Raw genomic sequence first — 117,302 nt, 5'->3', positions numbered from 1 at the left:
CGTTTAATGGTTGAAAATGTGCTTATGGCTACTGAGTTGATAAGTGGTTATAACGGGAAGAACATCACCAAAAGATCCATGCTCAAGGTTGATTTGAAGAAGACATTTGATTCTTTAGAATGGAACTTCATCTTTAAGATTATGCGTGCACTAGAATTCCCTGAGTCCTTTATGAACCTTATTCGACAGTGTATAACCACAACAAAATTTTTGGTTGCGATCAATGGAGAAATGTGTGGCTATTTCAGTGGAACTAAAGGTCTTAGACAGGGTGACCCACTCTCTCCCTATCTTTTTGTCCTGGTTATGGAAGTTCTGTCTCAACTTTTGAATGAAAACTACAGAAATGAGCGTATTGGTCTCCATCCTATGGCATCTAATCCGCTAATCACTCACCTAGCTTTCGCTGATGATCTCATGATCTTCTTTGATGGTGAAAAAGAATTCTTGCAGAACATTGCTGATACTCTAGACACCTTCTCAGTGTGGTCAGGTCTCACAATGAACAGAAGCAAGACTGAACTTTTTATTTCAGGTCTGAATCAGATTGAAACTGATGACATCTCGGGTCTTGCCTTCTTCCTTGGATCACTGTCTGTTCGGTATCTTGGCTTGCCTTTGATGCACCGTAAATTAAGAATCTATGATTACAGACCTTTGATAGATCAGCTAAAGCGCAGATTTTCATCTTGGTCCCTCAGGGCTCTCTCATATGCAGGAAGATCAGTATTACTCTCTTCTGTGATTTATAGCACCATCAACTTCTGGTTTTCATCATTCATCCTTCCAAAGGGGTGTATCAAGATGATTGAATCACTCTGCTCAAGGTTTCTTTGGAATGGAAACATCACCTCAAGAGCTGCAGCTAAGGTATCATGGTCTCTAACTTGCCTTCCTAAACACGAAGGAGGTCTTGGCTTTAGAAACCTCAGCATTTGAAACAAAACTCTTTGCCTAAAGCTCATCTGGCTAGTCTTCTGCGACTCTGATTCTCTCTGGGTCTTATGGGTAAAGGCGAATCGCATTAAAGACTCTTCGTTTTGGTGTTTGGATGAGAACAAGGCTGGTTCTTGGACGTGGAAAGCGCTTCTTAAACTGTGGCCTTTAGCTGAGAGATTCATTAGATGTAGGCTGGGAAATGGTTGTCAAGCTAGCTTTTGGTTCGACCACTGGTCTCAGCTTGGTCCCCTGATTACATACTTCGGTCCCTCTGGTCCTACACAAACCGGAATCCAGTTGACGTCCTTCGTTGCAGGTGCTTGCTCAGATGATGGCTGGCTATTACGACCAGCTAGATTTCAGAAAACAAAGGAGTTTCAAATTATGCTATGCTCATTTCCCCTTCCATCTCTTTCATCTACCCATGATACTTACATATGGAAGGTTAATGATATGGAGCTGGATTCCTTCTCAGCAAAACTCACATGGGAATCTTTGAGGCCCCGAGGGCAAAAACAGGATTGGGCGGATAAAGTTTGGTTTAAAGGTTACATTCCAAGCCAAGCTTTCATGATGTGGGTAGCGCATTTGAACCGGCTTCCTACGAGATCGCGCCTTGCTTCATGGGGGATGTAGATTGTTACTTGTTGCTGTATATGTAATCACTACCAAGAAACAAGGGATCACTTATTTCTTAGGTGTGCTTATGCTGAGGAGATATGGAAGATAGCAATTAAGAGATTGAGGTACATGCCTGTTCTGTTCCACACATGGGATGCTCTTCTTACATGGATCGATCTGAGGGTCAGCCACTGTCCTCCAATTCTACGGAAGATCACAGTTCAAGCAATCATATACAGGATCTGGCGTGAGAGAAATCAAAGACTTCACAATGGATCATCAACACCACCGCAGGCAATCTTCAAAGAGATAGACAGACAGGTCCGAAACGTTATCTTGGCAAGGAAGCATCGAAGGAAATTCAGAAACCTCATGAGGATATGGCTGTGACATGAGTAAATGCTAACCACAGTCTCAATTGGATCAAAATTAGCTCTCCCCTGTATTTTATTTTATTTTGCTTGGGTTTGCTTCCCGTTTTCATCTTTTGTACAAGTACAAACTATCTCATTTTTATTAATGATATTCACGTACTTATCAAAAAAAAAAAATCTTGTAGAGTTGATAATTATCTACCTTGCGTTACAAAATCTGAGGTTCATGCATGATTCTTAACTCTCTAGTTTTTCTGTTCAATCACATGTTAAACGACATTGAAATTTTGACCATGTTAATTTCAAATATCGATAATTGCACAAACTTAAAATCATATTTGACAAAAAAAAAACTAAAAAAATCCTTAACTAAAACGTGAATTAACATTTATACAACGGGAAACACATGTTCACATATTTATGTTCTAAATCTTAACTCTAATCAAGTCTCACGTGCTGCGCCTAAATTAGCATCCCATACGCAATTCGTGTGCCGCAGAAGTCAGAACTATGGTTGAATGTACGTACGTAGTTTTCTTGGTGCAACTTTTTTTTAAAAAAGAAAATAACATTTAGTTCTTCCGTTTTTTTTTTCTTTGTTGGGTGGTGTAAAAGGTCGGATTCATGATTCTGATTGATATCCAGGCATTAATACCATCTTTATCCTGAGTTATTAGGGGGTTTCTTAACCCGGGAGTCCCACAAAAATCATAAAAACCGATCACAAAAGTAATGAAATAAAGACCGATCTTGGTTGGATTTTTGCACTGTTGGTCCCACCGATACGTGGCGGCCCGAGATTGGTTTGCTTTTCAATTTTTTTTTTCAGACCAAAAAAAATTAATAAATTAAAATTAAGAAACCGTGAAACGGTTTAGCGTTAAAATGGTCTAATAAACCGGTTTAGGTGATGGGATCAGCAAAAGGTATGCATTTTAGTAGCCAATAACGGCCCGACTTGACAAACAAAACATAAAAAGTCTATCTAATACATATGACGTTGATATTTTGACTATATGTAATTAAACGCCAAATTTCATTCTTTCAATATATATATATTTTTTAACCCAAAATGCATTGTGTATCAATTCAACAACAAAGAAGCAAACTAATAAGATACGCAGTGTTCAAGTGTAGAACGTCAAAGATCTGAAAACATCATCACCAAAGACAAAATAAAAAAAATACACAATCTAGAGCAAACGAGGCTTGCATCAAGAGTTGTTTCTCATCTCACAGAGGAGTCAGGACTTCAGTTCTCTTCCTGAGGCTCATCACGCTTGGCTCGCTCGTCTCCTTCCTCTGGGAGGTCTGAAGTCCACAAGGTGAGATTGTCTCTAAGTAGCTGCATGATAAGAGTGCTGTCCTTGTATGATTCCTCGTTCAGGCTGTCAAGTTCAGCTATTGCATCGTCGAATGCTTGCTTAGCCAATTGACATGCGCGTTCAGGAGAGTTTAAGATCTCATAGTAGAAAACAGAAAAGTTCAGTGCCAAGCCAAGTCTAACTGGATGTGTTGGTGCCAATCCAGTCTCCGCAGCAGCAACAGCAGCCTTATATGCTTCAATAGACTGATCTGCAGCTTCCTTGCGTTCAGCACCAGAGCTGAACTCTGCCAGATATCGGTAATAATCTCCTTTCATTTTGTAGAAAAACACGGTGGACTCCACAGCAGTAGACGACGGAATGAGATGTTTGTCGATGACAGACAAGATGTCATTACAAACTTTAGCAAGCTCGTCTTCAACTTTCTTTCGATAGTTCTGAATCCTCTTGACATTCTCCTCGTTCCCCTTGGACTCTTCATTCTTTCAATATAAGCAATGAGATCAAAACGGAAGAAAATGCGACAGTCACGTAAACGGTAGTTGTCGCCTTTTCAACTTGTACATTCACGAACATATATATATATAAAGAACATTTATAAGTTGTTTTTTTTCTTTGCTAAAATTGCGCATATCTCTATGGTACACGAAAATTACGACTGTTTTTTTTTTCCCCAATAACACCTGTTTAGTATTATGTATCTTGCACGTAAATTCGAATTTGAGAATATAACTTATGAGTTTAATTATATCTATTCTTTTATAGGTTTTTTGGGTTTATATATTTTTATAGTTATTAAACATATATAAGAAAAAACTGCACATCATGCACTCTGCTATGAAAAGATGTAGAAAACTGGCCAGTGATTCTTGATTAACGATGATGGTCATGTGACTAACTTATGATGAACCACATACACTAATTTTAATAGTTACAAGCTCATAGCAACATCATTAACCCGCCGTCCGTCCCAATAATTTTCTTCGGTCTATGTTCAATTCAAAAGCTTGACCGATCAATTGTCTTGAAATAAAAATTGTACCGTTTAATAAAAACCCTGCATATCATTAATTAAGCGACGTTTCTTGCAGAAAATACGATAAGCATGGTCTCGCTAAGTAACAATATAAATCAATAAATAAATTAAACAAGATAGTAAAAGTATGAAACTCTAATGAAGAAAAATATATAAAATGTAGGTGTTTTGCATAACAGTTCATTTAACACAAACAATATTCCCTCTCTTCATGATACATAGACCGGTCAGTATCATGAATAAATGAACATGTTTTCTTTTGAATATGAATGCTATATTCTACTATTCTCCTCTTACCTGCTATTTGGTATAAACTTTTTCAGGCTAGCCATGCAAGGAAATCAGCTCCTGATGCACAGTTAGGTTTATGGGTGCACGCATCCATAACTTTATCAATACTAACAGCGTTATATGTCATTTATATGATGTCAAAAAAAATGTCATTTATATAAGTTCTAGCTAGGTAAAATGGTTTAAGCCTTAATGTGCACCTCTAGACTTCCAAGGTTCGACACAACTTTCCATTTATTTTGTCCTTTGTGAATTAATGCACCCACTAAAATTAACTCCTAGCTTCGCCCCAGCTGGTTACATGCGTACGTCTCACCCATGTCTCTTGAATGGCCAAAAAAGAAGGAAAACTTATCATGCTGTATGTGTATTTTAAAATCGCGTAACGTTTTGTTATGTATGGTTTTTTTGCTTTATAGTCACGAGGATATGGCCTTGGCTTTTATATTAATGAAAAACACCTTACAGAAATTGTTCTACAAGACTACAGTTATAACTTGGCTAAAAGGAACCAAACACTTGTTTTTTTTTGTGAAGAGACTATGAGTATTCAAAGGCTATCATGAAATTGTTTCCTTATATATCCTATGCGGAAATGGTCTATCAAGCTCGAGTTCCATCATTATCTTAGCTTAATTTTGGGATCTTAGTTAACATATGTTTCACGTAGATTTGATGGAATCCATTTGCTTCCAATGTTTGTGTAGAGCGAGCTACAAGCGATGTTTCTTGTGGAAAATACGAGAAGCACATGCACAAAGTATACAAAAGAATGATATGTACATATATATATATACTTGTGGATATACACATATAAATATGAATTGATTAAAAATATACATATAAACAGCATGTTATGTTGAAGAGATTTATGTTTCATTGTATGCTATATATGGTGAACCATATGCACTATATATATATATGGCTTTGCTGGAATAAAACATAAACAGAAACATGCTACTGGTTCAGAAAGCCGGTTTATCACACTAAAACTAGAGAGCTAAGATTTACAAGCAAAAAATTTGTATAGTTAAAAATATTTATTAACAATAATTATATATATATTGAAGTGATATTAGTTTAGGGGCAATTCTCCTAAATAGATAATTTTCAAGTTTTGATCACAAAATATACCATAAAGAGGAAAATAACCAAAATGTTTCATTTAATAGGTAAAATGACCCAAATACCCTAGATATATAAAAAAATAAAAAAATAAAAAAAAATATTTTTTTATAGTTTTAGATTATATGTTTTCAAATTCAATTTTTTTTTAATTTTTTTCAAATTTTCTTTTTTAATTCGAAAATACTTTTTGAAACTATTTTTAAAATTTTTATTTTCATATTTTTAATATTTATTTTTTTATTTTATAAAATTTTAAATCTCAATCTCAAATCTCCATCCCTTAACTCTAAACCCTAATATTTGTATTAATTAACCCTATAAGTATAAATGTATATTTACCTTTTTAATGAAACATTTTGGTCATTTTGATCCTCGAAATCTATATTTGTGACATAAATTTTTTTAATGCTATCCTAGGTTATTTGGGTTAGTTCAGAGTTATCGAGAATTATCTGGCTCAAATTTATATATTTATAATAAAACGTTAAATTAACATGTGTAATTTGTTTTAAAAAAAAAATATATATATTTTATAAATAAAAGGAATAAAGTTTTCATACAAAAAACATTGTATAAAATTTCTTTTTAATTTTTTAATCATGTGAGTGATGTTTGTTTGAATTGGAGAGAAACGAAAACCCCCTCGATCCATCATCTCCACTCCCGATTGTTTGACTTTTAGGTTCTTCCAAGCTCGGTTTGTCTTACCAGGTAGTGAATGTCATTTCAAATGTCTTCAAGCTCTTATAGGATCTGATTCGTTATTCTCCTTCGATACTGCCTTGGTACCAATTGTTCACCATCATTGTTTTATGTTAGGTTTCCACTTTAGTTTCAAAGGTTCTTGCTTTATTGATAGGGGAGCAGAGCAGCTAGACCAATAATCTTTTAGGCTTCAATCAGATAGATTGCTTAAGCAGACTAAGGCTTCAAATCTTCACCATGATGTTTAGATAGCTTGATAACGGATAGAATACTTAAAAACAGATTTAGGCTGACCATCATCATGTGTTATGTCTATAGCCTTGGAAGATGTTTGATTGTTTAAAAGCTTCTTGTTTTTGAGTGTCTCTGTAGAGCAGTGTTTTTAAAACCGGACCGGAAGCTGAACCGGAAATATTTTGGGTCACGGTTCAATATGGTTCAACCGGGTCAAACCTGGTTCAATAATATGGTTTAATATTTTTTTAGTATGTAAATATAAAAGTAATATTAGTAAACATGATGCATAGCTAAAATATAAATCAATTTTGAACATAAAATATTATAAATATAAATTAGTTTCTTGTTTATATGAATGGTTTATAGATTTTCGATAGTTTTAGTGGTTTTTATTGGTTTAATAACTTTGAAATATAATCCGGCTATGTGGCCGGTTCATGGTCGAACCAATTACTAGACCAACCCGGCTATATAACCGGTTCACGGTCGAACCCGGTCCGACCATCGGGTCGGTCCGGTTTTAAAAACACTGCTGTAGAGTAACTCTTATGAAAGTCTCTTCCTTTTTTTTGTGAAAGGCTGGTTAACTGTAATGAAAAAAAAAAATGATTGTCTTCTGCCTATGTCATTTGTAGGATATTTTTGACAAGTTTCGGATATGGAAGCTAATCAAATCGAATTTCGCTACTTCCGAGTCTTTGAGATACAGATTGGTTCAAATAAGCACTCGGTAAGGGGATAGTTCAGCTCAGTTTTTTCTTCATTGTAGATTTACTTTGTCTTGACATTTTCTGTCCCTTATCCTGGTAACTAGAAAGATGATTGCTTTTAGTTTCTTAACGATTGAAATCCTACTATTATGCTTACAAGACCCAAAGTAGTACTCGTTCTGCAGGTTTTCATCTTCTTCTCTGAGTTTTTGTATCACTAATTCTACAGAGCATTGTGCTCTCTCTGTTTAAAGGTATGTGTATCTTTCAATCTTCAAAATAGTACTCCTACTTTACAATAGTGTAGACAACTGTAAGGGAATATAGTTATTAATTAAGCTTTACATTAGCCTGGTTACTAGTCTCGCCAATCACCAATGTATCTAGGGATGATTAAGACCCATAATGATCTATTGTTGGTGTCAAACTCTGTCTTGCTCTATCCTTCACTCTCACACTGTTGAAGATGTCTTACAAACACTTCTACTGGTCCATGAGTTACATTATCAAGAGCTGTTTTTCTTGGTTTTCTTTATAAGCAGCTGCGGGCATATAAAAGTATCTGTTTATTTTGTTTGTAGATACTACAGCAAACCTACTGACATCTGGTCCATACGCCCTCGTATTTGCTTACTTTGTACCCTTCTACTTGGACATTCCTGTTTCTAAGAGGTTCAATGTATTTGGCGCTCACTTCTCTGACAAATCATTCATATATCTTGTTGGTGTCCAGGTAAACAATACCATAAAATGTTTATTTATACAATTCTTCTTATACAGTAGAACCTTTTTCTTAGATGCAAAAGTTACTCGGCTTCTCTTTTTTGTAGCTTTTACTATCTTCTTGGAAAAGATCCATGTTACCTGGTATCTGTGGCATAATTGCTGGTTCCTTGTATCGGTTGAACATCTTTTGGTAAGGTTATATGCCTTTCTTACCTTTTGCTAACATTATCCAGCTTCTCAAATTGGGAGTGTTTGTCACTTTACTAACACTAGTTTTTGTCTAAAACACATCACAGATCCCTGGGTTCATGGCTTCGCTCTTTTCCCGAATGTCTTTGCCATCACTGAGCAGCCATTCTCAAGCACCAAGAAGGACATCACCCAGCCTAGGTCGCCAAGCAGTGGCAGGTCTTTACCTTTTTCCTTTTCTCTGCTTGAAATTGAAACCCACCCTCGTTTGCTGACATGCGATGTTTGAGTTTTTATAGAGATCTTATCAAGCACCGTTGCCGTCAAGTATAGAGCCATCTGAAGAAGCAATAGTTGTTTTTGTTAGGTGGTTGTCTCTTTCACTTACCATGACGAAAAAAAAATACATATTGTAAATGGATTTTTAATTTCATTTTCATTTCAAGTGTGGAATACGGTAAGAGTGGATGCATATTTCTAATATGTAATATGTAAAAACTTCAAATGTTTAGAAAGCAACAGAACTTAGAATGACAAAGACGGTGAACTATAGGGGGACTAAGTGTACAATGCAGGAAACTATTGTGAACTATAGACGGTGAACTAAGTGTATACAATAAAGGTGGTGACACATGTAGATCACCAACAATCTCGGTGTTGGATTCCAGCTGATCAGTGCTTGATGTAGGTTGCACATCGTCTGGAGGTCCAAACGTCTCATCATTAGCTTCACTGGTCCCTTGAGCAAGAGTCTCTAACTTGGTACTTGCAAGAAGCACGATTGGCTCCATGCATGTCATATCGTAAGGGTTGTTGCCACCACCTTTTGACAAATAATAAAACTTGTTAGTAGTTAGTTGTATAAAGAGACTAAGGATGCAAAATTTGGGATGTCGTACATGGGGTGCAAAGGTAGGTCCTGGGAGCCTCTGTTGCGATCAAAGATTCGGGCTACAGTGAACGATTTGTGGTGAGAAGAGAAATTGAACTCCGTTAGCTATGTAGGTCTTCCCAACAAGCACCCAATAACAGCTAACCAAGACAAGAAAAAAGATCATTCCGCAGCTTAATCACGTGCCCTCCATATCGTTGGTCCTGATAGCAAGGTAAATATTCCTTCGTAATTATTTCATTGTCTCACTAAGTATTGCATGTATATATGATTTATTGGTTGATTTTGCGAAAAAATTATATAAGATAAAAGTTAAGTTTCATGTATCTGTTGACCAAGCATAAGAACAAGATCGCCACTCCGGTTAACTTGAAACCCAGACGAGCCAGTTGTCATTTCACCACCTGTGTCAGACGAAGAGGCAAAGAAGGTGTTTTCTCAGGGTTTCAAGATTCGCGACCTTCCGTCCAAGAAAGTTCACATTATTACATACGTCTTACCCATGTCCTCTTGAATGGGCCAAAAAGAAGGAAAACTTATTATGCTGTATGTGTATTTTATAATTACGTTTTGTTATGTATGGTTTTGCTATAGTCACGAGGATATGGCCTTGGCTTATATATTAATAAAAATACCTTATATACAGTGTTCTACAAGACTACAGTTATCACTTGGCTAAAAGGAACCAACCAAACACTGGTTTTCTTATGTGAAGAAAGTATGAGTACTCAAATGCTATCATGAAACTGTTTCCTTATATATCCTCTGCGGAAATGGTCTATCAAGCTCGAGTTCCATCATTATCTTAGCTTCATTTTGGGATCCAACTACACGTGTTAGTTAACATATGTTCACCTAGATTTGATGGAATCCATTTGCTTCCAATGATTGTGTAGAAAATACAAGCATGGTCTCGCTATCAAACACACATGCACATAGATACAAAGTATACAAAAAGTATGATATGTACATCTATACTTGTGGATATACACATATAAATTGAATTGATTAAAATATACATATTGTTGGAGTTAGTTTGAACTTGAAGAAACCTTAAGCAACACGTTATTTGGTTTCTAGTTGGATTATGATTTGTTTAGATAATGGTCATGATACGATTTGTGTTTATCAACTAGGATTAGGTTTTTGGTTGCTATATAAATATAGCTTTTGTCATTAGATAAAACCGTGAGAGTTGATTGTGATTTTGAAAACAAAAGCTTGAGGTATTTTCCTAAAGCTATTGATTGATTGAATAAGAGAAGGGCTTCTTATTAACCTTGCGATTCTATATTTGGTATCAGAGCCAAACACAAACGAATTACAAGAATTGCAACCATGGCGGACATCAAAGAGGAGATCGTCAAGAACAAAGACACCGGCCCTCCCTCTATCAAGTTCTTGATGCTAACCTCTTCGAACAACACCGTCTGGTCCATGCGAATGAAGATAGCACTTAAAGTTTGTAAGGTGTGGGAGACAATTGATCCTGGATCAAAGGATGAGAAGAAAAATAATATGGCTATAGCATTCTTATTTCAATCCATACCCGAAGCTTTAATTCTACAAGCTGGCGACAACGATACATCAAAAGGGGTGTGGGATGCGATAAGAGCACGCCATGTTGGAGCTGAGAGAGTCGAAGAAGCTAGGTTGCAAACCCTAATGGCGAAATTTGATAGACTCAAGATGAAAGATGATGATACAATCGATCTCTTTGCTGGAAAACTCTCGGAAATCTCATCAAAGTCGGCATCATTGGGCGAGACAATTGAAGAACCTAAACTTGTGAAGAAGTTTCTAAAGAGCTTGCCTAGAAAGAAATATATTCATATGGTTGCCTCTCTTGAGCAAGTTCTTGATCTTAACGAAACGAGCTTTGAGGATATAGTTGGTAGGTTGAAGGCATATGAAGAATGGATCGCCGAAGAGGAAGAAGATCACAACGATGATCAAGAAAACCTAATGTATGGTGATGCAAGTCAAAAAAATTATGCAGGGAGTTACAATGCTGGACGAGGCCGTGGCCGAGGTGGTCGCTCTAACTGGAGAGGAAGAGGCCGTGGCCGTAATGGATCATCGTTTCATAATCAAAGAGAAGTGTACAAACAATGACATAGTGGAGCATCACATGCTTTAGCTGTGATAAACAAGGTCATTATGCGACTGACTGTCCGGATAAAAAACTTAAACTCCAAGAGACGGTTGAGAAGAAAGACTATGACACTCAAGACGCTGATGAGTTGATGGTACACGAGCTAGTTTATCTCAAAGAAAGAAAAGTGGACCCTGCTATCTTTGAGGCTAACCATGATATAGAAAAGGTTTGGTACCTTGATAATGGAGCCTCAAATCACATGTGTGGAGACCGACGGTTCTTCTGTAAGCTCGACGAAAGTATGACGGGTAAAGTGAGGTTTGGTGACGACTCGCGAATTGACATAAAAGGAAAAGGATCTATCCGGTTTGTGTTTGAAGGTGGTGAGAAGAAGGTCTTAAATAGTGTCTTTTACATTCTGGGACTGAGAAGCAATATCATTAGCTTGGGACAAGCTACTGAAGTAGGTTGCGAAGTACGTATGAAAGGAAACACGCTAACCTTATTTGACAGGTACAGAGATGTCATGGTTCGGACCACACGAACAGCAAGTCGACTCTATAAAGTAATCTTGAACCTCGATCGGCTTCAATGCTTGCAATTAACCGCAATGTCGGAGTCATCTATGTGGCACTCCCGTCTCGGTCATGTTAACATCGAGACACTGAAGCTGATGGTAAAGAAAGAGCTCGTCACTGGCATGCAAGACATTACTATCAGAAAAGAAACCCGTGTTTCTTGTCTACTTGGAAAGCAAGCCCGAAATCCCTTTCCGCAAGCAACAACATTCCGGGCTACTAGTCCACTTGAGCTAATCCATGGAGACTTATGTGGTCCAATTACTCCACCCACACCGGCTCAGAAGAGATATGTATTGGTGCTTATAGATGATCACACACGATATATGTGGACCATACTGTTGAGAGAAAAAGGTGAAGCATTCGAAAAGTTTAAAACCTTCATGGAACTTGTCGAACAAGAAACACATAATAAGATCAAGATGTTTCGAACAGATAGGGGAGGTGAATTTGTATCACAATAATTTGGTGCTTACTGCGACAAGAATGGCATAAAGCGACACTTGACGGCACCCTAATCACCTCAACAGAATGGAGTGGTTAAGCGACGGAACCGCACTCTCTTGGAGATGACAAGAAGTGTCTTAAAGCATATGAATGTACCAAATGAACTATGGGGCGAGGCTGTAAGACATTCTACGTACTTGATCAACCGCCTGGCAACAAGATCACTGGACGGGAAAACGCCGTATGAGATGTTACGTTTGAAAAAAACCAAATATCAGCCACCTAAAGGTGTTCGGGTGCGTTTGCTACGCAAGATCAGAGACGTCGGGAAGGAGGAAGCTTGATGATAGAACGAGGATGCTAGTCCACTTGGGGACTGAAACAGGATCAAAAGCTTACCGGCCACTTGATCCAGACACCAAGCGGATAATCGTGAGCCGTGATGTGTACTTCACCGAAGAAAAGGAATGGAGCTGGAACAAAGCAGAGAAAACAGAGTACTCGAACCCGGGAGAGTTTTCTTTTAACCTAAAATCATTAGGTAATGCAAATAAAGTTGGAGAGAACTCTCAAGAAGAGGGAGCTGAGAGTGAACCCGAGAGTGATGAAGAGTACTCCGAAGAACATGTAGTAGAAGAAGAAGAAGGTGATCCTTGACCAAGAAGATCACAACGTGTTAGTACCCGGCCCTCTCACCTTGATGATTATATCTTATTGGCCAAGGTTGAGAGTGAACGTTTGTTGATGGTTATAAACGAGGAGCCGTGGGATTATGACGATGCTAAGAAGTTGAATGTTTGGGTAGATGCTTGTAAAGATGAGATTTTTTCCATATAAAAAATAAAACTTGGGATCTCGTTGAGTTGCCTGCAGGTGTGAAGCCGATTGGTCTCGAGTGGGTCCTTAAGATCAAGCGTAACGCCGATGGTAGTATCAATAAGTTTAAGGCTCGACTGGTGGCAAAAGGATACATTCAAAAACATGGGGTTGATTATGATGAGGTCTTTGCACCAGTGGCTCGCATTGAGACAATACGTTTGATCATTGGGTTAGCTGCTTCGAAAGGATGGAAGATTCACCATCTAGACGTTAAAATTGCGTTTCTCCATGGAGACTTGAAAGAAGAAGTGTATGTGAGCCAACCACAAGGGTTCGTTGTCGAAGGGCAAGAGAACAAGGTTTATAAACTAAAAAAGGCTCTCTATGGCCTGCGTCAAGCACCAAGGGCCTGGAATGTAAAGCTGAACCAAATCTTGAGAGGTCTAAACTTTTACCGCTGCTCAAAAGAGCCATCGCTATACAGAAAGGAAGTAAGTAATGAGCTCCTTGTAGTAGTCGTATATGTATCATCACTGAAGTTGATAGAAGATTTTAAGCTTGAGATGGCTACTAAATTTGAGATGAGTGATCTTGGGATGTTGACTTATTATTTGGGTATTGAAGTTCTTCAAGGAGAAGATGGGATCGTTCTAAAACAGGATCGATATGCAGGAAGAATACTTGAGGAAACGGGAATGGCTTCATGCAACTCTACACACGTGCCCATGGAGATGAACTCTAAGTTCTCCAAGGCACCGGAAGAAAGGAGTGTGAACGAGAAAGAATATCGCCGTGGTGTTGGTTGCTTACGTTACCTTCTACACACTCGTCCAGATCTCTCTTTCGCTGTTGGGGTTCTTAGCAGATATACGCAGGAGCCAAAAGAATCTCATGGTGCAGCATTGAAGCAGGTTATAAGATACTTGTGTGGGACGTGTACACTTGGACTTTGGTTTCAGCGTGGAAAGGATATGAAACTCAAAGGTTACAGCGTTAGTTCGCACAATGTGGATATAGATGATGGGAAAAGTACGACTAGCCATGTATTTTACTTTAGGAATAGTCCTATAACTTGGTGTTCCACAAAGCAGGAGATAGTGGCATTGTCGAGTTGTGAAACAGAGTTTATGGCTGCTACTGAAGCCGCAAAGCAAGCTATTTGGCTTCAAGAATTGATGAGTGAGGTCGTGAATGAAGTGTGCAGGCGAGTGATCATTAGGGTGGACAATAAATCGGCAATACAACTTGCTAGGAATCCTGTGTTTCATGGCTGCAGTAAACATATTCATAAGAGATTCCACTTTATACGTGAATGTGTTGAGAATGAACAGGTTGAAGTTGAGCATGTACCCGGAAACGAACAGAGAGCTGACATCTTAACCAAGCCACTTGGGAGGATCAAGTTCACTGAAATGAGAAGTCTGATTGGAGTTGAAGATGTGAGTGAGTTCAAGCTTAAGGGGGAGAATGTTGGAGTTAGCTTGAACTTGAAGAAACCTTAAGCAACAAGTTATTTGATTCCTAGTTGGATTATAATTTGTTTAGATAATGATCATGATATGATTTGTGTTTATCAACTAGGATTAGGTTTTTGGTTGCTATATATTGTATTCTACCTATACTATATTGTTTGTCTAAAATTCATGAATAAATGATTACGTTTTTAAGTGGTGACTGCCATTGCCATATATGGTGAACCATATGCACTAATATTAACTATTTTTACAAGAACTAATAGCAACATCATAAACCCGTCGTTCGTCACAATAATTTTCTTCGGTGTATGTTCAATTCACAGCTTGACCGTTCAATTGTCTTGAAATAAAAATTATACCGTAAATAAAACCCCTGCATTAGCTTAAATCATTAATCAAGCGATGTTTCTTGCAGAAAATACGATAAGCATGGTCTCGCTAAGGGACAATATAAATCAATAAATTAATTAAACAAGAGAGTAAAAGTATGAAACTCTAAATGAAGAAAAGTATATAAAATGTAGATACCTAAAGTACTGTTTTGCATAACAGTTCATTTAACACAAACAATATTCCCTCTCTTCATGCTACATAAACCGATCAGTATGATATCTTACATATTTACATTGTTTTATCAATTTATTCATGTGCATTTTCATCATATAGATTAGGATTTAGTCATGTCTAGGTTTCATTTTGCATACATATGTCTCTATTAGGTATTGGAGTGCCACATGGAGTTCTTGGAGACATTTGGGTGCATTTGGAGTTCAAAAGAGGTGATAAAGGTGATCATTGGACGAGCACAGCGTTGGGAGCGACTTCCCGGAGCGACACCGTCAAGTCGCTCTGACTGCCTTACCAGAGCGATGCGGAGAAGTCGCTCGCCATTTCATCACCCGGAGCGACGTGACCTGGAGCGACGCGGCGAGGTCGCTCGCGCCTCCATCAGCCGGAGCGACGTGACCCAGAGCGACGTGACCCGGAGCGACGTGACCCGGAGCGACACAATGAGGTCGCTCGCTCCTCCATCACCCGGAGCGACGTGACCGGAGCGACACAGCGAGGTCGCTCGCGAAGAGAGACCCGGAGCGACGTCTCGCAGCGACCCCTCCAGGTCGCTCCCGAAGCCCGGAGCGACGTCCTCAGAGCGACACAGCCAGGTCGCTCGCGAGGAGATGACCCCGGAGCGACGTCTTCAGAGCGACACAGCCAGGTCGCTCGCGAGGAGACGACCCGGGAGCGACGTCTTCGGAGCGACACAGCCAGGTCGCTCGCGAAGAAACGACCCGGGAGCGACCTCTCGCAGCGACGTGCCGAGGTCGCTCCGCGTCTATTTGTTTGGGCGAATTCATGATTTCTCAAGGGCCTTTTGGTCATTTCATTACGCACGTTTTTTACTTCTGAAAACCTATGTTTTAAGTACTTTTTGTAGCCACCAGGCAGAGGATCTTGGATCTCTTTTCGGGAGAACGATTAGTAAAAACCCCTTTTGTTTTGAGATTTCATTGCTTTGATCTTGTGTTCTTGTTAATTTCTTATATATTCCTCTACATGATTAATCTGAAATCCAATATGGGTTTAAGAGGAATCATGGAGATTAGTGAGTAATCACCTTTTGAATTCATGGGTTATGAAGATTAAAGGTGATTAGGTTAGTTTTAGGATGTTTTAGTGTAGATCATTCTTGTTTCTTGCTAGTAGAGTATTTATAATGCATCTTCTGAGTTGGCCACTCAAAAGTTGATCAATAGACATTTCCCACCCAAAAGGTGTTTGATGAAATTCCTGAGACAACTCTCATAGGCTTTTAGTATACTTTGCCAAAGACATTTGTTGTTAAAGATGCTAAGATAGCTAATAGACTTGTTAGTAATGATTGCTTTCACATTATTCAACCAAAGACATTTGATGTTTGAGATATGTTAGCAAATGAGCATTCATCTAGACATAGAGCTTGCTTAGAATTGTGTCTAGGCTTAAGGTTGATAGTTTGATTGGTCGTTTGCCATCCTTAGTTCGAAACTTGATCACCCAAGGTCTAATCCCTATACCCATGAGTTCTCTTTTCCCTTAGTCAAGAAAGTATCATTCTGTAATTGCTTTCTAGTATTAGTAGTAGTTTAAAAACCATCTAAATCATTGGTTGCACTTAGATTACTTGCATTCTCAGTGCTTTGACATCCCTCAGAACTGGTTCGACAATCACTTATACTACAACATTTGTCTTATGAGCCTTGAAAACTCTTAACATCAAATTGGCGCCGTTGCCAAATTCTGAATAGATTTAAACATTGAGATTTAGTCACTTGCTTGAGACTAAGTCATTTTAATTTTGTTTTGTTACTGATTCTTCTTCTTCGCCTACCTTTCACTTTCAGGTGTATGAACTTGAGGAGCAGGGGTCTATCAAACCTAGTTCCAATAGTAGCAGACATCAGAGTTTTTGAGAGGGAGTGTGCTAGAGCTAGAAGAGAAGAGGAACAACAAGCCCACTTGCAGAGATTCGATATTGATATGGAAGATCAACCGCAAGGGGCAGAACACCAACCGCGGACAGCTCGACCCATTGGTACTTATGACCGGCCCAACATTCATGGTCATAGACTGGGAATCCGAGCACCGGCTGTGGCAGCCAACAACTTTGAGGTCAAGTCAGGACTCCTCAACGTGATCAAGAACAACAAGTATCATGGCTTGGCTCTAGAGGACCCATTTGATCACTTGGATAGGTTCGACAGCTACTGTGGGTTGTCAAAAACCAATGGTGTGTCTGAGGACGCCTTGAAGCTGAAGTTATTCCCTTTCTCTTTGGGGGATAAGGCACGTCAGTGGGAGAAGTCTCTACCCAGTGACTCTATCACCACTTGGGATGATTGCAAGAGAGCATTCTTGGAGAAGTTCTTCTCTACTTCAAGAACTGCTAGGCTGAGAAATGAGATTTTCAGCTTTCAACAGAAGAACTTAGAAGGCTTCAGTGAAGCCTGGGAGAGATTCAAGGGCTACCAAGCTCAATGCCCACACCATGGTTTCTCTAAGGAGAGCTTGCTGAGCACATTCTACCGTGGTGCTCTTCCTAAGTACATGGCCAGACTGGATACAACTAGCAATGGGTTCTTCTTGGGGAGAACTGAGGAAGATGCAGAGGAGCTGGTTGACAACATGGTAAAGAGTGATGCAGTCTACAGTGGAGACCACGACAGAAGCAGTCGAACAGATGATAAGCAGACGAGGAAGGAGTTAAAGGCTCTACAGGATAAGATAGACATACTCATTGCTGATAAATCCACCCAAGAGCAGCTGAACTTTGTTGGTAACCCAAACCAAGATGCCCCACCTGAGGTCAATGAGGTTGAGGGTTTGGAAGGTCAAGAAGAGCTGTGTTTCATCAACAACAATGGTAGTTGGTACAAGAAAGAGCCCAACTTTCAGTGCAACAACTACCAACAGAAATCCTATCCTAACAACCAACAGAGTGGTTATCAGCCTAGGAACAACCAGCAAGGCAACTATCAGCCTCAGCAAAACCCTACTCCTGGTTTCTCCAACAAAGGGAACCAATCTTCTCAACAACAAGCTAATCCTTCTACCTCTACTTCTCAGGAAAGCAGCACGGATGTTCTGCTGAAACAGATCTTGGAGTCTCAGACCAGAAGTGAGAAGCAGGTTGGATATGAGTTGAAGAACATTCACTCCAAGATTGATGGAAGTTACAATGAGCTCAATAACAAGTTCAGGGCTTTGGAAAACCAGTTTGCTTCCATGACCACTCACCAGAATCGCCAGCAAGGGTCTCTACCTGGAAAATCTGAACAAAAACCCCAAGGAGTATTGCAATGTTGTCCTCTCTACCACTTCTTCAGGGATTGAATTGAGTAACCACAAGAAAGAGGTAGATGAAATTGAAAGATTGGTGTTTGGAACTGAGATTGAACAGGTTGAGCATCTGATTGTAGCAACAGCTGAAGCAAAGATTGTGGAGGAAGCTGACAAAATGGTTGAAGCAAAGATTTTGAAGGTAGATGAACCCATGGCTGAGAAACCAGTTGCGAAGAGAGCTAACCAGAAGCTGAAAGAGATCAAGCTGGAGGACACCACTGAGGTTGAGCAGTCACCCTATGACAAGCTCCCATTTCCACAAAGGGTCCTCACCAAAGCTCAGAAGAAGGTGATTTCCAAGTTCAGAAAAGACCTAAGTGATATTGGAATTAAGCTTCCAGCGATTTCGGGTATGCGTGAGGCTCATGTCCAAATGATGCTCATCAAGGACATTGTAGACCACCAAGCAGAAGTAGCAGAGCTTCTCAACATCTCAACTTTAAAACTTGATCCACCAGTCACACCAAAGTCTCTCCCTAAACTAGAATCCCAAGGGAAGTTCACCTTGTCTTGCTCCCTTGGTAAGCTCACATTTGATGATGCTCTTGTTGATTCTGGTGCAACTGTGAATGTGATCTCAATGGAGATGGTGAAGAGTCTTGAGATTGAACACATGGAGCCAGATACTTCCTCTCTCACGTTTGGGGATTCTTCTTCTACTACTCCTATTGGTCTCATCAAGGACTTCCCTTTGAAGATTGGATCTTGCACCATCCCTATAGACCTCACTGTCTTGAAAATGGCAACTGAGAAGAGAGTTCCATTAATCCTGGGCACACCATTCCTTAATACTGTGGGTGCTTGCATCGATTTTGCCAACAAGAAGGTCACACTCCTCAATGTCAACAAAGCTGTCTCTTACCCAATTCAGTCTCCACTGGATGTCGAGTATTGTGGAACCATCACTTGTGGAGACCCCTACATTGAGAAGGATCCTCCTTCTCCACTTTCCACTTGAGGTACTTCTCTACTTTCCCTTGTATATACCATTTCATTTTTGCATATTAGCTTTCTCTTTTGGGTATCTCTCTCTACTTGACAACACAGAGACTGTGTCATTTAAGTTTGGGGGAGGTACCAAATATTTGATCATGTTTGCTTTGATGATTTTTCATTGAGTCTTGCATACATACCTTTTAGCATAAAAAAAAAAAACAAATCATATAGATTGCATCACTTGCATTTTTAGGAGAGTCTAGAGCATATAGGTTGCATTCACTTGCATTGGGAGCAATGATTTAAAATGCCTTGTAAAGAACACTATTTCACACTCGAGTAGCTATTGCATCTCTCAAAAAGCCTTGTATGTTTCGAGCCTTGAAAACTCTTCCTGAAACTTGTTGATTGCTGAAACTCAGTCTTTGAAGCCAACTACAACCTTATTTGAACTGAACGAACTTAATGCTTCTTGCTCATGGTCCCTTGTGTACTGAGTCATGGCTATACACACTTGAGTTGTCACATCTTTTATGCCGATCTTTTTTGACAAACTCTTGTGGTAGACCACTCCCAAAACCTTTTCCTCCTTTTAAGCTTTCATTGTTTGATGAGTGAGGCCTTTTTCGGAAAGTCTTACATGTGCATAATGTTGAGAGTATTGGGAACGACAATGCTTGATCTTCATTCTTGCAAGATGGGGCACTCTATTGTCTAGCTATAGGTGGGGGTGAGTGTTGTGATTATGATTTGGGAGAAATGAAAAAGGAAAAGAATAGACTCTTTGTGCTTAAGTGAATTGTTTTATTGGGAAAAATAGAGAAGCCTCTAGCTCAAGTTTTGAAAAGTCATGGCCCCCAGCCTAAAAAAAAAAAAAAAAAAAAAAAGGCTAGCAAAGTTGTTAGGAGCTAAGAAATATTTTGAGGTTGTGAAAAATCCCTTGTAGATTTCAAAGAGAAAGAGCTGATGTTTTTAGAATCTTTTGGTGAGAGATGTGAGTTGAGTTTGATATTGAGAAATGATTGTGTAACCTGTACGTTTGGGAAAAGGGTAGAACAATGGAGATTGAGCATTGTATACATGAGTTGGTCTCTTTCTTAGATATATTATATGCAATGTCAAGGCTACTTGTTCTGAGAGTAAACCACTTTAAAAGATCATGGATTTTGAACCTCTTGACCCACTTGAATAAAAGCCTTCCCTTACTCAACCAAATGATTTGGACCGATTGACCATTTGCAAGAATTCACTTGATGCTATGCTTAATGAACTTGAGAGTTGGCTGATTTGCATGTGTGCGTGCATGATGATGAGTGTAGGGATGAAAAGAGTTGAATAGGCCTAGAGAAGCTAGAGTATAATAAGAGAGCATGTACTAATGCTGAATTTAGATGTTGATTTGAGTGCTTTGTGTGTTTCTTTTGGCTATGAGTTTCCACCTTCAAACCTCTCTCCCTATGAGTTCTAGAAAGTTCACTTGAGGACAAGTAAAAGAATAAGTTGGGGGAAGTTGATATCTTGCATATTTACATTGTTTTATCCATTTATTCATGTGCATTTTCATCATATAGATTAGGATTTAGCCATGTCTAGGTTGCATTTTGCATACATATGTCTCTATTAGGTATTGGAGTGTCACATGGAGTTCTTGGAGACATTTGGGTGCATTTGGAGCTCAAAAGAGGTGATAAAGGTGATCATTGGACGAGCAGAGCGTTGGGAGCGACTTCCCGGAGTGACACCGTCAAGTCGCTCTGACTGCCTTACCAGAGCGATGCGGAGAAGTCGCTCGCCATTTCATCACCTGGAGCGACGTGACCCGGAGCGACGCGGTGAGGTCGCTCGCGCCTCCATCAGCCGGAGCGATGTGACCCGGAGCGACACAGCGAGGTCGCTCGCTCCTCCATCACCCGGAGTGACATGACCGGAGTGACATGACCGGAGCGACACAGCGAGGTCGCTCGCGAAGAGCGACCCGGAGCGACGTCTCGCAGCGACCCCTCCAGGTCGCTCCCGAAGCCCGGAGCGACGTCCTCAGAGCGACACAACCAGGTCGCTCGCGAGGAGATGACCCCGGAGCGACGTCTTCAGAGCGACATAGCCAGGTCGCTCGCGAGGAGACGACCCGGGAGCGACGTCTTCGGAGCGACACAGCCAGGTCGCTCGCGAAGAAACGACCCGGGAGCGACCTCTCGCAGCGACGTGCCGAGGTCACTCCGCGTCTATTTGTTTGGACGAATTCATGATTTCTCAAAGGCCTTTTGGTCATTTCATTACGCACGTTTTTTACTTCTGAAAACCTATGTTTTAAGTACTTTTTCTAGCCACCAGGCAGAGGATCTTGGATCTCTTTTCTGGAGAAAGATTAGTAAAAACCCCTTTTGTTTTGAGATTTCATTGCTTTGATCTTGTGTTCTTGTTGATTTATTATCTATTCCTCTACATGATTAATCTGAAATCCAATATGGGTTTAAGAGGAATCATGGAGATTAGTGAGTAATCACCTTTTGAATTCATGGGTTAGGGAGATTAAGGGTGATTATGTTAGTTCTAGGATGTTTTAGTGTAGATCATTCTTGTTCCTTGCTAGTAGAGTATTCATAATGCATTTTCTGAGTTGGCCACTCAAAAGTTGATCAATAGGCATTTCCCACCCAAAAGGTGTTTGATGAAATGTCTGAGACAACTCTCCTAGGCTTTTAGTATACTTTGCCAAAGACATTTGTTGTTAAAGATGCTAAGATAGCTAATAGACTTGTTAGTAATGATTGCTTTCACATTATTCAACCAAAGACATTTGATGTTTGAGATATGTTAGCAAATGAGCATTCATCTAGACATAGAGCTTGCTTAGAATTGTGTCTAGGCTTAAGGTTGATAGTTTGATTGATCGTTTGCCATCCTTAGTTCGAAACTTGATCACCCAAGGTCTAATCCCTATACCCATGAGTTCTCTTTTCCCTTAGTCAAGAAAGTATCATTCTGTTATTGCTTTCTAGTATTAGTAGTAGTTTAAAAACCATCTAAATCATTGGTTGCACTTAGATTAAATGAGTACTTGCATTCTCAGTGCTTTGACATCCCTCAGAACTGGTTCGACAATCACTTATACTACAACATTTGTTTTAGGAGCCTTGAAAACTCTTAACATCACGGTATCATACCTGCTTATTTGGTATTAATTTTTTTAGGCTTACCATGCAAGGAAATCAGTTCCTGATGCACGGTTTTAGGTATGCCCAAGCTGTAACTCGGTGTTATTCTTCGGTTCGGAGGTACAAAATCAACTTTATTGATTTTCAAATCCTTAATGTCTGCGCGTCAGCAGCATACTGAGTTTTGATCTTATAAGTTATGGGTGTTTGTGAAATTATAATTAGGACTTATATTTATTTTGATGGATCGGACCTGCAGGCCTATTTAACTTTTAGCCCTGTTTAATTAACATCTTTAGGTTTATCTAAATTTCTTATCCCAGTTCAAATTGGAAAATAGATAACAAGTATAAATAAGAGCAATGATTGTGTTGGTTATGAAAGAAAACATATTCTGCGTTCTTATTAATTTGTTTTCGCTCTGCTCAAACTGGTTTCCTGTTTTAGAGATATGATCGACCCTTTTATTATTTACTTTATTCTATGGGTTGTTTATTTTGTGGTGATGATTACAGAGGGTTGTTGGTCGACATGGAACGTAGCCAGGGGTGGTAGTGGTGGAGGAGGCGGAGTTAGTCGTGTCCATACTTACGAACGCCAGGAGGAGGAGATGGTGGAGAAGGAGGAGGAGGAGATGGTGGAGAAGGTGGAGGTGGAGGAGTTGGGGAGTACGGAGATGGTTGTGGTGGTGGTGGAGGAGGTAGTGACAGCTGCGGCGCGGTGAATGGTGGTGACGGCTGAAAATTCTATATATTTAGACTTTTTTGTTATTTTTATTGTATTTTAATTTTTTTAGAACGATACAATTCTTATTGTTGGGTTGATAATAATACTATTTTACTTAATACTATTGGGGTTTTGTATATTTGGTTTGTTCTAAATATCTACATCTGGTTTTGTATATTTGGTTTGTTCCAAATATCTAGTGTTTGTTGTGAATTTTGTATGTGTTTGCGTGTATGTTTATTAGAGTAGAGTAGAGGATGTGTTTTGTGGTGTGCGCTACTTGGAGGTGGAGCAGTAGAGAACAATTTGTGGTTGATCATATGTTGTTAGTCTTTTGACACGTGTTTGGCCGAGTTTGTTGGCTTTCTTCGGTTGTTAAGACTATCATGGAAGTTGTTCAGGTTCGTTAGGTCTTTTTTATGACATTATTGATCTATAAACATTGCTTGAGAGGCACGTCTTTGTTGTTTCTCATGATGTGTGTTTCCATGTTGGTTTCAGATGCGCCATAAGCATATGTTGTAATGCATAGAGACTTAAAACCTGAGAACTTCTTGTTTGCAAACAAAATGGAAACTGCATCTTTGAAGGCCATTGATTTTGGTCTCTATGTTTTCTTCAAACCAGGTAAAGCTTTCTTTATCTTGGCTTCTTAGCCAAGATGCTTGAGTTAAGATGCTTGAGTTAAGCAGGAAGATGCTTCATCCTGACCCAAAGCGTTGTCTTACAGCTCAACAAGTGCTTGGTATCATCTTGCTTTCAAAATGCAATTGTTTCTGGTATTAATATTGAATCAAACTTAAGTAAGACTCCAACCATCTTTGGTTAACGGAACATCCATGGTTACAAGATGGTAAGAATTCTCCAAATGTTTCATTAGGTGAAACCGTAAGAACAAGCTCAAGAAAAGGGCACTCAGGGTATGCACTGGCAATCTCTTATCTTGAATTTTTTTTGGTATCTTTTGAAAGAGTGTAAGATAGTTATGTTGTGGTTGTATTACTTTAGGTTATAGTTGAGCATTTATCGGTTGAAGAAGCATCAGGCATCAAAGAAAGATTTCAAGTGATGGACACTAGCAATAAAGGAAAGATTGCCATCGATGAGCTAAGATCGGATTGCGTAAACTAGGGATTGTTGTTCCTCAAGATGACATTCAAATCTTGATGGACGCGGTAAGCTCTTAAGCAATACTTGAAGCTACTAAGCAATAGTTACTTGACCTACAAGCTATTAAGCAATGAGCTAGCGGCTTTGTTATTATTATACAGGGAGATGTTGACAAAGATGGATACTTAGACGTTAATGAGTTCGTAGCCATATATCGGTACACATCATAAAGATGGGCAGTGACGAGCACTTAAAGACAGCCTTTACGTTCTTTGACAGTGGTTATATCGAAATAGAGGAGTTGCGAGATGCCTTGGCGAATGAGTTTGACACAACTAGTGAAGAAGTTGTCGAAGCCATTATCCTTGATGTTGATACCAATAAGGTTAGACACAGGTTTTGTTAGTGTAAAAACTACGCGTTTCCCTTAGATAATGTAGGTATGTAATTTACGTACCAACTAATTTAACAGAATCTCTTATTAGATAATGTTGTATGTGAACCACGCGTCTGTGGTCGGGTGTTCAAGGCATTCCGTATATCCCTAAAAAGACCCGAGTTTGAATCCGCACCACACCAGATTTTCATTCGCGTGACCACCGAGGCTTTCACATTTTCTCTCCGAAGAATGGTTTACCATTTTTTTTCATGCTGTATGTGTATTTTATAATTACGTTACGTTTTGTTATCTATGGTTTTGCTATAGTCACGAGGATATGGCCTTGGCTTATATATTAATAAAAACTAAGATCTCGGTTGTGCAGGTTTTTGTTTTCATTTATTTTTATATAAACATTTTGTTTTCAATTCTAAATTGGTATATATTATAATATATATGTGTCTATCAGTTTCTAAAACATAATAAGTTTACGGTATATTTTTTCCATTGAATAGATTGTTTCAAACTTTCACATGTATTTTTATCTTCTTCTATATATATATTTTCAGATTATTATTTCATTATTAAAATCATAACTATATATATGAAGATTAGTAAAATATTATTTTATTGTCATATTCAAAAATATTGTAACATTTCACAAATTTAGAAAGTTTTTAAAAAAATTAAACTTTTTGCTTCATAGATTTATATTATCGAGTGAATAATTAAACATTTAGTTTTTGTTTAATTTTTAAAATAAACTTTATAGTTTAAAATTTGTTTTCATTGGGTTAGGTAGTAAAAATTAATCATTGTTAGATAATATGATTTTTGTTATTTAAATTATTTTTTTATAATTTTAAAAGTTAACATCGACAAATATTTAAATAATTAACATGTGGAGGTATGGTATTACAACATTAAATTATATCTATTTAATTTATACTATCTATAAATCCAATGGATCATCTATTGTTTAAATTCAATTATTGATAGCCCAATAAAAATTTCTGGTAGGCCCAAAATTTAAATGATAAGATTAAAGATTAAATGTAACATGATTTTCTAAGAATATATCCATTTTTAAAAAAAATCACACATAAATCAAGGTTGTGACTTATGTTTTAATATATAAGATAGTTTATATTTATGAAAATAAAATTTATAAATTTATCAATTGAATATACTTTTATCATATTTATTTAAATATAATATTTTAACATGATCATGACTATAACGTATATAAAATAGGATATAATTTATTTATTTTCATTTTATAAACAATAACTTAAAGTACATTAAGTTATTGTTAAAATATTTTTACACAGATTTTTTAGAATTTTTAAAATATAATATATAAATATATATTATATTTAAAATGAAAATATATTATGATTAAAGTAGTTACAAAGATTTTATATTATTAGTTTTAAAGAAATACATGTATTATATACTTTGCTAATGTTAACCCTTTTTACCAACGTATTAGATTTTATTTTTGAACGTAAATATTTTATACTTACGAACATAAAATATATAAAATTTATAAATTTATAAATTTAATACAATTTTATTATGTTTAGCTCAATATAATAATTTCTTTTAATATGATTGATTATGATTATATAATAGATTAAATATTATAGAATTTTTTATTTTTTTTGTTTTATAAATGATAAATGAATATATTAATATATAATAATCTTTCAACTAATTTTAAAATTAGTGAAAATATTTAAATATAATTTCGAAAATGAAGATCTTGTAAAAATTCTTTAAAAAAGATTTGTTAGAATTTTAAAATAAATATATTTATATTTAAAATAAAAAGATATCAAAAGATATTATGATTAAAGTATTTTAAAGATTATGTGTATTATTAGTCTTAATAAAATACATTTAGTAAGATTTCTAAATGATGGTCCAAATTAAAAAAATTACACATGAAAGAAATCATGACTTCTATTTTAATGTATAAGATATAAAGATTAGTAAAATATTTTTTTATTGCCATATTCAAAAATATTTTAACATTTCACAAATTTAGAAAAAAAATTAAAAATTAAAATTTTCTCTTCATAGATTTATATTATCGAGTAAATAATTAAACATTTAGTTTTTGTTTAATTTTTAAAATAAACTATATAGTTTAAAATTTGTGTTCATTGGTTTAAGGTAATAAAGATTAATCATTATTAGATAGTATAATTTTGTTATTTTAAAAAAAAATCTTTATAATTTTAAAAGTTAACATCGACAAATATTTAAGTATTTAACATCTGGAGGTTTAGTATTACAACATTAAATTATATCTATTTAATTTATAATATCTATAAACCCAATGAATTATCTATTCTTTAAATCCAATTATTGATAGCCCAATAAAAATTTATGGTAGACCCAAAATTTAAATGATAAGATTAGAGATTAAATATAACATGACTTTCTAGGAGTAGGTCCATTAGGTCTATTTTTAAAAAAATCACACATGAATCAGACTTCTGTTTTAATATATAACTAGATTTTGACCCGCGCTTTCAAAGCGCGGGTTTATTTTTGTTTTTTTTTCAATTGACAAATATTTAGTAAATGTCACATTTTCATATATTTGTGTTTTATTTTATAAAAGACTTAAAATTTTATCTTTATTTATCGTATTTCATTTTAAATGACTATTTATGTTAAAAAAATTAAACTTTATTTTTTAATGAATTAAGTTGGTATAACTCTGATAAATTAATTTTATTATGGGATTAATATTTTAATTAAAAAATTATATACTTTTAATAAAGATTTATACTTTTCAATAAAAAAATTCAATTACTTTTATGAATGCTTAAATTATATTAAGAAAAAAAAAATAATAATTAAGAATCGTTGAAAAAAAATTATTTGAACTTGGACTCAATGGTCCAAAGGAAAAAAAAAAGGTGAGAATTGAATCTGATTTTTTAATAGGCCCAAATGGCCCAATAGAGATTTGATTTGGACTGGATCCAAAAATAATGACCCAATATAGATTTGTTATTAATATTACTTAATTGCCCTTAATGAAACATGCAATGTTAGTGAAGGAAACATGCCCCTAAGGTAATTATGACAATAGGATCCTGCTTTAATAGTATAGATAGGTCCATGTTTAAAAAAATCACACATGAATCAAGGTTGTGACTTCTGTTTTAATATATAAGATACCTTATATACAGTTATCACTTGGCTAAAAGGAACCAAAAACTTGTTTTTTTTTATGTAAAGAGAGTATGAGTACTCAAACGCTATCATGAAACTGTTTCATCATATATTCTGCGGAAATGGTCTATCAAGCTCGAGTTCCATCATTATCTTAGCTTCATTTTGGGATCTTAGTTAACATATGTTTCACATAGATTTGATGGAATCCATTTGCTTCCAATGATTGTGTAGAGCTAGCTACAAGCGATGCTTCTTGTGGAAAACACGACAAGCACATGCACAAAGTATACAAAGTACATATATACTTGTGGATATACACATATAAATATGAATTGATTAAAAATATACATATAAACGGCATGTTCTGTCAAGAGATTTAGGTTTCATTGTATGCTATATATGGCGAACCAAGAGGTTATCCTTACAAGATCAGACCACCATTAAGACCACAGGAGAAAACTGGTTATTAATCTAACTAAGGGCAATGGGAGGAGCAAGGATAAAGATTCAACGATACAAGAGAGCTAATCACAGAGAACTAACCTAATCAAACGGCAACCCTATAGAACAATAAGATCAATAAGAAGTCTTTTTCTTATTCACTTAATCAAAAGCTCAAATCACAAGTCTCAAATCACACACATTCGCATATCAATATGCGTCTATATATATAGGACTCTAACAAATCCTAATCCAATCATTATTAAGTTTCCTAATCCTATTAAGAAAAACACAAAGAGAAAAGGAAACTTATATCACAAGCTTTATCCAAGCTTATCCAACATTCTCCCCCTTAAGCTTGAGCTCATCTTTACACACATCTTTGATCCCAATAAGATCTCTCATTTCCTTGAACTTCGTTCTTCCAAGCGATTTAGTTAGAATGCTTGCTTTATGTTCATTTCCCGGGACATGTTCAGCTTCAACTTGCTCGTTTTCGACACATTCTCGAATACAGTGAAACCTTCTGTGAATATGCTTACTTCGCCCATGAAACACCGGATTTTTCGTAAGAGCAATCGCGGACCTGTTGTCAACCTTGATAACTACACGTTTGCTTTCTTCTCCGACAGTTTCACTTAGAAGTTCTTGCAACCAAATAGCTTGTTTTGCTGCCTCCGTTGCAGCCATGAACTCAGCTTCACATGATGAGAGAGCTACTATCTCTTGCTTTGTAGAACTCAAGGTAATAGGACTCTCTCCATAATAGAATATGTGACCACTAGTACTTTTCCCATCATCGATGTCAACGTTGTGGGAACTATCGCTGTAACCCATCAGTTTTACGTCTCTTCCACGCAAATAATGGAGACCAAGGGAGCAAGTACCTCGTAGGTATCTGAGAATCTGCTTAAGAGCCGCACCATGAGATGCTCTAGGGTCCTGCATGTATCGAGAGAGCACACCAACACTGAATGACAGGTCCGGACGCGTATGCAATAGATATCGTAAGCATCCAATGGTCCGTCGATATTCCTTTTCATCAACCTTGTCCTCAGTAATCGACTTTGAGAACGTTGCATTTAGTTCCAATGGTACATGAGTCAGGTTGCATAGGCTCATTCCCGTTTCTTCGAGTATTTTGCGAGCGTATTTATCTTGTTTAAGTATGATCCCTCCTTCGTATTGAACTACTTCTATGCCCAAGTAATATGTTAACTTGCCAAGGTCGCTCATCTCGAATTTAGATGCCATCTCCTGTTTGAACTCAATGATATCTTTGTCAGAAGAGCCCGTGACCAACAAATCATCTACGTAAACAACCGCGACTAGCACCCTCTTGTTTTATTCTTTTCGATACATAGACGGCTCCTAAGAGCACCGGTGAAAGCATAGCTCGCGTAAGATTTTGTTGAGCTTTATGTTCCATGCTTTTGGCGCTTGTCGCAATCCATAAAGAGCTTTCTTAAGCTTATAGACTTTTCGCTCTTCACCTGCAATAACGAAACCTTCTGGGTGATGAACATAAACTTCCTCCTTCAGTTCTCCGTTCAAGAACGTAGTCTTGACGTCGAGATGGTGTATCTCCCATCCGTGTGATTCTGCTAGCGCGATGATCAGCCTGATCGTTTCAATTCGGGCCACAAGAGCGAAAACTTCATCATAATCTACGCCATGTCGTTGAACATATCCTTTGGCCACCAACCGAGCTTTGTATTTACTAATAGTTCCATCTGCGTTGCGTTTGATTTTGAATACCCACTTAAGTCCTATGGGTTTAACACCTGCAGGTAACTCAACAAGATCCCAAGTGTTATTCTTTTCAATAGAATAAATCTCATCCTTGCACGCATCGATCCATACTTTCATCTCCTTTGCTTCAATGAAAATCGATGGTTCATCATTAATAATCATCAAGAGCTTCTCACTTTCTACTTCTGAAATCAGAATATAGTCATCAAGGTAAGAGGGTTTGTTACTGGTTCTCGTTGATCGTCTTGGTTGTGGCTGATGATCTTCTTCTCCTTCTCCTTCGTCAACACCTTCATACTCATCATCGTGATTTGTCACATTATTCTCTCCATCACCATTGTCATCATCATCATCAAGACCTTCAGCTTCGTGTTCTCCATTACTAAGACGTCTCAAGTTGATCTCATAATCTTCATCGACGAACCCATCGAAACCTTTGTTGTCGTTCCACTTCCATTCTTTATTTTCTTCAAATATGACATCACGACTTACCACAATCCTCTTTTTCAGAGGGTCAAATAGTCGGTAGGCTTTTGATCCTGGTTCGGTTCCAAGATGAACCAGAACCCTAGACCTATCATCGAGTTTCTTTCTTTCGGGTGTTTCTGTTCTTTCATAACACACACAACCGAACACCTTTAGATGGGACAGGTTTGGTTTTCGACCCTTTAAATCCTCATAAGGTGTTCTTCCTTTTAGTGATCTCGTTGCCATTCTATTGATTAGGTAGGTCGCATGTCTAACGGCTTCACCCCATAGATGATTTGGCATATTCATATGCTTTAAGATGCTCCTAGTCATCTCTAAGAGGGTTCGGTTTCGTCGCTCCACCACACCATTTTGCTGAGGTGAGTATGGGGCCGTTAGGTGTCTATTCACGCCATGCTTCTCACAATAGGATCGAAACTCATTAGAAGTAAACTCACCACCTCGATCAGTTCGGAGATTCCTTAGTTCCTCCCGTGTTTCTTGTTCGACAAGTCATTTGAAGTTTTTAAATTTTTCGAAGGCTTCTCTCTTTTCCTTTATCAGAACGGTCCACATGTAGCGTGAGTGGTCATCAATAAGAACAAATACATACCGGTTGTGTGATGGTATCGAAGGCGAGATAGGTCCACAAAGGTCAGTGTGCACTAACTCAAGGAGCTTTGTTGCTCGAAAGTGGGTTGCTTGTGGGAACTGTTTTCTGCTTTGCTTTCCACGAAGACACGACACACAAGTGTCTGTGTGTCGACTGATGGAGGGTAGACCTGTAACGAGCTCCTTGTTGGCCATCATTCTCATCGTCTCTTGATTTATATGGCCTAAGCGGGCATGCCATATCTCTCCTTCTCCACCACTCTTTACTTGCAAACACCGGATAAGATCAACTTGTAGAGCCACTTTGTATACGCGGTTCTTTGTTCGTGCTGTCTTGAGCATCCTTTGTACTTCTCGATCATAAAGAGTTAGTGTGTCATTCTTCATACGTACTTCACATCCTGCCTCAGTTGCTTGTCCCAAGCTGACAATGTTACTGCATAGTGATGGTATGTAATAGACGTTCTTCAGCACCTTCTTCTCGCCATTCTTGATAATGAATCGAATTGATCCTTTACCCTTGATGTCAATTCTTGAGTCATCTCCAAAACGAACGTTCCCGGTGATAGTTTCATCAAGCTCGAAGAAAAACATACGATTGCCACTCATATGGTTACTAGCGCCGTTGTCGATATACCAAACCTCCATTGTATCTGATTTTGTCTCAAAGATTGCTGGATTGACCCTTTTCTCATTATAGACTACTTCGTGCATCATGAGAGTATCAGCTTCTTCAGTATCATCATCCTTCTTCTCAATGGTCTCTTGTAGCTTTAGGTGTTTGTCGGGACAGTCCGTGGCGTAATGCCCTTGCTTATCGCACTTGAAACATGTGATATGCGAGGCGTCTCCACCACGTCCTTGTCTATATGCTTCCCTCTGTTGTTGAAACGTCCTGCGGCCATGACCTCTTCCATGCCAATTAGATCGACCACTGCGGCCTCGACCTCTAGAGTTATACCATAGCCTTCAGAGGTCGTATCAGCATTGGTATACATCAATTTTCCGTTATCCTCATGTGTTTCTTCTTCCTCATCAGCAACTCTCTCTTCAAACGCCTTTAATCTCCCGACAATATCTTCAAAGGGTGTGGTATTAAGATCAAGCATCTGCTCAAGAGAAGCAGCCATATGAATGTATTTCTTTCTTGGCAAACACTTTAAGTATTTTTTAACCAGCTTCGGTTCTTCTATCGTTTCTCCTAAAAAAGCAGATTTGGAGGAGATTTTGGATAGCTTTCCGGCAAAGACATCGATTGTATCTTCTTCTTTCATCTTGAGTCTATCGAATTCTGTCATTAGGGTTTGAAGCCTAGCTTCTTTTACCCGCTCAGCTCCTACGTGTCTTGCCTTTATAGCATCCCATATCGCCTTCGCGGTGTCCAGGTCGCCGACTTGCATGATTAAACCCTCGGGTATATTGAAACAAAAGCGCAGTTGCCATATTGTTCTTCTTCTCGTCTTTGGTTCCAGGGTCTATTGCTTCCCAAACTTCGCTAACCTTGAGTGCAATCTTAATCCGCATAGCCCAGACAGTATAGTTTGTGGAGGTTAACATCGGGTATTTAATGGTTGTTGGTCCGGCTTCCTTGGGTGACACGATTCCATCTTTAACATCTACCATGTTTGTTTGTAATCCCTTCAAAGAATCTTTGATTGCTCTGATACCAAATATAGAACAATAAGAAGTCCTTCTCTTATAAACTTAATCAAAAGCTCAAATCACAAGTCTCAAATCACACACATTCGCATATCAATATGCGTATATGTATATAGGACTCTAACAAATCCTAATCCAATCATTATTAAGTTTCCTAGTCCTATTAAGATAAACACAAAGAGAAAAGGAAACTTATATCACAAGCTTTATCCAAGCTTATCCAACATACACCACTAACCAAAGAGACCCGAATGCAACCCACACTCATGAACATGCGTACTGACAAACCCACAAAATAAAAACCTTACACAACCTAGGACTAAAATGAATAGTACAATAGAGAAATTTTAAAATACATATCTACCAATAAGTTAAGCAGAAAATAGCAATATACGAAAACAAGAAGAAATTCTCAGCCATTTCCCTTTTGCATTTGGTAAACTTCCTGTTCGTTATTTAGGTCTTCCTCTCTTGACGAAGAACATGACAGTGTTAGACTACCTGCCCCTGATAGAGAAGATAAGGAAAAGAATCGGATCTTGGACAGGAAGGTTTTTATCCTATGCTGTAAGACTCCAATTGATCAAGTCTGTTATCTCAAGCTTGGTTAACTTTTGGATGGCTGCTTTTAGATTGCCAAGTAGCTGTATGAAGGAGATTGAACGGGTTTTTTCTGCATTTCTTTGGTCTGGTCCGGAGTTAAATTACAGGAAGGTGAAAGTATCTTGGGCTGATGTTTGCAGAACAAATTAAAGCAGGAGGGAGGTCTGGGCTTAAGGAAGCTGAAGGAAATGAACTATGTAAGCTGTCTGAAGTTAATTTGGAGGATACTTTCTTCAGATTCGATGTGGGTTAACTGGGTAAAGATATATCTGATCAGGAAGGGCTCGATCCGGATGGTCAAAGAGAATACTCAGTCAGGCTCTTGGATGTGGAAGAAGATATTGAAGTGTAGAGAGATTGTGAAAAGAATGTATAAAGTAGAGGTTAAGGATGGGAAGAGAACTTCTTTCTGGTTTAAAAATTGGTCTTCAATGGGCTGTTTGAAGGATATATTAGGAGAAGGAAGTCATATTGACATGGGGATTTCGTTAAATGCAACAGTGGAGGAGAGTTGGAAGCATCGAAGGAGGCACCATTGAATTTTGCTTTTAAACAAAGTAGAGGATGAGATTGAAAAGCACAGAGAAAGTAGAACTCAAGAGAAGGATGTTTCTTTATGGCTGAATGGGAAGAATTATAAAAAGACGTTTTCATCGAAGGAAACTTGGGATTTCACAAGAGAAAGATATCAATTATGCCACTGGAGTAAAGAAGTGTGGTTTAAGTATGCAACGCCGAAGTATTATTTCATTTTATGTACGGCTATGAAAGGAAGACTTGCCACTGGAGATTGCATGAGATACTGGAATGGGAATGTCAATACGTCACGTGTCTTGTGTATTGAACTGCTGGAAACTGTAGAGCATTTATTTTTTGAGTGTGATTACTCTGCGCAGATTTGGGAGGCTTTGATGAAGGGTGTTTTGAGAGAAAAGTTTACGGTGAGTTGGGAAGAAATGATGAGAATCATGAGAGATACAAAGAGAGGGATGATAAATCTGTTTCTTATCAAGTACATGTTTCAAGCGACTGTGTACATGATTTGGAGCGAGCGTAATAGAAGGAGACATGGGGAAACTGAAGCTCCAGCAGACCTCTTGATAAAGCTTCTTGATAAGAATATGAGAAACAAGCTCACTCTAGTGCAAAGGAAAGGTGATAAAGAGATTGGAGAATGAATGCAACATTGGTTTAATACAAGATAGATTTTGATGATTATTTGAGTTAGGAGAAGTAAGTTTAATTTTCATCATAGGAAAAGGTCACAACTATTGTAAAAAGGTATTTTTCTTTTAAATTAAATTTAACATTCAATTCAAAAATAAAATAAAAAATAGCAATATATTCAATTCAAACTTAACATGAATGATTATTTTAAATTTAAAATTAAATATATAACGCATAACAAGTTAAATAAGAAAATGTAAAATGCAAATATTTACATAAAATAAAAATTAATAAATTTAACAAAACCAGAATTGACAATCCGCGTTTTAGCCCCGAAAAGAACCTAGTAAGTGTATATATTTAATTATAAAATATTTGGCCTATTTTGTTAATTATAAAAATATTTTAGCAATACTAGAATATAGATTTCAAGGCTGATTTGACACAATCAGTTAGAATATAGATTTCAAGGCTGATTTGACACAATCAGTTTCAATGCTGATTTTAGCAATACTAGAATATAGATTTCAAGCATGAAATTCAATGAATCAGTTTCAAGGCTGATTGGTATTTAGCATAAACCATGTGTAAATAATTTATCTAGTATCTGAATTTATTAAACCTCAAAAACATATAATCAGATCAATCAATTTAATCGAACTTAGCATACAATCTTAAACCTCAAGACATTATATTTTATCATGAATCTATCAACCTAGCATACGGATTCTCAATTCTCAAAGACATCCAAATCAGATCAATATAACCTATCTTACAGATTATTTAGGGTTTCTATTTAAAACAGATCAGATTACAAAACTATCAATCCTAGCAGATGATATTAAACCTCAAGAATCATGCAATCAGATCATTCGGATTTTAAACAAGTAAACCTCAATCAATCTATCAACCTATCGGATTATATAAGCAAAACAAGCTAGCAACCTATCGGATTCAATCAATGTTTTAACAGACTGGTCGGTTTAAACAATTTTAAATCAGATGAACAATTAACCAAGCATGATGAGAAAATAAATCTATCAACTCCTTTGGTGGTCCGATTCAACAATCATCTAAGGTTAAAAGGTAATTCAAAACCTAAGAACCCATAATCGAACATAGATTGATTGTTAAAGAATGAAACCCTAAAATCCTAATCTTTATGAATCAAAACCATAGGGTAATAGATCAAAAATCCTAATTGAGTAAATCAAAGCTCTAAAAGTTCGATACCCCAAACCCTAAATCATGTTCCTACATGATTAAAACCTCAAATCGGTTTTTACAAGTTAAAATCCGATAAACCCTAACCATATATCTATAAACCCTAAATAATATAAGTATCATAATTAATTATACTATAATTATCAAATCACATATTAAAACCCTAATCGAATATTTTGAAATCAAAACTGTTTTCGGTTTTGATCATTGAGGTTTTAAATCTGATTGAATCTGATGCTATGTTGCTAATGTTTGACCGTTAAATTGATAGATTTATTATATTTTCTTCTTGTTTACATTTTTAGTCTTTTAATAATTTTATTACACGTTTATCTTTTGATAATTTTTATTATATTTTCTCGGTTTTTACATTTTTTTTAATTTATACATATATAATGTTGATGTTAAAAACACATCAAACTCATATATTTACAAAAAAACTTAAAAATGATAATTTTTAAAATTGAAGTTACTAACTTTTAGATAATATTATAAAATTTTGATTTTTTGATTTTTTTTATTTTTAATGGTAAAACTCCTCAATTATGTTTACTTAATGTAGAAAACCCTAAACCAAATATTTACCGGTAGTAATGGTAATTATGACCTGGTAGAGTTTAATTCATTAAATAAAGTTAGTTTAAGAGTTTTTTCGTTAAATATTTAGTTTGAGGGTTTTTACTCAAAACAAACTTAGTTGAAAGGTTTTAACGTTAAAAATTATATTTAAAACAATCCAATCAAAGAATTAACCTATAACATTGGGCCAATAATTAATTCTATTTGAATTATGGTTTTCAGAATATTCTAAAATACATTTTAAACTAGATTAAGATCCGCGCAATTACGCGGGATAAAAGTCATATATAAAAATAAATCTTTATCTATTATTATTTATTTGCGTTCATTTAGATATTATATAATTAAATTAGAGCAAGCACATAAATCAAAACAATACCTCTTGTTTATTTACGATATTTTTTTGATAAATAAATTAAAACAATTATTTTATTTATTTAATATAGTATATAACTAATTTCAATGATACGGACGATAGATATATAGTATATTTTCAATATAAATATTTATTATTGAGAATTCATACTCATATGATAAACACAAAAATTCTAATGTGTGATTTTTTTAATGAAAATTTCAAAATTAAAATACTAAGGTTTCAATATTTTTTCAATAAAAATTTAGAAATTAACATATTTATGTATTTTATATATTTATATAGTTTAATTTTAAACTATATTGATATATAATATGAATTTCTATTATATGAGATAGCATATTCATACGATATATTATCATTTGTATCTTGTTATTACAAAAAAAATTAAATCATTGATCACAAAATTTTAGTGTGAAAGATTTAACGCTTTTAGTAATTTATAGTCATTTAAAAATTCAAAATATAGTATATATAAAAAAAATGTATTATATGCTTAATGTGATTGTTTAATATATTTTAATAATATAAAATTAAACAAAAAAACTAAGATACAAAAAATGTCATCAAATATTTATTATTCATAATCATTAATGTCATATACATGTTATTCATATTAGGTAATTCCGTAGCTTTTATTTAAGAAAAGTGTGAGAATATTATTTTGTATACTATTTATTAATTTGATAGTTAGTTTAATAAAAATATAATATAAGTTAAGATGGACTGTGGAAGCACCGTAGCCTAATGGTTAAGGTTTAAAGGCTTATACACTCAGGTCTGGATTTCGAATCTCAGACTATGCAATTTATTGCAGAATACAGGAACTCCAGGTTTCAAGTCCCGGAGAGAGCGGTTTATTACTACAGGCTACGGAAGAAATTCTTACAAGAGATCTTCAACATGGTGCAAGTAAATTCAGTCATGCGTGGATCTTCATAAGACAGCTCAAGTGATGCAGTTAGGCATAAATTCTCATAAGACAGTTAGTATTGTCGGTTGTCAAATCGTCAATGTAATTTTCTCATAATTGTAATAATATAATAAATTAACGTTAAAAAAAAGTTATGGTGGACTGACCTATTTTTTTAATAATTCTGAATTTCATTCCCATGTCGACACGTGGCTACAAAACAATGTTGTAATATTTCTCAATTAATATATAATATAAAGGATGCGTTAGTATGTGGATATCCGTATATGGATGGACATATTGGATAATATTAGATCGTTATCCAAATGCTCGTGTGAAGATTTGGATTATGGATGGACATAGTTGGATATATTTTATGTTTAAAATGTGAAGTATTACATTATTTTTTCTATGGTATGAGGTTTACTTGTATTATATTATAATTGTATGTACAGGAGATAACATATATATTATATAGTATGTATCCAAAGAATACAAGTTTCCTGAACTGATCTGAAACGACCCAATATACAAAAAAGAAAAGAAAATCATTTAGTTTCAATAATATTACATTTAAATAAAAAATCTCCAATTTTAATTAAATAACACTAAACTTTGAAATCTCTTAAGCATGAAAATATAAGATCACCAAAAAATAAGAAGCATGTTGAATCCTATACATCACATAATTTTCTTCAACGGATGAACAAGAGCCTATAATTAAGGAAACTTATAGCAACGACCAGGAAAGTTTCCCAGAAGTCATGCTTTCGTCCATACCTTCGGGTCTTTCAAGCAAGCTTTACACATGCCTTATGAATTTATGATATATATGTATGATGTGAATACGTTTTCATTCTATATATGGACGTCTATTAGATGTCTATAATATGTATTTTGTATAGTTGATAATTACCTACCTTGCGTTACAAAATCTGAGGTTCATGCATGATTCTTAACTCTCTAGTTTTACTGTTCAATCACATGTTAAACGACATTGAAATTTTGACCACGTGTTAATTTCAAAAATCGATAACTGCACAAACTAAAAATCCTCTTTGACAAAAATAAAACAAAAAATCCTCAGCTAAAACGTGAACATTTATTCAACGGGAGACACATGTTCACATATTTATGTTCTTAAATCATAACTCTAATCAAGTCTCACGTGCTGCCTTACTTTGGCAACACTTTTACTTGGTCTAATAATCAGGTGGCCAAAAAGCTAGATCGTATTCTTGTTAATGACAACTGGCTCCTCCTTCACCAGGATTCAGTGGGTGTTTTTGGTGATCCTGGCATATCTGATCATAGCCCGTGCTGCATCTACTTGGACTCTTTCAGACCAAAACAGAAGAAACCTTTCAAGTTTTTCTCCATGCTCAACAGCCATCCTGATTTTGCTGAATTGGTCAAGCAGTGTTGGACTTCTCTTCCGTTTGCTGGCTCCAAAATGGTCTTAGTATAGAAGAAGCTAAAGGAACTCAAAAGTATTATAAGAGCCTTTAGCAAGGAAAATTTCTCTGAGCTTGAAAAGTGGGTGGCTGAATCTTTTACAGAACTACAATCTTGTCAGCACGCGCTTCTCGCTTCTCCATCCCCAGCTTTGGCCGCATTAGAAAAAGCAGCGCATCAAAAATGGATAATGCTTGCAAAAGCTGAAGAATCCTTTCTTAGGCAGAGAGCCCGTATCCTATGGTTGGCAGAGGGAGATTGTAACTCGGCTTTCTTCCACCGGGCTATCAAATCTCGTACTGCTCAAAACTTCATCCACATGCTGCTGGATTTAAATGATTTGGTCATTGATGATCTGCAAGGTATTAAGGATCACATCTTGGACTTCTACCAAACTCTCTTAGGAGGACAAGTCCAGCACACTACCTCGTCTCCTGACTTAATTGCTGATCTGGTCCCGTTCAGATGCTCTCCTGAAGCTTCAGAAACCCTTCTGGCTCCGTTTACAGCGACTGATATCCGAGAAGCCTTCTTCTCGCTGCCTAGAAATGAAGCTCCAGGCCCGGATGGCTACCCTGTGGAGTTTTTTACGGCAAACTGGCAAGCTGTTGGGGCTGACTTGATCGCTGCTGTGCACGAGTTTTTTGTTTTTGGAAAAATCTTAAAACAATGGAACTCCACAGCCTTAACCTTGATCCGTAAAAAGCCGAATGCCTCAAGGATATCTGAATTCAGGCCTATCTCTTGCTGCAACACATTATACAAGGTAATATCTAAACTGCTTGCGAACCGCCTTTAGCAGATATTGCCTTCTATCATATCAAACTCTCAATCGGCCTTCATACCTGGGAGATCTCTTGCTGAAAATGTCTTGCTAGCCACTGAATTAATTGCTGGCTATAACTGGAAAAATATTTCGAAAAGGGCAATGCTGAAGGTTGATCTCCAAAAGGCCTTCGACACGGTAAATTGGGATTTTGTTCTCAACACTCTTAAGGCTCTCAACTTTCCGATGAGTTTCATTAACCTCATTGAGCAGTGCTTAACTACAACCTCCTTCTCGATCTCTATAAATGGTGAGCTTTGCGGTTACTTCAAAGGAACCAGAGGCTTGAGGCAAGGAGACCCACTTTCTCCTTACTTCTTTGTGCTAGTGATGGAGGTTTTCTGTCGTATGTTGAACGAGAATTACTCAGCAGGCATGATAGGATTCCACCCCAAGGCAGAGCACCCACAGGTTACTCACCTAGCTTTCGCGGATGATATCATGGTCTTCTTCGACGGTACAAAGGATTCTCTGGATAATATTGCCAAAACTCTTCATGAATTCACCAAGTGGTCTGGCCTCTCTATGAATCGCTCCAAAACTGATCTATTTACGGGGGGTTTGAACGCTGATGAAACTAATGACTTGGCTAGTCTCGGTTTCAATCTTGGTTCTCTCCGGATCCGTTACTTGGGTCTTCCCCTAATGCATAGAAAGCTCAGAATAGTGGATTACAGACCTCTCCTAGACAGGCTACGCTCATATTTTACCTCGTGGACTTCGAGAGCTCTGTCTTACGCAGGCCGGTTACAGATGCTGAAATCAGTGATCTATGGTCTGCTGAACTTTTGGTTTACTGCGTTCATCTTGCCTAAAGGGTGCATCGCTCAAATCCAGACCCTTTGCTCTCGTTTCCTATGGTCAGGGGATATAACAAAGAGAAGCTCAGCTAAAGTTGCCTGGAATGTATGTTGCCTTCCTAAAGAAGAAGGAGGCCTTGGGTTAAGGAACATCTCTATCTGGAACCGTACTCTTTGTCTCCGACTTATATGGGTATTATTCTGCAACACAGATTCTCTTTGGGCTTCCTGGACTAAAGAATATAAATTCCAAAATAATGAATTTTGGGAAATTGAGTCTGCTGAACACTTCTCTGCGACATGGAAAACAATCCTATCTCTCAGGCATACTGCTTCAGCGCTTTTAAAGTGCAAACTTGGCAATGGCAAAAGAGCTACCTTTTGGTATGACTCATGGACCCCCTTTGGACCTTTGATAAATTACATTGGACAGCAGGGTCCAAGAGAGCTGGGAATTCCCTCAGACGTAAAGATTGCTTCGGTAATCACACATGAGGGCTGGAATATGAGGCATGCTCGATCAGATAGAGCTTTGGAGCTCCAAATCCACCTCTCCTCGGTAAGGGTTCCTCTTCCTTCTGATCCTGACGATGAATATTTCTGGTGTGTGAATGAAATGGAACTAGAAAAATTCTCCGTAAAGAACACTTGGGATTCTTTACGGCCTCGAGGACCTATACAGGAATGGACTGCTAATGTATGGTTCAAGGGTGCAGTCCCTCGTCATGCTTTTCACTTCTGGGTTACTCATCTCGACAGGTTGCCAACCAGGTCTCGTCTAGCCTCCTGGGGTCTTTCTGTTGATCAATCATGCTGCCTATGTGGAAATGCGCAGGAGAGCAGGGACCACCTATTCTTAAGATGTGAAGTTAGTAGGCATCTATGGTCTCTGATCACAAGGCGACTAGGATACAGAACCTTCACCTTCCACACTTGGACAGCTTTCACTTCCTGGCTGGGTTCTCAGCACCCCACCCACTCATCTACCTTGCGTCGTCTTGCGGCCCAAGCAACAATCTACATCCTCTGGTATGAGCGCAATAGCTGTCTCCACAACAACATGTCATCATCACCAGCGGCTCTGTTCAAGCAACTTGACAGGCTGATCAAAGATACCATTCTTGCTCGACGAAAGATGAAGGCTTTCGGTGGGCTCCTTAGGCGCTGGCTTGCCTTCGCCTAAACCTCTGTTTTATCATCTGTTGCATTTGCTAATCTAGTTCGGGTTTACACCATGTTTTTTCTCTTTTTGCCATGGTGCTCTCCTGTATGCTTTAACTTTTGTATTACACAACCTGCCCATTCTAGTAATGAATTTCATATTCTTAGCAAAAAAAAAAGTCTCACGTGCTGCGCCTAACTTAGCATCCATACGCAATTTGTGTGCCGCAGAACTATGGTTGAAATGTACGTACGTAGTTTTCTTTGGTGCATTTGTGTTTCCGTTTTTTCTTCGTTGGGGTGTAAAAGGTCGGATTAATGATTTGACTGATATCCATGCATTAATAAACCGATTTACGTGGGTAATGGGATCAGCAAAAAATATGCATTTTAGTAGCCAATAACGGCCCGACTTGACAAACAAACAGAAAGTCTATCTAATACATATGACGTTGATATTTTTTTTTTTTGATAATCCAGTATCCGACCACTTTGCGTGATCGACTAGCCCACCGGGCCTAAGCCCAAGCCATTACAGGATTTTTAAGCGTCCACTTAAGGGCCCCTGGTTACGCGAAGTGGTCTGGAGGGCGAGAGGCAGCCCATGTAAATACCCCTCGTGGCCGGAGCTCGAACTCGGGTGGCGGGCACCTCAGCCGAGGTTCCTTTACCACCAGACTACGAGGCCCGGTTATGACGTTGATATTTTGACTATGTAATTAAACGCCAAATTTCATTCTTTCAATATAAGCAATGAGATCAAAACGGAAGAAAATGCGGCAGTCACATGATCGGTAGTTATCGCCATGTGGTGAACACAAAGCGAACTATTCTTTCGCCTTTTCAACTTGAACATTCACGAACATATAAGTTCGTTATGTACCATAAAAAACATTTAAAAGTTTCTTTTTTTTCTTAGCTAAAATTACGCATATCTCTATAGTACACGAAATGACGACTGTTTTTTTTTTCTTTTCCAATAACACCTGTTTCGTATTATGTATCTTGCAAGTAAATTCGAATTTGAGAATATAACATATGAGTTTATATTATATATTATATATTATGTATTTCCTATTTTAGTTTTTTTTTTATATCATTTTATAGTTATTAAACATATATAAGGTAAAACTGCACATCATGTCTTTTAGCAAAAAAAAAAAAAAACTACACATCATGCCCTCTGCTATGAAAAGATGTAGAAAACTGGACAGTGATTCTTGATTGATGATACTCATGTGACTGCCATATGGTGAACCATATATACTGATATATACTATTAAAGCGGAATTTCTATTAGGGTTCTGACATTGATTTTCAACTTATTTACAATGGTTTCCTATTGTATTTAATTCTAATATAAATATCATTTATTTAAAATAGACAACTGAATATTTCATATATTTATGGTAACTAGTCTTTCCATATTTTTGTAAATGATAATAATTCTAATTTCTATGCAATCTATACTTTTATTTAGTTTAAACATTTAATACTTTAATTGTCTGTGGTTATACTAGAATAAATTTTATCTGATATATTTTTAAATTAAATGTAATTATTTTCTAAATTGATGTTACATATATTTCCTAAATATATGCTCTTTCAAAACTAACATTTAGTATAAATCCTAATTAACAATTTCTAATTATCTATAAATTAATATTTAAAAACTGAAAATAAAGTTGATTTTTCTAAACAAACATGTGATTATAATAAGTAGACATTTTTACAGTTTATGTTTTTCAGTTTATTTCATCGAATATACAAAATATTTATAAAGTAGAAATGAGTTGAACAAATAGATTTTTTTTATTTTTAATATGAACTAACAAACATGTTAATAATTTTATTAAGAAAAATAATTTCGCGCTTTAAAAACGCGGATCAAAATTTAGTATTAATTGTTACAACAACTCATAGCAGCATCATAAACCCGTCGTTCGTCACATTAATTTTCTTCGGTGTATGTTCAATAATAATAAAAAGACCTCCAATTGCCTTAAATCATTAAGCGATGTTTCTTGCAGAAAAAAGGATAAGCATGGTCTCGCTAAGAGACAACATAAATTAATAAATAAATTAAACAAGAGAGAGTAAAAGTATGAAACTCTAATGAAAGAAAAATATAGACTATATAGCCTATAGTAGTGTTTACGTGACAATCTCAATTTCAGTCCATACCTCGAACTCATTCAAGCTTAATAAGAAACCAAACTTTTACTGTTCCTTTTGATTGCCTATAAATACACGTTCGTCGACACTTAACAATTTCAAAAACAAACCAACATAAAAGACAAGAATCACAAACATCAAACATTTCTCAATCTACCCCCAAAAACGACTCGTATTCCATACCAACCTCAATGGCTTGTTATTGCAAACTCTTAACCGGCTTCCTATTATGGGCTCTTTTGATGCTTTCATGGTGCGAAGCTTCAAGACGCAGCATTAATGGATATGATCATGATCATTCTTATGGAATTTTCAAATCCAATAGCTTAATCAAGCGAAGAGATGATGGTACACGTTTGAAAAGCTTCGCACGAGTCTCTTCGCTGCCTCCAACCACCGTTAGTGTTTCTGATTTTGGAGCTAAAGGAGATGGAAAAACCGATGACACGCAGGTATGTATGCATATACACGTACTTCCTAGGATCATATCCATAAATTATTTAATTATAACATCCAAAAATACGTACATGGCTTCTAAATATAAACTCATGAGACGGTCATGTATACAACCTTACGTTGTTTGTGCTAATGATCCATGCATGCATGCATGATCAGGCGTTCGTGAATGCATGGAATAAAGCATGTTCTTCAAGTGGAGCCGTTAATCTCTTAGTTCCTGAAAGGAAGACTTACTTCCTCAAGTCTATTCGATTAAATGGTCCATGCAAATCAATCATTACCGTTCAGGTGAAGTGACTATTTGTACTATATATATAATCACATATACGGATTTGAATATATAAATTAAATGAGCGTTTGCTGAATGGAACTACAGATCTTCGGAACATTATCGGCATCTCAAAAACGATCGGATTACAAAGATATCACCAAATGGATTACGTTTGATAGCGTTAACAGTCTGTCTGTAGATGGTGGAGCCACCGGAACTGTCAACGGAAACGGCGAAACGTGGTGGCAAAACTCATGCAAACGGAACGAAGCTCAGGTGTGTGTAAATGTTTCATTTAATGAATATACATCCGCATGTCATCTTTATAATACAATCGATTTATTGAAGATATTGACACTCCTTTTTTATCTTTTTTGTTATATGAAGCCATGCACAAACGCACCAACGGTACGTTTACGATTATTTCATATACAGTTATAATGATGGTTTTGATCATAATTGGGTAACTAAGTTATATATTCTTTATACGCAGGCTCTTACTTTCTACAACTCGAAGAATTTGAGAGTGAATAATCTGAGGGTGAGAAATGCGCAACAGATTCAGATTTCGATTGAGAAATGCTCCAACGTCCAGGTCTCAAATGTTGAGGTCACTGCGCCTGCTGATAGTCCTAACACCGATGGTATACACATCACTAACAGCCAAAACATTCAAATCTCCAAATCCATCATTGGAACAGGTTATTATCATATATATTTACATCCCCATGATTAGAAAGAGTTGCTTGCAGATCAAGGAACCTAAAGTTTAGAGGATTTATCATTTTAATTTATGGAGTTTGGTCTTAATGATTGATTTTATATATAGGTGATGATTGTATATCTATTGAAACTGGATCACAAAATGTTAACATCAATGATTTAACTTGTGGTCCCGGTCACGGCATCAGGTATCAATGAATTATTTTCAGTATATATACCTAAATGTTTTCAACCGTAATCATTTGAAATTTATGAACATTTGATATTTTTTTTTGGAATATGAACAGCATTGGGAGCTTAGGAGATGACAATTCAAAGGCATTTGTATCAGGTGTGACTGTGGATGGTGCTAAGCTTTCTGGTACAGACAATGGAGTTAGGATCAAAACTTACCAGGTGAAAGTCATAAACCAGCCCTTTCCGTCTAAACTAGCCTTCTCACATTTGCCGTACACTTTGTTTCTAATTTGCTACTTAACCTATTCTATTCAGGGAGGGTCAGGAACTGCTAGCGATATCATATTCCAGAACATTCAGATGGACAATGTGAAGAATCCAATCATAATCGACCAAGATTATTGCGACAAGAGCAAATGCACCGAACAGGTTTCCTCGAATCTGATGAAAACTTCTAAAACTCATGGTAATAGATATTTTTGGATCTAACCACTATACTACATATATTTTCAGACATCTGCGGTCCAAGTGAAGAACGTGGTGTACCGGAACATAAGTGGCACAAGCGCATCAGACATAGCAATAACGTTGAACTGTAGCAAGAACTATCCATGCCAAGGGATTGTGCTTGACAAAGTGAACATTAAGGGAGGCAAAGGAAGCTGCAGCAATGCTAATGTGATGGATAAAGGCATTGTTTTTCCTCAATGCAAATCCACTTAATTAGTTAGACCAACCAAACACACATACAAATACACATAGCTACAGAGTATACAATAGTATGCTAATATACACATATACTTGTGGAATATATACATGGACACTGAATTAGTTAAAAGACATTGTCTAGTTATGAAGTATAGTATAGGAATATACACATAAACAACATGTTCAAGAGATTTATTGTATACTACTCCATATACTATTGGTGTGTGTAAAATTTAATGAATAAAAAATTATGTTTTTAAGTTGCTATGGACCTGAATGATGGTATTCTTTGTTGTGATTAAAGTATGATGTGTAACTCAATATTTTAATTTTTTGGGTCAAAATTAAATATTTTAATTTAAAGACACGAAAAATGAAACTTAAGAGCATGATTAATGGGAAGTTCTTAGAACATGTTTAATGGGAGTTATTAGAGTGAAGTTCTTATCGGAATATAAAAATCTGTTTCTTAACTTTTAACTAAAAAAACTAAGAACCGTTCTTAAATAAGATATTTAAGAACCGGTTCTTATCATTTTTAGTTAAAAATTAAGAGACATGTTCTTATATTCCGTTAAAATTACATCCTAAGGATCCTCCATTAAACATGCTCTTAGGGTGAGGTTCTTACTTATGTAATTCCGTTGCTCTTAACATGATCACCAAAAAGTTATGTTACCTGACCAAAGCGTCTGCTATTCATCCTTCTCATTTTTTTTAAAAGCCGGGCCGAGGATTTAATTGGGCCCAAGCCCATTATCAGTGTTACCCAAACAAAGCCTTTAGAAACCCTAGAATCCTTTTGTAACATATATAAGACGAGGACTAGGGTTTTCGCTTGCTCACTCCAACAACACTCATCGCAGCGACTCCAATCTCTTAAAAAAAAAAAAAAACTCTCGACAAAATGGCGGAACGTGGCGGAGAACGCGGCGCCGAGCGAGGTGGAGACCGCGGTGGCTTCGGTCGTGGATTCGGAGGAGGTCGCGGCGACCGCGGTGGCCGCGGCGGTCCGAGAGGACGCGGCGGCCGACGCGGAGGCCGTCCCACCGAGGAGGAGAAATGGACTCCAGTGACCAAGCTCGGCCGTCTCGTCCAAGCCGGAAAGATCCAGAAGCTCGAGCAGATCTACCTCCACTCGCTCCCCGTCAAGGAGTACCAGATCATCGACCTCCTCGTCGGCCCCACCCTAAAAGACGAGGTGATGAAGATTATGCCGGTTCAGAAGCAGACGAGGGCCGGGCAGAGGACGAGGTTCAAGGCCTTCGTCGTCGTCGGGGACACGAACGGGCACGTTGGTTTGGGTGTGAAGTGCTCCAAGGAGGTGGCTACTGCGATTAGAGGAGGGATTATATTGGCGAAGCTCTCGGTGATTCCGGTGAGGAGAGGATACTGGGGGAACAAGATTGGGAAGCCGCATACGGTTCCTTGTAAGGTTACGGGGAAGTGTGGATCCGTTACGGTGAGGATGGTGCCGGCTCCGAGAGGTGCGGGGATTGTGGCGGCTAGGGTTCCTAAGAAGGTTCTCCAGTTCGCTGGGATTGATGACGTGTTCACTTCTTCCAGGGGGTCCACCAAAACTCTTGGAAACTTTGTTAAGGTTTGGACTTTCTTCCTTTACTGGGCCAGATCTGGGCCAAGCCCATTGGGCTCCAAAATTTTTAGAAATCTTCTTAAGAAATGATTAAGGCCCCCAAATGCTAGATGCTGTTGATGGAAGTAAGAATTGTGAAGATTGAATGAGCTGTTCGTGTCAATGATGATGATTTGTTTTGTGTTTATTGCTAGTTACAGTATAACATCCGTTATGTATAACATTATTTCACTTCTCAGTTTTTTTTTTTGTTATATTGAGTTTTTGAATCATTCACTGAATAAACATACATGTGTATTTTGTAGGCTACGTTTGATTGCCTACAGAAGACGTATGGATTCCTGACACCAGAGTTTTGGAAAGAGACGAGCTTCAAAAAATCGCCGTACCAGGAGTACACTGATTTGCTGGCCGAGAAGGGAACTAAGAAAGCCATCACAGAGGTTGAAGACCAACAAGCCTCCTCCTAAATCCGCAGCCCCCTCCTCCCTCCTCCTCTCTATGGATTATCCTTGATTTTGGTGGTCGAACTTTGCTGGATTGCATCTTATGTTTCTTTTCATTTTTATGGATGGATAATGTTTTAGCTTCTTTTTGTTTTTTTTTTTTCAAATCAAATCCAGTTTCTTTTTTAAAAATTTCACATTTGTTCCAATTTTAATTTCCTTCTTACCTTACGGAAACAAATAACAGAAACTCAGGTGCTAATTCTAGTAGAGTAAAATCATAACATTGACTTCCAGTTTTAAAAAAAACTAGATCTTGACCCGCGCTCCCGCGCGGGTTGGATTTAACTTGCGTTCAACGTAAATTTATAAACCATTTTTTATAAAATGTCCATTTATATTTTTGTGTTTTGTAAAATATATTTAAAGTAGAATATATTATATTATAATATAGATGTTTGATAATAATTTTTTATCTGTACGTAATATTATATTTATAATTTTATAACTTGATGCAATTTGATGTAATTGTAATATTTATATATTAACCTATTGATTTTTTGTTTATTTATTTAAAAATGATTTAATTTTTTACAGTAGGTTTTTATGAATTATTATTAATTTTATGATATTTGGTTTTCTTGAAAATTGTATTGTAACAGATTAATATATACTATATATTACAGTTTGTGTTTTTTTTTTCAGCAAAAAGAAATAACAATTCATTGTAATTAATTAATTAAAATTTTTGATTTTAAGCGAAGTGACAGATTTGTAAATAAGAAAGAAATGCAATGGCTAAATGTGTAAATAAAACAAAATATTTAATCTACTATCTGTGTTTCCTAACAATTCTCATTTAATCTGCTATCCAAGTTTCCAAACGACAGAATCTGTAAATGAGAAATAAATACAGTGACTAAATATGTAAATAAAAAAAAAATATTTAATTTGCTATCCTTGTTTCCAAACAACGTTCATTTAATCTATTATCTAAGTTTCCAAACAGTACCAAAAGGTACTTCAGTTTTAATAATATAGATATAACTCAATAAAAATAAAATAATTGTTATCTAGAGACGGTAATTTTTAAAAACTGATATAAGCAAGGAACGAAACGGCGTCGAAGCGTATCTGAGGAAGATCACTAGCTGGACTCTCCGGCGACTACAATCCTACTCACAGAAAAAAAACAATCAGATCGAAGTTTCTAATCACCGTTTTCGCTAAAACTGAGCTTTGATCAGGCGAAGGTTTAAAGTTTTGAAGGAAGCTCTAGGGCTTTTTTTCTAGAAGCTCTAGGGCTTTTTAGTCAGCGCAATTAGTGATATCATGAGGCATTTGAGAAAATGCATGCACTCTTCTCTTGATGAATCAAATCTGCCAACTGAAGTAGCAAACTGTAATAGATTGGTCAGTGTAGCTGTCGATAAATGCCTCGTTCAACTGATCAAAAAGGTGTATTACTGTTGAGCAAATTTTATATCTTTTTCTTTAGAGATGTGTGCCTGATTTTTCAATTTTACAAAGGTTGGAGATGCTGGCCCAATTCTAGATGCAATGGCTATGATGTTGGAGAATATCTCAGGTGTCACAGATGTAGCAAGAACCACAATCGCTTCTGTTTTTCGCACTGCTCAAATTATAGCCTCTGTACCAAATCTGTCATATCAAAATAAGGCAACCTCCCTGTAACATCTAGTATTATTATTTTTTTCTCTTCTCATAGTCCAGTTCTAATGAAATTTATTACTTCTTCTTCGTCTCAGGCTTTTCCCGAGGCCTTGTTCCATCAGTTACTGAAAGCTATGGTCCATCCAGATCATAAAACACGGATTGGCGCCCACCGTATATTTTCTGCTGTACTGGTACCAACCTCAGTTTGCCCCCATCCCTCCTCAACCATTACTGATCTTAAGAAGGGAATTGGTCTTCCTCGTTCTCTTTCAAGAAATGCGTCTGTCTTTTCCTCCTCAGCAGCCCTTTTCGAGAAGCTGAGGAAGGAAAACATTTCGTCAGTTCTAACTTCCGATCAGAGCCAAAACGAAATGCTTGACAGAATAAAATCTTCATACAGTCAGGCGTATAGCAGTTGGAATCAACCGGTGAACTCGGTAGCAGATAACTCTGTAGTTCTTTTGAACTCTGAACTGGTACATCCTTGCGACTTTCCTTTGTATGAGGCTCTATATATATGTCGGTCAGAATATTATCCCCTAGGCTCTTTACTTAGTTTCAGGATGGTGCCAAGGTAGTAGATCTAATAAATTATTGCAAAGTAGTCTAGAAACCACAATGATTTTTAATACACTACTCTAACTAATAACTATGATCATAATTATATACAAAGTCTTCTTATTAGATGGAGCCATCTTACCATTCACTAAAATAGTAAAATTATAAATTGAAAGGGGTCGTTCGTTTAGTGTTCAGGATTCATTTAATCTGTTTAAGGCCAAAGTTAAACATGTTGCAGCTGTTACCTCTTGATTTCTTCTTAGGTACACCTTGGATCAGTCTCCATTCTCTAATATGACTTTTTATATGATGCTCAGGACGCCGTTTGTATAAGGCTAAGTAGTCACCAGATAGGTCTTTTACTTTCATCACTCTGGGCGCAGTCCATATCTCCTGCAAATACGCCAGAAAATTATGAGGCGATTGCTAACACCTACAGTCTTGTATTGTTGTTCTCTGGTGTCAAGGTAATTTATGTTTCATATCTCAATACTTGCTACCTCTGCATCTGAGTGTTTCTTATTGTTTTTAAGATGTATGAGTTAAGTCTCCTAATGAATTATTTGCTTACAATAACAAATCTAAAACTTCTTATCTCTCAGAATTCAAGTCAAGATGCTTTGATTCGAAGTTTCCAAATGGCACTTTCTTTGCGAGATATTTCTTCAATGGAAGGAGGTGAACTTCCACATGTCGTTGAGGTTTTTGGTTTGGACACTATGATGTAGACTCTTATGAGTCAATTATTCGTCTTATTTTCAGGACCACTCCCTCCGTCCCGAAGAAGGTCACTCTTCACTCTGGCTACATCAATGGTTCTTTTCTCCTCAAAAGCATTCAGTCTTTTTTCTCTGGCGGATTTTACAAAAGTGGCACTTCAGGGACCAATGGTAGACTGATCATTCTGATGAGAATGTTGCTACATTGATATTTTGTTTCTTTGGGAATTATTTCACTCAACTCAATTTGGTAGAAACTGCTATGCTTTAACGTCCTCTTCTACCTGATTCAGCTTGATCCATTCTTGCACTTGGTTGAAGACCACAAGTTGAAGGCTATAAATCCAGATCAGCTGCAGACCGTTGCGTATGGAAGCCAAAAAGATGATGTTTCAGCTCTGGATACTCTTTCAAAGATAGCAGTCTCCACTGAGCTTAGCAGAGGAACCATTGTGTATGAAATTGTCAAAAGCTTAGAAAATATGTGCAATGTAAGTCGTTTCTTATCACTACCTCCCCCACTAAACCGCTCTAACCTTGGTAAATCGACAGATAACCACAGTAAACTATTTTTCAGTCTGAAATGGAGAAAATGCAAGAGCAGTTGCTAACTGAGTTCATGCCGGATGATGCATGTCCACTTGGAACCCGCGTTTTAGAAGACACTCAGACATCCTTTCAGGCTGACTTTGGAGATGTTAAACACCAAAACGTAAGTACGAGTTCTTTTGTTTCCCATAACTCTAGTAAACCCTTGAGATGAAAATTGTGTTTAACCTTGGTCTGTATCTTTAGCTTGCGGCACTCTTCTCTCACGAGGATCAAGAATTTGGAGATGTCACTGAAACAGTTGCAGATAATAATCCATTAACAGTTGCTGAAGTGCCAGACCTCCTGACTGTGAATCAAATTCTAGAATCTGTAAGTTACACTAGAAATTAGATTTACAGATTCATCACCAAGATTAGTTTCATATACTAACAATACTTATTTTTGTTTTTGTTGAAAGGTAGTAGAGACAACACGTCAAAGGGGTCTAATATCCTTCCATAACGCAGCCGATGCTTCATACAAAGAAATGACGCTTCACTGTGAGAATCTGTTAATGGGAAAACAGCAGAAGATCTCGAGTCTTTTCAATTCTCAGCTAAGACCTGAAAGTTCTGTTAACGGCTATCCAGCACAGCATGATGAAGAGATTAAGATCCCAACTTATCATCATATGATCAATTTTCACACCGAGGTATGCATTTGCTATAGATTACTCTTTTATATTGTGTGCTGGATTCAGATATCTACTGACCAATTTGGTTTGGTATCTATTCTCTGATAAATTTTTCTGTATTGATGGGAACTATTCAGACGCAGTGCTACTCAGAACTCCAAGCATATAAACTACCAGCCTCAAGCCCTTACGACAACTTCCTTAAAGCTGCTGGTTGTGTTGATCGTCTGGGGAGGATCCAAAGCCATGATATACTTTGACTCAGTAAAGAAGAACTCAAAAAACAAAATAGGTGTACTGTACTTAGATCATTCCCTCTTAGATTTTATGTTTATATCTTCTATATTGTTTTCTCACTTATTCTTTTATGGAATTCATCAATTGTTTCCTTTCTGGTATGAAGGCGCCATCTAGTTTTCACTTGGTCTTGTAATCTAACATTCTTTGATTCTACAAGAAAGGCTTTGTTGAACAGTTCTTACAATAGTGTACATTGATTCTTCTATGATGTTAGTTATAACGTGTGCAATTGCATATGAATGCAACTCAAGACTGCAATTTATCATAAAACTCTACATTAATACACAACAGATGAGAGAAGCGTTTTTGTATATGAATGTCACAAGAAAACTATATATCATCATCATACTCGTTCTCTCTCATTTACTTTTGCTTAACCTCTTGAAGCATTTCAACTACTCTCTTCATTTTTGGCCTTTTTGCAGGTGTGATATCTGTGCAAAGCAATGCAACTTTCAGAGCTGCAAGCATCTCCCTCCTCCAAGCAAAGGATACAGTGCTAAGCTTGGCGTCAAGTATCTGTTCCGGTGTTTCTCCTCTCCCTGAAGCTCCATGGACCCATTTCACCAAATCCACTCCTTCACCAAACTCTTCCTCCACCGGCGCTCTTGAGGTTAGAATCTCAAGCAACACCACTCCGTAGCTGTATACATTCCCCGGTGCAGTCACTTGCATTGTGTATGCATACTCTGTGGAAGAAAAGACAAACAAATGTGTTGGAGTTTATGAAGTTAACCAAAACCATAGACATTATTATAATACCTGGAGGGATGTAGCCAAAGGAACCAGCAACTGAGCTAATACTTGCGGTGCCTCGAGATGGATCTATAAGTTTCGATATTTCGATTTCCCCAAGCACAGGTTTGTAGCCAGAGTCTAGCAGGACATTACTAGAGGAAACATCAAGGTGAATAATGGCGACATGATGGAGAAACGCTAAGCCTTCAGCTACTCCAACGGCTATGGACAGTCTCATTGGCCAGTCAGGTTGGTACTCTGGTTTCTTGGCGGACTCATGAATCAGCTGAGCTAAGTTACCATTAGGTAAATGCTGATGCAACAAGAGAGCAACATCTTCATATATAACAAACCCAATGGGTGTAACCAAATGGTCATGGCAGAGTTTGCTGAGTCTTTGAAGCTCTCTGATCATCTTGTTCTGATGCTGAGTTATAGCTCTATCCATGGATTTGAGTTTCTTCACCGAAACAATCATCCCTGAAGGCATGACCGCTTTATAAACCGAACTAAACGTTCCAGTGCTGAGTTTATTTGACTCCTTCATTGTTGCTTTCACAACTGCGTCTAGATCAATCCCTTGTTTAAGATTCTCAAGGAAGACATCTCCGGCTATGATCGCTGGTTGCTCATCCTCAACGTGTTCTTCAACATCGATGTTTTTACCCGCTGCTGCTTTCTCTTGTTTCTCCCTCATCATGAAGAGAACCACCACCACGGTGACTGATACAAAGACAGCAACACCTGAACCAATCACTGCGAGCACAATCCTGTATGACACTCTGTGACTGTACCTCAAATGTTCAATATCATCGGTATATCCACAAGAAGAGCTCAACGGCGCTCCACAAAGCTCTTTGTTCCCCGAGAAGCTCGAGTTTGGAGACTTTTGAAATGGAACAAAGACAGGAACCGGACCGGTCAAGAGGTTGTTTGAGAAATTAACTTCGAACAAACTCATCATGCCTTTTAGCAGCTGCGGTATGGTTCCTGTAAGCATGTTGTTAGAGACATCTAATGACACAAGCTTGTCGAGTCTTCCTAACTCGGCAGGCAATGGTCCATGAAGATGGTTGAAACTCAAGTTTAGAGCTATCTGCAAGCTCCTCAAGTGACCAATCTCAGGAGGAATGGTTCCGGTCAAGTAGTTTCTACCCAGCTGGAGTTCAAGCAGCTTCAGACAGTTTCCAATCTCATGTGGGATGTCTCCTCTTATGGAGTTCTGATCAAGGAGCAGATACTGAAGCCTCGGCATGCTGCAAAGCTCCTTAGGGATGGTGCCGTTGAGTCTGTTGTTACTTAAATCAAGCTTGTTGAGGTTTCCTAATCCAAGAAACGACTTAGGGATCTCCCCAAAGAGACTGTTACCAGAGAGAATCAGCTCTTGAAGACTCATGAGCTGACCAAGCTCTGCTGGAATGGTTCCGGTGAACCCATTAGCTGCTAGATTCAGGAGAGTGAGGTTAGAACACTTTGAAAACTCTGCAACAATCTCACCTGAGAGATTGTTATTGTCTGCTTCAAAGTAGGTAAGTCCACTTATGTTTCCTATTGTCCTCGGAATGGCTCCCACAAGCTCGTTGTTACCAATTCTAATGCTGGAGAGGCCACTGCAGATTCCCACCTCTTCAGGGAGCTCACCGGTCAACCTATTCTGCGTCAAGACCAAAACTTTAAGCTTCCCTTTCTCGAAAAACCCCTTTGGAATCTTCCCCACAAGCTGGTTTGAGTGAAGGTTCAATAACTCCAGTTCAGAAACCAAACCTAACCCTTTAGGTATCTCACCTACCAACTCATTCTCATAAGCTGTAAACACCTTGAGGTTACTCAGGTTCCCTACCCAGTGAGGTATAGAACCGTTTAACCCGTTTCCAGAGACTTGAAACTCCTCTAACCTCTCTAGAGACATAAGCTCATCAGGTATCTCTCCCACAAGCAAGTTGTTAGAAACGTTAAGCCATCTAAGACCTCTAAGGTTACCAAACTCAACTGGAATCCCACCAGCAAAACGGTTCAGAGACAAATCAAGAAACTCGAGGTCAGACAAGTTGCCGAGAGATGCAGGAATCGGTCCGGTGAAGCTGTTGCGAGAGAGATCTAGATGCTTCAAGCTTCTGAGGTCGGAGATTAAAGTGACATTACCTCTAAGCTGAAGCCCTGAGAGATCAAGCGTTTCAACAAAGGAGTTGTTAGCACCACACTTGAGCCTATCCCAAGTACAGTACTCTGTGCTGCTACTACCCCATCCTGGAACTCTAAGGTCTCTCTTAATGGCTAACAATGCAGCTTCATCGCTTAGCTGAGCTTCACCAAGATCAGATTTTGACAGGAACCCAAGAATCAGAAGAACGGACATGCACCATAACGCCATTTTTGTTTAATTAAGTATACTCAATCACACACTTTTGTTCTTCTTCATTTGTATCATCAAGAAAAGGCGAGAGGAAGAGTTGAAAGTCTTGATCTTTAGGCCGTGAAACACGGATTAAAGCTCTGGTTTTGGAGTCAAAGTAACTGTTTTTCGATGATTCCGAGCAAAACCCATTTTCAGATTTGTGAGAAAAGGAAGTGCTTTTAAGTGTGACAGTGAGTGTTGTTGCTGTGCCTTTAGAGACAGACAGAGAGAGAGAAAGAGAGAACAAAGCCCATAGTTTCAGGGAGATAAAGAAAGAGAAGAGGGCAAGCAGAGCTTGAACATAATAGAGTAGGGTCTATGCGTACTAGAGAGAAGAGAATACATTTCGTGTTTTATAAAAAAATCACGAAACTATTATTGCAGAACCAAACAAAGATCCTCACTTCAGAGATAGAGAGAGAGACTCCAAAAAAGCAAACGCACTTAGACAGGAGGGAATTTTCTTTCTTTTTCTTTCTGATATGTTTAAATATTATATCAATTTCTGATATAAAGTTTTATATTTTTCACGAGGCAGTGATGAATGAATGAAAGATGCATAAATCCGTCTGACACATTTTTGCTTTTTGAATAAGAAAAAAAAAACTTTTATGAAAAAGATTAAAGAAAAGTGTACGTTTTGATAATTCTTTTTCCTCTTGACGTTTTACTGTACCATACTGTCACTTGTTCAAAACCAAAGTGGTAAAATCTATTTTCTTTATTATCCCAATGTATGCTAAAATGAAGATTATTTCCCCCTAATTTACACACACTTTGCAATTATTAATCGTGTTATATCACATATTAGTATATCTTAAAGCTAGATTTATTTTTAGTCTCAAATGTGTAATTGGCTAAAATTGCCAGGATTTATTTAACTAGGACACGATTACGTAATATCCTTCCATATACAAAATGTAATTTCTCATTTTAGTTTATCTATCTTCGGCTATTACAACACAATCTTGGGATTTTATGTTTAAATCCACATGTAGAACAGATTTTTATGTTAAACGTAAAACTTGTTCAAGAATTTTATACACGAACGAAGCCTTTTAGTGATATTTTAAGCTTAAACTCTTTCTGTCAACTCAAAGTTTAAAACATCCTACTATTTACTGTATATTAGGGTTGTATTCGTTATATTTTAAAAGAATATCTCCAACTTGGAATATTTCTCTTTCTCATATACGTATATCGTAGGTAGTTTGGTAGCTTACGCGTTTTCTAATCTCTATGATCTTTTACATCAAAAGTTTGACGTGCAATGACCACTTTTCCAAATGGGGAATCTACTTTCTTGCTCTCCAAAAAAAAATTTTAAAAATTCAAATCTGAAGTTCTGAAAAGTGAAATTCCAAATATAGAGTTTCACTTTTCAAAACTTCAAATTTGAAGTTTCATCTTTTTATTTGTATTTTAGTCCTTACAATTATACATCATATTTATAATTTTAAATATTTTTTTGTTTATTGTTTTATTCCTTAAAATTTTTATATCTCATAAATATTTCAAATTTGTTTTATAAATTTAAGTTTTACACATGAAATTAAATAAAAAATTTAAAACAAGATTTATAATATTTTAAAACTAGAATTAAACAGCAAGAATATTACAAAAAACCATAATAAAAACTTATTAAAAAGACACATGAAGACATAATTATTACTCAAATTTAAATATTATAACAACACTAATAGTTTGGTAAATTTGCTCCAGAACTTCCCAAATCTCCAAAATACTACCCAAACAAATTTCGTGTAACCGAAGATGATTTTTGTTGTTGCTCTTGACGCCTTTTTCGTACGATTCGTTCTTGTTCAGATCGAATGTATTCACGAATATTAACATCATCGATAGAAGCTAAGTTTTTTTAGCAATATTTTATTTTCCTCTTTTACTTCTTTAAAAGCTAACTTTTTTGCTTCATTTTGCAGTCGTAATTCAATCATCTCATGACATTTTTCCCTGCTTGTTGTACTTTCGTTTAAAAGATCAAAGTTTTTTTCGTTTGATGATATCAAACTATCAGCAGATATATTATGAGGATATCCAATTTCAACAATTTTTGGCTCGTAATCTACAAATAAAAAATAAAGAAAATTAATTTTTACTTCGAAATGCACTAGTTGATCATATATGAGAGCATTACGGAAATAATTTTATGGAATAATGTAGTATTTGTTTGCAATTTAATATTTAATTATGTACTTTTATTTATAATTTTATATCTTTGTGTAAGATTTTTTTAATTAATATTTATGTAATATTTATATATATGTACTAGTTATTTATAAAAGTTTTATGAATTTACATCAACTATGACAAATATAAGGATCATAGTGTAAAATATAAATAATTTTGAAGTTAAATTTGAAGTTTTACTTTTGGAGAAAAACACATTGAAACTTTAAATATGGAGTTTTGGAAACTTCAAAATAGAATTCTTTTTTGGAGATGCTCTAATAAACCATTTGTCAAGTCTCGAGTGGTGGTAGAAGACATGTTTTCTCCAATGTCCGGTCAGAACGTCGAAATTAGTCTCTTTTAAATTTTGATGATTATTAATTTATGGAGAGTCAGTCTGAGAATAAAATTAGTGTTCTCCAATTAAAACAGAAACGATTTTATTAAAATAGTATATACGGAGTTGTGTCTTTAAGTTTCTGACGTTCCTCTACAAACGACCCAAACATGGGAAAGTAATGTCGGATACATCAAAACATATGTGTTTTGAAATGTGTCTCTAACTACTTTTTTCTTAATCTCTTAAAGTTTTGATAGTTATTGTTGTGTTGATCATTAATTACAAGCTAGAAATTAGATATCACCTTTTTAAAAATATAATATGAGTGCATTACATAGAAAAAATGATTTCTAATCTATCTATATACTTCAAATATATATTTGAGTGATTCATAATTTTCTTTTTTGCTAAATGGATACATGATTGTGAATTCCAATGGATACATGATTGTGAATTCCATGGCTCATTTGTTAGAGCATTTCTAATCCACCTTTATATTTGCCTCTATAATAGTATCTAGAGATAAAATCACTTTAACCCTACTTTATGTCTTTCTCTAAAATAGAGATTGCTATTTTCACTTCTAAATATAGAAAAAAATAGCATTCCTCTATAATAGATGCATATTTTTTTATTTACAAAATGATCTTTTAACTTTTTTACTTTAACAGTTATAACCAAAATAAATATTTTTAGTGAAAATTTACTGTTTATATAAATATATAATCATACTTTTTATTTCCATAATAGTTTCTATAAAAATATTCAGTGTAAAAAATATCATAATTTTATGAATGTTACATTAAATTGGGTTAGTTTTCAACTTTCACAAATAAAAGGTACTATTTGTAAAATTGGAAAATAATATATCAAAAATATTCTTTTTAGAGGAAAAAAATAGAGTAATACATTGGAGACAAACTCATCTCTATTATAGAGTTTTCCTATTTTAGAAGAAAAAATAAAGAAATACATTGGAGATGGTCTTACAGCATAGATCGTATTCCATATCTAACATCACTCCAAAAATAAGTGAATCTCAAGATCGTGAATATGGGGTTTAAAGAAAGACTACATTTACCATCTTTAATCATGTTATTGGTAAGAAAAAATGAAGTAAAATAAATACATTACATGTAATGCCTAAAACTATAGTTTATCAACAAATATTCATTTATTTATGCTGCAAAGAATTATATATTATTTTAAAACTTCAAAGAAATAAATATAGTTGGGAGTTTACCAATATGAGCAAATAAAGCTTGAGAATAATAGAAAGAAGAGTGTGGGGGCAAATTGTAGGGCCAAACTTTGTCTGCTCCGATCACCACCACTCACCCGCCCGTCCCATCATTCTTTAGCAAGTTTTGTTTTCTCAAATCCATGTACCAATTCCAAACCGTATTCAGTTATAAACCACAAACAATCCTGGATTTGGTTTTCATGTGAAATTTCACTAATCATAAAACTGAAAACTTTTATTGAATTTCTTCTTCTCGGTTTGGTAGACTTCTGATTATAAAAGCTTCCAGGTGAAAACGGTAATTAGCAAGATAAATGGATTATATCACTAAGTTACATGTATTCATGTTTTGGTTTGGTTTTCTACATTTCAATTCGGCTTGGGTTTTTGATCTTTCGTTTTGGTGTAAATCAGATTAAATCTCATAATTTCACTAGATGCATACATATATCAGCAGTTAGATAATTTTTTAAAATTCATAACTATCTAATTTTCCATAGATAATCATAATTTATCAGACAAATCATAAGAAGAGGAGCATGAAAAAAGAGAAGACATAATGATGGAAGCACCTAGTTGCTTTAAACTCGTGAAGAAGAAGAGATATGATATTCTTAAAAAGTCAAATTAGTTGTTTAAAATTTCCATAATTAATTATTAAAGAAAATGTTAATCAATGATTACAATGAGAGCTGAGTCATTAGCAGATGAATGCTTTACCTATCAAACTAACTTTCTGCACAATCATTCGTGAATTGCAATTCATGACTTTGCTTTCGAATTCTTAAAATGGAGATCAGGCCGAGATTTATGCTCTCATCATTACAGATTTGTGGGATGTTGTACCAAAAGTATTATTCCCATTTATCAATTAGTACAATTTAGTTATTGTTTTTTGGGGGACATGTACAATTTTACATTCATAAGAGTTCATTTTTATAATAATGAATTCCGGAACCTTTCTTTATAATTGTTATATATTATACTATTGCGTAACTTTCTGATGTTTTCATATAATGTTAATGTGTTACAATGGTTGTGACTTGTGAGTGTTTTTTTTTACCAGATTCTATTAGAGCATTTCCAACTTCTAGCTATTTTCACCTCTATATGTTATAATAGAGGTAAAAATGCTTCATCTCATTTCTATTTCCACCTCTAAAATAGAAATTGCTATTTTTTTCTCTATTTATAGAGGAAAAAATAGCATTCCTCAATTATAGAGTCATATTTTTTTATTTTCAAAATAGTCTTTTAACTTTCAAATTTTTATAGTTGTAACTAAAATAATTATATTTATAGAGAAATAGAGCTTTTGTAGGAGTATAATAACATTTTTTATTTACATAATAGTCTTTTAGCAAAACTTTAGTTTAAATAAATTCATAAGTTTATGAAAATATTTAAAAAGTTAAAAATAAATAGGGTTAGTTATCAACTTTTATAAACAAAATGTATCTTTTGTAAAATTAAAATAGAATCTTTTGAGAATATTCTTTTATAGAGGCAAAAATAAAGAAATACATTGGAGAGAAAATCATCTCTATTTTAAAAATGCTCTATTTTAGAGGTAAAAATAAGAGAATACATTGGAGACCGGTACTGGTACTGAAGTTTATGTATAAAATATAACAAATACAAAAGCTAAAAGGAAATGTCCAAAGGACGTAACTCGGCTGTCCATATTGTAGTGTACCGAATGGGGCATGTGGAAGGTTGAAGGGAAGCTATCCCCACTTTGTGTTGATTGTTTTCATCATTTAATACATTTATTTTCTATTACTTTTTCAGAAGAAAGTGATTAAAAAGAATATGTATAAATATATTTTTGGCAGTAATATTGATTGAGACTTTAGCTCTTGCTTTATCGGACACATATCATCATGACCTTTAGATCATGGTCTGTCCCTCTTATTTTAAGCATTCGTCGACATTTCTTTTGTTTTACTATATCACTTTCAACATTAAATTTCATGATAATGAAAAAAAGGAACAACAAATTATATTTTCAAATTCTAAACCTAAGGGTCCTGGATATTCAATTCACCGTTTGTCAAAAACGTTTTAAGAAATCAACTCCGAAACGGAACAAAGTTCGTGGTTTGGGCCTAATTGGATTGAGCTATAAATCCCATGGGCTTACTGTAGAACTATTTGCAATTCAAAATAGGAGAGAACTGACCTCTAAAACCACGATGAATCGATGAATGAATGAGTCGTGCTGGTTTCAGAAGGGAGAGGTTTTGAAGCTGATCGATCAACGGATCTTTTGTTTTTTGCGGCCCAAGTAACAAGGTGAGCCCATCCAAGTTGTATATACACTTACACAATAACAAGGTGAGTATGGCGATCCACGTTCTCGCAATTTCTCCGAATGTATCATATTCAACGTGAATCTCTTGTTGGTTGACAGTTGACGACTATATGGCGCATTGAGCCTAGTGGAAATGCGTTTATAGCGTTCTAAGGGCATCTCCATCCCAACTCCATTTTTTCCTCTAAAATGGAGTAAAAGTGGATATGAAGTAAGGAATGCTCCAACCCAACTCCATATTGCACTCCATAATGAAATTTACTCCATAAATGGAGTAGTTTATTTTTTGTTTGTTCATCACTTCATAATGGAGTGGGAAATGGAGTAGGGTTAGAGCAATTTTACTTCATTTTCACTTTTACTCCATTTTGAAGAAAAAAATGGAGTTTTACATTAGAGATGCTCTAATCGACCAACTTCACTCTATAAATACGGTTAGTAACATTTTCTGACCAGGTTTGATTCATTGGTCGCTAATTGTAGTACATTGTTATTTTATTAGAAGATGTTGATTTTTCATAGTATTTTTTTGGTGTAAGTTTTTTCATAGTATTGTTAAGGAATTTGTGACAAAACTTTTCTTAAATTTGTAATTATATTTAAAAAGCAAGAACGGTTAGTAAATTTCAAATTTTATAGTTTGTGGTGAGGAAGGGGTTGGCTCCTTCACTGATTCTTTTTTTTTTTTTTTTTTTTTTTCCCCTTCACTGATTCATCAGTCCTTCACTGATTCATTTTTGATAGAATCTTATTTCATATGATCGAGGGCAAATAAATTTCTAGTTAATCAAAACTTCTAATTCTATGAGTTACACAGTGACAGTGTGACACCGACCAGCTGCAGCGTTTTTCAATCTTTTTCATTGCGTGTGTGTGTGTCAACTTTGGGCTGTCTTCCCATGTTCATGTCTAAAGCGATTCCATCTTATAACAATTATGGTTTTGGAAGTCAAATATTAAGTGTGTGGATCCCATCATGTGAGCTCCAAATAAGTCAACGAGCTTTATTATATAAAAGAAAAGTCAACTATGGAGAGATGAACAAGATTCTCTTCCCGTCGCCGGTTTCATCTCAAACTCCGGCTGGTTTCATATGCAGGGCTAACTCAACACATATGTGGAGTCACAACGAGATATAGGACAACAAGTACTGTGTAATATTTGGAATATACATTGTACTTAAAAGGACAGAGGAGCACATATACATGTCATAAATCATAATGTGTATGTGTGTATGCATATGTTGTCGCGACTCGATAATGTATAATATATAACTAAATGAAAGAATCTAGGCACTTTGGAATCATATTCGGTTTTCCAGTCTTTGACTGGGAGAGCAAATCACGCCGACGAACCGACACAAGCCATACTTGGAGGCTCCCACCGTATACACATATTAATTTGCTATACACATGAAATTAATGACATAGCTAGTTGCTAACATTTAATTATCCCAAAAGAACCGAAAAGTTGTCTATAATTTGCTTGAGATTCAAATTTCACATTACATGAACTAAAATTAATTGCTTGCATGTTCATATGAGCATATGATATTTAGAACTTTATGCAAGTTGATAGAACTCTATGGTATTTCTTTGAGAACAAATGTGTAGTCACCGTTTAGCTGAAACAATTATTAACATAGACTACATAATCACAAATTTTACAAATAGACATGGTTGTTTAATACATTATGAAAACAGCGATAAGAAAATTGAAAGTAGTTTGATGAATAACATGATGGACATTACGGCCACACCGCAAACATTGCGGCTTATTTCATGGGGATAGTCGATGTGCTCTTACTTATCTTCGTTATCACTTTCGTATTAATACGTACGGTGCATCGCCGTATGATACTTAATTTATATATTTCTTCCATCATTTAATATTTCCAATTATTCCAAATAGCGTAAAATTATTAGTACGTAGGTCAGCTATATATATAGCTCGTAGGAAGTTGTGCATATATCATCACCCATTGTATAATTAGCTCTCTTAGCTATACTTTCATATAAGCACACAACTGATATATTGTTTTCTTGTGTCACATAGCGTAAGAGCTCACAATGTCTCTCGCTATCTCTCTTTGTTTGGCTTTCCTTTTTGCTCTTTGTCATGGTTCTCATAGCTTACCTGCACAACGAACTCCTCATCTTGATAGTAAGACCATTCTAACTATAGCATTAACTTTCAACGCTATATTTGATATGTTAGCGAAATATAAGAAACCGTCTCTTATATTCCGATAAGAACCTCACCTTAAGAATCCCCCATTAATCATTCTCTTACGTAACAAATGATTCAAGAGAAAAATATTCTATATTATTAAAGTTTTCACATTATATGAAATGTGAATTTGGCTATCCATGTTCATGCAGCACTTCTCCCTAATGGAAACTTTGAGCAAGTTCCTAACAAATCAAACATGAGAAAGAGGCAAATAATCGGCAAATACTCTCTTCCTCATTGGGAAATCTCCGGCCACGTCGAGTTAGTCTCAGGCGGTCCACAGCCTGGAGGTTTCTACTTTGCGGTGCCACGTGGAGTCCATGCAGCTAGGCTAGGGAACTTAGCATTGATTTCTCAGTATGTGAAAGTGAAGCGTGGCTTGGTCTATTCTCTAACGTTTGGGGTCACGAGGACTTGTTCTCAGGACGAGAACATACGAATCTCTGTTCCCGGTCAGACCAATGAGTTGCCGATCCAAACCCTGTTCAGTACTAACGGTGGAGACACGTACGCTTGGGCTTTCAAGGCAAAGTTTGATGTGGTTATGGTCACTTTTCATAACCCTGGTGTTCAAGAGGACCCTTCATGTGGTCCTCTCGTTGACGCCGTTGCCATCAAAGAGATTCTCCCTCTTTGGTATACTAGAGGTAATTTCAATTTTGGTATAAAATTGTCCTTGTTGTCAATCTAAAATTAGGTTCAATTTTTTATTTTTTATATCTTTCATGTTAATCTAAGAAGAATAGTAATGAATGCATAATTTTATTTAGGCTATATTCATTTTCATCCGAAGTTGATCTATGTGACTATTCACAACTTGCATGTTGTTATTTGTTTTGGTATCGCATGATTGATTACATCCATTGATCGCAAATCATTATTTCATACTGAAAAAACTATTTAAATTTTAAATTTATAAAAACTTACGATATATCATAAGTTGCTACAATAAATAAACGAACAAAATTTGGTCACATGTTGCGGAAGAAGTAGATAAACATGGTATTAGAGCAAATACCATTGGTAAAGTTTTCAAAAAAAAATTTGAAAACATAATATTAGTATTTTAATTAGTTTTGTTTAAATAATTAAATTTAATTTTAATTAGATATACTCTAGTAACATAGTGACAAGTGGAATGAGTATTGAATCCGAAATTTGAAGTGATTTGATTTTTATTGAGTTTCTAGATGAGATTGTATGAGAATCTAAGAATTTGGTTTAGTTTTTGTTAAACTCTGGAATTTCATTTAAAACTATGAAATTTGAATTTTTATTTTATAACTAAGAAATCTCATTCAAACATTCTATAAACATTCAAAGCACTTTAAAATCTTCAACTTAAATTTTGTTCAATAACATTGAATTTTAGAGTGATTTATGAAATGACAAATTCAATAACACTAGATTTTAAATTTTTTTTCTTTCATATTCATGTTTGACTAACAGTGGATTTCTCATATTAAAACAAATCACTTCAAACTCATTGTTGAATACACCCATTTATTGTTGTTCTCTCTCCAATTCTCTTTTAAAATCTTTAAATTATAGTTAGGATATAGAGAAGATAACCTCAGTTTGGTTCTCTTGCTTTTCATCTACACCAAACCGGTTTAGATGGAGTTTTGTTGTTTAAAAGCTACTCCATTTTAACCAAAAAGTTCCCACCTAAATACTTTTGCAGTTTGGTCCTTATCTTACATATTGTTTGATGTTTCATCCTAAAACTTATTTTCTACGTATTTTCTACGTAAATAAACCAGGAAACCTTGTGAAGAACGGCGGATTCGAGATCGGTCCACATGTATTCAACAACTTCTCCACCGGAATCTTAATCCCGGCGAAGGTACAAGATCTCATCTCACCGCTTCCAGGATGGATCATCGAATCCCTAAAACCGGTCAAGTACATCGATAGCCGCCACTTCGAAGTCCCCTCAGGACTCGCCGCGATCGAGCTCGTCGCCGGGAGAGAAAGCGCCATCGCTCAGATCATCCGCACCGTCGCCGGTAGAAACTACATGCTCTCCTTTGCTGTTGGAGACGCACAAAACGGTTGTCACGGATCGATGATGGTGGAGGCGTTTGCTGGAAAAGCCGCGTTTAAGCTTCGGTTTGAGTCTAACGGTAAAGGCGCGTTTAAAGTTGGGCGTTTCAGGTTTCGCGCGGATTCTAACCGCACGAGGTTAACGTTCTACAGTGGGTTTTATCATACCAAGCTCCATGATTTTGGACACCTTTGTGGGCCCGTGCTTGACAATGTTAGTGTTGTCATGACACGTTAAAATTTATTTGAGTATAAATTATAATCTAATACTTATATAATAAAATGATATTATCCATTTGTAAGCACATTTCTGTAAACATTTACAAAGTCATGGTTCGGTTTCCAATTACATTTTCTATACTTCTGTAAACGTATTTTAAAAATACAGTTTTATGTTTCTTTGATTCCATGTGTTTTATAATGTTCAACATGTAAAATGTAATATGCAGTGAGAAAGGTTACACGTAAATGACATCTCAAGATTATATATTTTAACATAGCAATAAGACTTTAGCGTCAAAACGTGACTTTCATATTCAAAATCACTATATTTTCTTTTAGTTTGACTTGAAGAGCAAATCATGGCGATGATTAATCAGCGGATCAGGCCAGATGTGGACTTCTGGAGCTACCTTTCATATCACTTGTGTACACACATGGCGCATTTATTTTGTAAATCTCGTTCGCTATTTTATTTGATTATACTTTTATTGAGCATGAAGCTTTATTAAACAAAACAAATTACTACGTCGGTTGCAGATAAAAGAACCAAAAAGTTGACCATGTTTTTGCTAGCGTATGACTCCATTACAATACATATAGTTGAATACGTAGTTGACTAAACACAAAACGTCATCCAGATTTCAAAGTTTAAATTTGGTTAACATGTTAAGTAAGTAAGTAAACCAAGTTGCTTTGGTCTAGTGGTAAAAGAGCTCCAGCTGGAGTGTCCGCCCCTGGATTCGAGCCTTGGCCACTGCGGAATTTACATATGGGCTGCAGCATCCGAGACCGAAGACCGTTACACGGTGAACCACCTGGTGACTTTCGGGTCCATGCTCACTTCGGCTTCTAGTCTGGACCACGACGGTGGGGCTAGGATACTCGGTTAGCAAAAAAAAAAAACATGTTAAGTAATATTCATGGTGCAATAAATATTTCGTTGATAAAACAAAAGCAAAGCTAAGATCAATTGGGTTTTATCTAACTAATGCGAATTAATAAGTCAAGAGTAGATGGAATTAAGTGTTTTTTTTTCGCTTTCTTTCCCTTTTCTGGATTCAAAATCTCCCGTGGTAAAAGAAATAAAGAAAGTGCAAACTTCATCAAACATGTTACGTTATTGGTTATAATATAAATGGGGGGTTTTAGATCGCATTACTAATATTCAGCTCATCTGGTGTTGTGATATGTTGCTAATTAATCAAATCATATAAATATTCGATGTGTAATAAATTCGTGTTTGGAAGATTCGTCTCATATTTTCAGCGTCATAGTCCAGCTTCTCATCACTGCACACAAAATACAAAGACTATATGATATATTCAGTATATTAGTAATATTGGATCTCGTAAGACCGATCAATATAACATGACAGACAATGAGCCACACTATGCGGCTCGTAAGATGCAATCTTCAACGTGGCTCGAGTTTCCGTACACAGCTCTTGTATTATACGTCTGTATACAAAAATAAAACTGTTATATATATATTTTTAAATAAGCTTAGAACTACTTTATTATATACTTCCGAAAATGTCCATGAAGCTTCTTCGTATTTTCTTGCTTGCTTATTATAATGTGTTACCTATCCTATATATAGCCCCCAAGGCCTTGGGGTAGGTAACACTAACACACTAGAATAAGACTAGCTAGTGTTCTTAACTTATAAAAAATGTCTCTCTATCAGACTCTTTGCTTTCTTCTCATCCTCTCTCTCTGCCATGGTTCTCACAGCGTCCAACCACGTCGGGCTCCTCATCTTGATGGTAAGAAACTCACCATTTTGCATAGTCACTTAACTCGACTCATCCTATGAATTTGAGAATTTGTAACGTTATGGTTTTGTATCTATTTATATATATATATATATATATAGGGCTTCTCCCAAATGGCAACTTTGAGCACATCCCTCCCAAATCGAACATGAAGGGTCGACAAATAATCGGCGCACACTCTCTCCCTCACTGGGAAATCTCCGGCCACGTGGAGCTAGTCTCCGGTGGGCCTCAGCCCGGAGGATTCCATTTTGCAGTCCCACGTGGGGTCCACGCTGTAAGACTAGGAAGCTTAGCTTCCATCTCTCAAGACGTTAAAGTGAATCGTGGTTTTGTCTACTCTATAACGTTTGGAGCCACTAGGAGTTGCGCTCAGGACGAGAACATCAAAGTCTCTGTGCCGGGTCAGGCCGACGAGCTTCCCATCCAGACCGTGTTTAGCTCAGACGGTGGTGACACTTACGCGTGGGCTTTCATGGCAATGTCGGATGTGGTCAAAATCACTTTCCATAACCCTGGTGTTCAAGAAGACCGTACTTGTGGACCCCTCGTAGATGTTGTCGCTATCAAAGAGATGCTTCCTCTCGGGTACAACAGAGGTACATTACTAAACCAATTAACCGGTTAAGATTATACACTTTTGCGTTTTTGGGTCTGATGTTAGTATGTTACTATAATCACACGGTAACCTAACTTATCTTCTATGTAATAATCATAGGAGGAAACTTAGTGAAAAACGGAGGCTTCGAGATCGGTCCACACGTGTTCGCTAACTACTCTATCGGAATCTTGATTCCGGCAAGAATCCAAGACCTTATCTCTCCACTTCCGGGGTGGATCGTCGAGTCCTTAAAACCGGTGAAGTATATTGACAACCGTCACTTCAAGGTTCCGTCTGGACTCGCCGCCGTTGAGCTTGTTGCCGGAAGAGAAAGTGCAATCGCTCAGATCATCCGTACCGACGCCGGGAAGGCATACATTCTCTCGTTCACGGTGGGAGACGCGCAAAACGGCTGCCACGGGTCGATGACGGTGGAGGCGTTTGCTGGAAAAGAACCGTTTAAGCTTTCTTTGGTGTCGGAAGGTAAGGGAGTTTTCAAAACCGGACATTTTAGGTTTGTTGCGGATTCGGACCGTACTAGGCTAACGTTCTATAGTGCGTTTTATCATACTAAGCTTCATGACTTCGGACATCTCTGTGGACCTGTTCTTGATAGTGTTGTTGTACTCCCAGCCCATTAGAGCAGCATTATCCCTAAAACTCACATTGTGGTTTCTTAAATTTATTTTTTTTGTCTAACTAAAAAAAAAAAAAAATTAAAAAGCGTACCAATTACGGGCCGTCACGTGTCGGTGGGACCTGCAAACAGTGCAAAGAACCAATAACGATCGATCCTTATCTGAAGCCTTTTGAGACCGGTTTTTATGTTTTCTGTGGGGTCCAAGGGTTAAAAACCCCTTTAATATCCTGAGTTGTTGATGATCTAACAATTGTGGTTCTTTGCTTCATTCAAACAAATGTTACGATTAAAAAATAAAATACCATATTTTATTTGACTTTTTTTTGGGTTCACCCCCTAGGGTGAACCTTTAGGTTCACCAACCAATAGAAAATTGTCATTTTAGATCTAGTATCTTTTAATTAAGGAAACAAAATAACTTGTCAAATTATATTATGCTTTTAAAATAAAAAATAAAAAATTAAGTAAATAAAAATAACAATAGTTCTAAAAAAATATTGTTTAAAAAAAATATTTATTTTTAAGATTTAGAGTTTAGTGTTTAAGATTTATAATTTAGAATTTATCCAAATGTTTAGTGTTTTTCCAAGGGTTTAGGGTTTACCTACGGGTTTAGGGTTTACCCAAGGGTTTAGAGTTTACCCAAGGGTTTAAGGTTTTCCCAAGGGTTTAGGGTTTAGGATTAGAGTTTAGGGTTTAGTGTTTTGTTGACAACATGTTTAGTGTTTTTCCAAGGGTTTAGGGGTTTTACCCAAGGATTTAGGGTTTACTTAAGGATTTAGGGTTTAGGATTTGAGTTTAGGGTTTAGTATTAGAGTTTAGGGTTTAGTGTTTTGTTGACAACATTTTTTTTTTTGAATTCGTTTTTTATATATTATTTTTATTTATTTTTAAATTTTATTTTGAAAAAATAATATAATTTGAAAGTTATTTGGTTTCCTTAATTAAAAGATACTAGATTTAAAATGACAACTTTCTATTGGTTGGTGAACCTAAAGGTTCACCCTAGGGGTGAACCCAAGAATAACTCATTTTATTTTACAGTGGGTTTTAATGTATTTATTAGAGTTATTCTTGGGTTCACCCCCTAGGGTGAACATTTAGGTTCACCAACCAATAGAAAATTATCATTTTAAATCTAGTATCTTTTAATTAAGGAAACCAAATAACTTGGCAAATTATATTATTTTTTCAAAATAAAATTTAAAAATAAATAAAAATAATATATAAAAAACGAATTCAAAAAAAAAAATGTTGTCAACAAAACACTAAACCCTAAACTCTAATACTAAACCCTAAACTCAAATCCTAAACCCTAAATCCTTGGGTAAACCCTAAATCCTTGGATAAACCCCTAAACCCTTGGAAAAACACTAAACATGTTGTCAACAAAACACTAAACCCTAAACTCTAATCCTAAACCCTAAACCCTTGGGAAAACCTTAAGCCCTTGGGTAAACCCTAAACCCTTGGGTAAACCCTAAACCCTTAGGTAAACCCTAAACCCTTGGAAAAACACTAAACATTTGGATAAATTCTAAATTATAAATCTTAAACACTAAACTCTAAATCTTAAAAATAAATATTTTTTTTAAATAATCTTTTTTTTAGAACTATTGTTATTTTTATTTATTTAATTTTTTATTTTTTATTTTAAAAGCATAATATAATTTGGCAAGTTATTTTGTTTTCTTAATTAAAAGATATTAGATCTAAAATGACAACTTTCTATTGGTTGGTGAACCTAAAGGTTCACCCTAGGGGGTGAACCCAAGAAAAAGTCTATTTATTATACCAATCTCCATGACCCTTCGGACTTCTTTGTGGGTCTGTGCTTGAGGTTGTCCTGGCCAATTATAATTTATTTGAATAATAATTATATTCTCCGCGTGATGTTATCCATTTGTAAGCACATTTTTTAACATTCATAAAGTCCCGTGGTTCGGTTTCCAAAAATCATTTTTGTTATGAACTATTACGTGGATGTACATGTAGGTTCATAAGCCCACTTTTTAGAAGATTCTAAACTCTAGTTTGTATTGCTATATATATGTATTGTTGTGTATGAGGCAATAAAAAGATTAACTAATTCTCTTTTCCTCTTCTGTTTACAACACGTCATCAGCACGAAATCCTAGCCACATAGCAAAAAGTAAAAAACCCTAGCCGTTGAGCAATACCCTAAAACCATTGATGCATCCATCGTAACTCATCCTCAATCATCGAGCCAATACTCAGGGCCGGCTTATATAGGGGGGCGAGCGGTGCGACCGCTCCGGGCCCAATCCCTTGCTCCCTATTTCTTAATAGATAAGGGACCGATTTAAAAAAAAAATACATGTATTTTTATATTAAAAAATAAGAAAAGGGGTCCAATTTTTTTTATATGAAAGTATTTTTTTTATATCCATAGATTTAGTTTTAAAAATACTTCTAGTATTTTGAAAAAAACATATATCTATCCGATTTTTTTTAAAAATACAAAAGTTTGGAAATTAAAATTTTTTTTTGCCCCAGGACCCATGACACGATTGAGCCGGCCCTGCCAATACTACTGAGATAAGTTCTCATGATTTATAAATCTGCGCGGATGATTTATTATTGATCTATTGCTTTGTCCTATATGCCACCAGTAGTTGAAACATGTTTCGTTTTGGGCAAAAGCATATTTTGTTTTCGTTCTGTTTGTTTAGACTTTTAGTATTCATATATTCATGTTTAGTAAAATTATAAGATTGATAAAAATATTCGTTTACAGTACTACTTTACTATCTCACAATATTGTTCTATACTATTGTTTAGATTGCATGTTCTAAAGTGTTGCATGTTTTAAAATTTCAAACCACGTTCTATATTTGTATTAATATATGCTAAACTTTCTTTCACGGTACATGAGCATCGTTCAATTTTTTTTATAAATTAATTTAGTAAAATTTCATATACTCCCTAAATTAGTGGACTAACCATTATAAAATCGCTATTCTAGAGAGAAATGAAGACAACAAAGGTTTCAAACCTCTTTGACCATCACCATATACTAGCCCAGGATGCAACTATGCATTAAAGCAATATTGTTATATTTTTTGAAATTTTCTCAAAATCTATGTGTTAACCCCTACGAAAATATTGAGTTTTACAATAAACGCTCTATATATTAAAGCCTAAACATTTTAGTGTTGTTCTAAAATTTCTAACCACATTCTAAAATTGTATTAATATATATTATACTTTCTTTCATCGTATATGGAAATCATTATAATTTTCTTTCAATTAATTTAGTAAAACTTCATAATACTCCCTAAATATGTGGAATAACCAATAAAATCGTTATTTTTTTTGAAAAACTGCGACAACAAAAGCTCCAAACCTCTTTCATCATCATCATATATTAATGCATGATGCAACTATGCATTAAAACAATATTGTCATTTTTTTTGAAATTTTCTCAAAATCTATACGTAAAAAAATAATGAATTTTGGTAAATGCTTTATATACTGAAGCCTATAATCTTTAGTGTTGTTTTAAAATTTATAACCACATTCTACATTTTTATTAATGTATTCTAAACTGTCTTTCATGGTACATGAGCATCGTTTATTTTTTTATAAATTAATTTAGTAAAATTTCATATACTCTCTGAATTAATGGAATAACTATTATAAAATCGCTATTCTCTAGAGAAATGAAGACAACAAAGGTTCCAAACCACTTTGACCATCACCGTATATTAGCACAAGAGGCAACTATGCAGTAAAGCAATATTGTTATATTTTTTGATTTTTTTTCAAAATCTATGTGTTAACCCCCTACGAAAATATTGAGTTTTACGTTAAACGCTCTATATACTGAAGCCTAAACTTTTTAGTGTTGTTTTAAAATTTCTAACCACATTCTAAATTTGTATTAATGTATGTTAAACTTCCTTTTATGGTAATTGTTCTATTTTTTAATCAATTAATTTGTAAAACAACATAATAATATCTTAATCAGTGGAATAATCACAACAAAATCGCTATTTTCTTGAAAAACGGACACAACAAAGGCTATAAACTTCTTTCAACATCATCATATATTAGTGTAGGATTCATTTATGCATTAAAAAAATGTTTTCATATTTTTTGAAAATTTCTCAAAATCTATGTGTTAACAACCCCTACAAAAATATTGAATTTTGGTAAATGCTTTATATACTAAACCCTATAATCTTTAGTGTTGTTTTAAAATTTCAAACCACATTCTATATTTGTATTAATGTATGCTAAACTTTCTTTCATGGTACATGAGCATCGTTCAATTTTTTTTATAAATTAATTTAGTAAAATTTCATATACTCCCTAAATTAGTGGACTAACCATTATAAAATCGCTATTCTACTGAGAAATGAAGACAACAAAGGTTCCAAACCTCTTTGACCATCACCATATACTAGCACATGATGCAACTATGCATTAAAGCAATATTGTTATATTTTTTGAATTTAGGTAAATGCTTTATATACTGAAGCTTATAATCTTTAGTGTTGTTTTAAAATTTCTAACCACATTCTACATTTGTATTAATGTAAGGTAAACTCTCTTTCAGGGTACATGAGCATCGTTATTTTTTTTTATAAATTAATTTAGTAAAATTTCATATACTCCCTAAATTAGTGGAATAACTATTATAAAATCGCTATCTCTAGAGAAATGAAGACAACAAAGGTTCCCTACGAAAATATTGAGTTTTACGTTAAACGCCCTATATACTGAAGCCTAAACTTTTTAGTGTTGTTTTAAAATTTCTAACCACATTCTAAATTTGTATTAATGTATGTTAAACTCCCTTTTATGGTATATGGGAATCGCTCTATTTTTTAATCAATTAATTAGTAAAACAACATAATATTAACTTAATCACTGGAATAATCACTACAAAATCGCTATTTTCTTGAAAGACGGACACAACAAAGGCTATAAACTTCTTTCAACTTCATCATATACTAGTTTAGGATGCAAATATGCATTAAAAAATATTTTCATATTTTTTGAAAGTTTCTAAAAATCTGTGTGTTAACAACCTCTGCAAAAATATTGAATTTTTAAAAATGCTTTATATACTGAACCCTATAATCTTTAGAGTTGTTTTAAAATTTCAAACCACATTCTATATTTGTATTAATGTATGCTAAACTCTCTTTCAAGGTACATGAGCATCGTTCAATTTTTTTATAAGTTAATTTAGTAAAATTTCATATACTCCCTAAATTAGTGGACTAACCATTACAAAATCGCTATTCTATAGAAATGAAGACAACAAAAGTTCCAAACCTCTTTGACCATCACCATATATTAGCACAGGATGCAACAATGCATTAAAGCAATATTCTTATATTTTTTGAATTTTCTCAAAATCTATGTGTTAACTAAACCCTACGAAAATATTGAGTTTTACGATAAACGCTCTATATATTGAAGCCTGAACATTTTAGTGTTGTTCTAAAATTTCTAACCACATTCTACAATTGTATTAATATATGTTAAACTCTCTTTCATCGTATATGAGAATCATTATAATCTTTTTATCAATTAATTTAGTAAAACTTCATAATACTCTCTAAACAGGTGGAATAACCACTATAAAGTCGTTATTTTTTTGAAAAACAGAGACAACAAAGTCTCCAAACCTCTTTCAACATCATCATATATTAGTGCATGATGCAACTATGCATTAAAACAATATTGTCATTTTTTTGAAATTTTCTCAAAATCTATGTGTTAACCCCCTACAAAAATATTAAATTTTAGTAAATGCTTTATATACTGAAGCCTATAATCTTTAGTGTTGTTTTAAAATTTCTAACCACATTCTGCATTTGTATTAATGTATGCTAAACTCTCTTTCATGGTACATGAGCATCGTTTATTTTTTTTATAAATTAATTTAGTAAAATTTCATATGCTCCCTAAATTAGTGGAATAACTATTATAAAATCGCTATTCTCTAGAGAAATGAAGACAACAAAGGTTCCAAACCTCTTTGACCATCACCATTTATTAGTACAGTGGGCAACTATGCATTAAAGCAATATTGTTATATTTTTTGAATTTGTTTTCAAAATCTATGTGTTAACTCCTACGAAAAAATATTGAGTTTTACGTTAAACGCTCTATATACTGAAGCCTAAACTTTTTAGTGTTGTTTTAAAATTTCTAACCACATTCTAAATTTTTATTAATGTATGTTAAACTTTCTTTTATGGTAATCGTTCTATTTTTAATCAATTAATTAGTAAAACAACGTAATACTATTTTAATCAGTGGAATAATCACAACAAAATCGCTATTTTCTTGAAAAACAGACACAACAAGGGCTATAAACTTCTTTCAACATCATCATATATTAGTGTAGGATGCATCTATGCATTAAAAAAATGTTTTCATATTTTTTGAAAAGTTCAACAAAATCTATGTGTTAACAACCCCTACAAAAATATTGAATTTTGGTAAATGCTTTATATACTGAACCCTATAATCTTTAGTGTTGTTTTAAAATTTCAAACCACATTCTATATTTGTATTAATGTATGCTAAACTCTCTTTCATGGTACATGAGCATCGTTCAATTTTTTTTATAAATTAATTTAGTAAAATTTCATACACTCCCTAAATTGGTGGACTAGCCGTTATAAAATACCTATTCTATAGAGAAATGAAGACAACAAAGGTTCCAAACGTCTTTGACTAGCACAGGATGCAACTATGCATTAAAGCAATATTGTTATATGTTTTGAATTTTTCTCAAAATCTATGTGTTAACCCCTACGAATCTATTGAGTTTTACGATAAACGCTATATATATTGAAGCCTAAACATTTTAGTGTTGTTCTAAAATTTCTAACCACATTTTTCAATTGTATTAATATATGTTAAACTCTCTTTCATCTTATATGGGAATCATTATAATTTGTTTAATTAATTTAGTAAAACTTCATAATACTCCCTAAATAGGTGGAATAACCACTATAAAGTCGTTATTTTTTTGAAAAACTGAGACAACAAAGTCTCCAAACCTCTTTCATCATCATCATATATTAGTGCATGATGCAACTATGCATTAAAACAATATTGTCATTTTTTTGAAATTTTTTCAAAATCTATGTGTACAAAAATATTGAATTTTGGTAAATGCTTTATATACTGAAGCCTATAATCTTTAGTGTTGTTTTAAAATTTCTAACCATATTCTACATTTGTATTAATGTATGCTAAACTCTCTTTCATGGTACATGAGCATCGTTTATTTTTCTTATAAATTAATTTAGTAAAATTTCATATACTCCCTAAATTATTGGAATAACTATTATAAAATCGCTATTCTCTAGAGAAATGAAGACAACAAAGGTTCCAAACCTCTTTGACCATCACCATATATTAGTACAAGATGCAACTATGCATTAAAGCAATATTGTTTTATTTTTTAAACTTTTCTCAAAATCTATGTGTTAACCCCCTACGAAAATATTGAATTTTACGTTAAACGCTCTATATACTGAAGGCTAAACTTTTTAGTGTTGTTTTAAAATTTCTAACCACATTCTAAATTTGTATTAATGTATGTTAAACTTCCTTTTATAGTAATCATTCTATTTTTTAATCAATTAATTAGTAAAACAACATAATACTATCTTAATCAGTGGAATAATCACAACAAAATCGCTATTTTCTTGAAAAACGGACACAACAAAGGGTATAAACTTCTTTCAACATCATCATATATTAGTGTAGGATGCATCTATGCATTAAAAAAATGTTTTCATATTTTTTGAAAATTTCTCAAAATCTATGTGTTAACAACCCCTACAAAAATATTGAATTTTGGTAAATGCTTTATATACTGAACCCTATAATCTTTAGTGTTGTTTTAAAATTTCAAACCACATTATATATTTGTATTAATGTATGCTAAACTCTCTCTCATGGTACATGAGAATCGTTCAATTTTTTTTATAAATTAATTTAGTAAAATTTCATATACTCCCTAAATTAGTGGACTAACCATTATAAAATCACTATTCTATAGAGAAATGAAGACAACAAAAGTTCCAAACCTCTTTGACCATCACCATATATAAGCACAGGATGCAACTATGCATTAAAGCAATATTGTTATATTTTTTGAATTTTTCTCAAAATCTATGTGTTACGATAAATGCTATATATATTGAAGCCTAAACATTTTAGTGTTGTTCTAAAATTTCTAACCACATTCTACAATTGTATTAATATATGTTAAACTCTCTTTCATCGTATATGGAAATCATTATAATTTTTTTCAATTAATTTTGTAAAACTTCATAATACTCCCTAAATAGGTGGAATAACCACTATAAAGTCGTTATTTTTTTGAAAAATTGAGACAACAAAGGCTTCAAACCTCTTTCAACATCATCATATATTAGTGCATGATGCAACTATGCATTAAAACAATATTGTCATTTTTTTGAAAATATTCTCAAAGTCTATGTGTTTACCCCTACAAAAATATTGAATTTCCGTAAATGCTTTACATAATGAAGCCTATAATCTTTAGTGTTGTTTTAAAATTTCTAACCACATTCTACATTTGTATTAATGTATGCTATAAACTCTCTTTCATGTTACATGAGTATCGTGTATTTTTTTTATAAATTAATTTAGTAAAATTTCATATACTCCCTAAATTAGTGGAATAACTATTATAAAATCGCTACTCTCTAGAGAAATGAAGACAACAAAGGTTACAAACGTCTTTGACCATCACTGTGTATTAGTACAGGAGGCAAATATGCATTAAAGCAATATTGTTATATTTTTTGAATTTTTCTCAAAATCTATGTGTTAACCCCTACGAAAATATTGAGTTTTACGTTAAACGCTCTATATACTGAAGCCTAAACTTTTTAGTGTTGTTTTAAAATTTCTAACCACATTCTAAATTTGTATTAATGTATGTTAAACTTAATCAGTGGAATAATCACTAGAAAATCGCAATTTTCTTGAAAACGGACACAACAAAGGCTATAAACTTCTTTTAACATCATCATATATTAGTTTAGGATGCAACTATGCATTAAAAAATTATTTTCATATTTTTTTAAATTTTCTAAAAATCTGTGTGTTAACAACCCTTACAAAAATATTGAATTTTGAAAAATGCTTTATATACTGAACTCTATAATCTTTAGTGTTGTTTTAAAATTTCAAACCACATTCTATATTTGTATTAATGTATGCTAAACTCCCTTTCATGGTACATGAGCATCGTTCAATTTTTTTTATAAATTAATTTAGTAAAATTTCATATACTCCCTAAATTATTGGACTAACCATTATAAAATCGCCATTCTCTAGAGAAATGAAGACAACAAAAGTTCTACAACTCTTTGGCCATCACAATATATTAGTACAGGAAGCAACTACGCATTCAAGCAATATTGTTATATTTTTGAATTTTTCTCAAAATCTATGTATACGCCTACGAAAATATTGAGTTTTACGTCAAACGCTCTATATACTGAAGTCTAAATTTTTTAGTGTTGTTTTAAAATTTCTAACCATATTCTACATTCGTATTAATGTATTTTAAACTCTCTTTCATGGAATATGAGAATCTTTATAATTTTTTATTAATTAATCTAGTAAAACTTCATAATACTCCTAAAATCGGTGGAATAACCACTATAAAGTAACTATTTTCTTGAAAAAACAGAGACAACAAAAGCTCCAAACCTCTTTCAACATCAACATATGTTAGGGCAGGATGCAACTATGGATTAAAACAATATAGTCATATTTTTTGAAATTTTCTCAAAATCTATGTGTTAACCTCTACAAAAATAATGAATTTTGGTAAATGCTTTATATACTGAACCCTATAATCCTTAGTGTTGTTTTAAAATTTCTAACCACATTCTAAATTTGTATTAATGTATTCAAAAATCTCTTTCAAGGTACATGAGCATCGTTTAAGTTTTTTATAAATTAATTTAGTAAAATTTCATATACTCCCTAAATTAGTGAACTAACCGTTATAAAATCGTTATTCTCTAGAGAAATGAAGACAACAAAGGTTCCAAACCTCTTTGACCATCACTATATATTAGAACATGAGGCAACTATTCATTAACGCAGTATTGTTATATTTTTTTTAGTTTTTCTCAAAATATACGTGTTAACCCCTACGAAAATATTGAGTTTTACGTTAAACGCTTTATATATTGAAACCTAAACATTTTAGTGTTGTTTTAAAATTTCTAACCACATTCTACTTTTGTATTAATATAGGTTAAATTCTCTTTCATCGTATATGGAAATCGTTAAAATTTTTTATCAATTAATTTAGTAAAACTTCATAATAGTCCCTAAATCGGTGGAATAACCACTATAAAGTCGTTATTTTCTTGAAAAACTGAGACAACAAAGGCTCCTAACCTCTTTCAACATCATCATATGTTAGTGCATGATACAACTATGCATTAAAACAATATTGTCATATTTTTTGAAATTTTTTCAAAATCTATGTATTAACCACCCCCTACAAAATTATTAAATTTTGGTAAATGCTTTATATACCGAACCATATAATCTTTAGTATTGTTTTAAAATTTCTAACCACATTCTATATTTGTATTAACTTATGATAAACTCTATTTCATGGTACATGAGCATCGTTCAATTTTTTTATATACTAATTTACTGAAATTTCATATACTCCCTAAATTAGTGGAATAACTATTATAAAATCGCTATTCTCTAGAGGAATGAAGACAACAAAGGTTCCAAACCTTTTTGACCATCACCATATATTAGTACAATAGGCAACTATGCATTAAAGCAATATTGTTATATTTTTTGAATTTTTCTCAAAATCTATGTGTACCCCTACGAAAATATTGAGTTTTATGTTAAAGGCTCTATATATCGAAGCCTAAACATTTTGGTATTGTTTTAAAATTTCTAACCACATTATAAATTTTTAATAATGTATGTTAAACTCTCTTTCATGGTATAAGGGAATCATTATATTTTTGTATCAATTAAATTCGTAAAACTTCATAATACTCCCTAAATCGGTGGAATAACCACTATAAAGTCGTTCTTTTCTTGAAAAACGGAGACAACAAAGACTCTAAACCTCTTTAAACATCATCATATATTAAAGCATGATGCAATATTTTTTTAAAAAAATTCAAAATCTATTTGTTAACCCCTAAAAAAATATTGAATTTTGGTAAATGCTTTATATATACTGAAGCCTATAATCTTTAGTGTTGTTTTAAAATTTCTAACCATATTCTCGATTTTTATTAAAGTATGTTAAACTCTCTTTCATGGTATATGAGAACTGTTATAATTTTTAATCAATTGATTTACTAAAACTTCATAATACTCCCTAAATTGGTGGAATAACCACTATAAAGTCGTTATTTTCTTTAAAAACGGAGAAAAAAGGCTCCAAACCTCTTTCAACATCATCATATATTAGTGTAGGATGCAACTATGCATTGAAACAATATTGTCATATTTGTTTTGAAATTTTCTCAAAATCTATGTGTTAAGCTCTACAAAAATATTGAATTTTGGTAAATGCTTTATATACTGAACCCTATAATCTTTAGTGTTGTTTTAAAATTTCTAACCACATTCTACATTTTTATTAATGTATGCTAAACTCTCTTTTATGGTGCATGAACATCGTTCAATTTTTTTAATAAGTTAATTTAGTAAAACTTCATATACTCCCTAAATTAGTGGACTAACCATTATAAAATTGATATTCTCTAGAGAAATGGAGACAACAAAGGTTTCAAACCTCTTTGACCATCATCATATATTAATATAGGAGACAACTATTCATTAAAGCAATGTTTTTATATTTTTTAAAGTTTTCTCAAAATTTATGTGTCCCTACGAACATACTGAGTTTTACGTCAAACGCTCTATATACTGAAGCGTACGCTTTTTAGTGTTGTTTTAAAATTTCTAACCACATTCTACATTTATATTAATATATTTTAAACTCTCTTTTATGATATATGAGAATTGTTCTATTTGTTTATCAATTAATTAGTAAAAAAACATAATAATATCTTAATCAGTGGAATAATCACTACGAAATCGCTATTTTCTTGAAAACCGGACACAACAAAAGCTATAAACTTCTTTCAACATCATCATATATTAGTGTAGGATGCAACTATGCATTAAAAAAATATTTTCATATTTTTTTAAATTTTTTCAAAATCTATGTGTTAACAACCCCTACAAAATATTGAATTTTGGTAAATGCTTTATATACTGAATCCTATAATCTTTAGTGTTGTTTTAAAATTTATAATCACATTCTACATTCGTATTAATGTATGCTAAACTCTCTTTTATAGTACATGAACATCGTTCAATTTTTTTAAAAATTAATTTAGAAAACTTTCATATTCTCCCTAAATTAATGGACTAGCCATTATAAAATCGCAATTTTGTAGAGAAATAGAGAAAACAAAGGTTCAAACCTTTTTGACCATCACCATATATTAGTACAGGAAGAAACTATGCATTAAAGCAATATTGTTATATTTTTACAATTTTTCTCAAAATCTATGTGTTAACTCCTACGAAAATATTGAGTTTTAGATTAAACGCTCTTTATACTGAAGCCTAAACTTTTTAGTGTTGTTTTAAAATTTCTAATTACATTTTATATTTGTATTAATGTATGTTAAACTCTCTTTGATGGTATATGAGAATCGTCATAATTTGTTTATCAATTAATTCTGTCAAACTTCATAATACTCCTTAAATCGGGGGAATAACCACTATAAAGTCGTTATTTTCATGAAAAACGGAGAAAACAAAGGCTCCAAACCTCTTTCAACATCATCATATGTTAGTGCAGGATGCAACTATGCATTAAAACAATATTGTCATATTTTTTGAAATTTTTCTCAAAATCTATGTGTTAATAACCCCTACAAAAATATTAAATTTTGGTAAATGCTTTATATACTGAAGCCTATAATCTTTAGTGTTGTTTTAAAATTTCTAATCACATTCTAAATTTGAATTAATGTATGCTAAACTCTCTTTCATGGTGCATGAGCACCGTTCAATATTTTTTATTAGTCAATTTAGAAAAATTTCATATACTCCATAAATTAGTGCACTAACCATTATCAAATCGCTATATTCTGTAGAAATGGAGACAACAAAGGTTCCAAACCTCTTTGACCATCATCGTATATTAGTACGTGAGACAACTATGCATTAAAGCAATATTGTTATATTTTTTGAATTTTTCTCAAAATCTATGTGTCCCCTACAAAAATATTGAGTTATACTTTAAACGCTCTATATACTGAACCCTAAACTTTTTAGTGTTGTTTTAAACTTTCTAACCATATTCTACATTTGTATTAATGTATTTAAAACTCTCTTTCATGGTCTATGGGAATCGTTATTAACTTTTATTAATTAACTTAGTAAAACTTCATAATACTCCCAAAATCGGTGGACAAACGACTATAAAATGACTATTTTCTTGAAAAACAGAGACAACAAAGGCTCCAAACCTCTTTCAACATCATCATATGTTAGTGCAGGATGCAACTATGCATTAAAACAATATTTTCATATTTTTTGAAATTTTTCTCAAAATCTATGTGTTAATAACCCCTACAAAATATTGAATTTTGGTAAATGCTTTATATACTGAAGCCTATAATCTTTAGTGTTTTTTTAAAATTTCTAACCACATTCTAAATTTGAATTAATGTATGCTAAACTCTCTTTCATGGTAAATGAGCATCGCTCAATTTTTTTAATAAATTAATATAGTAAAATTTCATATACTCCCTAAATTAGTGGACTAACCAATATAAAATCGCTATTCTCTAAAGAAATGGAGACAACAAAGGTTCTAAACCTCTTTGAACATCATCATATATTAGTACATGAGGCAACTAAGCATTAAAGCAATATTATTATATTTTTTGAAATTTTCTCAAAATCTATGTGCCTACGAAAATATTGAGTTTTACGTTAAACGCTCTATATACTGAAACTTATACCTTTTATTGTTCTAAATTTTCTAACGACATTCGAAATTTGTATTAATGTATGTTAAACTCTCTTTTATGGTATATGGAAATCGTAAAATTGCAAAATACTATCTAAATCAGTGGAATACCGTTACAAAATCGCTATTTTCGTGAAAAACAGAGGCAACAAAGGCTCTAAACCTCTTTCAACATCGTCATATATTAGTTTAGGATGCAACTATACATTAAAAAATACTATAATATTTTTTGAATTTTTCTCAAAATCTATGTGTTAAGCTCTACAAAAATATTGAATGTTGGTAAATGCTTTATATACTGAAACCTATAATCTTTAATGTTGTCTTAAAATTTTTGACCACATTCTACATTTGTATTAATGTATGATAAACTCTCTTTCATCGTGCATGAGCATCGTTTAATATTTTTTATAAGTTAATTTAGTAAAACTTCATATACTCCCTAAATTAGTGGAATAACCATTATAAAATTGCTATTCTCTAGAGAAATTGAGACAACAAAGGTTCCAAACCTCTTTGACCATCATCATATATTAGGACAGAAGTCAACTATGCATTAAAGCAATATTGTTATATTTTTGAGTTTTTCTCAAAATTTATGTGTTAACTAACCCCTACGAAAATATTGAGTTTTACGTTAACCGCTCTATATACTGAAACTTATACTTTTTAGTATTGTTTTAAATTTCTAACCATATTCTACATTTGTATTAATGTATGTTAAACTCTCTTTTATGGTATATAGAAATCGTTCTAATTTTTTATCAATTAATTAGTAAAACTTCATAATACTATCTTAATCAGTGGAATAATCACTACAGAATCGTTATTTTCATGAAAACCAGACACAACAAAAGCTCTAAACCTCTTTCAACATCATCATATATTAGTGTAGAATGCAACTATGCATTAAAACAATATTGTCATATTTTTTGAAATTTTTTCAAAATCTATGTGTTAACCTCTACAAAAATATTGAATTTTGGTAAATGCTTTATATACTGAACCCTATAATCTTTAGTGTTGTTTTAAAAGTTCTAACCATATTCAACATTTTTATTAATGTATGCTAAACTCTTTTTCATGGTACATGAGCATCGTTCAGTTTTTTTTATAAATTAATTTAGTAAAATTTCATATACCCCCTAAATTAGTGGACTAACCGTTATAAAATCACTATTCTCTAGAGAAATGAAGAAAACAAAGGTTACAAACCTCTTTGACCATCATCATATATTAGTACATGAGGCAAATATACATTAAAGCAATATTCTTATATTTTTTATATTTTTTTCAAAATCTATGTATTAACTAACCCCTACGAAAATATTGAGTTTTACGTTAAACGCTCTATATACTGAAACTTATACTTTTTTTGTTGTTCTAAATTTTCTAACGACATTCGAAATTTGTATTAATGTATGTTAAACTCTCTTTTATGGTATATGGGAATCGTAAAATTTCATAATACTATCTAAATCAGTGGAATCCAACTACAAAATCGCTATTTTCGTGAAAAACAGAGGCAACAAAGGCTCTAAACCTCTTTCAACATCGTCATATATTAGTTTAGGATGCAACTATGCATTAAAAAAATATTGTAATATTTTTTGAAATTTTCTCAAAATCTATGTGTTAACCTCTACAAAAATATTGAATGTTGGTAAATGCTTTATATACTGAAACCTATAATCTTTAGTATTTTTTAAAAAAATTTGACCACATTCTACATTTGTATTAACGTATGATAAACTATCTTTCATCGTGCATGAGCATCGTTCAATATTTTTATAAGTTAATTTAGTAAAACTTCATATACTCCCTAAATTAGTGGAATAACCATTATAAAATCGATATTCTCTAGAGAAATTAGGACAACAAAAGTTCCAAACCTCTTTGACCATCATCATATATTAGTACAGGAGACAACTATTCATTAAAGCAATATTGTTATATTTTTGAGTTTTTCTCAAAATCTATGTGTTAACTAACCCCTACGAAAATATTGAGTTTTACGTTAAACGCTCTATATACTGAAACTTATACTTTTTAGTATTGTTTTAAATTTCTAACCATATTATACATTTGTATTAATTTATGTTAAACCAATATAAAATCGCTATTCTCTAAAGAAATGGAGACAACAAAGTTTCCAAACCTCTTTGACCATCATCATATACTAGTACATGAGGCAACTATGCATTAAAGCAATATTATTATATTTTTTGATTTTTTCTCAAAATCTATGTGTCTACGAAAATATTGAGTTTTACGTTAAACACTCTATATACTGGAACTTACACATTTTATTGTTGTTCTAAATTTTCTAACGACATTCTAAATTTGGATTAATGTATGTTAAACTCTCTTTTATGGTATATGGGAATCGTTCAAATTTTTTTATCAATTAATTAGTAAAACTTCATAGTACTATCTAAATCAGTGAAATAACCACTACAAAATCGCTATTTTCTTGAAAACGGAGACAACAAAGGCTCTAAACCTCTTTCAACAATCATATATTAGTGTAGGATGCAACTATACATTAAAACAATCTTGTCATATTTTTTGAAATTTTCTCAAAATCTATGTGTTAACCTCTACAAAAATATTGAATTTTGGTAAATGCTTTTTATACTGAAGCCTATAATCTTTAGTGTTGTTTTAAAATTTCTACCCACATTCTACATTCGTATTAATGTATGTTAAAGTCTCTTTCATAGTACATGAACATCGTTCAATTTAAATAAAAATTAATTTAGTAAAATTTCATATTCTCCCTAAATTAATGTACTAGCCATTATAAAATCGCTATTTTCTAGAGAAATTGAGACAACAAAGGTTCCAAACCTCTTTGACCATCACCATATATCAGTACAGTAGACAACTATGCATTAAAGCAATATTGTTATATTTTTTTTAATTTTTCTTAAAATTTATGTGTTAATAACCCCTACGAAAATATTGAGTTTTATGTTAACCGCTCTATATACCGAAGCCTAAACGTTTTAGTGAAATACTGCAAGTCCAAAACCGGCTCCTTGGATAAGAAAAAAAAGGTTTTGCAGCTCCAGTGCTCTGCCAAGTAGCCGCAGAATCCGCCATCGTATACATATGCTACCGTCCTCGCCAGTGGACTCCAACGTCTCTTCCCTCAAAGTTTGGTCAGTTCGCTGGTATATTAGATATATGATGGTCACATAGTCGTTCAGGTATTCTGCAGTTTGTAAATCGTTTAATTGATATGAGCAATAGGGAGTTTCAAGGCCAACTTTTCTAAACGAAGCGGAAGGTGGTACTTCGGCGTTTTCTGGTGGTCTTTCAAGAAAAGTCCATCAAGAAAAGGATCGAACAAGGGCCCAATAATTGACCTGAAACCATTTGATGTTCTCGAGAGTCTCTCTAATACTGTTTATCTTGACTGTTTATTTGTTACTATTGTCTGAAATCTTTTAATGGTTTTTGCTGCTGGATGCTCATTTTGTGGAATGTAGGCAGCACGGAGATTATGGTAATGAAAGGTATTATATACTTAAACAACATCAAAGAAGCCAAGTATAACAAAGGCAGCCACGTCGTCATCATTGCCTTACCCGCTTATTCCCTTCTTAACGAGCTTTTACGCTATATCAAATCCAGTTCCATCGGTTTGTTGCTCGGTACCTTGCAATATGGTTACACGAACCGTATCTTTAGAGATTCCCTGAATCATAAATGTTGTGCGTTTTCATGTAGATGACAGTGTAAGGGAGATAACTACAAATAATCTTCCCAAAAGACCATCTTTGATTGGTTTTCCTAATCCGTTTCTTATCATTAAATACCAGGCTGAAGCAGAAAACCTATCTGAAGAAGAAGAGTATCTTGGAAAGTTGGTATTGCTGTTTGGATATTGAGAGAGACTTAAAAGCTCTAATTCTCTTCATTTGACAGGAACTAAGAAAAGCTGAGCTTCACAACTAAGCTCGCAGGTAAGCATATAACAAAAACTTCACCTGTAAATGAATGTCGTTTCGCTTTAACCTGTGTTTGGTTTTGTTTCAAAGGCTTCAAGGATGCCCAAATCAGTATCAAGATATCCAACATTCAGAAGACATTTTAACCACATGGAACTTTGGAAGAACCTTAAGTTATGTTTGGTTGCCGTAGGTTGTATGTATATATGATATGGGTTTTATTCGAAATAGATTTTTTTGCAAGTTGCTATCTATTATTGTCATGATACAATCCATTTGGCTTTGGCTGAAGAAATCCAACGTCTTAAAGAATAATTTATAAAATAATGTAGATGGGTATGTTGTGGGATATTGAAGATGTGCCTTAGAGAACACGTAACTGATAATTTTTGTCACTTTAACGTTAATACTATTTTTAAAACCATCAATATTAATAAATTCTGTATTTAATAATGTATTTGGATAGTTTTTTTAGTTTTAGTTAAATGTATACCACTCCGATAGAAAACTAATTAATTTTGTTTACAATCTTCACTTAGAAAACATACTTCCTCTGTTTCTTAAAAAAATGTCATTTAGAATTTTATTTTCGTGCCGTTTAGTATTTTCAATGCAGAATTTTAAATAAATTTTCATTTTTAACTTCATTTTGTTAGTGAATTAATTAAAAAGAAAAAAAATTAGTGTGTGAACAAAGAATAAAATAGAATTTTAAGTGATTTCTTAATGCGTAAAATTTTTTCCAGTAACACTTTTATTAAATACAAGAAGTATATTTATTGTTTACAAAGCTTTACTTACGATGAAAAAAAAGGTTACTATTTAAATGGACAGATATATAGAAATTTCATATAAATGCTAATCTGTAACTACAAAAGCACTTACAAATTTCTAAACATTTTTCAAATGTTTTTACGAATCTTTGACTACAAAATTAAACAAACAATCAGTTACATTATCATAAATAAAGACACTGTCCTCATAGCAAATTAAATTTAAACTTCTGTGTATGGCCATACGGTGTTACGGTTTACACATAGCTCGACAACTTCATATTCACTGACAATGATCTAATAAAAACCGATGACACCACCACTGGGAAAATCAGACACACCCCACCCTCGCCGTATATTCATAAGTTGATATGATTAACAAATTTTAAATTAACACAGAAGCCGAACATGAATGAAAACCAACCAAAGTTTTGTTTTTGCTGAAACCAACCAAAGTTTCCCCACATCAGCCTATAAATTATTACACAGTCAACAAAAAATTCAACAAATCCACAAATCCGCTTGAAATCTGACCTAAAACATCATCATCGCGGTTAGATCACCTCATATAACAAAAAAAAAATCTTGAATGCCCCACCAAATTTTCCTCAAACGAATAAATAATTCCAAAACAATAACATAACAACATTCAAATCTCTCAGAAAAAGCTCACTTAAAACATTTCTCAACCAGTAGAAAGGGAAGCATGGAAACCAATTATCAGAAAGCATCTAAAGAGTTCAGTTCTAAAAACTCATGTCCTGCAACTACGATTTAAAAAAAAAAAAAATTTAAGGGTATCAACTTCAACACCATCTCCTACCATCCCAGTTCATTACTATAATAAAAAATTCAAATCATAACTGACTAGAAACACTTATTAAACATATAATCAACAAATTCATTCCAACATCCTTAATCGATAGCCCATTATATAATCTCAGCCCACTAACTTCCAACACTAGAGTGGAAGAACTCAATTATTGGACCACAACATGAAAACTCTAACCACCACACTAGCTTAGCACATATATAAGCCATTCGTATCTCTTTACAAAACAACCTAAGTTCAGAAGTGGCAATCGATAATGGAATAAAAGCGCCATCGTTGACCTTAAAAACCTAATAAGTATATATAATTTTGACATTATCCTTATCAATGGCCATGTTAGCCATGGCCACACTAGCACCTCTCCGTACTTGCATTTAAAACACTAGCTCCTCTCTTTCTTTCAAATATTACTAAAATATATTCCTCAAAGATTTAATTTGCAATTTTAACAAAATTTCAAACATCATCGTAAATTTTATAGAAAGAATATGAAGAAACAACACACAAACACTTTCAAGAAAACAAACCTCCCCCGAGCCCTATTGTTTACAAACAACATTAGGCTACAAGTTCTCAACATCCTTATACTATACAGAATATTAAAAATTGGCAAATATCATAGCCAAATACTATTTCACTATTGGGAAATATCAGAGTTTTTGGTTAGTATTTTCCACAATTTCATAGTAACATTCCCCCTTCTTTCATCAATCCCCTCTCTATGACCTTAAAGACAACCCTAAGCCAAAACATTTACTATGTTACACCCACTATATTTACGATACACACATTATATAAAACTTTACACTAGCATGCCAAACACATAAAATACAACCATATTAAAAGCTCTATATCTATTGACAATGAAAATTATCCAACAAAAACATAAATTTTAAACCGAACATGCGGACAAGTATAAATAAAAACCAAGCATGGAAGTGAAGTGGTCTGTATCCAATTTCAAGCCTGTGTAAATGGTTTCCGTCAGTTATTTTTAGATCGCATTAATTATATGCAGCTCAATTGCGTTCGTGTATGCCACTAATAAATCAAATCATACAAATCTTCGACGTGCAACAAAATCGTGTTTGGAAAGTTCGTCGCATATTGTCAGCTGTCTTATTTCTGATTCTCATCACTGCACGCAAAATACAGACACTAAGATGTAATTCAATTTCATGAGGTAGTATATTAACTAATAATATTTGATTTTGTACATCCAATCCATTGCCTGTACAAATCAAATATTATTAATTAGTAATTCCTTATCAGACACTATGATATAATTAAATTTGATGAGATAGTATTAATTAATAATATTTGATCGTGTACAGCCTCGAGAGACAATGAGTCACACACACACAACACAATGCGGCTAGTAAGATTCGGTCTTCAACGTGGCCCGAGTTTCCGTTCACTGCTCTTATATATATGATTTATACGTCTGTCCATGAATTATAAAACTGTTATTATCTATTCTTAAGATAAACGTGAATCGATTTTATTCTATACTAACGAAAAAGAAGTCTTTTCTTGTTTAGTTGTTCTAATGTGTTAGTGTTACTTAACCCTATGTATAAGCCCACAAGGCCCTCCTTGATCTCTGTGGACTAATTAATAAGACAAGTGTTCTTGACTTAAAAAAATGCTTCTCTATCACACTTGCGTGCTTCTCGTTTTCTTCTCGCTCTGCCATGGTTTTCACTTCTTAACATTCCCACCTCCTCGGGATCCTGATCTCGATGGTAAGAAAGTCACCATTTTGCATAATCACTAACTCATCTGATATGAATTTGTAATATCATCATTTTCTATCTATTTATATAGGGCTTCTCTCGAATGGCCTCTTTGAGAAAACCTCACTGACATCAGAGATGAAGGGTCGACAAATAATCGGCACAGACAATCTCTCTGACTGGCAAATCTCTGGCTACGTGGAACTAATAAACTCCGATGAGCCTCCGCCCGGAGGATTCAATTTTTCGCTCGCATTTGGGTCCAACGCTGTTAGACTAGGAAACTCTGGGTTAATCTCTCAAGAAGTTAGTGTGAAGCGTGGTTTGGTCTACTCTCTAACGTTCGGAGCCACTAGGAGTTGCGCTCAGAACATGAACATCAAAGTCTCTGTGTCCGGTCTGTCAGACAATATTCCCATCCAGACCATGTTTAGCTCAGACGGTGGGGATAGTTACGCTTGGGCTTTCAGGGCAATGTCCGATGTGGTTAACGTCACTCTCCAAAACCCTGATCTTTCTCTGGACCGTACGTGTGGACCCCTTGTAAATGTTGTCGCTATAAAAGAAATTATCCCTCCCCCCCAATTTCGACGTTCGTGTTTTCACACCTTTAGCAGCAGGTACATATCCGGTTAATATAAACTTTTCATTCTTGCATTTTAGGGTTCGTGGTTGCAGCCTGATGTTAGAGCATTTAGCAATGGTAGATTCCCATGTGAGAGTACTGACACAAATGTTTTAATTTTGTTATTTAAATTTGAAGTAAACAAAAATGTTTGGATGAATAAAAAAAGGATACGCAGGTATGACCGGTCCTGGACCAAGCCTAATGAAAATTCACCTTAGACCTTCAAAATTTTTAAAAAAAATTATATGTAAATAGACTTCCAAATTTATTAAAAAAATTTTTTTTAACCCCTAAATTTTTGAAATTTTTACTAAATGGTTTAGGAACCCCCCAACTCTCAGGCCGGCGGAGGAAGAAAGTATGGGAAGAAAGTATCTGAACTTTTTTTTTCAAGCTTCTGTGCACCAATACTTTCTTCTCTCTCATTCTTTTCTACTTTTTTGTAATTAATATAAGAACTTCAGTCAGAAATTATCACAGGTTGCCCTTATTCTTTCACCCCGTAACCTAACTTATCTTCCAAGTATTGATCATGGTTTACAGGGTGAAAAACGGAAGATTCGACATCGGTCCATACGTGTTCGCTAAATACTCGACCGGAGTCCTGATTCCCTCAAAGAGCCAAGAAGATTCCATCTCTCCGTTTCGAGAATGGTTCGTCGAGTCCCCAAAATCGGTGAAGTATATCGCTAATAGTAGTTTTGAGCTTTCGACTACACTCCTCGCCGTCGAGCTCATGGGCGGAAGAGAAAGCGCAATCTCTCAGGTCATCAATACAGAGGCCGGGGGAGAATACTTTCTCAGGTTTTGGGTGGGAGACGCACACAACGACTGCCACGGGTCCATGATGGTGAAGGCGTTTGTGGAGCAACTACCCACTCAAAGATGTCTCCTTTCCTGATAATATGCTCAAACACTCAAGAACTCACTGAACAAGTCGATGAACACACAACACTCAAGAGGAAATAAGCAAAGGAACAGAGTACTTGAAAGCAAGAACAAGACACGAGATTGGTAACCCTCGTTAACCAATCCAGTTACACCCGTTAACGAGGGTGTTAGTCTGGGCCTGGAACTGTCTCCCGGAATCCACTAGATCAGTGGTTACAAGAGAGTATCAGACACCCCACAAACCCCTTACAAAGCTTCTCTCGGAATCACTCTCTACCCCTTTCCCAAGAACAAAGATACAAGTTTATACTGTGTATTTTGTTCTAACTACTTGTCTTACTTTATCTCTATGCAATGTATCTATTTATATGAAAAGACCTTGTAACCTAGATGCCTCTGTGATGCCGTTTTGATCCCATCACAAGCACGCTCCATGTACGGAACCATGCTGTCGACTCTCTCTTATCTTCTTGTTCAGTACCCGACAAATAGCAGTTTGCTTTTGCTTTTATGAGCTGTGGCAAACGGCTAGTCTTTGTGGTCCTGCAGAAAGAAACTCATGTGGTCTTGTCCATGATACACTGATACTTCTTCCTCACGTCTTCTTCTTCTATCTTCTTCATGATCTTCTTCACTAAGACTTAACAATTCTCCACCTAGTGAAGACAGTTCAAAGATAAACACAGATGTCAAAGACCCATAGAGATATTGATAGTAACACGATCTAGTTAACAGGATTCCATTCCCAGCTTCTGAGTTGATTACTCAGACTTGACCCTCAGTAAGTCCAATGCTGACTGGAACTTACTGACTGGCAAGATCTTTGTGAAGATGTCTGCTGGATTGTGCAGCGTAGATATCTTCAAAACATTCACATGACCATGAGCAATGACTTGTCTGATCTTGTGAAACTTGGTGTCTATATGTTTGGTTCGTTCATGATGAACGTTGTTCTTTGATAACCAATAGCGCTTTGAGAATCACAGAACACATCAACAGCTATCTGTTCATAACCAAACTCTTTTAGGATGCCTTTGAGCCACAATGCTTCCTTAACAGCCTCATTCAACGCCATATACTCAGCTTCAGTGGTAGATAAGGCCACAACATCTTGTAGAGATGACTTCCAACTGATAGTATTTCCTCCAAGCGTGAACACAACACCACTGATTGATCTCCTTCCATCAACGTCAGCAGCATAATCTGAATCACAGTAGCCTCTTAGAACAAATTCTGGCCCCTTTTTGTAGCAAAGCTTCGTTTCCATGGTACCACGAATGTATCTCAGCACCCACTTGACTCCCAACCAATGTTCTTTGATGGGATTCCCCATGAATCTGCAGACCATTTCAACTGGATAAGCTAGATCAGGTCTTGTACCAATCATAGAGTACATAATGCTTCCGACTGCATTGGCATACGGCACTGACTTCATGTACTCTCCTTCATCTCTCAGTTGCTCTGGTGTAGCCGCACGCAACTTCAAGTGTGCACCTAAAGGTGTTGACACTTTGTTCGAGTTTTCCATTTTATACAGCTCTAACACCTTTCTGAGATAGCTTTCCTGACCCATGCACAGCTTCCCTACAACACGATCTCTTCTGATCTCCATACCAAGAATCTTCTTGGTTGGTCCAAGGTCTTTCATGTCAAACTTATCACTCAGCTTCTGTTTCAGCTCTGTAATAACACTCCTCTTTAGCTGCAACCAACATATCATCTACATAGATGAGTAGATACGCCTTTGATCCGTCCTTGTGTGTTTTGATGTAAACACAACTGTCTCTGAGACTCTGAGTAAACTCAATCTCAGACATATACCCATCAAACTTCTCGTTCCACATCCTTGGTGCCTGCTTAAGACCATATAGAGCTTTATTCAAAAGACACACTTGATTCGGCTTGAACTGATCTTCAAAACCCTCCGGAGCTTCCATGTAGATCCTTTTATCTAACTCTCCATGTAAGAAGGCTGTTTTGACATCCAATTGTTCAAGCTCCAAGTTCTTTTCAACAACAATGGACAGTAGTATCCTTATAGATGCATGTCTCACTACAGGGGAAAATATCTCAGTATAATCGACACCTTCTCTCTGAGCATACCCTTTGGCAACAAGCCTCCCCTTAAACCTTGGTGGTTCAACCCCTGAAATTCCAGATTTATGTTTGTAAATCCAACGGCAACCAATAACACGTTGTCCTTTTGGCCTCTCGACAACGGTCCATGTATGATTCTTCTTATGTGATTCCATCTCCTCACCCATTCCATCTTTCCAGAACTCCCAATCATCGCTAAGCCTCGCTTCTTGATAATTTTCAGGTTCTTTTATATCTCCATCAACCGTGGTAATGAGTGCTTCTGCATCAAAGTAGTCATCTTCATCATCAGTATCCTCACTGAAGTAACCCTCCACATAAAATCTTCTTGGAGCTCTTACTTCCCTTCTAGCTCTGTCTCTGACGAGATGATAACTCTCCGGTGATTCAACAGCTTCTTGATTATCGTTTTGAACTCGTTCATCTGACTGCTCAAGATGATCATGTTCCTCCTCTGCAGCTTCTGTACCTTCATTCTGAGCATTCCCATCAGGTGTAGAATCTCCCAGGGATCCTATCTCTTCCGAGAGATCTCCACCTGAACCTGCATCTCCAGTTCCTTTTGGATCAATGTTGAAAATTACCTCTGAAGTCTCATACTCACTGCCCTGAATCTGTTTACCTCGTTGAATCACATCCTTGTATACATCATTCTCTTGAAAAATCACATTTCTACTGACCATACACTTCTTCTTTTCTAGCAACCAAACCTTGTAACCTTTAACTCCTGGTGGATAACCAAGCATCACTCCCTTCTTGGCTCGTGGAGTAAGCTTTCCATCGTTTGAATGTGCAAAGCAGACACACTCGAATCTTCTTAAATAACTGTAACCCGGAGACTTTCCTGACCATTTCTTGTCTGGAATCTCAAAATTAATTGCAGAAGATGGTGTCTTGTTTATCAATGTTACAGCTGTTTGAGTTGCTTCAGCCCAAAACGTTTGAGGTAGACCAGAGTCACTCGACATACTTCTCACTTTCTCCATGATAGTACGGTTCATCCTCTCAGCAATACCATTTTCCTGAGGGGTGTATGCACATGTTCTATGCCTCACGATTCCCCTTTCTTTACAGAAGTCATTGAATCTCGTGTTGCAGAACTCAAGCCCGTTGTCAGTTCTCAATATCTTCACCTTTCTCTCTGTCTGATTCTCAATCATGATACTCCATTCCACAAACGTATCATAAGCTTCATCTTTGTGCTTCAAGAAGTACACCCAAGTCTTCCTTGTGTAGTCATCAATAAAAGAGATGAAATATTGACACTTTCCTAGAGACAATGGCACACTTGGAGCACCCCATAAGTCTGAATGAATGTAATCTAAATGATCTTTAGTATCATGCGTACCTACTAAGAAACTGACTCTCTTTGCCTTACCATACACACAGTCTTCACAAATCTCCATTACAGAGACCTTCTTTCTGTCTAGAAGACCTTTTCTGACCAGTAGATCAAGGTTCTTCTGACTCATGTGACCCAGCCTTCTGTTCCATAAGACAGTATCATCACGCTTCTTCTATGTTGCATACATCTGACCAACCTCTGGCTTTCCCTGCAGTATGTAGAGTTTCTCATACCTCTTTCCACTCATAAGAATCTTGGTTCCATCTTTGACACTGAGAATCCCGTTCTTTGATTCAAAACTGCATCCAAGTTCTTCTAGTGTTCCCATAGATAGAAGGTTTCTATCCATCTCAGGGATATACCTTACACATGTTAGTAGAAAGGTTGAGCCATCTTCGTTTTTGATTCTGACATTACCAACTCCTTTCACCTTGGAAGTAGTCTTGTTTCCCATACGTACTGATCCTCCAACATCTTCTCTTAGAGTCTCGAACCACTCTTTCTTATGCGTCATATGATAGCTGCATCCAGTGTCCATTACCCACTCATGTTCCAGATTTATGTCTGTTAACAACAGTGCTTCTGACACATATAAGCCTGCAGCATCATTCTTGTTATCCTTAACCATATCAGCTTCTCCCCTACTGGTACTTCCTTGTTGCTTGGACTTGTTCTGAAACTTGTTCTGAAACTTGTTCTTGTTTGGACAAGTATTCCTGAAGTGTCCTTCTTCTCCGCAAGTCCAGCACACCTTCTTGTTCTTAGGCTTTGATCTTGACTTTGACTGTCTTGAAGATCTGTCTTTACTCTCTGACCTTCCTCGTTGATCACCTCTGTCTCTGGCATACAGACTCTCTGCTTGCCCTTTAGACCCACGTGAGTTTGAACCTGTCTCAAGTTCCTTAGCATAAATGGCTGCAACAACTTCATCAAGCGTCAATGTTGTTCTTCCTGAGCCATATCTTAGCGTCTCACGTAGTTGATCAAACTGTCTTGGTAGAGACATAAGCAACAAGATAGCTTGGTCTTCATCAGAGACCACAATACCAATGTTCTCTAGATCCGTTATGAGATGTAGATACTCATCGATGTTGTGTTCAATAGATAAGCTTTCAGACATCTTGTACCCATAGATCTTCTGCTTCAGGTAAAACCGATTTGGAAGAGCTTTAGCAAGATAGAGCTGGTCCAATGCTCTAATCATCCCAGCAGCTGTTTCTTCCTTCCTTATCTTCCTCAGAACTCTATCAGTAACGCACAAGATGATAGTGCTTCTAGCTTTCTTCACTTTCTCAGCTAAAGCTTCCGCCTTTTCTAAAGCTTCTTTCTTTTCTTCACTTGTTTCACCCAGATCTGTGGCTTTCTCTGTTAGTTTACCAGATTCTTCCAAAGCTTTGCTCAAACCCTGAAGATCAATATGAGCCAACAGTTTGTCTTTCCACAGTGTGTAATCCCCATGACCATCAAACTTCTCAAGTTCTATTCTTGACGACGACGACATGATTCCGTTCTGACCGTTAGATCTTCAGGAACCTCAACTAGTTACTCCAACCAGTGCTCTGATACCAATTTGTGGAGCAACTACCCACTCAAAGACGTCTCCTTTCCTGATAATATGCTCACACACTCAAGAACTCACTGAACAAGTCGATGAACACACAACACGCAAGAGGAAATAAGCAAAGGAACAGAGTACTTGAAAGCAAGAACAAGACACGAGATTGGTAACCCAGTTACACCCGTTAACGAGGGTGTTAGTCTGGGCCGGGAACTGTCTCCCGGAATCCACTAGATCAGAGGTTACAAGAGAGTATCAGACACCCCACAAGCCCCTTACAAAGCTTCTCTCGGAATCACTCTCTACCCCTTTCCCAAGAACAAAGATACAAGTTTATACTGTGTATTTTGTTCTAACTACTTGTCTTACTTTATCTCTATGCAATGTATCTATTTATATGAAAAGACCTTGTAACCTAGATGCCTCTGTGATGCCGTTTTGATCCCATCACAAGCACGTTCCATGTACGGAACCAGGCTGTCGACTCTCTCTTATCTTCTTGTTCAGTACCCGACAAATAGCAGTTTGCTTTTGCTTTTATGAGCTGTGGCAAACGGTTAGTCTTTGTGGTCCTGCAGAGAGAAACTCACGTGGTTTTGTCCATGATACACTGATACTTCTTCCTCACGTCTTCTTCTTCTATCTTCTTCATGATCTTCTTCATTAAGACTCAACAGCGTTTGCGGGAAATGAATCTTTTAATGTTTCTTTCGTGTCAAATGGTGAGGGACATTTCAAAACCGATGAGGTTTTTTGGTTTGTTGCCGTTTCGGATCTTACCAAGATAACTTTCTACAGTGAGTTTAATCATACCAAGCATGATGACTCGGGCAATCTTTGTGGGCCTGTTCTTGATAATGTTTCTGTAAACCGTGCGGGTTCATAATTCTATTCATATCCTACTCTTGTTACAATAATTTCTCAATCCCTTAGAGCATGATTATCCGGGATCCTTAGTGGGTTTCTTAGTGCGTGGACCCCACGAAATCTTTAAGGATCGGTTACAAAAACTACTAATTAAGAACCGATCTTAGTGAGTTTCTTACACTGTTTGCGGGCCCCACTGACTCGTGGCGGCCCGCGATTGGTTTGCTTTTAATTTTTTTTTTTTTTTTTTTAGGTTTCTTAGGGATGATCATGGTCTTAGATCAGGATTAACCCTAAACCCCATTAAAAGTATCTTAACTAATATTTAATAGTAATTGTGGGCTAACAGACTTAGTTAAGAGACGGCCCAATTAAATGTGGTACAATGCTAGTCTCTTAATGTAGGGTTCTTAAAAATTAAAAATTAATATATATATATAAAAAAATTATTTCTTAAATAAAACATGAATATAACATTTTAAACATTGATTTGAAAATAAAAACATGAAACAAAGATGAAAAAACATGAAACATGAAACGAGAGTAATTTGAAAGAACCATCGTAGTTCAGTTGTTGTCTTCATCACGTCCAAATTTACGCCATATATGTTCGACCAAATCATTTTTCAGCTGTTGATGCATTTGTCTATCACGAATTCTAGTGCGAACACCCATCATATTGGCGATGTTTGTAGGGATATCTGTATAATACGTGGAATCGACATGTGAACTTCCGTTGTCTTCTGCTTCTTGGAACTCTGAAATGTCAAATTGAGTGTATCCATCTCGTTCGTCTTCTACTATCATATTATGGAGTATGATACAAGCTCTCATAATCTTCCCAATTTTGACTTTATCCCAAAAAAGTGCTGGATTTCTAACAATGGCAAAGCGAGCTTGCAGGACTCCAAAAGCACGCTCGACATCTTTTCAGACAGCTTCTTGTTGTTGAGCAAATAAAACTGCTTTCGGACCTTGTGGTAATGAAATTGATTGGATAAAAGTTGCCCATTTCGGATAAATACCATCAGTGAGATAGTAAGCCAAATGATACTCTCTTCCATTGACAGAGTAAGTAACTTGTGGAGCTTGGCCATTTATTATGTCATCAAAAACAGGTGAACGATCAAGAACATTGATATCATTTAAGGTACCTGGTGGTCCAAAAAACGCATGCCATATCCAGAGATCATACGAAGCAACCGCCTCCAAAACGATTGTTGGTTTACCCGAACCCCGAGAATATTGCCCTTTCCAAGCGGTGGGACAATTCTTCCACTCCCAATGCATACAATCGATGCTTCCTATCATCCCGGGAAATCCACGATACTCACCAAGACGTTGAAGATCAGCAGGTGTAGGTCTTCTCAGGTACTCTTCGCCGAATAAAGAAATTATTCAGTCAACAAAATTCTCCAAACATGACTGAGTAGTAGTTTCACCGAGTCAGAGGTATTCGTCGACCGCATCAGCAGCACTACCATATGCCAAGACACGAATGGCTGCTGTACACTTTTGAAGTGGAGAGAGACTATGCTTGCCGAGACCATCTCTCTTTTGTTGAAAGAATTCAACTTCATTGGACAGTCGAGTAACAATGTGCATGAACAATGTCTTGTTCATTCGAAAGCGTCGTCTGAATAGATTTGGAGGATACGTTGGAGTTTCGCTGAAATAATCATTCCATAAACGTATATCGCCTTCTTCACGATTTCTTTCGATATAAATTCTTTTTTTTCTTTTTTTCCCCTGTTCTTCTTGATCACCAAAATCGATGGAACATTTCTCGAACGCTTGCTCAAAATGTTGATCTAATTGTTGATCAAAATATTGATCAAAAGTATCATTATTTGATCCATCAAATGTGTTATGAGAAGAAGATGCCATTTTGTAAATTTATCTTGTTTGTTGACGAAGGGGAGAATGAGTTTGAATGATTTCTAGTTTGGTGAGAAGGAGTGATTGAGTTTGAAAAATTTTGTAAACGATGAGAAGGAGAGAATGAGTTGGTTTGATCTTTGTATGGTAAGAATGAGAAATTATGAAACGGTTTGATCTTTGTATGGTGAGAATGAGAGATAATGCGTTGTTTTGAGAATGAGAGAATGAGATATGAGTTTGTTACACAACTACAACATAACTTTATATAGATATCAGATAACTTGGCACAACTACAATCCGTGACACAAGTACTACAACAAAACAAGAAAACAAGACTCGTGACACAAGTACTACAACAAAACAAGAAAAAAACTCCGTGACACAAGACTCCAAGACCACATGAACACAAGACTCCAAAAGTACATGACGACAACAAGACCACAAGAAACAGAGAATCCGTGATACTTCCACTCCCAACGCTCCACTTGACCTGAAAGTAAAGACAGCCAACAAGTCAAACTTTAACATTATACCAAGAATTTATACCATTTCTTAAGAAACAGAAAGTTAAACTAATCATCATTTAAGCATTTATACCAAGAACAATAAACACAGAGTTAACAAGACCAAGAAACAGAGAACTTACACTTACCTAATTGAACATTAAATCACTGATGAGTTTCTTTTTGAGGGTTTCTTCATACTCGGCTAGAGGTTCTTTTCTTGCAACAAGAGAGTCAAGTAGACTCAGCTTGTGCAACCTTTCCTTCTGTGCGAAATCCTTCTGTTTAATGTCCCATATATTGTGAAACTCATTAAGCGAACGCTCCTTTTCCACACTCTTCTTCCCACTGGCCTTTGCTGCCTTTACACCCGCGGGGCGTTTGGTTTCAGTTGATTGAAGGCTGGGTGAATCTTCATTGTCTTCACACTTTCTTTTCTTACCATCGTTTTTAGCAGTAGAAACTTCACACCACTTTTGATCGTTCCTCAATTCCTTCCAAGCGTGCTCTAAAGTGAATTTCTTCATATGGTTAATATAGAATATTTCATGAGCCCTTTTGAGGACGTCATTCTCATTGCAACCGCTACTTTTCTCCCTTGTTGCCGCCTCGTACGATCCACAGAACTTGCAGACCAAGTCGTTGATCCTGTGCCAACGTTGCTTACAGTGAGAAGCCTCTCTCTTTTCGCAGCCAGCAAGCTTGGGACTTTCTGCAAAGTAGGCTGCAATTCTCTTCCAGAATGTGCCTGATCTTTGCTCGTTTCCAACCACTGGATCTTTGCTCGTGTTTAGCCAAGAGCCTATCAGCACAACATCATCTGTGGGAGTCCACTTCCTTCGTTCCCGACGCTCACCAACATCATCCGTGCCTTGAGAAGGAAGTTGAGATGAAGATAGATCGACATTATCTTCATAGTTACCAAAGGAGATATTTTGTTGGCTATTAAGTAGCCCAACAAAGTTTGATGTTTGCGTAAATGGATTGGAATCCATCTCCAAAACATGCGCAGGTAAGAGATAAGAGAAGGAAAGAGTGAGGAAGTGAGACGAGAAGGAAAGAGTGAGGAAGTGAGAGAAGCAGAACAAGGTTAGAAATGAATTCAAGAAAGAGGAGGAGAAAATGACTTTAACCTTAGCACCGAGTTGACATCTAGCTACCACATTCATCACTACACCATTGATTCCTATCTAACTACAACCTAACGATAAGTATGACATTAATTACTCTCGATTCTATTAACAGCAGAAGCTAAAACATTATAATTAAGACAAGAGCAAAGAGTAACAATAACACAAAACAAAGACAGAAGTATCAATGCACAACCAAACCGAGGTGACATCTATCTACCACATTCAACACTATACCATTGATTTATACCTAACCACAACCTAATTACCCTCGATTCTACCATAACATTAATAACAATTCAAAGCAGAAGCTAAATCGATTCTAGACAGAACAAGGACAGAACGCTAACCTGAATAAAATCCTTCTCCTTTGTTCGATGAACTTGGTTACTTCTCTTGATCATTCGAGTTTCAGACACAAATCAAAAGCATTTTGATCCATCCATCTGACAAACAAAGACACAGAAAAATTAATCAACAGCGACAAACAAACTTGAAGAAACAAACTTGCAAAACAAATAAATCGAACTTGATCCATCTATCTCAGGCAACAAAGAAAGGAAAAAATTTTTAATCAAGAGACAGAATCGCACACTACAAACAAATCTACACACAGAATCGAACACCACAACCAAATCAATTTTCTAAAACTTGAAGAACATGAATCAGAGCTTTACCTTTCCATTGGAGGAGAGCCACCGAGCTTGATGTCCCTCACCGTCGCAGAGAACCACCAAGAGACATAATCAAACGGACAAACCAATCAAAAGACATGCAACTTGATCAGAACAACAACAAGCAGAATCTAAAGACATGCAAAATTGAACACAAAAACAATCGATTTACCGTTTGATTCGAGGAGAGCCGCCGAGAGGGAGGTCCGTCGCCGTCCAGGAGAGCCACCGAGAGAGATGTCGCCGTCGAGAGCCACCGACTGAGAGATACAGAGAAATCAGAGAGACACCGAGAGAGAGGAGAAGTCGCCGTCGAGAGAGAGAATCCAGAGAAACGAGAGAGACCGACGGTTAGGTCTCCGACGAGAGCTACCCAGAGAGAGGGAGAAGCCAGAGAGCCACCGATGTGTAGAGACTTCGCCGTCTCGAGAGAGAAACCAGAGAAAGAGAGAACAGAGGAGACACGGAGAAAAAGAGACAACACCGTTTCAAACACCCTCTACCCACTCTGGCTAGGACACCTGTCTCCAAGTCACCGTTCCTTCCAAGTCCTAATTAGGAGGCGTCCCTAACGTAAATCACTTTTTCCCTTTTATTTTTAATGTTAATTAACCTAAGAGACATCATTAAGGCACCCGGTTAATCATGCTCTTATATGTTAAAAGAAAAGTATTGTAATAAATGTATTCACACTATAATAGACACGTGGCAGACTCACAATGATTTGATAATAAGTATGTCAACGCGTTCACACTATATTCATAAACTAGGTTAAGATCCGCGCCTTGCGCGGAATAAACATTATATATAAAAATTATTTCATATATTATATGTTTATAACATATTATGAAATAATAAATATATATTGAATAATTAAAAAGTCATTATCTACTACTTATATAATTAAATTGGTGCGAACATATAAATAAATTTTATAAATCGAAAAAATATTTTTTCTATTTGATATGATATATAATTAAATTTAAATGATAGTAACATATATATATATGGTATATTTTAATATTAATATTTATTAGATGATGCTTTTTGCTCATATTTTTTTATCATTTGTATCTGTTATAGCAAAATGTCTAAACTAATGATAACAAAATTTTCACTGTGGGATTAATGGTTTAAGTAATTTATAATATTTAAAAAAATTAAGTTTTCAATATTTTTTCAAAATTTTTATCAAAAAAATGTTCAAAGTAAATTTCAAAATTAAGATATTTATGTATTTTTATATGGCATATAGTTTAATTTAAAATGATACATATATTTATATATCTTTTATTTTTGATACTTATTAAATGAGATTTTCAACTTATATTATTTTTTAATTATTTGTATCATGTCATAACAAAAGTTTTAAATCATAGATCACAAAATTTGAATGTGAAACTTTTAACAGTTTTAGTAATTTATACCCGTTTTTAAATGTTCAAAATATAATATATAAATATTTTTTTTAATTCTTATTATATGGTTACTATGATTGTTTAATTTATTTTAATAGCTTAAAATTAAACAAATATAATTATAATACACACTTATTTTTATCAAATTTTATTATTCAAAATCATTAATTGTCATATATACTTTATCCACATTAGGCAATTCCGTAATCTTATTTAAGGAAATAATGAAGCACATTAATAATGTATTTATTGTGGTTTAATAAAAAGTTTATTATATATTTAGATGGACCAACCTATTTCTCTAATGATTCTAAGAATCATTATAGTGATGACACGTGGCTACAAAACAATATTGCAATGCTTCTCAAATAATATATAGGGGATGTGTTCACACTATGTACTTTGCGTTTTTTGTAATATAAAACTCACATACATGGTTTCAAACTTCCAATAAAACTCTTGATTTTTCGGTTCGAATAAAAATAGATAACGAATCAAAAGCCAAACAATATATATATTATTTTATTGTTTACGGATAAAGTTGAGCAAAATATTCATAAATTTTGATTCGATTCTTTATCCGTTTTTATTTGAACCAAAAATCTGGATATCCGTAACTATACGAAACAAATCAAATACTAAAATACAATATCCAAAAAAGAAGCAAATCACAAATACCAATATTTTTAGGAACTTATATCTAATTCGATCTGTTATATGCATATATATACATATATGTAAAGAAATATATATATACGTTATATATATTATACTTTATATCAGTTTTAGAATATTTTTATGAATTAAATATATTATATTAGGAAATAGAATTTAAAAAGTTAAATAATGTTTTATTTTATTTACAGATCAAATCGGATGTTCTTTAAAATTCTAAAACATTTCGGATATCCGAGTCACCGAATATCTAGGTGGCTAAAGATCGAATAGACACGAATGCTTCCAAATACCCAGATATTTGATATGTGCCCACCCCTATTTACGGATACAATTTTATGTTCTTTAAATGAAAAAAAATGACTAATGTCAAGGCCTTTTTTATTTTAAATTAATTTTAATTTTATCTTTCATGTATTATTTTAAACAAAAATGTCATTTAATATTAATTAACAATATCTTTATATGTGTCAACTATTTTTATATACTTTTTACATACACATACATGTGCACCTTGATGTGAGCACCTTGTAACTAAGTATTCATCACAACTGAAGTATCAAATTTTTTTGAAAGTTGAAATATTTTTTCTTAATGCTTCTTTCAACCAAATTGTATTGAAATGATTTGTCTTAATAATTTTCTTTTCTTTTTCTTAAACTATTATCTGTTTATAAACTATAATATGAGACTATTGGTTCCACATGACGACTATCTAAAATTCATAATATGAAAATAAAAAATAATATTAATTTTTGGTTTCTACCGGAAAAAACTAAAAAACCAAACATTTTAACCGAATAAACTAAAATAAATATTAATTTAAAATAATAGTTATATTTAGAAGATTAAAAACCAAAAAAAAAAAAACTTAAAACCAAACCAATATCCAGAATAAACAGATTTAATGTCTTTTTATTAAAAGTAACGAAACTAATAATCACATTCCACGCAAGGTGCGGCTTATTACCTAGATTATATCATATTATAATCGTAAGCAATTTCGCGTTGGACTCTTTAATTTTTGTTGTTGTCGAAGTCATTACAACTCACACCGATAATGCATAAAAATATTTCAAGAGTACGTGTGGAATACGCTGAGAAATAGTTAAATGAAACTTAGGATTTAAAGCTTAGGATTTAGAGCCCTAAGTTTCTATCTATTATTAATGAATAAGTGTTCACTTCATATAGGAGTTAGAAGAGGGATAAATGAAAATACAATAATAGAAAAAATTACAAATCATAAACATAAACGAATTAGGAAATAGGTAAGTTGTAGCCGCCTCTCTCTCCTCTCCAAGTTTCGCGGCCGCCTCTTTCTCTCTAGGGTTGGACCGTCTCTCTCTCTAAGTGTATGGGCCGGTTATGGACATCCACCAATTGATTTATAACACTCCCCCTTGGATGCCATAACCATACAGGGATTGTAATACGCTTAATGTTACCTCATTAAAACCTTATCAGGAAAACCCAGTGGGACAAAACCATGATGAAAGAAAAATAGTACAACACGTACTACTCCCCCTGATGTGAACCTCAGTGGAGGTCCTTCAGCCTACGCATCCCAATCTGATGCGTGAGCTTCCTAAACGTGCAGGTAGGAAGTGCCTTGGTGAATAGGTCAGCTAAATTGTCACTGGATCATACTTGGACGACCTGGACCTCACCGGCTTTCTGAAGCTCGTGAGTAAAGAAGAACTTAGGCAATATGTGCTTCGTCCTATCACCTTTAATGTAACCGTCCTTGAGCTGATCAATGCACGCATCATTGTCCTCATACATCACGGTTGGCTTTTTGCACTCGGCCATCCCGCAATCAGCTCTGACGTGTTGGGTCATCGACCTCAACCAAACACACTCGCGGCTGGCCTCATGTATGGCCAAGATTTCCGAGTGATTAGATGAAGTGGCCGCGATGGTTTATTTCATGGAACGCCATGATATGGCCGTACCTCCATGTGTAAAGACATATCCTGTCTGTGATCGAGCTTGATGTGGATCTGATAAATAACTAGCATCAGCAAAGCCAACTAAACCATCTTTGTTATGGTTAGTATAATATAGACCCAAGTCTTTCGTTCCTTGCAGGTAACGAAGAACATGTTTGATCCCATTCCAATGCCTCTGGGTCGGACAGGAGCTAAACCTAGATAGTAGGTTCACGACAAAGCTTATATCAGGTCGTGTGTGAGTTGCCAAGTACATTAAAGCTCATTTGGCACTGAGATATGGCATTTCGGGACCTAGGTCATCTTCATCGTCCATCTTGGACGGAATGGGTCAGTGTCCAAGCCGAGAGACCTCACGACCATGGGACTGGTCAGAGAATGGCAATTAGCCACATTGAATCTCTTGAGTACCTTTTCAGTGTATGCCATCTGATGCACAAGGATCCCATCATTTATGTACTCAAGTTGTAATCCCAAACAGAATTTTGTTTTCCCGATATCTTTCATCTCGAATTCTTTCTTAAGGTATTCAACCGTTTGGAAAATTGTATCCAGAGGTTCCTAGGATATTCAGATCATATATTTCGATGATTATCAATATTGTTCTCGAGAACTTACTGTACATTCAGCTCAATACCCTCTAGTACTTTCATTATCCAGTGGACCATATAAATATGCAGTCACTACATCAGTTTGCTGCAAGTCTAATTTTCTCTCTTATATAGCCATACTTATGAGAAATATTAAAAGTAGTTGCATCCACCACATGAGAGTATATCTCCTCATAATCTATTACTGGTCTTTGTGAGAATCCTTGTGCAACATTAGCTTTATATCTCACAATTTCTATTCCTCACAAGACCCATTTATATCCACTGGTTTTAACATCATATGGCGTCTTAATCATATGGCCAAACATGCATTTCTTCTTTAAACTATTTAACCCCACGTTTCCATTCAATCTGTTCTACGAGTGCGCACTCTTATATTGACGTGGGTTCATGATCCTCGCTTATATTCATAAATTCAAGTGCTACCTTGTATCATCTTATGTCGACATTCCTTATTGTGTTCCATTATGTTCCAGACATGATATAATCGATTGAGATTCATTATTATCAGGACATTTAATACTTTGCAGCTTGGCGTCCCAAGCTACATTGTTTGGTACCTGTACCTTAGAGCCGGCCGACCTTATCTCTATGTCTGGGATGGTTTCCTTGACCTCGGATTTGTTTTATCATTCTATGCACCTTTCTCTTTTGTTTCCGAGGATTCTTATCTTTTGGAACTTATTGGTCTATCTTGTATAGACTCTGTAGCAACTTGACTGTGTCTCTATTGGACATCAATTTAGTTGGTGCTTTACAAGCTGGTTTATATATGATTTAGTCATTCTTTTTCGGTTCAGCAAATGTGTCTGGCATTTGATTAGCTAGCTTTGTAAATGTATAATCTTTGGACGTCTATTTCACATTATTTAGTACGAGGATCTTGCCAAGACAATGATGGTCGATGCCATTCTGTTTCTCTTACCAGCTTATTATTTTCTCCCCCTAATGTTGGATAGTCGAATCAATTAAACTTTGCAATCCGTGTTCTTGGACACTAAATAGATCACCCATATTTGGCTCAAGGTACTTCATTATTTGTGGGAGATTCATATCCAACATATATCCCCATCCTCATCCTCTTCTAAGGATCCATCTTAGACGGCACATATATTTGTGGTGGCTTATCCAAATATCTCAAGATGTTATATGTCTGGCTCATGACCCGTAATAAATTTGAGATGGGAATATCTATGCTCACTTAATGGTCTAATGCTTATTAGTTAAGATGCATGTAAATTCGTGTGTCCCCAAGCCTTGGACTGAGAGTTTGGACCTATGGGTAATGGCCAATACAGATTTATAAAAGGATTCAACTAAGCTATATATAGTATGGACATGTGCGGATTTGTCCTCACTGCCCCCTCATGGACATACTATAATCTTTAAGTGCTTTGGGACATCATGGCTTAATGAGTTTCCCTTGTGTTCATGCTACACACGTGATATTCTATGGGATAACTCTTTGTGCCCTTTCCAATATCAATTTCGCATCATGTTTTGGACCAGGATGGCCAATCCGGTCATACCATAAAGTGTATAATTTCGTGGGTAAACCATTCTGGTTACCATGACTATTGCCTCTATCATACTGATCTTGGCATAGTCTAGATCAATAGAGAATGCATGTATAGTTTTTTTTAAGACTCATTATGGCCTTGGGCGATTTTATACATATATCTGAAGGAACTCTTTGTTTCCTTCGCCCATTGTTTCAATATGGAAACCGTTCATTCTTATATCTCTATATAATCTCAATGAGTTTTTCTGGGTGAATATAAAGCATCTAAATGCTTGCCCTTATACATATCTGGCCATAGCCCTTAATGTGTACCATACCCGCAAATCATATTGGCGTTTTCAAAAAAATTATTCATTCCTTTTATTAAGTTTTAATAAAACAAGTTCATAGAAATGAAAAACATAGAAATGAAAAACATCAAAACAAAGAACATAGAATTTAGATTACAAATGTCGAAATCAATCTTCAGTTTTTTTTTTAGACAATCTGAAGTTTCATAATCCATAAGATCGTCCTTCTCATGATTGAAGTCGTTTTCATCATCTTGGTAAGTCATATGGGCTTCAGGATTCTTCCCTTTCAAGCTCTCTTGATAGAGGTCAACTAGATGCTTTGGAGTCCTACAAGTCTTAGCCCAATGATTGCTCATTCCACATCTATGACACACGTATTTCTCTAATTTAGTCGAGTGTTGGGGTTTGAAAGAAGATCCACGGCCACGACCATGGCCTCGTCCAAATGAGCCACGGTCCCGTCCATGGTCTCGACCATTTCCTCGCCCGCGGCCAAAGGATCTTCGACCGCGGCCACGTCCGTTCGATTTGTCTCGACCATGGCCATGCTGGCCGTTTCCTTGGACGTGGTTGGACTCTTTAGTGTCCTTTGTAGCGTGTGCATCAGGTAGTGGAGCTGATCCAAGTGGTCTCATCTGACTGTTTCTCATTAGTAATTCATTGTTCTGCTCAGCGAGCAAGAGACAAGAAATAAGATTAGCATAGGTTTTGAAACCTTTCTCTCGGTACTATTGTTGTAACAGCACATTGCTTGCATGGAAAGTGGAAAACGTTTTCTCAAGCATATCCTGTTCCGTAATACTTTCACCACACAGTTTCATTTTAGAAACAATCTTAAACAGTGCAGAGTTATATTCGTCCATAGACTTATAGTCTTGGATCCTCAGATTCGTCCAATCAAACCGAGCTTTTGGTAAGATCACCATTCTCTGGTGATCATATCTCGATTTCAATTCATTCCAAAGATCTAGTGGATTCTCAATGGTTAGGTATTGATCCTTGAGACTCTCAGCTAGATGATGACGAATGATCAAGATGGCTCTGTAACGATCCTTTTCATTGGCATTATTGTTCTCTGTGATACGCTCACCGAGTCCCTTGGATTTCAGGATGGTTTTAGCATCGAGCGCCCACTGAAGGTAATTGTCTCCAGATAGATTTAGGGCAGCGAAATCAAGGTTGTTGATTTTCGACATCTGAAGTTATAGATTAATATTTTTAGATCTTTTAGGAATGGTTTTTAATGTTTAAACGATTAGGGTTTTATGTTCAAACAATCAAACAAGCCTTCACAGCCAAGATCTATGTCTCACGGCCAATGAGCAAGCCACACGGCCATGGATGCAAACTAGTTCGTTTTTATGCATTTAGTTTGTCGTATAATTGTAATCCTAACATGGTTTGTTTCTATCAGTTCATGATGCAATCAAAACAAGCAAACCTATCGGCCAAGCAAAGATCAAGCCACACGGCTATTTGATTCAATTCAACACCATTCCTAGAATAAGTTCTAAGTGTAATTGCAACCAATCAATGTGATTAAATTATGGTATGAATGCAACAAGACCATACGGCCACGAGTATGATCAAGTCTAGAACAGTTTAACCTAATTTGTAGTTTCAGATTTTGATTTTAAAATAATCTAAACTAGGTCATTAGGGTTTTAGTTTAAACAAGCCAAACAATCAGATTCGAGTTTGAACAATCCTAACAATAGTTCTAGGTGATCAAATCAACCAATCAATGTTCAATTTCAAACAATCAAAATCGATTTTTAGAATTAGGGTTTTAGGGTTTCGATTTTATGAACAAGCAATTTCAATTTCAGGATGATCAAATTCAATCTCAATCAATCAATCAATCAGTTTTAATTAATCAATAGTTTTCGAATTAGGGTTTAGGGATTTCAAAAATTTGATCTTAGATCAAAGGGATTTGATTTGAGATTCAAAACCTTTAAAGTTTTGATTTTAATTGATCAATGGATCAATCTCGATTTTTAAGGTTTGGGGATCGAACGTATAGAGCTTCGATTTACTCGCTTAGGGATTGATCTATTATCCTATGGCTTTCATCTTAGAGATTATATTTTAGGGTTTCATTCTTTACAATCAACCAAATTCGATTCATTATGTTCTTAGAATTTGAAATACCTTTAGATTAGTTGTTTGTAGAAACCGGACCACCAAGAATGAACCTCGAGCTTAGACACGATCGGGACGCGAGCTGGCTGGGACGCGAGCTGGCCTGGAACGCGAATGGATTGAGGTTGGAGACGCGAGCTGCTTCTATCGTATCGCGAGCTGTCCTTGATGTAGGATGGAGCTGAGTTCGTCTAGGATTAGGAACGCCTTGGGGCTGGATCTGATCAGGTGGACACGAGTGTATTTGTGCGTGAGGGCGTGTCAGTGGTCAGATCGACAAGCGGTTTGCACTGACTGATTCGTCTCGGCCAGGGCTTCGATTTGATATCTTGATCGTTTTCTTGATCCTCATGGTTTGGGAGAACGGCCTCTTCGAAGTTCCGAGACAGATTCCTTTTCATTTAGGGTTTTAGGTTTTAGCGATTTGGTTTTAGGCTCAGGGTGTTAGAGGCTATCGTGCTGATAACGTGTTGTGAAACTTAGGATTTAGAGCTGTAAGTTTCTGTCTATTATTAATGAATAAGTGTTCCCTTTATATAGGGGTTACAAGAGAGATAAATGGAAATACAATAATAGAAAAGATTACAAATCATAAACATAAACGAATTAGGAAATAGGCAAGTTGTAGCCGTCTCTCTCTCCTCTCCAAGTCTCGCGACCGCCTCTCTCTCTCTAGAGTTGGACCGTCTCTCTCTAAGTGTATGGACCGGTTATGGACCGGACCGGTTATGAACATCCACCAATTGATTTATAACGGCCATAGAATTTTATGAGTTTTGCAACTCAACTCAAGTAACACCTAAAATGTGATATACTTAGATATAGTTTAGTGTATATATATAAGTTACGAAACATTAAAATGCGATTTTTAAAGGATTTCGACTAACCAAACTCAAAATAAAAATTAAACTGAATTTTATCCATTTGGTCTAAATAATCGAACAAAATTTTAAAAACCAAAACCTTTATTTCAGTTTGGGTAAATTTTGCAATCCTAGTACATAAAAAACATAACGGAGTGGGAGTTGGGACTGGTCTAATACATAAACTACATAAGTTGATATAGTAGTTTTACAAAGACCATTACCGAGTCAAACTATATTGTATATGCCTTTAATAACTCTTAATCATAAAAAAAACTCTTAATCACATGGAATATATTTCTAGGACTTATTATTCATATGACCTAATAATTATTCTATAACTCATTGCTTCCGCTACGCTCCCAGATCTGGATGACGTGGCAATATGTACACCGTTAGATAGGTTCGGACGTAGACTATACTATATAACTTCTCTCTCCTCTGTAGAAGAGAAAACGTCTTCATTCATTCAGACAGAGAATAAGAACAAGACACACCGAAGCCAAACTATCGTAACGAAGATGGCCGTCGAGAAACTGAACACGACGGTTGACGGTGTCGAGATACTGAAGCCACGTACGGATAACAGAGAATACAGGAATTAAAAAATAACATTTTCTATATTTGGAATTAAAAAATATAACAATGATATTTATTCTCTTAAATATATATAAAAAATTTCTATCATAGAAGAAAAATAAAATGAGTTAGAATATAGAGTTGCCTATAAATGCTACTATAAAAGTAAATATAAAGATGAGTTAAATATGTTCTAAAAAGAATTACATTTCATCTAACATGTTAAACGATCGGATGTTGTGTAAATGTCATTTTCAGTTTTTATATATCGCATTATAATATGCAGCTCAACTGCGCTCGTGATATGCTACTAATTAATCAAATCATAGAAATCCTCCTTCCACATGTAAGAAATTCGTGTTTCGAAGGTTCATCGCATATTTTCAGCGCAAAAAATACAGACACTATGATATAATTCAAATTGATAAGGTAGTATTATTACGTAATAATGAGGCTCGTAAGATACGGTCTTCAACGTGGCTTGAGATTCCGGTATTAGGAAATATGCGGTCAAATTTTGCGGTAAACCAGAATTTATAGAAGCGGAAAAAGAACACACACACAAAATTTTTAACGGAGTTCGGCCAATGTTGCCTACGTCTCCGGACCTGCTACAAATATTTTATTATCAACCCAGAAAATTTTTACAAGCTCTCAACTCACACCCCGATCCCAAATACACTAAAAAATTACTCGTAATTTCTTAGAGAAGATTTTTTGTGAGAAATTTTTTTTTCCCTCTCTTCTTCTCTTTCTTTGTTCTCTCTGTGTTTTCTTGTTTTGGGATGCTTTGCTCTTCACCTTACGTTGAGTATTTATAGCAGAAGCTTGGACATGTGAAAACCATAATTATTGACAAAATGGCCTTTTCTTTCACCGTCTAACTTCACCGTCCATCACCGGCCAACACAAAAAACGTGTTCTTTGACTTACAATCTCCCACTTGAAGGCTGATTTCAATCTGTCTTCACACCTTGATCAATGTAGCAGGTCTTCTCAGCTTGTTACTCCAACAAGCCAACTGAGGTTGCACACAACCTCAACTTATCATATGGCACGACTTTCGTCAGCATGTCTGCCGGATTCTTGCTTCCTGGGATCTTCTCAAGCACCAACATTTCATCTTCCAACGATGATCTGATGAAATGATACCGTCGATGTATGCGCTTCGTCCGAGCATGGTAAACCGGATTCTTTGCCAAATCGATGGCACTTTTACTATCACAGTGTAACACACTTTTCTCTTGGTCATGACCTAGCTCTTCTAGAAAAGACTGTAGCCATATCATCTCTTTTGTTGTCTCCGTTACTGCAACATACTCAGCTTCACAGCTTGATAGAGATACAATTTTCTTCAACTTTGAAACCCAACAAATTGCAGTACCGCCAAAAGTGTAGACATACTCGGTTGTGCTCTTCGTGCTGTCAACACCACTTCCATTGTTAGCATCAACATATCCCTGCAATCCCGTCTTAGACTTCGTGAAACATGGCGATAAACTTGGATTTCCTTTTAGATATCAGAAAATCCACTTAACGGCTTCCCAATGTTCCTTTCCTGGATTGCTTATAAATCTGCTGACGACTCCTACTGCATGTGCAATGTCTGGCCTTGTACTTATCATCGCATACATTAGGTTGCCTATAGCAGAAGCATATGGAACTTTATCCATATATGTCATCTCGTCTTCCGTCTTTGGAGACTGTTCTCTGGATAACCGAAAGTGACTTGCCAGGGGAGTATTAACTGGCTTTGCGTGATCCATGTTAAACCTCTTGAGGACTTTCTTCACATACTCCTCTTGTGATAACTTAAGACCTTCTTTGCTTCTACTGATTCTCATTCCTAGAATCTATCTTGCTTCTCCAAGGTCTTTCATCGCAAACTCTTCTGAGAGTTTCGTCTTCAGGCTATTGATCTCGTGCAGGTATGCTCCTACTATCAGCATGTCATCGACATATAGGAGCAATATCAAGTAGGACTCTTCAAGCCTCTTGAAGTAACAACAGTGGTCAGCTTCACACCTCAAGAAACCGACACCTTTAATAAAGCTATCGAACCATTTATAACACTGTCTTGGAGCTTGTTTTAAGCCGTACAAACTCCTTTTTAGCTTGTAAACAAGGCTTTCTTTCCCTTTGATCTCAAAGCCTTCGGGTTGCTTCATATAAATTTCCTCATCCAAATCACCGTGAAGAAATGCCGTCTTCATATCCCTTTGATCTTTTTGTGCTACCAGCCCAAGAACCATTCTGATGGTCACCATCTTGACTACATGAGAGAAGATTTTGGTGTAGTCAACGCCTTCTTTTTGTTGGAATCCCTTCACAACAAGCCTCCCATCAGGTTCTTCTTTTATCCGGTAAACCCACTTGTTATGCAATGCCTTTTTCTCCTTAGGAAAATCTGCTAACTCCCACGTATGGTTGGATAACAACGAGTCCATCTCGTCATTCATTGCAAGCTCTAACTTGATCGACTCATCAACTTGCATAGCTTCCTCATAACATTCAGGCTCGCCTCTGTCTGTGAGCAGAATGTAGTTGAGCGATGGAGAAAATCTTACTGGCTTTCTGATGATTCTGCTTGACCGTCGTAACTCCGTGACTGGTGTATATGGGACCACTTCAGAATCATCACTTTCTTCAGCTTCACCACTCTCTTCTTGAGAGATTTTTTCTTCTGCTGTTGCGGTATCCTGTGGCAACTCCGGTGTCAGGATATCTTCTAAGTCAACAGCTACAGGCTCTTTCCTCTCCAAGCCTTCTCTTAGCTTATCCTTGTACAACACTTCTTCGTTGAACACAACATTTTTGCTGCGGATGATCTTTCTATTTTCATCATCTTAAAACCGGTAACCAAACTCCGCGTTACCATAGCCGATGAAGTAACACTTCTTAGACTTCGAGTCAAGTTTACTTCTTGCATCATCATCATTATGAACATAAGCTAAGCATCTGAACACCTTTAGATAAGAAAGGTTTACTTTCTTTCCGCTCCAAACTTCTTCAGGGATCTTAAATCCCAATGGTACAGACGGTCCTCTGTTTATTAAGAAGGTTGCAGTGTTGATTGCATCTTCCCAAAACGTCTTTGGCAATCTACAGTGCAATCTCATGCTCTTTGCACGCTCATTCAAGGTTCGGTTCATCCTTTCCGCTATTCCATTCTGTTGAGGTGTTCCATGAATAGTCTTCTCCATCTTGATCACATTATCAGCGCAATATTTCTTGAACTCGTCGCTGATGTACTCTCCACCATTATCAGACCTTAAACAGTTCAACGTGAGATTCATCTCAATCTAAACCGTCGCTTTCCATATTTTGAAAACCGAAAACACTTCATGCTTGTTTTTCATAAAGTAAACCCACACCTTTCTTGTGGAGTCGTCGATAAAGGTCACATAGTAGTATGAACCTCCCACACGTTAGTGTGCACCAGCTCTAACTTCTCAGATTTTGGCTATCTTCCTCCTTTAGAGAAACTAACTCGTTTCTGTTTCCCAAGGATGCAGCTTTCACACATCTGATGATCCACAGTCTTCAGATCCGGAAGAGCGCCATTTTCCACCATGAGTTTCATCCCTTTCTCACTCATGTGTCCCAACCTACAATGCCACAACTTGGTCTGTTTGGCATTCTCGACAACATCAATAGTGTCTTGATAACTCGTTGTCATATAAAGAGTGCCTCTTTTATGACCTGTAGCCACCACCATGGAACCTTTCTTGACTCTCCAGGCTCTACCACCAAAATTAATATCGTGCCCCGTATCATCAAGTTGACCTACTGAGATCAGATTTCGCATCAACTTTGGCACATGTCTGACCTTCGTAATCTTCCACACACGTCCGTCTGACATCTTCAGGTTGATATCTCCAATACCAACTATGTTCAAAGGTAATCCATCAGCAAGATATACCTTTCCGTAATTTCCCGCAACATAATTTTCCATGATGTTATGGTGCGGTGTGGTGTGGAGTGATGCTCCTGAGTCAAGCACCCATGAATCGACTGGGCTATCGACATAGGAGATTGACGCTTTGGTGGTATTTGCAGTTGCATCACGAGCTTCAATTTTCCTCGGGGAATCAGCAGACACTACCAATGCATCAGTGATTTCACGTGTCACTGCATTGGCTCCGCCTCTAATGTTGTCTTCCTTCTTCGGTGGTGCTCAGCAATTCTTCTTAATGTGACCTGTCATTCCACAATTCCAGCACTCTACAGGCTGCCTGAACTTGGACTGACCCCGTCCATTCCTTGATTTTGATCTGGCACTAATCCGGTTATTTCTATCTAGGTTTCTCCCTCTGTTTTCCACGTTGAAAGCAGAGCTCGTTGATGCCTCCCTAGAGTCTATCCTTTGAACTTCCTCAAAAATGATACGATCTCTAACATCATTGAACTTAAGCTTCTGAGTACCCACAGAATTACTAATCGCTGCCCCCATTGGCTCCCAACTATTTGGCAGAGATGCCAATAAAATCAGTGCTCGCACTTCATCG

General features: G+C 35.4%; 10 protein-coding genes, 1 long non-coding RNA gene and 1 other non-coding gene across 16 annotated transcripts; 8 read left to right on the top strand and 4 right to left on the bottom strand.

The window, feature by feature from the left end:
* Positions 1–3,047: 3,047 nt before the first annotated feature.
* On the bottom strand, positions 3,048–3,741 carry LOC125585014 (14-3-3-like protein GF14 epsilon). The gene has a single exon (XM_048753311.1). The coding sequence runs from the start codon at positions 3,574–3,576 to the stop codon at positions 3,187–3,189; it is 390 nt and encodes a 129-aa protein (XP_048609268.1). The 5' UTR covers positions 3,577–3,741; the 3' UTR covers positions 3,048–3,186.
* A 2,796-nt stretch (positions 3,742–6,537) lies between these two features.
* LOC125585015 lies at positions 6,538–8,817 on the top strand. Of its 2 annotated transcripts, none has more exons than XR_007321889.1 (6): positions 6,538–7,386; positions 7,552–7,620; positions 7,948–8,099; positions 8,197–8,282; positions 8,389–8,500; positions 8,581–8,817. It is a non-coding gene; the product is annotated as an uncharacterized LOC125585015 (long non-coding RNA). The 2 variants fall into 2 exon arrangements; XR_007321890.1 differs by having other exon boundaries at positions 7,380–7,462.
* Positions 8,818–17,515: 8,698 nt separating this feature from the next.
* Positions 17,516–17,622, bottom strand: LOC125586577. Its single transcript, XR_007323114.1, has one exon. It is a non-coding gene; the product is annotated as a small nucleolar RNA R71 (small nucleolar RNA).
* Positions 17,623–34,269: 16,647 nt separating this feature from the next.
* Positions 34,270–34,683, top strand: LOC125585288. Its single transcript, XM_048754067.1, has one exon. It carries the CDS (start codon positions 34,270–34,272, stop codon positions 34,681–34,683), a length of 414 nt encoding a protein of 137 aa, XP_048610024.1.
* Positions 34,684–44,195: 9,512 nt separating this feature from the next.
* On the top strand, positions 44,196–47,016 carry LOC125585121 (polygalacturonase ADPG2-like). Its single transcript, XM_048753656.1, has 9 exons — positions 44,196–44,633; positions 44,797–44,928; positions 45,017–45,187; positions 45,299–45,319; positions 45,405–45,612; positions 45,741–45,822; positions 45,922–46,030; positions 46,127–46,240; positions 46,325–47,016. Exons 1-9 carry the CDS (start codon positions 44,373–44,375, stop codon positions 46,532–46,534), a joined length of 1,308 nt encoding a protein of 435 aa, XP_048609613.1. The 5' UTR covers positions 44,196–44,372; the 3' UTR covers positions 46,535–47,016.
* Positions 47,017–47,349: 333 nt separating this feature from the next.
* On the top strand, positions 47,350–48,751 carry LOC125585122 (40S ribosomal protein S2-3-like). The gene is made up of 2 exons (XM_048753657.1): positions 47,350–48,119; positions 48,419–48,751. Exons 1-2 carry the CDS (start codon positions 47,427–47,429, stop codon positions 48,581–48,583), a joined length of 858 nt encoding a protein of 285 aa, XP_048609614.1. The 5' UTR covers positions 47,350–47,426; the 3' UTR covers positions 48,584–48,751.
* Positions 48,752–49,689: 938 nt separating this feature from the next.
* LOC125585177 (protein SEMI-ROLLED LEAF 2-like) lies at positions 49,690–53,247 on the top strand. The gene is made up of 11 exons (XM_048753764.1): positions 49,690–50,017; positions 50,090–50,239; positions 50,329–50,712; positions 51,115–51,264; positions 51,400–51,475; positions 51,560–51,687; positions 51,810–52,007; positions 52,094–52,228; positions 52,312–52,437; positions 52,526–52,759; positions 52,879–53,247. The coding sequence occupies exons 1-11, from the start codon at positions 49,892–49,894 to the stop codon at positions 52,999–53,001; spliced, it is 1,830 nt and encodes a 609-aa protein (XP_048609721.1). The 5' UTR covers positions 49,690–49,891; the 3' UTR covers positions 53,002–53,247.
* A 4-nt stretch (positions 53,248–53,251) lies between these two features.
* LOC125585176 (leucine-rich repeat receptor-like tyrosine-protein kinase PXC3) lies at positions 53,252–56,621 on the bottom strand. The gene is made up of 2 exons (XM_048753763.1): positions 53,804–56,621; positions 53,252–53,730 (listed from the first exon to the last, which is right to left on the bottom strand). The coding sequence occupies exons 1-2, from the start codon at positions 56,148–56,150 to the stop codon at positions 53,405–53,407; spliced, it is 2,673 nt and encodes an 890-aa protein (XP_048609720.1). The 5' UTR covers positions 56,151–56,621; the 3' UTR covers positions 53,252–53,404.
* A 7,460-nt stretch (positions 56,622–64,081) lies between these two features.
* Positions 64,082–66,885, top strand: LOC125585560. Its single transcript, XM_048754861.1, has 3 exons — positions 64,082–64,424; positions 64,643–65,140; positions 66,257–66,885. The coding sequence occupies exons 1-3, from the start codon at positions 64,331–64,333 to the stop codon at positions 66,775–66,777; spliced, it is 1,113 nt and encodes a 370-aa protein (XP_048610818.1). The 5' UTR covers positions 64,082–64,330; the 3' UTR covers positions 66,778–66,885.
* A 1,485-nt stretch (positions 66,886–68,370) lies between these two features.
* On the top strand, positions 68,371–70,044 carry LOC125585424. Its single transcript, XM_048754453.1, has 3 exons — positions 68,371–68,526; positions 68,637–69,134; positions 69,254–70,044. The coding sequence occupies exons 1-3, from the start codon at positions 68,433–68,435 to the stop codon at positions 69,775–69,777; spliced, it is 1,116 nt and encodes a 371-aa protein (XP_048610410.1). The 5' UTR covers positions 68,371–68,432; the 3' UTR covers positions 69,778–70,044.
* A 21,027-nt stretch (positions 70,045–91,071) lies between these two features.
* On the top strand, positions 91,072–92,691 carry LOC125585287. The gene is made up of 3 exons (XM_048754066.1): positions 91,072–91,171; positions 91,254–91,782; positions 92,334–92,691. Exons 1-3 carry the CDS (start codon positions 91,072–91,074, stop codon positions 92,689–92,691), a joined length of 987 nt encoding a protein of 328 aa, XP_048610023.1.
* A 7,974-nt stretch (positions 92,692–100,665) lies between these two features.
* Positions 100,666–103,249, bottom strand: LOC106396949 (glutathione S-transferase T3). Of its 4 annotated transcripts, none has more exons than XR_007322328.1 (4): positions 102,740–103,243; positions 102,413–102,508; positions 101,082–101,803; positions 100,666–100,919 (listed from the first exon to the last, which is right to left on the bottom strand). XR_007322328.1 is itself a non-coding variant. In XM_048754455.1 (4 exons), exons 2-3 carry the CDS (start codon positions 102,464–102,466, stop codon positions 101,082–101,084), a joined length of 900 nt encoding a protein of 299 aa, XP_048610412.1. In that variant the 5' UTR covers positions 102,467–102,508; positions 102,740–103,249; the 3' UTR covers positions 100,666–100,919; positions 101,076–101,081. The 4 variants fall into 4 exon arrangements, 2 of the variants coding, with proteins under 2 accessions (XP_048610412.1, XP_048610411.1); XM_048754455.1 differs by having other exon boundaries at positions 101,076–101,927; positions 102,740–103,249; XM_048754454.1 differs by having other exon boundaries at positions 101,082–101,927; positions 102,740–103,245.
* Between the last annotated feature and the right edge of the window lie 14,053 nt (positions 103,250–117,302).

The sequence above is a fragment of the Brassica napus genome, chromosome C4, assembly GCF_020379485.1.
Source record: "Brassica napus cultivar Da-Ae chromosome C4, Da-Ae, whole genome shotgun sequence".
NCBI classification, from domain to species: Eukaryota; Viridiplantae; Streptophyta; class Magnoliopsida; order Brassicales; family Brassicaceae; genus Brassica; species Brassica napus.
The sequence above is the reverse complement of the archived record's forward strand: the minus strand, read 5'-3'. Positions and strand labels throughout refer to the sequence as shown.

Coding starts and splice junctions, on each gene's coding strand:
- LOC125585122 (XM_048753657.1), top strand. CDS start 47,427: ATGGCGGAACGTGGCGGAGAACGCGGCGCCGAGCGAGGTGGAGACCGC. Junction 48,120..48,418: donor CTCTTGGAAACTTTGTTAAG/GTTTGGACTTTC, acceptor TGTATTTTGTAG/GCTACGTTTGATTGCCTACA.
- LOC125585424 (XM_048754453.1), top strand. CDS start 68,433: ATGTCTCTCTATCAGACTCTTTGCTTTCTTCTCATCCTCTCTCTCTGC. Junction 68,527..68,636: donor TCGGGCTCCTCATCTTGATG/GTAAGAAACTCA, acceptor ATATATATATAG/GGCTTCTCCCAAATGGCAAC. Junction 69,135..69,253: donor TCCTCTCGGGTACAACAGAG/GTACATTACTAA, acceptor TAATAATCATAG/GAGGAAACTTAGTGAAAAAC.
- LOC125585176 (XM_048753763.1), bottom strand. CDS start 56,150: ATGGCGTTATGGTGCATGTCCGTTCTTCTGATTCTTGGGTTCCTGTCA. Junction 53,731..53,803: donor CTTTGGCTACATCCCTCCAG/GTATTATAATAA, acceptor TTTCTTCCACAG/AGTATGCATACACAATGCAA.
- LOC125585014 (XM_048753311.1), bottom strand. CDS start 3,576: ATGAAAGGAGATTATTACCGATATCTGGCAGAGTTCAGCTCTGGTGCT.
- LOC125585177 (XM_048753764.1), top strand. CDS start 49,892: ATGAGGCATTTGAGAAAATGCATGCACTCTTCTCTTGATGAATCAAAT. Junction 50,018..50,089: donor TCGTTCAACTGATCAAAAAG/GTGTATTACTGT, acceptor AATTTTACAAAG/GTTGGAGATGCTGGCCCAAT. Junction 50,713..51,114: donor TTCTTTTGAACTCTGAACTG/GTACATCCTTGC, acceptor TATGATGCTCAG/GACGCCGTTTGTATAAGGCT.
- LOC125585121 (XM_048753656.1), top strand. CDS start 44,373: ATGGCTTGTTATTGCAAACTCTTAACCGGCTTCCTATTATGGGCTCTT. Junction 45,613..45,740: donor CAAATCCATCATTGGAACAG/GTTATTATCATA, acceptor TTTTATATATAG/GTGATGATTGTATATCTATT. Junction 46,241..46,324: donor AGAGCAAATGCACCGAACAG/GTTTCCTCGAAT, acceptor ATATATTTTCAG/ACATCTGCGGTCCAAGTGAA.
- LOC125585560 (XM_048754861.1), top strand. CDS start 64,331: ATGTCTCTCGCTATCTCTCTTTGTTTGGCTTTCCTTTTTGCTCTTTGT. Junction 64,425..64,642: donor ACGAACTCCTCATCTTGATA/GTAAGACCATTC, acceptor ATGTTCATGCAG/CACTTCTCCCTAATGGAAAC. Junction 65,141..66,256: donor CCCTCTTTGGTATACTAGAG/GTAATTTCAATT, acceptor TAAATAAACCAG/GAAACCTTGTGAAGAACGGC.
- LOC106396949 (XM_048754455.1), bottom strand. CDS start 102,466: ATGATCAAGAGAAGTAACCAAGTTCATCGAACAAAGGAGAAGGATTTT. Junction 101,928..102,412: donor AGGAGAAGGATTTTATTCAG/GTTAGCGTTCTG, acceptor CATGTTTTGGAG/ATGGATTCCAATCCATTTAC.
- LOC125585287 (XM_048754066.1), top strand. CDS start 91,072: ATGCTTCTCTATCACACTTGCGTGCTTCTCGTTTTCTTCTCGCTCTGC. Junction 91,172..91,253: donor TCGGGATCCTGATCTCGATG/GTAAGAAAGTCA, acceptor CTATTTATATAG/GGCTTCTCTCGAATGGCCTC. Junction 91,783..92,333: donor TTTCACACCTTTAGCAGCAG/GTACATATCCGG, acceptor CATGGTTTACAG/GGTGAAAAACGGAAGATTCG.
- LOC125585288 (XM_048754067.1), top strand. CDS start 34,270: ATGAAAGGAAGACTTGCCACTGGAGATTGCATGAGATACTGGAATGGG.